At 33.4% G+C, this 144,179-nt stretch overlaps 4 protein-coding genes across 4 annotated transcripts; 3 read left to right on the top strand and 1 right to left on the bottom strand.

Annotated features, from left to right (window-relative positions):
- Positions 1-60,227: 60,227 nt before the first annotated feature.
- Positions 60,228-85,207, top strand: LOC132750694 (hemocyte protein-glutamine gamma-glutamyltransferase-like). The gene is made up of 15 exons (XM_060740705.1): positions 60,228-60,377; positions 61,122-61,394; positions 62,900-63,163; positions 63,558-63,676; positions 64,282-64,395; positions 66,118-66,295; positions 66,991-67,141; positions 68,279-68,400; positions 68,927-69,086; positions 69,728-69,813; positions 70,305-70,393; positions 70,987-71,197; positions 71,676-71,848; positions 83,408-83,547; positions 84,201-85,207. Exons 1-15 carry the CDS (start codon positions 60,245-60,247, stop codon positions 84,334-84,336), a joined length of 2,349 nt encoding a protein of 782 aa, XP_060596688.1. The 5' UTR covers positions 60,228-60,244; the 3' UTR covers positions 84,337-85,207.
- A 510-nt stretch (positions 85,208-85,717) lies between these two features.
- LOC132750690 (uncharacterized) lies at positions 85,718-120,676 on the bottom strand. Its single transcript, XM_060740702.1, has 22 exons — positions 120,483-120,676; positions 116,887-117,041; positions 114,543-114,688; positions 113,880-113,912; positions 112,735-112,847; positions 111,929-111,996; positions 111,035-111,198; positions 110,397-110,510; positions 109,907-110,020; positions 109,438-109,551; positions 108,936-109,022; positions 107,912-108,099; positions 106,862-107,014; positions 106,375-106,433; positions 105,164-105,321; positions 104,289-104,333; positions 102,434-102,463; positions 101,171-101,280; positions 98,817-98,881; positions 91,130-91,287; positions 88,853-88,945; positions 85,718-87,658 (listed from the first exon to the last, which is right to left on the bottom strand). The coding sequence occupies exons 1-22, from the start codon at positions 120,522-120,524 to the stop codon at positions 87,426-87,428; spliced, it is 2,442 nt and encodes an 813-aa protein (XP_060596685.1). The 5' UTR covers positions 120,525-120,676; the 3' UTR covers positions 85,718-87,425.
- A 4,983-nt stretch (positions 120,677-125,659) lies between these two features.
- LOC132750693 (uncharacterized) lies at positions 125,660-130,896 on the top strand. The gene is made up of 4 exons (XM_060740704.1): positions 125,660-125,795; positions 126,526-126,723; positions 129,922-130,090; positions 130,431-130,896. The coding sequence occupies exons 2-4, from the start codon at positions 126,682-126,684 to the stop codon at positions 130,721-130,723; spliced, it is 504 nt and encodes a 167-aa protein (XP_060596687.1). The 5' UTR covers positions 125,660-125,795; positions 126,526-126,681; the 3' UTR covers positions 130,724-130,896.
- A 9,278-nt stretch (positions 130,897-140,174) lies between these two features.
- On the top strand, positions 140,175-143,997 carry LOC132750695 (uncharacterized). Its single transcript, XM_060740707.1, has 4 exons — positions 140,175-140,250; positions 141,017-141,225; positions 142,554-142,725; positions 143,354-143,997. Exons 1-4 carry the CDS (start codon positions 140,175-140,177, stop codon positions 143,392-143,394), a joined length of 498 nt encoding a protein of 165 aa, XP_060596690.1. The 3' UTR covers positions 143,395-143,997.
- The last annotated feature ends 182 nt before the right edge of the window (positions 143,998-144,179 follow it).

Here is a 144,179-nt window from a genome sequence, read left to right as displayed (position 1 = left end):
ATTAGTATAATTATTATTATTAGTAGTAGTATAATTATAGTTATTATTATTATTATAGAAACGGCAAAAGCCGTCCATATGGCAAATACGCCGAAAAATAATAGGGACGGCATATGCATTTTCTAACGTTGTGGTGTTTCTTCACGACTTTAAAAATATCGGTTTTTATGCGTGGTCTTAAGCAAAACAATAGTTTTGGCAAAACTACTATAAAAGCAAAAACAGCATAATACTTGAGTTTCAAGGTTTCTGATAGCAAATGTCAAGCGTGCTCTATCAACTAGCTTTAACAATAAATTTTTGAAAAGGAATATCTCAGACATGAAGGGTCGATTATAAAGTTATAAGGATTTGTATATTCTGGGATAAAGCAAACATTACTTTTTGAAATTCGCCAATGAATGTGTATCTTTTCTTTAAAGGGACTCCACTGAGGTTTGTTGACATGATGGGACTAAAAATATTATTTTCCATATAAATGTACCATTTCATGTAGGTTTAGACACCTAATTTTGTGCAAAATTTCAGATCAACCGCGCATTTCGTTTTTTTTTTTCAGAATAATTATTCATATTGTAAAAGAATGACCCAAAATGAAAAGCGTTTAAACGATTTTCACTCAAATCGGGTTAAGAAAAGCATAAAAAGTACGATATTCAATTTTTCAAGTATATTTCTTTATTTTCTTTGCATACATTTCTGTTTAAAGTGCCAGAGCTCATTCATGTAAGAAATGCAAATGTAATGTTTTTTAGGTTTTTAAACCTCAGTGGAGTCCATTTAAAGTATGCGTCATACATGTATGTATGAATATGATTATAATGTGACATCATAATTAATAACAAGAACAACGCGCGTATTACTTTTTTCACTTTAAACTTCATTCATTTTTTCTTGTTTGCTTGTATGAAATATACAAGGTCATTTGATAATATATAACTCATGAAACATAATCAGTTATTTTGAGTTTTATCTTATACAATACTGGTTGTTTTTGATTGTCATTTTGACAAGTTGTGATACTAAAGAAATACATGTATTTTAATCGATGTAATGCTGTTAAAAGTATCTATACTATAAAACATTTTAGGATGAGTGCAATGAAATTTCTTTCTATATTCGCTCTGTCTTTTTTGAATATAATTTATATATATATAATTGTAAAATCATCGTATTTGTATTTAATGAGTGATATTTGCAGATTCGTTGTGTTTATTAATGTATACATAAATAGCATAGTGAACTCGTCATTTTTGTATTTAGTGAGTCATTATTGTAGAATCGTTGCGTCTGTTTATAACTACATTGTCTGCATAATAAAATCGTCCTATTTGTACGAATTTTTAAGTGACTGATATTTGTTTTTGGGTTACTGCTGTTAATGAGTTGTTTAGGAACATACTGAACTGTCCTATTTTTATTAAATGAGTTATATTTTAAATTTGATGCATCTGATTATAAATAGATTAAATTCTCAGTGAACTTCTCCTATTCGAATTTAAAAAGTGATACTTTGAATTCATTGCCTCTGATTATGAATCATTAATGTTCATATCGAATTCGTCCTATTCAACGTTTGATTAGTGATAGTTTTAAATAAGTTTCATCTGAATAAATTCTCTTCATAAGAACTCACACCATTTAAATGTAGCGAGTCATTTTTTAAAGTCCTTGCATCTGATTATGAACACATTCTGTGCATAGTGAACCTGTTTTATTTGTGCATTATGGTTAATATTTGAAATTCGTTGCTTCTGACTATGAAAAGCATCTGTGCATAGTGAATTCGTCTTTTTATTTGATAATGAGTGATGTTTATAAATTCATTATATTTTTTATTAATGAATTCGGTCCATGGTGATATCGCCCTATTTGTACATAATTTGTAATTTGTACATAATGAGTCATTTTTGTATGCCCATTGTGTCTCTTCAAAACGGACCCTACCGCCTTTTTATTTGTGTTGTGCTATTCGGTACAATGAAAACACGTTTTAACTTTCAAATTCTTACTTACTCAGTTTACAATTGGTTAGCAATAAAAATGTTTTGTAAATTCAGAGTGCATTTTTCATCGAACTTTGTTTTAGTTAAAAACGAAAAAACAACTATTCTTTATTATGTTCTAAATCTCCAAAATAGGTTGCATACATTTGAAAACAGAATGTCTTTGTTTATAGAACGGTCCCTTTAATGTGAATTTTAGCTTATAAACAACCTAACGAATCCCTTTAAAGACTGTTTTAACAAAGAACATTAACCTTAGATCAAATAAAGGAAAACCATAATGACTCCCTAATTAGTACACCCACCAGTGTTTTGTTTTTGAGAAAATACAATAAATAAATAAGTACTCATTTCCTGCTTTTTGTCTAGAACAAAAGAACTAAAGAAATTAGATCAGCCACCCCATGTTTTATAATTTCGTTTCATGTTTCTTGTTATTTTCGGGTTAATATGGCATGCGTGGGTTTTAAGGCATTCATGGGGCAGCTAATCAATATTTAAAAGAAATTTACTTAAACGTACACGTGTATAATAAGACATGCTCACAAGCATGATAACTTACAAAGATATATGGAGCTAGAAGGTTTTTTGGTCACATAAAAAATATTTGTCCCACAGCAATGTACGGTACTGCTCTCTCCTGTAAATTTTGGTCAAAATCCCACATTTTGACCTTTGAAAACCGGACAAGATTTTTCTATCTATAGCTCTGACGGGCATTCTTTTCGGTAAAGTGGAACATGCCGGCGGCACGGCACTGATCATTATTCTGAGTTCCATTTAAATCCCGCCAGCTGTTTGACCTTTGAAAGACGGGCAAGATTTTTTTTAACTTTTTACTTTTAGCTCTGGTGGCCATTTTTCGTTGCAAAGAGGAACGTGCCGGCCATATGCACAACTAGGGATGACACAGACCACTCCTGTGAAGTTTCATTGAAATCCCACCAGCTTTAGATGTGCATATGGCCGGCACGTTCTACTTCACTGCAAATTTTGGCCGCAAGAGCTATTAAAAGAAAAATGTTGTCCGGCTATCATGTCAAACTGCTGACAGGATTTCAATGAAACTTCACAGAAGTGATTAGAACCATCCCTAGTTGCGCATATCGCCGGCAAGTTCTACTTCACTGCAAAATATGACCGCCCGGGCTACAAAAACGATGTGTCTGGCTTTCACTGGTCAAACTGCTAAGATAGTAATGATCACTCCTGTGTAGTTTCATTTAAATACCACCAGCAGCTAAGCGGTCGTGATGGCGATTTGTGCAACTAGAGAAGATACTGAATACATGTACTTACGTGAAGTTTCATTGAAATTCCACCACGAGTGTGACATGTGAAAGCAAGACTAGATTTTTTCTATTCATAGCTCTGATGGCCATTATATACAGCAAAGTCAAACATGCCGACGAAATGCACAACCAAGGATGGTACTGACCACTTGTGTGTAGTTTCATTGAAATCCCGCCAGTGAAAACCGGACAAGATTTATTTATTTATAGCTCTTGCGGAAAATGCTGGTGCTATGAGGATCTAGGGATGTTACTGACTACTTTAGAGAGGTTTCATTCAAATCCCACCAGAGTTTGTCCTGTTATGGCCTATTTTCTATTTAAAATTCTAGTGGCTAGTTGTGCAGCGGAGCGTACGGTGCCAGCAATATGCACAACAGGGGATGGTACTTATCACTTCTGTAAAGTTTCATTGACATCCCACAAGTCATTTGACCCGTGAAAGTCAGACAATTTGAATGCGTACGGTCGGACAGACAGACAGACGGCGATGACAAAAACAAACTTTTGTGAGACACTATAACATGCATATTTTGTTAAAGGTACGAGGAGTAAACAAATAATGTTCTTTCACCTTCTTCGCGTGAAAATCGTGTTAATATCTCACTGAAACAACCTTAACACACTGTCATAATCAATGAACCGTAACGGGAAAAAAATGCTCACAATTTCACTGATTTGGATCTTTAATTCAAGTAGGATTGAATTGTCTCTGCCTTTCTTCGTCGTTCGACTTATTACACAGTTTGTACCCATAACAACTGTTAGAACTTTCTTGATGTGGGTTCATTTATTGCACTGTCTCTACATAAAGCTAAGACTAAGGTTTGGTGCACCATTTATCGGTTAAGGGATTCTGTATTTATCTATTTTATACTCTCTAAGAGCGCACATACCCCTATACCCTAAAATTATTTTAATTAGTTATTATCTTAAGTTACTTGGGGCATGCATTCATTGGATGCCGCCCTTCCTTGTTGACCGTGTGTTTCATAATTTTTTCATTGACAAACTCATTCCGAATTAAGTGCTATCATATGGATATAAAGGAAACTGCGGCTGATAAAAGTTTATGAATTTAGAAGATGCAAAGCGTATTTCTAAAACATCACCACCAAGATTTAATTGAAAAATCTTTTTGTACAACAGATGGTTCCCTGATATGAAATAAGTTGCTTGTTTTGACTGATTGTGCGGCTCCACACATTAATAGTCAGGTCGGTGAAGGAATGGAAATAGTGGGAAATAAAAGTCCTGTGCTGTAAAATTCATGTTTCTATCGTGTTTTATTTCTTCAACTCAATTACAAAATGTTCGATGTTTTGTCCCGTCTATGGTCGAAATCCATTGTAAGAATGATTATAACAACAAATATGGTCGTTCAATTATCAAAATACTTACATATATAAACAATAATAAAAAATAATTTAAAGCAAATGTTAGAAAAATGCAAATATAAGCAGGCTTCGTGGTGAATTTAAATCCCTTAAACATTTTAAACAACATTCCACGTTTAAAGCTGTGCATATCCATTAGGTAAGTTCAGTTCAGCAGGTTAAGGGTATAAACCGCTTAACGGACAAAAAAGATCTGTGTGGAATACAATGATAGGTGTCAAAATACAGTAAGTAAATACTTTCATGAACCAAGCTTAATTATTTACAAGTAACCACCTGATTTATTTCCAAAATACATTGTCATTTATCAGAAATCAAAATTAAAAATCCGATTATTTTGAAGTAAATACTGGCCTGGTCATATACAAGAAGTGCAGACTTGTCTAACCCTATACTAGAAGTACGAACTGGCCTGGCCAAATATTAATGGTACAGACTTCCCTAGCCCTAAACGAATGGTGCAGACTGGCCTGGCCATATACTTGAAGTTAAGCTGACTTGGCACTATACTGGCCTGGCCCAGTACAAGTAGTGCACAGTGGTCTGGTCCTATACTACTAGTGCAGACTTGCCTTGCCTATACTTGTAGTAAAGACCAGTCTGACCTTAAACTAGTAGTGCACACTGGCAAAGATCTATATTAGAAGTGCAAACTGGCCTTACTCTGTAGCGGTAGTGAAGACAGGCCTGGTACTATACCAGTAATGCAAAGTGGCCTTACCCTATACTAGTATGCATACAAGCCTGGCCTTATAGTAGTAATGCACAATGATGTGGCCCTAACCTAGTAGTGCGCTTTACAAGTAGTGCAGACAGGCCTTGGCATATACTTTTAGTGCATACTGGCCTGGCACTTTACTAGAAGTTCGAACTAGCCTGTCCAATGCTAGAAATGCAGACTGACATTGCCCTAAACTAGTAATACAGACTGATGTATCCCTTTACTAGAAGGGCAGAACTTCCTGAACCTAAACTAGTAGTGCAGACTTGCTTGGCACTTAACTAGTAGTGCAAATTGTCCTGGTCATATATAAGTTGAACAGACTTGCCTGACCAAAAACCAATTGTACAGACTAACGTGGAGTAGTGCAGACCGACCGGGCCCTAAACTAGTAGTGCAGACTGTCCTAGCCCTATCCAAGGATCGAGACTGGCCTGAGCCTATACTAGTAGTGCAGACAGTCCGGGCCCAATACTATAAATGCAGACTGGATTGCAATATACTTGTAGTGCATGCTGATTTGTCCTTTACTAGTATTGAAGATTAGCCTGGTACTAGACTAGTAATGCAGATTTTCCTGGCCCTATACTAGTTTTGCACAATGGCCTGGCTTATTCAAGTATTTTAGACTGGTCTGGCGCTATACTAGTACATTGTGAAGTGCAGATGACCTGGTCCTATAGAAGTAGTGCAGACTGCCCTGGCTCTATTTAAGTACTGTAGACTGAACCTTTGTAAGTACTGCAGACTGGGAGTACCATATACTAGTAGTGCACACTGGCCTGGCCCTATACTAGTAGTTCACTCTGGATTGGACCTTTACTAGAAATACAGACTGGCCGGGTCCTATACTTGAAGTACAGACTGGCCAGGCACTTTACAATGAGTACAGACTTGCCTGGCACTATACTAAAAGTATACGCTAATCAGGCGCTGTTTTAATAGCACAGATTCGCCTGACCCTATATTAGTAGTGCAGATTGGCCTGACCTGATAATAGAAGTGCAGACTTGTCTGGCCCTATATTAAAAATTGCAAACTTGCCTGGTCGTATTCTAGTAGTGTACGCCGGCCTGATCGTATACTTGTAGTGCAAAATGCTCTGGCCGTATATAAAAAGTGCAGATTGATCTGCCGTAAACTTTAAGTGCAAACCGGCCTATCCTTATATTAGAAGTGCAAATTGGCCTTGTCCTTTACTGGTAGGGCACACTAACCTAGTCCTGTACTTGAAGTGCAGACTGGCCTGGCCCTATAATACTAGGTCAGACTGACCTGGTCCTTTGCTAGTAGTGAAGACTGACCTTGCTATATACGAAGAGTCCAGACTGGCCTGGATCTTTACTAGTAGGCCAGACTGGCCTGGTCCTTTACTAGTAGTGCAGACTGACCAGATTCTTTACTATTAGAGCAGACTGTTCTTGCTCAATCTAAGGATCAAGACTGGCCTGGTCCTACACTAGAACTGCCGACAGTCCGGGCCCTATATTATAAATGCTGATTTGCCTGGCACTATACTTGTAGTGCACACTAACCTGTATTTCACTTGTAGTAAAGATTAGCCTGATACTCCTGGCCCTATACTAGTTTTGCAGACTGGCCTGGCCCTAAATTAGTAGTGCAGACTGGACTTGTATAAGTACTGCAGACTGGGATGGCCATATATACTCGAACCTCATGATACCGGTGGCTCCACGGTATCGGTGTGTTCACATATCTAACGCCACCTCCCGAGTGTTTATATTGACATGCTCTAGTAATATTTGCTATTTCTAAGTTTTTAAACATTTTAATGAGTTTCTGAAGAAAATATCTTACATATCCTACCTTATTTTTCATTTACTATCCTTTTCCTCCATTGCATAAATCGGTATCTCTACAAAACACATTTTTTCCAAAAAAATAAAAAATGACAGGTGTTTACGTCATTCTTACCTCAATTAAATGTCTCTTGACCTTTTGACACCATTTTTGGCGGGAAAAAAATCTTTGGAAAGCCATAAGTGCACATTAAACAGTTTGTGACAATTGAAAAGTCAGTTTCATTCAGCTTGTTAAGGGAGCCTGTGTAAAGTGCCATATTGATATTTTATATTCATCATATAGAAATAAAATAGATTCAATGATATAAAAGGAACAGAAAATCACCACAACACTAAACTTAAACTTGGTTTGCCTGCCCGTGCTCTGCCTTACGCCTTCCCTGTTTTTGTTTGGGATCCTCCTGGGCTCCTTGCCACTGGCTCTTGTTACTGGGTCGGGTGGGGGCTGCGTTCATTGAACGCCGCCTTTCCTTGATCTTGTTTATCATATTTTAAGTGAAAGGGGAATTTTTGAATCCAGCCACATGGTATAATATACACCTGTAATTGGAAGTACAAGATTCTAATACGGAGATCCCTTTGGGGTAATAAAAGATGAACAGTAAACTATTTAAACACACGTTTTTATGTTGTTTTTAAGTTATTTTTTTAGATAGGAATACAAGAATGCTAAAATGATATTTTTGCTATTAAAACTGCAATGGCTTTCCATATAAATAACATTTTACCGGTGCACTGGTAGCATGAACTCTGTTTAACTACGTCATACAAAATGGTCGACCATTGTTTACATTTGTAGTGAGCGAGAATTTCATAGTAACAGAATGCATTTTTTAAGAGGATTAAATGTTGATGAAGTTGTTAATTCCTTCTTTTTTTCAAGTCAGTAAATTTTTATCTGAAAAACACCTTGTATAAAATATGTACACCGGTATCGTGGAGAGCCGGGCTACTAGTAACACACGCTTGCCCGACCCTATACTAGTGGTGCACGCTGGACTTGTCTTATACTTGAAGTTTAGACTGGCCTGGCACTTTCTAAGTAGTGCATATTTACCTGGCTCTATACTAGCATTGCACGCTGGCCTTGCCCTGCACGTGTAGTGCAGACTCATCTGATCCTATATTAGTAGTACAGATTGGCTGGACACTATACTAGTAGTGAGGACGTGTCTGGCCCTATATTAAAAGTGCAAACTGGCATGGTCCTATACTAGTAGTACAGGCTGGCCTGAAATTACACTTATAGTGCAAACTGGTATGGCCCTATATTAGTAGAGCAGATTGGCCTGCCGTTAACTAGTAGTGCAGACCGGCCTGTCTCAATATTAAAAGTGCAAATTGGCCTGGCCCTATACTAGTAGTGCAGACTGACAATGTCCTGTGTTTGAAGTGCAGACTGGTCTTGCCCTTTAACATAAGTACAGCCTGACCTGGCCGTATTCTAGTTATGCAGACTGGCCAGGCCCGATACTACAAGTGCAGACTGACTTGGCCCTATATTACTAGTGTAAACTGGCCTCGCCCTATACTAGTAGTGCACACTGGCCTGGCCCTTTACTAGTAGTGCAGATTGGCCTGGCATTATACTAGAATTGCACAGTGGCCTGGCCATATGCTAGCAGTGCAGATTGACCTAGCCCTTTACTAGTAACGTACACTGGCCTTGTCCCCTATTAGTAGTGGAGACTGTCATGTTCTATACTTATAGTGCAGATTAGCATGACCATATCAAAGTAGTGTGCTCTGGCTTGGCCATATACTAGTAGAACAGATTTGCCTGGTTCACTATAAGTAGTGCAGACTGGCATAGTCCTATACATTTGCTGTTTAATATGGTCAATAAGCAAGTTAGTGTTTTATTCAAGCTTTTGGTTTAGAAATTTGCGTATGTATATCTTGATTAATAAAGGAATCTTAATATTGATATACGACAATAAAAACTTATTATATATCAGACGTCAGAACTCGGAAACATCTAGGCGTATGAAACTTTGAATCATCGTTTATATAGATACTGGCCTTTCATACGAAGAAAACACAGAAAAAATCACAAGACGGATAGGTTCTTTTTTATGCTTTACATTCAACTATTAATTCTGTCATATATTTTGCTTGCATCTTTACTGATGCATCTGTAGTTGTAAACATTGATTTGATTGAATAGATCATGTTGCTTCAAGATATCATGTTTTAATTTAATGTCATTCTATCAAAATGCCAACTTTTAGTGAATATACAAGGTAAGGTAAAAATAATAATTGCGTTCTTCGTCTCTTTTCTCTAACCGTGTGCACCAAAGTAAAATAAACTCACTTTTACTTTACAGTAAATATGTATAACAATGTTTATCATCTTGTTGAAACGTTATCTGGCAAAGTGTCAATAAAGGAAAGACTATCAGATAATGTTATCAAAGAGTTTATTCCAAAATTGTAGTGTGATTTATTAGAAAAATATATAAGTAATAGATAACTGTAAAAAGAAAACTGAAGAAAAACCTCTCTTATTGTAAATATATCATACTGGAATATTGAGAGTGAGTTAATACTTGACTTTTAAATGATATATTTCTGTATCATTTACTGCATCTGATTACATCCAACGAGATTTTATAATTGAATTCTCATTTTTTTTTTCAAAATGTCTTTGTAATTGCTTGCTTATTATCGAACTTCTTATTAGTCTGCCAGCTGAAAATAATTATTTAAAAAAGAGCTTTTCAGACTTATAGCTAAGAAGGAAGTGATGTGTTTTTAAGCGAATGCAAGAATAATAAAACATTTAAACATTTGTAAACATGTACATTTAGTATGGTTATTACCCACACGCCAACGGGGACTTTTCTTATTTCACAGGAGGCATAGATAGTAGCTTCTCTTTTTTATGCCTGACTTTTATGTTTGTACTATAACATAGCTAAAACAACATTTGAACAGTTAAACTCAAGTCTTGTGTTTGCAAAAACAAAATCACTTTTCTCTATATATAACGTCTAATTTGTCGAAGTCCACTACTAAAGTCAATTTCCATTATAACTATGAGAACCTGAAAATGTATGTCTAAGAGGCAATGGGCAAAGGTCAATTTTGAAGTTCAGAGAGGAATGGCTGAATACACAAGTCCGAATGTTTTGAATCTTTTACACAAGCACTAAATCAGTTGTACTGCATTATTCAAGGATATATGACATTCATTGACAAAAACAGAAATTTACAATTATTCCCCTAAAAAAGAAACAGGTAGTGAGTTTAATTTGCCGCCCACGTACCAAATATCACACCTGAAATGAATCAATTAAGGTCATATTTATCAAGAATATGACTCAAATTTTGACCGATTCCTTTAAAATCATAAGTAACCAAGTGCAATTAAAAAGTCAGTTATACATTGAGATTTTTTTTTTGCATTATTTATTCAGATTTCCTAAATTGTTTGGCTCAAATTCCTGATTTTCAACTTTTAACAGTGTATGTTGAGAGTAACAAATGTTCAACGATATATGACATCCATTGGTGAAATAAACAATAAACAATAGTTGCTATGGCAGAAACCTCACCAAAACAGCCCTTGAAATGTATCAATTTGGGCCATATCCAAGAAGATTGAGTAATTACAAGAATATGTCCAATTCCTCTAACCTAAATAACTGATCGATGACAATTTCGAAAATGCCTTATTCACTATCAGTAAAACAATATGATTTCTTGACAATTTTAACAATGCCTGCTTTTCAATTTTATTACATATAATTGGGGAATCATAAATACATACAAAGCTACTTAAATGTTTATCTTTCCTAACATACTGTCCAAGGCCTTATTCGAGTATGCCCCCTGTCTCGTTCCTAAGAACCTTTGGTTGAACAATAAATAAAAACATCTAGGCTAGGCATTTTAGCCAAAAATAAGACCCAACCTAAAACAAATTCCTTAAGAAAAGATATTTGCATATTTGTTATCTACTATATATGTGTTGCTTCAGAAAAAAAGTCCTAAAAAAAATTCGAAGTATAAAATGCTAAAAATGTCATGTTTTGAAATCATGTGTTCTCAATTAGAAAAATCTGTGAAATTAAATAACCCAGATATTCTACGCAAATATGGTCATTAACAAAGTAACACATTAATACACAAACATGCTTAATTTAATCCAAAACACTTCAACCAATGTTGATTACATTCAAAAAGTCGCAACACTGCATAATCTATACATCATCATTTAGACTGGTATAAAACATTACCCCACCAACTTTGTTTAAATATTTTTTTTACTTTAAGTCAGATTCCATTAAATATTTTTACAAGTTAGCTCTACCAAGAATAAAGTTGTATAAATCTATCTTAATTCATACTATAATTCAAAATTGCAATACATTTTACACGAATGATTATTATTTATATACACTGTATTTGCATTTCTGTTCTAAAAATCAATCCTTCAAGTATGCTAAATTGCACTTACTTTAGCATGAAAGTTTTGTAAAAAAAATTATTGTAAAAAGACATTTTAACATAGAATGAATCTTCTGAATGTTAAGACACTGAAAAAACACAATGTTATTTCATCATTTTTGTCACCGAGGCACGACCATCCATATAGACTGAAAACGCTACACATGTATATATACATATTGCCCTGCCCTAGTTCAATGCTGAAATTGTAATCTGGGTGAAACATCTGTTGCAAACATGAACATAATTATTGGAAGCAAATCAGCTAAATAAATTGGAAAAATGAGAAAAGATTCCTTATCTTTTATCAATGAAAATGATTTCAGAAGTACTCAATGTGTTGTAGACAAATGTAAAATATTGTATGATAAATAAAGTGTAAAAAGTAACTTTTTCAACAGTGCATCGTTTAGAAAATTGTAAAGTAATTTTGTGTGTTCAGTTTTTTACATTAAATTCTAAATCTTCAATTTATAGGCGTTTTAGAATTTAAAAAAAAACACTTGTGTTTTAGGGTAAAAGTTAAAATATCATCCTGAGAAAAATGCTTTTCGCCGAGGCATTATTCACTTACGTATGTATTTATCAAATAAATATATGTTAACCGAAAGAAATTGAATGCACTTCATCTGACACTGACAACTGCCTAATGTTGCCAAGATTGCCCTGCTGTATGTCAAGCCTGCAAAAGATCGAATTGTCGATGATTACCTAAAATAGAAAGAAAGTAAACTGATTAGCAGACATTTTTGAACTCGTTTTAAATAAAGTGAGACTGAAAATGGAACTGCATGATATAGATAACGTGTTGTTTTCTTGTGTTTAGTTATATTCTGCTGTCATAGTACGTTTACAATAGATATTGAGTAAATTTAGATTACAGCGTGGTAAAAATTATCACATTAAAGTTATAGCAATGCGTGAGTGTATATAAGTAAAAGTCTGATTTTTATCAAACCTCTATAGTAAATGGTCATGGTGGTTTGCAAAAGCTCTATTATATGACATCTTAATGATGTGTCTCAAAGGGACGCCAATGGAGTCTTTAGTCATTTCGGGTCTATAGATCTGTTTTGAGATTAATGTTCTAGAGGAAGGTTAAGACTAATAATATGTGTGCCTACACTCTCATCATTCGCTCAATCTGTTTCGCCGGAATGTTTATTCTTTTTTGCGAAGAATGATCAAAAATTCAAAAGCGATGCAACACTTGTCACTCAAATTGGCTAAGTATAGCACGAAAAAACGAGTTTTGATTTATTTCTGGGTATATTTCTTAATTTTTTTTGAATATATTTCTGTTGTAAGCACCCCAATTGGTTTATGTAATAAATCATATTTAATGTTGTAGTCTTTTGGACCTCAGTGTTTAAAAGAGCAATAATAAATATGAGATGAAACTGATATTTTCCTGTAATTATCAGTACTTTTTCACTTTCATTTAGAGTGTGTCCATTACCTAGCAAGTAATTAAAGGATTCAGTTGTCAAATAATGGTAAAATTTGATAATGATAACATTATTTTGAATAAGTTAATATCATTTTTATGTATTCTCGGATTGATGAATTCAGTCTTAAATATGTAAACAATACCTCCATACTGACATTTGATTCGAATTTGAAAGAGAAACGTGTTTCTGGGAAATCTTTGTACACGGCGCACTCATTAGTGTCCTGCATTCCTTGAAGTTTGCTTCCATCGCGTTCAGTGAATCGGTAAAGGATTTTCCTTAAAATGTAAGTATTGATGAATATTAATGAAGTATTCTAAACACAATAATTCAACAAGTCATAAAAAAAGATAAGAAAAACATGTTTTTTATAAAAAGTATTTCAAGAATAATAATTTTTATGATTGTTACTTGTATATGTATTGAATTAACCATCTGCCAAGTTTTTTGTCAGGCTTCTTGTATATAGAATTGAAATACTATTTTCGTGCACGGAGGGCTCCTGCGGGGTAAATGTTATTCAGAATATTTCTCTCAAAAGAAAAAAATTATAGCAGGAGGGAGTCTATTTAAAAACAAACACAAGGGGTAACCGAGAAAACGGCGATTTTATAAACACTTATACTTGTTGTTTGTTATGATTGTTTATAAACAATGAAATTAATATACAAGTATTTACATTTCCGCTACAAAACTGCTAGAGGAGAAGTCAGGACTAGTTCCATTCATAACAATATTGCCAGCAAATACTATCTGCATCCTAAAATTTGATAAAAGCAAATGATAATAGTTTTTTTTTTCTTAATACGCTGAGAAAGCTATAAATATGCCGTAATGAAATAACTGAACAATCGTTCTTATGCTGTGTAACGGATATAAGCTTGTTTTTTCTGCCAGTTAAATAAAATCTTTTTTTTTTTTGATACTTCACTATATTAATGATATAAAAAACATTTTCTTAGGCTTGAGATAAGAAATTGTATTGTGCATAATGTAAAGACGACAAGAGGAAAATTCGGAGATTTGAAATAGACACATATACCATCAATAAATACATGTTTCAATATGTAAGATTTATAATTTTGGATCTTTTTTTTAACCTTCATCTTTAGATCTCTGTCATATATTGTCACAAATCTTTGGATTTTAACACTTTTAGGAAAAATAACGCATGAAATCGTACGTAACAATAAAATTATATTATTTCGTCTATTACTAGACTATGAATAATAAGATTGTTAACTTTGTAAAGTAAGTGAACACATTCTTTAACGAATATTGCATACAAATATGCAACTAAGGAGAAGGCAACTGTTTGATACATAAGAAAATCTGTACATAAAATCTTACATGAATTCCAAGGTAGTCACGAATGACAGGACTTTACCTCTCATCATACCATACATCAAATCTGGAATTTCGAAGAGAAACCTCCTCGGTACCTATAATATCGATATATATCTTTATATATAGTGCATATATATCACACACACACACGCACGCACGCACACACACACACTCACCTTAAGCAATTCCTTATTATGAAATGCTTATACTCGTTGAAATGTTCTTAAGCAGCCTTCCTTCAGCTTTTATTTTCTAGTACAAAAAAAAATTGTGTTGTTTCAAACTACGTATTCCAGTTACTTAACCTTTGAAAGGTACATCATATCACTGTTAAGTTAAGCCTTAAATTTCAAACTGTATTTATAAATGTATAACTTCAAATTTGCGACATGTAGAAATGTAAACGATAGAACGTACGCAGTACGTTTAATGCTGTGCATCATAACGTTGAGAATGTAACTGCATCAACTTGACACACTCAGGTTCACAACACCACAATTTCCTTTTAAATTCTGACGCGATTAACATTTGTAAACGATTTTGCTACTTCCAGATATGGAATTATCACGGAAATAGACGAAAAGTAATAGGCGGAGCCAATTCTCACGAAAACAGAATATAAAGAGAGGCACTGTAACCAAACGAATATTCGCGTCCAATTCATATTCGCTTTATTCGCGGATGGTCACGAAGCGCGAATATTTGTTTGCGCAAATAAGACGGCACAATTTCGCGAATAAATTGGAGAGAAATTTTTATTTTAGACGTTGTTCATGCAAAGCTACTTGACCGGATATATTCGAATTTTACAGGCACCTGTTAGGAGGTAATGAATTGTTATGAATATTGCCATAAAGCAATAAAAACACAAACTAAGTAAACTACTACTATTTTATAAATATCAAAAGAACTCTATGTCAATATAGTATATTTGTATATATATAGAGAAAATGTTTTGCTGAATTGTGATAACAATTCACTTACCAATACAATATAAGGCTAGCGTATTGTTAATCCCATTTAAGACACCAATAATGACCTCAATAATTGAAGATTAATAGTCGGCTAATGAATTTTACGGCCCCATCGGACTTTCCAATCCGCGAATATTTTTTTCGGAAATCAAGAAAACGCGGAAATTAATATTCGCGAATATGTCCGACCTCGGCAAAACGCGAAAATTTGTATTCGCGAATATAAATTGGGTTACAGTAACTCTTGCTGGTACAAAACTATTTCAAACTATATAGAAACTGTTATAAATTTCCCACACATCAACTGCATTACAGTTGACTTTAAACATCCTCTGATTATGTTAAAACGTATTGTAGAACAGGATATTCAAGTAATGCAAAATTGGTTAAGATATAATGTAACAACGTTTATGCTGATCATGAGTAAAAATATGCAAAAACTAAAGTTGGTGAATTAACATAAGGGAATGTTTCCCATATATAATGACACACACCACTATTTGTTGATATGAACGATAGGGTTTGTGTGCCTTCAAACGTTACACGGTAATACTCGTACGCATATCTTTTACATTCAGCAAATAGTACTAGAATGCGATACATGGAAGTCACTTTTGGCAACACGAATAAAGAGAACTGAACAGTAAGCCTGTGCCTTCTTTCTTTAAAGGACTATGTTGGGTTGTAGAAAAACCCATATTTTTGACCAAGTGTATAACCACGAAACAATTCAAAGTTTACTATCGATAATTCCGTTGTATAACCAAAAACTTGTGAATTTGTCCAATTTTAATGTTGAAATAAATATTCAGTGTATCCTAGCATCTCTGTTTACCTCCATTGGGAGGTATTTTGAGTCATAGGATGTGATTTAGCCTTTTATTATTAAATATATGTAAGCTGACGTTGGTTTAAGGTCTTTTTGAGCATTGTACTGAATAAATAGCAACTCTAAAATCTGTGTATACATGCTGTAAATAGCTATAACATAGACTTGCTGTCTATCTGATCAAAAGCAGAGAACTATTTTTATGTACATAAAATACTACACATAATATTTATTAAGTTTTGTAAGTGATTGATTTCTAAGAGATAAAATAAACAAGGTATACATAAATTGATAATCAACCTTTGGACTCATTTAAATATTATTATTGAAAAACAAAATGGTAAAAATGGGAAAATATATCTATACGGTAAAAATTTAAAGTTTTGTACGAAAGGGTTCATACAAATTTGGTTATAATTTTACTATTGTTAAAAGTTTTTGGTAACTTATGTAATAGTAAATGCTACTACTAGGAAAGACAACAGCCAAAATTTGGTCTGTATTAGTATTTAGTCGTATGAAAATCTCTATCAGATGTTAATTTGAAAATTTGAAAGTGATAAGGTAGCAGCTTAATTGTAAATGATACTCATTCCTATGCAAATTGGAATACCCTCAGTAAAACTTATTTGTCGTTGAACATAGTCTTATCAATTTTATTTTACTTTCTTGAAAAATATTTTACCTCAGGCAGTAATTAGCCTGGTAAGATTTATTATTCTTTAATTTTAGTTTCTTTTTCTAGGAAATGTGGTATCTACAACGTTTTAAAACTTATATGCCTATAATCCTTTAAAGTCCGCTGATGTTGATTGTATAAAGGCATAGATTGGCAATCATGCAAGTGAATTAAGTTTGGTAAATAACTAAACACCTAAATGGTATGGTAAACGGAAACAACGCCGCTTCTTGTCGCCGACGGTAAATACCGAAAATGAGCGGATAAAAACGTTTATTTACGATGATGTGTAGTTGGCGAAAAAATGGGCGGAGCATATTTTATATCCTATTGAAAAACGTGTAAAGCTGGATTATGCTGATCCGAATCATGATGGTTCGACAATGTAAAGCTAAGAATGTAACTTCTGTTTTGTCGGCGTATACACGAACATTGAGTATTCGGACACTTGGTATTGCTACTATCAGCAAAACAGTTAATGTTTTGTCGTAAGACTTTAACAAAATGTATTTTGATGAAATGCATGTTTACTCCGTTGAATCGGCAAACTAAATCCAAGAATGCAACATTGGAGTTTACATACAAAGAAATACAATTGTATTATGTCCGTTAACAAAATGGTCAACTCGGATCAACAAGGCTGGATTTTTTGCAACGAATAGCCTCCATAGAGAGCATTTAAACGCGAAACTGGCGTTCGTTTCTAAAATTAGAAGATCGGGAAATGAATCGTCCACTTTATTTTGACATATAAAAATCAGGCCTGTGGATTTGAGGTATCGATGGGTTTCCTTATTTCTTATGTATTTTAACGATGGCAAATTTCATTTTTTTTGCCTTGATTCTTTTGATTTGACTATTATATACAATGATCTAACTAAACATAACACATTTAACGTTGAGAATAGCTAAAGACCGCTTTAATCAAAAGATAAATTTCATGTTTAAATAAAACATCTCATATACACTGATTAGTGATAACAACTTATAAAAAGATATAAATGAAAAGATGAAATATTGCAAAATTCATTGAATCAATATAACATTAACAAGAAAATTTCCTTTTTTATCTTTAAAATGTTTAAATAAAGAGCATATGTTAATTATTCATAGTTTGTAGTTGATGTTATGATATTTAATTGCTACAATATGAAAACTTGTGCTTCATTTACCCTTGAGTGTAATATTGATTGTTTTTCGTTTAACCAATGCACTGTAGTGATTGATGATATATGACAGTTTAAAATCACAATGATCTTGACACGCACGCACGCACGCACGTACACACACACACACACACACACACACACATACATACATACATACATACATACATAACAAATAATTGAACACCTACCGGAGGGGAAAATCTTTTTTCAAATGAGAGCTGTTCAATATAGGCATAACCCTTATCATATGTCTTCTTGTTGCTCACCGAACTATTCAGACCCTCGCAGTATCCTGTTAGCTCGTGCACTCTTCCACTGGAATAATCTTCCTGTTGCGAAAGAAATATATTTGACAAGCTTTCAAAAAGGGTGTCTACATTATAATCATATAAACAATCGTGAACCTGTTCAAGAAGATAATCCATACATCAACTTTAATGGAAGAAAATCATTTTCGTTACAATTCAGAGTCATCAGTATTATTTGGAAATTAATATTGATTGCTTCGAAAACTAAAAGTGTTTATCCAGTCATAATCATTCGATATCCCCATTTCTGTCTTCACGGTTATCGCTATTTCAATTGAAACACTTAAATATTTATTTTTCTGTTGGTAAAAGTTCTTGTTCATAATATAAAAAGAACATTGAACTGTCTCATCATTTAAACTTGTAAACTATATGGGATTTGTACTGTATATAAATAACACTTTGGTTTGTGGGTAACAGTAAAAATATCATCCCGAGGAAAATACTGTTTACACAAACTAAACTGTCCTTACCTTACAAGTTTTAAGTGTAGGCCTACTTGAGAAGTTATTTTGCTTTTTTTCTTAAGCAAGTGATCATATCTACTAGTCATAAACATAAACTAAGCTGTGTTTTATCTAGAATACAAAACACAAACTCATTTATACGGTTTTGATCTGTGAAATCTGATCCTTCTGAATCAAGAGTATTCGCATGGTTTTTGAAAAAATAACGATGATATCCTATGTCTGTCAACCATATCTGTAAATTTTCACTAATTGAAATTATTTAGTAATCCTTTGTTGCATGCTTTAATCGTCTGCATGTTCCAGTTTGACACATTATTATTTACATTGCAATTACTTACGATGAAAACGGATGTCTACTTTTTGACGTTTCTACAAAAAGATAATTTATACGCGAAAAGCACTCCAGGGTCCAAACAACTAAATCTTATGGGTGTCATAGCTACTCTGGTAATGCCCTGTCGTAGTGACAACGAAAATAAAAATGAATCTAGCAAAAAAAATGCGGCCATTTATTTTATCTTAATATTTAGAAAATAAACCACGTGACCAGATTTTATACTGTTTAAAAGAACTGTTGCCAATGTAACAGTACAGATTTCTTAGTCACTTGGAACAATACACTTGCATTAACAGTAAGAATAACTCCCAGAGGCCTATGGGAAACTAACATTAAGAAAAAGTGGTGGATAATAATAATAAATATTCTTCTTTTCAATTGGTATATACCCCTTTTCATAAAAGTAGTGGAGGACACCACTCTAGTTTTTTTCCTTCTTTGTCTATATAAAGCAGCCATCTTGGATTTTGATTGTTGGGCGAGTCAATTTTCGAAAGATATGTTTGTCTGGAGAGGTCATTTTTTATGAAAAGTCATACTTTGCTATAGCTTTTTTAAATCTGACATTTTCCAATATTTAATTGAAACGCACGGACCTAATAGAGAACAACAAAAAGGTGTTTCGTTACTTTTGTGTTTGTAAGCATACGATAAATTGTACTTTATAAACGTATAAGCGTAAATATTATTGCCATTGTTATTGTTTTATATGAAGTAGATGATTTGTTTTACGTTTTCGTTTTTCGTAACAAAATGAATAAATATCATTAATTTAATCATATTATTGAGACACATACCATTAGTCTTCGCGTGTTTCGATATGAGTTTATTTTGCATAATTTTAGCTTTTACGAAGCGGTTACAACAGCTTTTGGTCCGGATTGAGAAACTGGACGCGATCTGGTTATCCTTAACCTAGTTATTTAAAATATTATTATTAGAACTAAATTAACGTTGGTGTATTATGGAGATAAATGAATCCATTTCGCCTATAAATTTTATAAGCTGCAAACTTACGGTCATATAGCCGATACTTCACAGTTTCAAGGCTGACAGCACTTAATTGGGACTCCGTCTGCAGTGGATGCAACACAAATTCATTTTCATGACGGGAACAGGAAAGATTTAAACGTTACGGGTTGCATTTCTTAACATATTTCCCTCGTCCTAGAAAATTACTCACAATGCAGACAGCAAGACAATCTCTCATATATAACATTATGTATTGATTCGGTATTGACTGTGTTACTAGTTTTTGTCTCATCACATAACTATATTATAACCGAACATTACCTGTTTCTTTTTAAGGTGTTTGCAGTAAGAAAGCTTCAATGCAAATGATTTTTTAAAGCAGCACGCCTCCAGATTCATGCTGATTTTCGTGAAAATTTTGTAAATGTGTTTAAAAGTATTATTTAGTGAACTAACCGAAAGGAACCAATTTACAAATTATCAATGGCACTTACAGCCCACGTAAATTACGTAAAAAAGGACAAAATATGCAAAATTGACCTTACTGCGTTCGTAACGCAGTAGAAATATAGTTATAAATACTGAAATATCAGTCATTGATCGCACATGACATGTAAATTATTACTTGCATCTTGAATATTTTTACTTTTGCTACAATATTAGTACAATTTTCCGAATTTGATTTTATTGAAATAGTTTCGCTTATCTGGAGGCGTGCACCTTTTAAATCAACAAGGTATTTTTTTCAATAATTGTACAGGCTTGTATAGACTTGTATCGCTATCGCAACTTTTGAAATAGAGATGAAATATTTAAATAAGATAAAAAAAACTCTTTAATGTATGTACTTAGATGACTTTATATAGATTTGAACTGAAGGTATTATATGACAAACTCAGAAAACTCAGTTTGTAGAGAGAAGAGAATAAAATATTTTGAATGATGATAATTTCATATCAGTTACAACCCTCGAATAGATGCAAATCCCGCAAGAGATTCTTTTTTGTACTGAAGGTATCAAACTGGCTGTGTCCACCAAAGTGTGCGCCCAAATGTTACGACTGTGAAAAGTAAGAACAAACTGTCACTTGCATAGACCGAAATGCAAACATTCACTTTTAAGTATGAACTACAAATTAGAATTAATACAGAATAAAAATAAATTAAATTTACCTTTTGAAGAATCTTCTCGGCGCATTTTCTAACGTTGGGATGTTTCTTCACGACTTTAAAAATCCCTGTATTTATTCTTAAACAAAACAATAGTTTTGGCAAAACTACTATTAAAACAAAAACAGCATAGTACTTGAGTTCCATGGTTTCTGATAGCAAATGCCAAGCGTGCTCTATAAACTAGCTTCTAGAATAAATTTTTGAAAAGCAATATCTCAGACGTGAAGGGTCGACAATAAAGTAATAAGGATTTCTATAAATTATTGGATTAACCATACATTTCTTATTGAAATCCGCCGATGAATGTGTATTTATTCTTTAAAGTATACATCATATGTATGAATATAATTATTATGTGACATCACAATTGATAACAAGAACAGCGCGCGTATTACTTTTTTCACTTAAAACTTTCTTCATTTTTCCTTGATTGTTTGTGTGAAATATACAAGGTTATTTGATAATATATATCTCATGAAACATAATCAGTTATTTAAGTTCTCATTTTATGCAATACTGGTTGATTTTGATTGTCATTATGACAAGTTGTAATGATAAAGAAATGTTTTAATCGACGTCATGCTGATAAAGGCATCTACGCTTTAAAACATTTTTCTTATGAATGCAATTTACTTTCGTTCTATATTCGCTCTCTCTTTTTTAATACAATTTAAATATAAATGTTATCTCATCGTTTTTGTATTTAATGAGTGATATTTGTAGATTCGTTGTGTCTATTAATGAATACATAATTAGCATAGTGGACTTATCATATTTGTATTTAGTGAGTCATTATTGTAGATTCGTTGCGTCTGTTTATAACAACATTCTCTGCATAATAAAATAGTCCTTTATTTGTACGAGTTTGAACGAGCTTTTATAAACATACTGAACTCGTCCTATTTCCATTAAATGAGTTATATTTTAAACTTGATGCATCTGATTATAAATAGATTAAATTCTCAGTGAACTCCTCCTATTTAAAATTAAAAAGTGATAGTTTGAATTTGTTGAATCTGATTATGAATCATTTATGTTCATAATGAATTCGTCTTATTCAATATTGGATTAGTGATATTTTAAATAAATTTCATCTGAATGAATTCTATTCATTAGAACTCACACCATGTTAATTTAATATCATATTTTAAATTCCTTGCATCTGATTATAAACACATAGTGAACTTGTTCTATTTGTGCATTATGGGTGATAATATAAATTCGTTGCTTCTGATTTTGAAAAGCATCTGTTCATAGTGATCTCGTCTTATTAATTTATAATGAGTGATGTTTATAAATTAATTATATATTTTTATTTATGAATTCGGCTAATAGGGCTCTCGTCTTTTTGTACATAATGAGTCATATTTGTATGTCCGTTTTGTCTCTTAAACTTTAAAACGGAACAAACCGCCTTTTAATTTGTGTTGTGCTATTCTGTACAATGAAAGCTCATATTAACTCATATTTACTTTCAACCCTTTACTTATTGTTCAGTTTACAATTTTTAAGTTCATTGTATTTTGTTTAAGTTAAAAACAAACAAAAAATGTTCTCTATTTTGCCCTTACTCTCACAAATAGGTTACATACATTTGAAAAACAGAATGTATTGTTTATAGAAAGGCTCCTTTAATGTGAGTTTTAGCTGATAAACAATTTAACGAATCCCTTTTAAAGACTTTTTTAACATCGAATAAAGGAAACCATAATGACTCCCTAATTAGTTCAACGCGTCAATGTTTTGTTTTTAGAAAATACAATAAATAAATAAGTACTTATTTCCTGTGCTTTGTCTAGAGCAAAGGAACTAAAGAAAATAGATCAACCACCCCGTATTTTATAATTTCGTTTGTTATTCCTGGTGATTTCCGTATAACGTGCGCTTGCTTGGGTGTAAAGGCTTTATGAGGCATATAATTAATGTGCCGAAGAAATTTACTTTAACGTGAAAATCACGTCGTATTTGATAAGATTAGATAGACAAAATAATTTTCATATTTGATATCGATTTTTAATTCAGCTCAAATAACAGATTGTTTGCGTTATCATTATACTGCGAATTCACTTATATACGTGGGCATGAAAATGAGTGGTTTTATCAAAACGGGCATTTTCGTGGGTTCTTAAATTAGTGGATTTTCAATTTCTTGTAAAGAAATAAAATAAAGAACCTATTGCAAAGTAATCTTACATTTAATCGCCGCCCATTTTACTTACCGCATGTACATATCTTCACGTAGCACACATCGCTTGTCAATCAATTTAATCCTTGCCTCTGGGCATTCATTACACAAAAATCGGCGGAAAAGCGCCGATGCATGTTTGTAATGTATAGAATAGAGACATGGCAAGAAGTATTTGTTGGGATAATATTTCGTCGGATCTTAAATGCGTGGATTAACCTACCCACGAAAACCACGAAAATTCGTGCCCCACGAATAAAATGCATTTCAATTTAAAACTCCTTATAAGGTCATAATTGTATATTTGAATCTGTCAAATTGTTATAAAAGTGTAAACAGTGTATGATCACAAACATGATAACTTACAAAGATATATGAAACTAGACGGGCTTTTTATCACAGAAAATAATGTATGACTCCCCAAACAATGTATGGTACTGCTCACTCCTGTTAATTTTGGTCAAAATCCCACCAGCATTTTGACCTTTGAAAACCGGACAAGATTTTTCTATCTATAGCTCTGACGGCTATTTTGCAGCAAAGTGGAACATGACGGCGATATGCACAACTAGGCATGGTACTGATCACTTTTCTGATTTTATTGAAATCCCCAGCTGTTTGACCTGTGAAAGACGGACAAGATTGTTTTTACTTCTAGCTCTGGTGGCCATTTTGTGCAGCAAAGAGGGACGTGCCGGCCATATGCACTACTAGGGATGATACAGACCACTCCTGTGAAGTTTCATTGAAACCCAACCAGCAGTTTGACCTGTGAAAGCCAGACACATCTTTTTTATAGCAGCTCTTGCGGCCATATTTGCAGTGAAGTAGAACTTGCCGGCCATATGCACAACAAAAGATGGTACTGATCACTCCTGTGTAGTTTCATTAAAAACCCACCATCAGCGAAGCGGAAGTGATGGAGATTTCCAGAACTAGAAAAGATACTGACTTCCTATGTGAAGTTTCATTGAAATCCCACCAGGAGCTGTTTCAGCTGTAAACACCGGACAAGATTTTTTTATTTATACAGTAGCTCTGGCGGCTGTTTTGTCCAGCGGAGCTGAACATGCCGGTGCTTTGAACATCTAGGGATGTTACTGACCACGTCAGAGAGGTTTCACTCAAATCCCACCAATAGTTTGTCCTGTGAAGGCCGGACAACATTTTATATTAATAGCTTGCTAGTGGTCAATTTGTGCAGCGGAGCGTAAGGTGCCGGAAATATGCACAACAGGGGATGGTACTTATCACTTCTGTGAAGTTTCATCGAAATTCCACCAGCCGTTTTTCCCGTGAAAGCCAGACAATTTGAATGCTTACAGACAGACGGACGGACAGACGTTCTTACCAGAGCAACATTATGGGGTTTTCATCTGACATTTCTTTTGTTCTTTTTAACCCCACAATGCAGAAAATAACCCCACAAGAGAAACGGAATGAATGACATGAAAGACATCTATTGTTATGAGAACAATAGACCAAACCCCATAATGTAGCTCTGGTTTGAGCACAGAAGGCGATGGCAAAAACAAAATTTTTAGAGACATAATTGCATGCATATTTTGTTAAAGGTACAAGAAGTAAAAAGTAATATTTCACCTTCTTCACGTGGAAATCGTGTTAATATCTCACTGAAACAACATTAACAAATTGTATTAATCACTGAACCGTACCGGAAGGAAATTTTATGCTCACAATTTCACTGATTTAGATCTTAAATTCAAGAATAATCTCTGCCTTTCTTCGTCTTTATACTTATTTCACCATTTCTACCCATAACAACTGTCAGAATGTCCTTGATGTGGGCTCATTTTTACAGTCTGTCTCTTTAAAAAGCTAAGAGTAAGGTTTGGTGCACCATTTATCGGTTTATACTCTCTAGAAGTGCACATTCCCCTATACCCTAATCCTTTTTAAGGCCCGGTCACACAGCCCTCCACGGGCGTATCGCAGCCGAATAACGGCCAAAAATTTCTGCCCGTGAAGCAGGCGCTGTTGGACGCTTTGGGGTCGCGATAAAGACGCGATACAGCCGTACTTTACCCGTCGTTACACGCGGTAAGAAATTCACACGCGGTTGGCCGCGCGAAAAAGTTTTGGACTGCCCAAAAATTTAGATCGCGGGTAATCGCGGGCGGTACACGTGGTACACACGCGGTAAAGACGCGGTGCAGACGCGGAACGAACGTGCTAGGACGTGCTACGGCCGCGGTTAAGACGTGGTTACACGCGGTAGGACGCAAAATTTGAGCGGGTAATCGCGGGTGGAGCACGGTCATAGCACGTTTGTTCCGCGTCTGTACCGCGTTGTTATCACGTGCATTAGCGTGTGTACCGCGTGTAAGCACGGACAAACGCCTTTCTCCGCGTAAACTGCGCGCCCAAATACCGGCCTAATCACGTTCAATTGCGTTTTGTACACGTCCCAAATACGATTATCCACGGCCTAACCGCGTCCGTACAACGTCTGATTTTAGGTATATAAAAAGCGCGATTTGCCGAGCATTCGTCAGTTGTGCTCCAGACGTCAAGGGGTGAACATGGATCCCCGTCACCGTAATGACCTCGTATTGCTGCTCCAGCAGCATCAGAACCAAGTGGTTCAGGTCCATCAGCTCCTCATTGACAGAAGAAGACGAAGGAGGAGGAGGAGGGTGGCCCAGAACATCTGGGTTCGCGGCTGGATTGGCAGGAGACCTGAGCTGGGGCTGTACGATCGTCTCATGGTGGAGCTCCGAAATGAAGATCCAAGGGCCTTCCAGAACTTCATGAGAATGCCACCTGCCATGTTCGATGAAATTGTGCAGAAACTGACACCAGCCCTTACCAAGGAGACCACCAACTGGCGAGCACCCCTTGATCCAGGCCTGAAGGTTGCCCTCACCCTGAAGCACCTTGCTTCTGGCGCCAAGTCCCGTGAGATGCAATATGGCTGGAGGGTCCCTCACAACACCATCAGTCTGGTGTTGCGCGAAGTGTGTGCGGCCATCGTCGAGGAGTTCCGTGATGAGCTGCTCGCGCCACCACAGACTGCTGCAGAGTGGCGTCAGATTAGTGACAATTGGATGAACAGTTGGAACTTTCCGCATGTCATTGGTGCAATAGACGGCAAGCACATTGCCTGTAAATCTCCTGCCAACACTGGGTCCGTCTACTTCAACTACAAGGGTTTCTTCAGTGTCATCCTCCTGGCAGTCGTCGCATCTGACTACAAGTTCCTCTGGATAGACATCAGCGGCAAGGGGTCTTCGTCTGATGCCCACATCTACAATGCAAGTGATTTCAGAGAGGGTCTCCAGAACAGCCCGGTTCGGCTGCTTTATTATATACCGTGGTAGGCCGCGGTACCGCGCGCGCTTCACCCGCGATAAGGACGCGGAACAGTCGCCGGCGTCTGTTCCGCGGGCATACCACGGGTAAACCGCGGGTAAGCCAATTTTGCACATTTTCCACCACGGGCAACCGCGGGCAAAAAGAAATCGCGCAATTTTACCCGCGATACACACGCGAAAGGCTGTGTGACCGGGCCTTTAGGTAGGTAAATTATTTGTATTAATTTTCATCTTTAGTTACCTTGGGAATGCCTGTTGATTTTGTGCTTCATATTTGTTCATTGACAGAACTCATTCCGAGTTAAATGCTATCATATGGATATAAAGGAAACTGCGGCTAATAAAGTTCATGAATTTAGATGATGCAAAGTGTATTTCTAATGCATCACCATCACGATTTAATAGACAAAGATTTTTGAACCCTTATATGAAATAAATTGCTTGTTTTGACTCATTGTTCGGCTCCATACATGAATATTTAGGTTGGTCAAGAGAAGATAAAGTCCTGGGCTGTAAAACTTATTTTTCTATCGTGTTTTTTGTTCAAAATATTCGATGTTTTGTCCGGTCTATGGTCGGAATCAAGAGAAAGAATGATTTTAACAACAAATATGGTCGTTCAATTATCAAAGGACTTAAATAAATTAAAGAAAAGGTTTTAAAAAATGCAAATATAAGCAGGCTTCGTGGTGATTTTTAATCCCTTAAACATTTTAAACAACATTCCATGTTTAAAGTTGTGCATATCCATTAGATAAGTTCAGTTCAGCAGGTTAAGGGTGTAATCCATTTAAGATATGTGCGGAATAGAATGATAGGTGTCAAAATACAGTAAGTAAATACTTTCACGAACTAACCTTAATTATTTAGAAGTAACCACCTGATTTTATTCAAAAATGCCTTATCATTAACCAGAAACCAAAATGGAAAGATCAGATTACTTTGAAGTAAATACTGACCCTGCAATATACAAGAAGTGCAGACTTGCCTGACCCTATACTAGAAGTACGAACTGACCTGGCCCAATACTAGTGGTGCAGACTTGCCTAGCCCTAAACTAGTAGTGCAGACTGGCATGGCCATATACTAGTAGTGCAGAATGACTTTGCACTATACTAGTAGTGCAGACTGGCCTGGACATATACTAGAAGTGCAGACTGGCCTTGCCCTATACTAGTAGTGAAGACCAGTCTGACCCTAAAATAGTAGTGCAGACTGGCATGGATCTATATTAGAAGTGCAAATTGGCTTTGTCCTGTACCAGTAGTGAAGTCTTGCCTGGTACTGTACTAGTAGTGCAGACTGGTCTGGTCCTATACTAGAAGCACACACTAGCCTGGCCATATAGAAGTAGTTCACACTGATCTGGTCCTAAACTAGTAGTGCAGACTGACCTAGCGCTATTCTATTAGTGCATACTGGCCTGGCACTTTACTAGAAGTACGAACTGGCTTGGCCAATGCTAGTAATGCAGACTGACCTAGCCTTAAACTAGTAGGACATACTGATCTGGCCATATACTTGAAGGGCAGACCTGCCTGACCCTAAACTAGTAGTGCAGACTGGCTTAGCACTTAAAGATCCTTTCACACTTTTTTATATCATAAATAGAATGCTCAAATTAAGATTTATCAATTTTGTAAGTTCCAAAAAGCATTATTAATAAAGATATTGCCGAATTTCATGTAAATATAGGGAGGTAAGAAAAAAAATTATTTTATATAAAGACTAAGTACAATTTTCAATAAGAAATGAATGCATATATTTAAAAAACAAATAATACGTAGAGATATTTGCAGTAGATATTTTACAAATTCTTCGATCTTAGAAAATTGTTTTATTAGCACAATTATATACATACAGTTGTATATATAATTTCATTTACGTGTGGTATACAACCTCAGTTACAAGATACAGCATCTTTAACTAGAAGTGCAGATTGTCCTGGCAATATATTAGTAGAACAAACTGCCCTGACCAAATAACAGTTGTGCAGTCTAGCATGGCCCTATAGTAGTAGTGCAGACGCGTCTGGCAATATACTAGTAGTGCAGGCTGGTTTGGCCTTATAATAGTAGGTCAGATTGGCATGGTCCTTTACCAATAGTGCAGACTGACCTGGCACTATACTATAAGTGCAAGCTGACTTGTTCTTTACTAGTAGTGAATTAGCCTGGTACTAGACTAGAAAGGCAGATTTGCCTGGCCTTATACTAGTCTTACACACTGGCCTAGTCCTATACTAGTAGTGCACGTAAGGCCTAGTCCTATACTAGTAGTGCAGACTGCCCTGGCGCTAAACTAGTAGTACAGACTGGCCTGGCACTATACTATAAGTGTACGCTGACTTGTTCTTTACTAGTAGTGAAATTAGCCTGGTACTAGACTAGAAATGCAAATTTGCCTGGCCTTATACTAGTCTTACATGGCCTGGTCCTATACTAGTAGTGCAGACTGGCCTGGCGCTATACTAGTAGTACAGACTGGCCTGGCCCTATACTATAAGTGCAGTCTGGCCTGGCCCTATACTATAAGTGTAGACTGGCCTGGTCCTATACTAGAAGTACAAGCTGGCCCTGTACTAGTAGTGTAGACTGGTATGACCCTATATTAGAGCAGATTTGACAGACCCTATACAAGTAGTGGCGACTTGCCTGGTCCTATATCATAAATGCAAACTGGCCTGGTCCTATACTTGTAGTGCAGACTGGTCTGGCCCTATATTAGTGTGCAGATTGGCCTGCCCTAAACTAATAGTGCAAACCGGACTGGCCCTTTATTAGGAGTGCAAACTGCCCTCGCCCTTAACTAGTAGGACAGACTGGCAATGTCCTGTACTTGAAGTGCAGACTGGCCTGACCCTTTACTTTTAGTGCAGTCTGACCTGGCCCTGCTTTAGTTGAACAGACTGACCTGGCCCTATACTGCAAGTGCAGACTGACTTGGACCTATATTACTAGTGTAAACTGGCCTTGTCTTAAACTTGTAATGCACACTGGCCTGACCCTATACTAGTAGTGTAGACTGTCCTGGCTGTATACGAGTAGAACAGACTGACCCATATACTAGTAGAACAGACTGACCCATATACTAGTAAAACAGACTTACCATTCCCTATACTAGTAGTGTAGACTTGCTTGGTCCTATACCAGAAGTGTTAACTGGTTAGATCATATACAAGTAAGGCAGACTGGCTTTATCTTATATAAGTAGTGCAGACTGGCCTGACACTATAGTAGTACTGCAGATTGTCCTGGCCCTATCTTAGAAGTGCACACAAGCCTGACCATATACTAGTAAAACAGACTGACTATGCTCTTACTAGTAGTGCAGACTTGCCTGACCATATACTAGTAGAACAGACTGACCCATATACGAGTAGAACAGACTGACCATGCCCTATACTAGTGGTGCAGACTTGCCCTACACTTATAATGCAGATTGGCCTTGTCATTTGCTGTTTAAAATGGTAAATAAAAAAGTTAATTTTTTTCAGGCTTTTGGTTTAGAAATTTGCGTATGTATATCTTGATGCATGAAGAAGCTTAATGTTGATATAACACGACTAAAGCTTAATATTAATATAAAACGATTAAAGCTTAAACACAATTTATGCGTTTTTGTAGATATTGAATGTTTTTAAAAATCAGTACTGAATTTTCTAGTAAATGACTGGTTACTTTCAACCTTAAAGCTTAGCCATTATTTTATTCACCACAGCCTTTTCTTGCAGTGAACGGTTCTCAAATATCAGACTTCAGAAATCAGAAACATCAAGGCGTGTCGAATCATTGTTTATATAAATACTCGTCTTTTATACGAAGAAAACACAGAAGTACATTCACAAGATGAAAAGGCTCTTTTAAACTATTAATACTGTCATATATTGTGCATGCATCTTTATTCATGCATAAGTAGTTGTAAACTTTGAGTGAATAGATCATGTTACTTCAACATGTTATGTGTTATTATATTCATTCTATCAAAATGACAACTTTTAGTGATTCTATAAGGTAAGGTAAAAATAATAATTGCGCTCTTTGTCCCTTTTCTGTAAACGTTTGCAATGGAGTACAATAAACTTACTCTTTAACATTAAATTGAATATGTCTAACACTGTTTATCATCTGCAAAGCTGGCAAATTAAAAGGGAATTAACCCCCCTAGTAAAAAAAAAAAAAAAAGAAAATGGTTAAAAATCCAAAAAAGAAAGTTGGTTTATTCGGCAAAATGGTAGTGGGTGAGAACATAAGGAAACGATAAACGCCCGTTCTATTAAAACTTTGATGTTCTCAGTCACTTTCTTTGTTTTCCCTGATGATTATATTGTATCGTTTTAATTTTATCTGTCTTTTTTAAGATTTAGAACTAAGGTGAAGCATGATGTGGATGATTCAGCGGCAGTTGCTTGCTTATCAAATGGTTAAAACATTTTAAGCTATACTTTTATATGCATGTATAACAGGGACTCCTAGCTAGACGGTTAATAAGCTACCGGAATTGAAGATAATTAGTCTTTTCCACCATAAATGCGTTTGGTATTTTGATTTTGTAAACCCTTAAACTTCAAATGGACCGTTCCAAGTTCAACGCTGGGCAAATCCATTAAGTTAAGAGTTAAAACCGCTGAAGGTAAACTATATTTGGGTTGTATCTTAAACATTGGGTCACTAGATGTACTTTTATCCGTTACTAAATGGGCTTGTCCATCTCCTGTTTCAGAACATCAACGTTAAGCTTATCATTATGAATTTTTTAAGATGGTCAGAAAATAGTGTAGAACTTGGTCAGATTTTACAGTAGTTCAGATTGGCCTGGTATGTACTGGTGGAAAAGGTCAAGTGTTGGAAAGTTTCTTTTTAGCAATTTTTGTATACATTTACTAACTAGCTAAAGAAGCTTTTTAAAATACAAACGTTTTAAAACGGATATATCACTTTGGCTCAATCAAACAGAGCCTGCAATATTTCAATTTTGTCGTTTAAGGCGTTCTTAATGGATTCTATATTTATCTCTTTTTTTAAGATCAAACACATATCTTAATTGCTTTTTAAGTATGATATCCTAGAATATGATTACAAAATCGATTCTCTTTGAACAGTTTAAGAATAAAACCGTATGTTTCATGTAGGTCACCCTGTAAATGTTAAAAAGACTTTTCCTAGTTGAAGAGGTTTTGTTTGTTTGTTTGATTGGGTTTTACGTCACATCGACACAGTATAAAATAGATAAATACAGAATCCCTAAAGAAAGCCCAACACGGCAAAATTGAAAATGTTGCAGGCTCGGTTTGATTGAGCCTGTTCATGGACGGTACTGGAAAGTGCAAGTTACCGTCCACGCCCCCCAGCACCGGCCCAAGCAGAATTCAACATTTAACATGAACTGGTAAAATTTAGAATTTTGAAACATCCGCAGATGTGTTCATATGGCGGTTGTCATGGAACCTTCAATTTGTGACACGGTAGTGCCATTCCATGAAAAGCGGCATATGGTCCCCAAGTAAAAAAATGCGTGTGCCCTAAACGAGAAAACAATGGGCGGAACTAATATAAGTAATACTAATACTTAACTGATATAAGTCATATCACGACGTTCAAGCTTTACTGGTAGAGGAAGACCTCAGGTGCCCCTCCGTGCATTATTTCAGGCACCAACGGGCACCTGATTAGAACCACCGACGTTCCGCTATCTAGCTGGATAGCTTCCTCACATGAAAGAATCCAAGTCCCTGTCGGGATTCGAACCTACAGTGGTGAGGGGCAAGTCGTTTGAAGTTAACAACCCTAACCACTCGGTCATGGACGCCCCAGTTGAAGAGGTAGTGAGAAGGGTAGTTAGTGTGGTAGTTAAGGGGAGTGGCTTGAAAAAAATGAAAGTGAATGTGTTAATGAAATTATTTTTGAAAGTGGTAGCCAAGTTGTAAGTTAGAGTTGTAAGTGAAGCTAATAGTTAAGAGTTGTATGAATCTGGCTGTTGGATTTTATTTTAAAAAATGATAGTGAAAGTGGTAGTGAAGATGATAGTGTAATTGGAAGTGATAGTGAGATTGTGAGTGAACGTGAAAGAAGTGACATTGGTAACTGCAGTGAGCATAGAAATGGTAGTGAAAAACAAATTTGAAGAAGCAGTGAAATAGGAAGAGGGAGTCATGGTAAGAAAAGAAGTTGGGATCGAAGTGAACGTGACAAGATTTAAGAAGTTGTATTGAGGTGAAAATTGGTAATAATAGAATAATTGACACTGAGACTTGAGTGGTTGTGCACATGGTAGTTGGAGTGGTTGTGGTAGTTAAAGTGACTATGGAAGTGAGATAAAAACGTTAGTGGAAGTGTTTGAATAAAAATGTAAGTGTACGTGTTGGAGGTAGTTAAATGATATTGTAATTTAGAGTTCAAAGGATATTGGGGTTGGAGCGAGATTGAGAGTCAGTAAGGTTTACAGTGGTATTGAACTTATTTTAAGAGTATTACTTTACTTGTTAGTAAGAATTGTACTGTACTTGTAAGTAAGATTTGTACTGGGCTTGTTAGTAAGAATGTACTTGACTTGTTAGTAAGAGTGGCCCTGGGATTTTTAGTGAGAATGGTACTGGGCTTGTAAGTGAGAGTGGTACTGGACTTGTAAGTAAGCGCGGTACTGGGCTTGTTAGTAAGAATGGTACTGGGCTTGTTAGTAAGAGTGATCCTGGACTTGTCAGTTAGAGTGGTACTGAACTTGTAAGCGGGACTGGAACTGGAATTGTTAGTAAGAGTGGTACTGGACTTGTTTTTTAGAATGGAATTGGACTTGTAAGTAAGAGTGATACTGGACTTGTATGCAATAGTGTTACTGGACTTGTTAGTTAGAGTTGAACTGCACTTGTAAGTAATAAAGGTGCAGGCCTTTTAGTAAGACTGGTACTGGAGTTATAAGTTAGAGTGGTACTGGTCTTGTAAATAAGAAAGGACCTGGACTTGTTTGTAAGTGGTACTGGACTTGTAAGTAAGACCGGTACTGGACTTTTTAGTAAGAGTGGTACTGGACTTTTAAGTAAGAGAGGTACTTGACTTGTAGGTAAGACTATTATTTGACTTGTAAGTAACAGTTGTACTGGACTTGTTAGTAAGAGTGGTACTGGATTTATTAGTAAGAGTAGTACTGGGCTTGTTTGTAAGAGTGGTAATGCCCTTGTTAGTAAGAGTAGTACTGGAATTTTAAGTAAGAGTGGTACTGAACTTGTCAGTAAAAGTGGCACTGAACTTGGTATTGAGAGTGGTACTGTACTTGTTAGTGAAAATGGTAACGGACTTGTTAGGAAAGTGGAACTGAACTTATTAGTAAGAGTGGTACTGGACTTTTAAGTAAGAGTGGTACTAGACGTGTACGTAAGAGTGGAACTAGAAATAAGATTGGTACTGGCTTTTTAAGTGAGAGTGGTACTACACTTGTAAGTAAAAATGTTACTTTGTTTGTTAGTTAGAGTATTACTGTACTTGTTAGTTAGATAGGTACTGCACTTGTAAGTAATAGTGGTACTTGACTTTTAAATGAGACTGTTACTGGACTTGTAAGTAAGAGTGGTACTGCACTTGTTAGTGAGAGTGTTACTGGACTTGTAGGTAAGAGTGGTACTGCATTTGTTATTGAGAGTGTTACTGGACTTGTAGGTAAGAGTGGTACTGCACTTGTTAGTGAGAGTGTTACTGGACTTGTAAGTAAGAGTGGTACTGCACTTGTTATTGAGAGTGTTACTGGACTTGTCGGTAAGAGTGGTACTGCACTTGTTAGTGAGAGTGGTGCTGGACTTGTAAGTTAGAGTGGTTCTGGACTTGTTAGTAAGAGTGGTACTGGACTTGTATTAGACGCTGGGCTAGCATAACCCCCCTTACCCCCCCCCCTGGGGTATTTTGTACACCTATATAGTATTGAAGCTTAGGGTATGTGCTATCGATTGGCACTTGTTGTTCAGCTGAAACGTTTACCATGAATCCAATAGAACAAGTTGATTACCTCCCCTCGAATCATATTTTTTCTATATAAATTTTATAAGAGTTCTTCATATATCTTTTCTATGGCGAAGTAAGTTTGTGATCTAAACATTGTTTTGAGTTGTAAATATATGTTTTATGATTTATACAAAAAAAAATAAGTTTTAACATAAAAAATAACATAATTAATGGTGTCCGCCATTTTAAAATGGCCGCCAATTATTGAACAAATAAACAATTCATAACAATATCTAATGTATTTATACCCATTTATAAATAGTTTAATGTAATTATTAAATATTTATGAAATGCTTAGTTGAACTAACTCTTTTCTAGGTAGAATTTTAAATAGTCTGCTCTTGTATATTATTTCAATTTTATAGAGATATGAACATAATTGGGGGGGGTCGATTTGAGCTGCCTTTATAGTTCGATAAGATACATGTACTTTTAATTGAATTTCATGCGAATATTGACTTTTTGTCCTCTCTAGAAACTTTATATACTCTCACTTATATGAAAAACAACTTAAAAAGTTGGTAGTTGACTTATCCGTTCCGTTCCTGCTTCTGTATTTTCATATGACTAAATTGAATTGTAAAGCTTACCCGCACCAAATTGACTATTTGACAGAAAGGCTGTATTTTCATATGACTATATTGAATTGTAAAGCTTACCCGCACCAAAATGACTATTTGACAGAAAGGCTGCTCTTTGAGTTCCATCAAGGGAAACTGTTCTTATTCAGTTGGTAGCTTTTCATTATTATTAGAATAATAATTGAGATTAATGCATTACATTTCATAATCATTGTTACTCCCCTTTAAAAAATATTACTTCCCCTATTTTCATTGCGCCATTAGAAAAAAGCAGAAGTATAATAGTATGCTTCTCCCTGAAAATCAATTGTTTTATAGTGATTTTGTTGATTAGATCTTTTTTGAAATGCAGCACAGCATATGACAGCATAATACACTGATGAATCATTTCGGACATTGTCAGTAATACTCTCAGATTTTGGAGTTGGAAACTGTGTAACAGTACTCTTGATCAGGACATTGTTCCCCTGATGCAATTTCTGCGAAAAGCAATTTGATAACACATTTGTGCTGGGACCATTTCCATCTAATCCATCTAATAACAACCCATACTGTACACGGAATTGTCATTCAAGAAAGAGAACAGTCGTAAGATGATGATGACACTACATTGTAAAAGAGAACAAACATCCACTAATATATCAAATATACAGGCGACTAAGACACGCACTGTTAAATACAATCCTGAAGAATTGGCTGAATGCTTAATTATTTGGAAATAAGAACCATTTATCAATACTTTTTGGCAAAGGAAAGGTTTCCGGTTTGGCTGTTCCATCTGAACTTCTCTGGTTCATGTGTACATGACAAGCAGATTGTTGGGCTGGCTGGATCTCTCGAACCTCTGAGTTGCAAGATCAAACGTCCTCTACATGTCTACCAATGTATTTGAATTGCCCAAAGTACAAAAAATGCCAGTGTTCAGAAAAATATAGAAATTTTAAGTGTTCCAAGAGCTCTAAACCAACAGTACATATTTGTGACCTTTGATTTGGCTGCTGCTAAAAGGCATATTCTTTAGTATGGAAAATCCAACAAAGTACAGTGATACTATCAAACATTAAGGGACTTTTCGTTTGCTTGGTTCATACCAGGAAGTCGTTTCTAAGAAATCTTGATAGAGAAGAGTGAATGTGTTAATGTGTTTACAGTTGAAGCTCTCGAAAGACTGCTTTTTGAAGATTTTGTAGCAGCAGTTATCCAAATCCACAACTCTAGTGCATTGGAAGATATTAACCAAGCGTTAAATGTGCTAGCTGAGAATCAAAGACATGAACACCTTGTAGATGTGTTAGCTAATAATTCTGTTTTTGAACTTTATAAGAGGTATCAAGAGTTCACGGAAGACGTCAGAAATGGTCACTTAGGGAAGACGGCACAGTTTTGAATGGATTTATTGTTAAGATTTGGCTTGTTCTTCGTTTTATGAGAGCAACGAAGGAAAATGATTTTCACCTATACATATCAACATTATAAAATATGCTACAATTATTCTTTGCATATGATCATCAAAACTATGCAAAATATCTATCTAACTATGCAAAATATCTATCTGTATATGTTCTTATGTTAAGCACACCCAGGATCAAGAGAGCTTCTTCAAAAATGCTGTTAATATAACTATTGAGCAAAAAATAAACAAACATGCAAAGACTCGTAGAGGCATAATAGGATTTAGCAGAAACTTTGCTGCCTACTACAGATGGAGTTAAACAAAACACTCGAGAGCCAGCTATGTTGAGGCTACATTCTGCATGGCCGGCATATCATCAGTGGATTCTTCACACATTGAAACACAACCAGAAAATATAGCAGCATTTGAAAAAAATGTCACGAAACTCAAAGAATCAATAACTAACTTTATGAATTCATTTGTAACAGATAATAGGGATGTGTTGTTCTGTTTTAGTTCAGGGGCTCCTGCACCAGAAAAGATCGAAAAGAGTCTGCTTGATGCCTATCGAAATGGACTTGAGGCACACAAAAAGCTCGTCCCTTGGTTCCCTAGCTTCAGCAGGTGGCTTACCAACAAAGACTGCCAAGGCAAAACTAATGCATGATCTCGAAGGCGATTTAAAAATATACAATGAACAGAGGTCAGGTAACAAAAACATGATATACATATATCTTCAAACACTTTCTTGTCTCCCTTAATCCTTTAAAGACGCGCGGAAAAAGATTTTGAGATTTTACTAAAATGTGAGCGTGCAGACTTAGTGACAGATACATACAAAACAGAATTTATCAAATCTGCAAAAAGGTCATGAAGTGGAGTGAGTGATACATACCTGATAAATTGCAACAAAACCAAAGTTTTGGTAAACTGAAAAGGTTTTGTTTGTTATAATGATAAAATTAAGAAACAATTGATAAGATTTACATTAGAGGAATTGTCTAAAGTTAAATATGCAGGGAAATTGGACGGAAGGAGAATCTTGTGCTTGTGAAGTTTGTTTGTTTGTTTGTTTGTTTGTTTGTTTGTTTGTTTGTTTGTTTCATTTTACGCCTTTTCCCAACAGTATTTCAGTCATATAGAAGGGTAGTTTCCTAACCATCGTTCCTGGAGAGTTACACCAGTACTAGACTACCTTCCTCCGTGCTACACTACCAAAGCATCTCCCGGGGATCAAACTCAGACATGTGTATTCCTCCAAAGTAAAGATGGAAAAGTAGAAGTAATACCAGATCTACATACGTCTCAGGAGGAAGCCGATACATGAATTATGTTACATTTTGCAACATGCGGCTAAAGATAATGACAAAGCAATAATTTTACTTTCTCCTGATACTAATGTTATGGTATTACTTCTAACGTAAGCACAGTCTATCAACAGTTTAATACTATTTGACACTGGTGTGGCTTATTATAGAAGACTGTTAAAAGTGAATAAAATCATTGGTAGACTAGGAGATCTTTGGAAACCATTGATTGGGCTACTTATTTTCACCGGATGTGATACCACGAGCCCTTTTTTATAAGGAGGGGGAATTATAACCAGTTTTCAAGAGAATGGGCAAGAGTGTTGATATTCAAGAAGAAGATTTCAAAATTCTAGAACAGTTTGTTTGCATTTAATACAGGAACGGCAAATAAAGTATCTTAAATAAGTTGCGCATTGACACTTTCAGACAAAAGTTAAGACCAAATGCAGACATACTTACAATTACCTATGTTATTGACTTGCGTTCAATACCACTATATCTTTCCACAATAAAGATGCATTTTTTTAGATCAAATTACCAAGTATTTGTGTGGTGAATTGCCTTTTGTCAATTCCCAACTATTCCAAGTCCTAATAGATATGGGTGGAATACTAGTTCAACCGCAGGTGTCACATATACATTGTACCTGGACAGAGGGAAATATACAACCACCAGAATTAATTATATAGCTAATAAAAATGCAAGTGAAGTGTTAGAAGATGATCAAAATGAAGAAGGTGATCTAGAGGAAATTGAGATGGAAATTTATATTGATGTCATTTTCGAAGAAGATTTCGAGTAATAATTAGTATGTGACAAAAAAGCTATATTGTAAAACATTGGAAAAGTGGGGGGGGGGTAATTTATATCCTTTAATAGCATTATTATCAAACCAAATTGAACAACAAAAAGTCTATTTAACTTCTATAATATTTATACAAAACAATTTTTTTATATAATTAAGTGATGATTTGCTTTTTTTCAAACAAAACCACAAAGTTTATATTAAAATGTTAATAAAATAACAGGAAAATGGCGGCCATTTTGAATTTGGCCGCCATTTTGAAAAGTAATAACATCAATTAATTATGAAGTAAATCATTTTATAGACCTTGTCTATGATCTAAAACAAAAACCGACCACATAACAATTCATTTGGTTAAAAAATTAATGGTTATTTCAATTAGGCTGTTTTTTTAAGAAATTGTGACAGGGGCAGATAATTCACATTGGCTTGTGTCTTAATGGTAACGTTTCAGTCAAACAACAACTTGCAAATGTCTTCCTATATGTTTATCTTTAAAACTACATGGGTCCCATAAAATAGACAGAGGGGGTAACCTTTTCCATTTCTAGCTCATACTCTATATGTCAGAATGTTGCTGGACTTGTTAGTTAGAGTGGTACTGGACTTGTAAGTGAGAGCTGTACTGGACTTGTAAGTGAGAGTTGTACTGGACCTGATTGTTAGAATGGTGCTGGACCTGTTAGTGAGAGTGTGATTTGCATTGGAAGTTCTAGTGAGATTTTAAGTTGAATCAAGGGTAGAACTAGAAGTCAAGGTGATGGTGAACATTCGTTTATTTACTGATAACATATCTGTGTTCCAATTAAAGCTAAAAACTGACCATTATTGCCCTGCCAGAGTATGATAGAAATCGGACATATGTCAGATTTTGTGATATTGAAAACAAACTTACTTGATGCTGATTGATTAATTCGGAACTGTCTAGTTCTCTTTTTGACATCTTCTACAGATTTTTCCATAAACGTATAATTAAGTCAACTTGTTACATAAGCTGGCATTTGACCTTGACAAATATCACAAATATAATGTAAACACAGCTGTTCTAAAATGAGTTCATCTGGTATAAAATATCTGGATGGTGTGCTACATATATTAATGTATACGATCAATGACTATTTGATTTAAAAATATTTATTTTAAATCATTGGAACATTTTTGAATGTTCTTCTTAGATTTTTATAAATTACATTTCAAGAAAACAATTTAATTTTAATGCTTGTTCATTTGTGCGCGCGTACTGATACAGTAATTATAATGTCGGACTACTTTTCAGTTGATTTATTCGATCTTTCACCACATCAACAGAGTCAGTCCTCATAGCTGAATTGGTAAGGGCTCGAGAATTGTAATCTCGACATTGTGGGTTCGATTCCCGGGCTGACCAACTAAAATTACAAATCAGTTTTTAGGATGAGACTTTAAATCGAGGTCCCGTGTATCAAGGGGAGGAATCACGCCGTTCGTTACCCAAACAAACAAGATGGCGGACGCAGCCAAAAAGTAGGTTTTTCCCTTTTTTCTCTGAAATTCGTGATGTTCTTGTGTAAAGGTACATATAACAACCTTCTACACAATTTTCCTGGCACACAGAAATTTATTTCATGGTGTTTCGTCCCGTACTTCTTCTGAAATGCGCGTCACCAGATTCGAAGCGAGAGAATTTTCCACCGGTTTGATCGTGGTAACGTACGGCTTCTTCACTCAAATTCGCTGTTTCTTTACATATATGTATATTAACTGAAACCACTGACTTTAAAAATTTGTAATATGTTGTTAAGTAATCATTCATGCCCATTTTGGCTAGATTTACTGGTGTAAATATAATATCGGGGCATTTTCCGGAAATGATAACGTATGGCGTATAAAATATCAATGATAACGTACGGCGCATTTTTCTACTTGGTGGATTTCTATTTGTCCAGTCAGCTGATGATAAATAATTTGTATGTAGGATATGATAGATTTTTGAAACAAAAAGTTTGTCATTTCAGAAATAAATTATTGAACAATATCATCATCATAACAACATCGGGTGTCAATATCTTTCTAGCTGGTGGCATAATAGATATTCGTTGTAAATATACCAAGTAAAACACAGGTTTATAGTTTGAGAATATTTTTGTATAAAATGCAGAAGGGAAAGAAAAGCCTCCACTTTTAGGAAACATTTGTGTATTGTTGTCTTCACATTAACTTTCGCCAGTGTTGTGCAATAATTATGGTCTTATCCCCTTATCAGAAAGAAGAAATGCATTCACCAGAGCAAAAATGTTAAAATGGTACGGAAGACTTGATATATTTTCTTTTCCAAAATTACTTTAACAAATTACTGATAAGAAATATATAATATTTGAACCACGTCAAACATAAACAAAACGAAAAGTGATTGCGACTAGCTTACACTCAGAGGAGATGAGCAGGTGTTTATACAATCTGGTCGCTCATTAAAAGAAATTCATAAAAGAGAATAATGAATCAGTATAGGTTTTATATTGAATTTATTGAATTAGTTAGAAAATAATGTTTTGCGAAAAAATTCAATATATTTTTAAATAAGAAATTTCCAGTTTATTTGACGAAACGTTTTCTATTTAGCGTGACGTTGTGCCACTATGACGTCAGATATATTTGCACGACATATCCGTACTGTTTTTTATTATAAATGATTTGATCAAAACAATTACATCCAATTCATAAATTTGCCTATCATATTTTGGCTTTTTTTCTCGCAAACGCCCCAAGAAAAACAATCAATCTCTTACAAAATAGTATTGCAGGTATCAGCAATAAAAGAGTGTCATTGAAATTTGCGGTAAACATTTTACCGACCATGATAAAGTTTCAAATCGGATTTGGATTTCGATGTTTTGTCCATTACCGAGAACCCGTCTGAAATCATTAAAGCGAGACCGCTCATAATGGCGCTCAGATGACGTCATTATCTTTATGAAAGAACAGCTGTAAAATTACTACGCTACTATGATAATAGTGTTTACGAAGTATATGTTAGTAACATATACTTCGTAAACAATAATATTATAGTAGCGTAGTAATCAGTTAGTGTTCATCTGTGTTGTTCTACAGAATTTAGAAACTTTGACAGGAGCGATAGCGGCCGGAGAATGTTTCTTATTTCCGTAGAACAGCATGGATGAATACTAACATATTTAGTGTCAAACTTTATTTGGCTTCATTAATATTTAATTTCTTTCGTCACTATACTTGTCTATTTTACGAACACATTTCTATGAAGCACTACGAAAAATAGAAGTGTATGTAGTGTCCAAATTTATTTCTCACCCAATGAAAGCGCTGTTTTTCTAAAAGAAAATCTGTGCGCTAATTTTCATTGAAGAATAAAAGACGATACTTTATCGAATTCCGTTCATAGTCGATTTCTCATTTTCATAATAAAATTCATAGAACAGCATAGTGACGTAATAAAGTGCCAAAAAAGCTTGACGCTTAGTATGTTAGTATTCATCCGTTATAGCTGTTCTACAGAAATTAAAACATCATTCTGTCGCTATCGCTCGCGTCAAAATCTATAAATTCTATAGAACAGTACGGATGGGCACTAACATATACATAGATATTTGAAATTTGGGATCAAGTTTCACTTTTGACGAAACTTGAAGATCACCAAAGGTGGAAAAGTTGCTCTTTATTCGAGTATGATATGCAAGAAAACATATCACTCGTGATTACCTATCGGATTTTAATATCCATCCCACTGGCACCTGCACAAGGGCTTAAGTTAGCAAGACTCGTTACAGCCCAATGCGAAAGAGCCCTTGGATCGGATATTTCTATCCGATACAAAAACACATTACAGATATAATGCAAACACTAAATAATATTCAGTTTCTTTATTTGGTTCTACACATCCTCTTATGTCTGGTAACTGGTAACATAACTTTTCTCTTATATAGAAAATCAATTAAGCAGACAAAAATGCGCCGTACGTTATCATTGATATTTTGTGCGCCATACGTTATCATTTCCGGAAAATGCCCCGATTCTAATATTTTCAGCGGTTATTCGAGCCAGAATGGGCATGAATGCTTAGATGCCGACATATTACAACTTTTTAATGTCAGTGATTTCAGTTAATATACATATATGTAAACAAAACAGTGAATTTTAGAGAAGAAGCCGTACGTTACCACGATCAAACCGGTGCAAAATTATCTCGCTTCGAATCTGTTGACGCGCATTTCAGAAGAAGTACGGGACGAAACTTCATGAAATAAATTTCTGTGTGCCAGGAAAATTGTGAAGAAGGTTGTTATATGTACCTTTACACAAGAACATCACGAATTTCAGAGAAAAAAGGGAAAAACCTACTTTTTGGCTGCGTCCGCCATCTTGTTTGTTTGGGTAACGAACGGCGTGATTCCTCCCCTTGGTGTATGAGTGGTTAAACACTCGGCACGTTAAGGAGCAAGGAGAAGCACTATCCTCCAAAATATAAAAAGACTAATACTCTTCTGGAGGACACGCCCATATGGGCAACCGGTGGCGATTATATATAAACTCACATACACACACGCACATCAACCGACATGACTGAGGTTTTTTGTATCTGAAGTCATTACACTTAGTAAATTTACAACTCTGGAAAGAGAAATTTAAGCATCATTTGCATTCCCATTCATTGTTAATTAATTAATTAATTAATTAATTAATTAATTAATTAATTAAAGAATCATGCATAAATAAATTAAAAAAGATGGAGAGAGAAATTTGAACATTATTTGCATAACCATTAATTGTAAATTAATTAATTAATTAAAAATTGATACATAAATAAAATTCTATCACTCCACGTGATTTTGTCACTATAGACAAAGAAGGAAAAAAACGGTGTTAAACTGCCAATAAACACTGGTTACGGACCACTTGTATATGCGGCTTTTATGTTTTCACCCTCGATAATATAGTTTACAAAGGCTTTTAAAGCAACAATAGAAAGCATTTATATTTATATTTTCAGTTCTTATAAGGTTTTCTTTTCATACAATACCGAAATAATATCTCACATACACTAACGCCATATATTTTATCCATATTTTGACAAAGCGGCGCCAATCCGTAAGCAACGTAATGACGTCATCGTAAGTAAACAACCCATTCATAAACAAGCTGACGTTATTTCATACATACAACTTTAGTGATCTTCCTTATTTTATCGTGATAGAATCGAAATAACATCGGCCTGAGAGGTGTATATCGGCTATTCGTGGTCAATTCCTACGCATCAAAACTCCAAACCGGTGTTAATTAAATAGCCGATATACACCTCTCAGGCCGATGTTATTTCTTAAATAGATAGTACTGGAGGGATGGATGAATGAATGAATAATTAATTAATTAATCGATTGATGGATGGATGAAAATTCGTCGGCCATTCCAGTTTCCAGTTACCATTATGAGTACTATGGATATAACAATTCACACAGATAACAAAAAAAGACCAATATTAAGTTTCAAATCGGCTATAAATGTTTACGTCAATTTCCGGTTATCTGCCCCGGGGCTGAAAAATTATTATCGATTTTTTATGACAGCCTTGTGCTAAACATTTCTAATCTGGATCATTTAGGCGCTTGAAATGTATCTCATACGCATGCGCATTAAAAATCAAAATATTTACTTACCTTGCGTTATGTCATGTACACGTTACAACTGTCAAAGGTAAGATATCTTCTTCACAGAATACAAACAAACCAAAAGTCCGTATATATTTACAGTATAGCTGACTGCTTAAGGTAGACCATGGGTAATGGGCACCATAAGGAACTGTAAAATTGACAACATAGGACAGTTATATGTCTTCAAGGTCACCTGTATGCAAAATTTAAATAAAATTTACAGTGTGGTTTATGAGTTATGGATACATTTCTGAACTAAGACTTTGCCATTAGAGGGCTTATTTTCAGAAATGAGGAAACCGTAAATAATCTGTTATATCATCATTATAAAAAAATGTTTTTCTATTGCTCATTGTTAAGAAACAAATAATAACATTCAGGTAACACATTACACAAGCAAAATGTTTGTTTCTAAACAAAATGTTCTTAATATGTATAAAGATGTTACCCTATCCACCCTTTTTTAACACTAATTTTACCATTTCCCTATCTAAAATGCCTTATTCAAAATATCCCTAAAATTTATTGAAATGAGGGTCTGTTTTCAAAGTTTGCCTAAATTTTCTCAAAGGTATAATAGTTGATCATGGGAAATATAAAATACTTTTACCGTGTAGTTTTTATTTTATCGAACTTTGAAAATATCTGGTATCATATTTGCTATAAATTTTGGCATTATTTACCAAAAAAAATACCTAATATAATTTAAATCAAACTTTTTTTCTTCCATAAGGGATCAGAGAGATACATAAATAATGTTAAAAAGAAAAAAAGAAAGAAAAAAAAAGTTGCCCCTTCTGGGGTTTGAACCCACGCCCCCCAATTTCAATGTAGTTTACAAGCGATTCTAGCCTATTTGAATACTCTACAAAGTGAAGGTAATGCATTACCCATGGTCTACCTTAAATCGTTGCACTACTTGGTACATGTATGAAGCGGTCCTTATATAGGGCTTTATTACTTCAAAGTAACATTATGCGGACTTTACTGAAAGTCGTCATCCGAAGATGACCACACCAAATAATTTGACTTCGTGTATGGGTTTGGTTCTCTTCTTTTATAGGACCTTTTTTCTCCGATTTCGTCGGTGCGTATCCTGCAGGATGGCAAACATTATCCTTTTGGTTTTCTTCCTGGTACCTGTACTGATATTTTAACTGGTTCCTGCGACGACAATGGGGCATTCAGGCGCTTCAACAACGGTTTCATCCGATGAACTGTCTGAAAACAGGTCTGACAATAATGCAACTGTTTCTGGCCGAAGATTTGCAGATTTCCTTTCTTGTTGCGCAGCTGTATGAATGAACTGGTGACGATATCATGGTTAGTATGTGAAGATGGTGAAGGCGTAGTTCGTGGAATTGGTGGTGTTCCTGTTAGATAGGATTCAGGGTTTTCATCTACACTGGAACTTGATTCGCTCCCCGCAGCTGTTACTTCTGGTTCCACTGTCCAGTTTGTCATGTTTCCTACTGTGCCTGACCAGGAATCAAACAGTGGGGTAGTGTACATATACTGAGGTGGGTCATGTAGCGTATAAATTGATCTCAGGAGATCAAAGAGTGCCACAAATGTGTTACCTTTGACATCAGCACGCCACATAATCTCCGCCATGTGACCTTCCCATTGATTTGCTTTAGTTCCAGACAACTTCCGAAAATGGTCTTTAGCATGCTTCCAGGCCCCTTCTATTCTATTTGTATGTACCGTAACTATGTCCGCGGTTTCAAGATTTTTGTACTCCTTTTTAAAGGAATATTTGTGTAACACAGAGAAATGACGATTCCCCAATTCATTTAATTTACAGTACGCAGTCCATCCATCGCTGAAAATGGTGCTTCCCTTTTCTACGTCAACAGCTAGGATTTTATAAACATGAAAATGTCCTGAATGCAGAGTTTTGAATTTTCGAAAAAATAATTCGTCCTGATGGCAACCTCATGGTTTCTGTTTTTATTGCATCGTAGAGTGGCTCCTGAGGGTCTACCGGCCCTTTGGCTTGGTCTCGTGATACCAGAACATGCATCATCGCCTTTTGAGCAAGGTATGCTTCTTAGAAGCAAATTATTGTCCATAAGCCATTTATTTAACGCACTGTCATCCTGGTTCATCAATATGAAGAAATTCCAGGGATTCTGCAAATCACATATTTGAATTTCGTCAGCGTTTAATATTCTTTTTCTGTAATTTCCCGCATATGCTTGAAGACGCCATATCTAGTGAAGTACTGAATGAAGACTAGAACACGAGGCACGGACTGCACAGCGTTGTGAGCCAGAGTAGTGAGCCGTGAAATCATATAGCAAGGGGTTCATACGGGATTTTACATGATAAAGAAGAAAAGCTGGTTTAAAATTTGAAGAAATTTTATTTGCTCTACGGAATGAAGTTATACATTTTACAGCTAAACACTTCAGTATATTGTTCATTCAGTATAAAATTACTGACGGAATGAACTTAAACATTATTCCATTAATATTTCATTTCAGTATATAATTATCCCCCGCCGATGGAATCGGGAGGGGGATATAGTTTTGGCGTTGTCCGTCCTTCCGTCCATCCGTCCGTCCGAATTTCGTTTCCGGAGTAGTTCTCTGCAACTACTGGCTGGAATTCAACGAAACTTTATGGGAATGATCAATATCAAGAGGAGATGCGCATATCGTCCGCTTGTTCCGTTTCGACCCTTTAACTCAGAGTTATGGCCCTTGATTAGTTCTGTAGTATGCATATAGAGTAAAAATCGTTTCCGGAGTAGTTCTCTGCAACAACTGGCTGGAATTCAACGAAACTCTATGGGAATCATCAATACCAAGAGGAGATGCGCATATCCTCGGCTTGTTCCGGTCAGACACTTTAACTCAGAGTTATGGCCCTTGATTAGTTATGCAGTATGCATATGGAGTAAAAATCGTTTCCGGGCTACTTATCTGCAACTACTGGCTGGAATTCAACGAAACTTTATGGAAACCTTCAATACCAAGAGGAGATGCGCATATCGTCGGCTTGTTCCGGTCAGACACTTAAACTCAGAGTTTTGGCCCTTGATTAGTTATGCAATATGCATATGGAGTAAAAATCGTTTCCAGAGTAGTTCTCTGCAACTTCTGGCTGGAATTCAACGAACCTTTATGGGAATCATCAATATCAAGAGGAGATGCGCATATCGTCGGCTTGTTCCGGTCAGACCCTTTAACTCAGAGTTATGGCCCTTGATTAGTTATGTAGTATGCATATAGAGTAAAAATCATTTCCGCACTACTTCTCTGCAACTACTGGCTGGAATTCAACGAAACTTTATGGGAACCTTCAATACCAAGAGGAGATGCGCATATCGTCGGCTTCTTCCGGTCAGACACTTTAACTCAGAGTTATGGCCCTTGATTAGTTATGCAGTATCCATATAGAAAAATATTTGTTTCCTCGCTACTTCTCTGCTACTACTGGCTGGAATTCAATGAAACTTTATGGGATACTAAGAGGAGATGTGCATATAGTCGCCTTGTTCCAGTCAGATACTTATAACTCAGGTTTATGGCCCTTGATTAGTTATGTAGATTGGCATTTCCAGATTTTACTATTGAACACAAAGTTATGGCTCTGTTATTGCCCTGAATATTTATCAAGTTCAAAGAATATTACTGTTTATGCCATGATTAATATATAAATAAAGCCTTATGTCTTCAGTTGTTGTGTTAATAATAACCAGTACTCGGCGGGGGATATAAATTCAACGAATTTGCTTGTTGATTTCGTATTTATATAGCTCACGGAATGAACCGTGGCATTGATACTGCTTATATCATTTCATTATATCGTTCATTCCGTACTAAAATAGCCGACGGAATGAAGTTATACATTGATACTGCTTATATAATTTCATTATATCGTTCATTCCGTATTAAAAAAAGCCGACGGAATGAAGTTACATGTAGAAATTGGAAGGAATGAAGTTATACATTGATACTGCTTATATCATTTCATTATATCGTTCATTCCGTGTTAAAATAGCCGACAATATGAATTTATACACTGATACTGCTTATATCATTTCATTATATCGTTCATTCTGTATTAAAATAGCCAACAGAATTAACTTATACACTGATACTGCTCATATAATTTCATAGTACCGTTTTAAAATAGCACACGGAATGAGCTTGTACATATATACTTTTAACATCGTTTCAGTTTATCGTTCATTCCGTATTATATAGCCTAATGCATATAATTATATCGCCGATATATATACTCCGGTTATCAGTCCCGGGGCAGATACGTACTAGGCTTTCATAATGTTACTTTACTGTCAGTAAAAATATTCATTCCTTTTATAAATGCTTATTAAGACACTTCCCCCAAAACATTGCCAAGCCCCATTTTTAAAGCATGATGGTCCCCGAAGAAAACCCTCTTCCCGGGGAAAACTTCCCCTTTAGTAGCATTTATTATTGTTAGTAAATCATTTTCGTCGCTATATATATACTCCGGTTATCAGTCCCGGGGCAGATACGTACTAGGCTTTCATACAAGTAATACCTTCAGTAAAACATTACTGAATTGATTTTATTTTACAGTGAGTGAATCTTTCAAAATATGTAATGTACACATGCACTGACATGCTTAAATTTATGGGAAATAAATCTTGCAGGAAAGCGCGAAATTTTAGTAAGAATTAATGCCCTTCCTTTGGAGTAACCTCAACAGGAAAAAAAAAAGCGTCCACGAGATCATGATTTTTGGATGAACTAATCTGCCCCGGGGGAGTGCAGATAACCGGATATTGCCATGTTTACTAATAAAATAAATATGTTTTATTTACCTAAATAATCGCCCAGCGGTGGATTGAACTGCCCGGGCCTGCTGATGTAGAGACTCGGTGATCGCCCATTGTTGTGCAGGATGATTCAAACTGTTTCACGTAAGTATTATATTACTTAGCTTTTGATCACACTATTCTATAAATAAATTTCATCTTCGCATAGTTATTTTGAAAATTAAAAAAAAACTGGACAATATGTTTCCTATGAAGTATCTTATTGTTACATTATTATTATTATTATTAATGATAATAATATACTAGGATCTTACACTATTCATATTGATAATAACATTGTTAATAAATTACTACAAATATATTATTGAAACCAAAACTAAATTAATATTATGTTGTGTTGTAGACTTCAACGCCTGTAGCTCCAGATGACCTGGAGAAAGAGGCACTATAGACATGTCTTCCATTCAATATGAATCAGAACTCAAATTGGTAAGTTTTTTTTTTCTTTTGTTTTTTTTCGACCTGTGTTTAATTATCCTAATTCATTATTGAGTAAAAATATGATAACTTTCATAATAAAACATCTATAACTATAAGCTTTTTAAAATATTTAGCTTCACATCTGGAACAAAAATCGAACCCACAATCTCCCAATCCAAAAGTGAACGCTCTAATCATTCGACATTTTAAGGGCTAGTAACTGACTTTCGTTTACTGTAATACTCATAAAACATTGTTTGTATGGATTTCATTTTTCAGGAAGAAGCTAGAGTCTAAAAATCTAAAAGTTAGTTGGAACAACTCTATGAAGATCTAAATAAGATAGAACTTGTTCTAGCCTAACGTCACTATTTAGCAATTCATGGGACCTTCAAAATTATATCGTCACATCAGATTATCGTGTTATTGATTGTCCACAACAGAGCCTACATTGTCAGCATCAAAATATGCACCTGTCCGAATATCGTGTCCCATTATACGACCTCTACACTCGTGTAGTACATGCTGTTTTGGAAACTTCTGTACATATAATTATACTTGTGTATTATGTCTGTGTAATTATATAGAATGTGCATTATAAACAAAACAACGGTTTGTGTAACATTGATAATATATATTATTTATTATAATATTCATGTATAGATACTAAATAATGGCTGATAGAGATAATATTAAACTGTCTTGAAAATTAAATTTGTAATTATGATATATACAATGAAGTCGTCAGTATTGTTCTTTTCGGTTCTGGCAGTATAACTCTTATCTCGTATTCTGTTTGAAGGAAGGTGAAGTTTCAATGAAATTGGGTCAAAACTGTGGCCTCTAGAGTGTTCACAAGGTTTTTCTAAAATTTAACCTGGTGACCTAGTTTTTGACCCCACATGACCCAGATTCAAACTTGCCCTAGATTTTGTCAAGACAAACATTCTGACCAAGTTTTTTTGAAATGGAGTCAAAACTGTGGCTTCTAGAGTGTTCACAAGGTAATTGTTGACGCACGCACGGACGCACGGACGATGGACGACGGACAGCAAGTGATCACAATAGCTCACCTTGAGCATGTTGTGCTCAGGTGAGCTAAAAAGTATAAAGAATGAAATATCAACAAGAGGGATCCAGAGGGCCTTAAATCGCTCACCTAAGTTACGATTGCGGTAATTTCACCTAAGGAACATACCTTTTAAAGTTTTACTATAACGTACGTTGGCTCAGGTAAGCTAAAAATGGTAAGCATACATGCATTAATCTTGTACCAATAAATGATATAAAACATCGACCACAAACGGGTCCTACCAAATTTAAAACCTAATGGAAAATTCATCAAACTCTTCCGCAAACACACCCATTTCAACAAAAGTTTTAAATTATACTATTATAATTGACCACCGGATTCAATGGCCGGATATATTGATCTTGACTTGAATTCAGGAAATGGATAAACTGACCAAATATTCACTGTTCATTATTACAAATATCACGTCGGACACGATAGCTTCTGGAGAAATATATTTTTGTTGTTCTTTTGTTGTTTTTCTTGTTTTTTGTTTTTTTAACAATGTTCGTCAATAGTCGTACTTTTACATGTTTCAGTGAATTTTTATATATCACTTATAATGTTTTTTTTCGGAGCAATTAAGTAAATATATAAAGTGGCAATATTTAGAAATGAATCGATGTGTTCTACACTAAATGTGTACGAAAGCCTAATAGTGTCAAATAAAATAAAAAAATAAAAATGCAAAGGCGTTATAACGTGAATAAAGGCGTTATTACGCGAATCAAAAGGCGTAATAACGCGAATAAAGGCGTTATAACGCGAATCAAAAGGCGTAATAACGCGAATAAAGGCGTAATAACGCGAATCAAAAGGCGTAATAACGCGAATAAAGGCGTAGTAACGCGAATCAAAAGGCGTAATAGTTTAAACTTTATTTATTCAATAAATTGTACATAAATGACATTTACAAACATTGCAAAACAATGTAATTCAGACTGGATTGGAAAACAAGTAAAACAATACTTATATCAATTCCTCTCCAGTAAAAGTAATTTTCAAGATAAAGATACAAAAATGTTGCGGTTAGATGTAAGCTCTTTGAATGTACAACAAAGAATAAGAGAATAATAGATTGTTGAGTTATCACTATAGAAAATCTAAATTAAATAATGGTGAAATGCTAAAAGAAAGGAAGAATATAAGGAAAGGTATGATTGAATATATATATCGGAGTTTAACAATTAAGACTAACATGTAAGGAAATATGAGCGTACGAAAAGACCAAGTTTATTCACACTGATAGTTATTATTACAAAAAGCGCTTCGATTGTGTAATAAATTTTTGGACATTCTGAAAGAAAAAGGCGTAATAACGCGAATAAAGGCGTAATAACGCAAATCAAAAGGCGTAGTTACGCGAATAAAGGCGTAGTAACGCGAATCAAAAGGTGTAATAACGCGAATAAAGGCGTAATAACGCGAATCAAAAGGCGTAATAACGCGAATAAAGGCGTAATAACGCAAATTAAAAGGCGTAGTAACGCAAATAAAGGCGTTATAACGCAAATCAAAAGGCGTAGTAACGCGAATAAAGGCGTAGTAACGCGAATCAAAAGGCGTAATTACGCGAATCAAAAGGCGTAATAACGCGAAAATTGTTGTGTCTACTGTTGAAGGATCGACGAGTCCATTTAAGATATTTAGCGTTTCACTGATACTGCAGAACCAATGACATCACCGATGGCTTCTATATCGCATATAAATTGCGCTGTCATGTCATGTTTGATTTATGACAGAACAATTTAACTTTCTTGCCGCCAATGACTTCACTTTTCTACCACTTGTCTGACAAGCTGTGACAGCGTTGTTGAATGGTAAAGGTTGTTCGTATTTTTGACGAAATGTCAGGAGAAATAAGGATATAAATATTCAAAATGTTCTGTTCTCTAGACTATATGTTGGACCTGTATTGATTTTACAAATCTATAAATGAAAAGTGAATGTCATATACTTGACATTTAACGCAACTTTCTCCCTCTGATAATTAATTACGTTATTATTCTTTTTTTAACCCTTATCATGCTAAGTATCTTAATGGACTCGCCAATATTATAATCTGGGTAAAACCATTTAGCAATTCAGGGAAAATTTGTGTACTGACAGAATATAAAAAATTGCAGACAATATTCGTACGTTACAACACGATTATTATGGCTGATATTGGTCGATTTTTACATCTTCATATGAGCCGCGTCACGACAAAACCAACATAATGGGTTTGCGACCAGCATGGATCCAGACCAGCCTGCGCATCCGCGCAGGTTGGTTTGGATCCATGCTGGTCGCAAACTCATTATGTTGATTTTGTCGTGACACGGCTTAATATTATAGATTTACATAAAGTTTGCATATATCATACATAGAAGCATATGTAGATGCCAGTGTTGCATATGCCCAGTTACTTCACCTGATCAGTACAGTATAATTACTGTAAGGACAGATTGTACATGTACAATCAAGAATAAGATTAATTAAACAGTCACCTTCCATAGGTACTTAAATGAATTTAGGTTATACAACACCAATTTGCGACTTTCGAAGCTTTACTTCTAGTGATAAATTTATGCTGACATAATGTGCATAATAAAAAGGCCATGGGGAAAATGTGGGGGAGGGGCATATGAAATATGAATCGAATCACACTGGGAAGAGTAGAGTGATTTGAAAACTACTCGGTACGAAAGACCGGTGAGGCCATTTCAACTTCATGAATTCTCGATTACATGATCATGAAATCCCAATTTTAACTTCCTGAATTCCCGTTTTCAATATACGGAATTCACGAATTCACGATTTCAGCTTCATAAATTCCCGATTTCAACTTCACGAATTCACGATTTCAACTTCTTGAATTCATGAAGCTGAAATCATGAATTCATGAAGTTAAAATCGTGAATTCGTGAAATTGAAATCGTGAATTCATGAATTTGAAATCGGGAATTCATGAAGATGAAATCGTGAATTCGTGAATTCCGTATATTGAAAACGGGAATTCAGGAAGTTAAAATTGGGATTTCATGATCATGTAATCGAGAATTCATGAAATTGAAATGGCCTCACCGGTCTTTCGTACCGAGTAGTTTTCAAATCACTCAAATCACGGTATTTCGTGACTCGGTCAAAAGTTCTTATCCAAAACTATATTCTCCGACAGCTTCTTTCAATTTCGCATAAATAAGCTCAATTCTGGTTCCTCGTGATTTTATTGTGAAAGAAGCGCTCTGTACGAATGCTAACACATCCTATCAGATATAAACCTTATTGCAAATTGTCTGGCAGTGAAAATATTGTAGATGCTAAAAATAAGTGCAACTTATGACAAGGGGGGAATTGAAAACGATAATTATGTCATCAACACAGATGAACAATTTCTTTCCATGTAAACTTATTATTGAGTTCTAGGCTGTACATGTATATGATGCTAATGTCTTAGGGCTGAGTCTTATTCTCTGGTTCAAGCCTGGAAACAGGATGAATTTTGTTTGGTAGTCCGGACGAGGGCATTCAGGGAAAAAACTTCATCCCGTTTTCAGGACTTGACTAAAAGTCAATTAACATTAAAAACAGAAGCAATATCTAAATATTTACCGGTTATTTCTCGCGTGAAATGATGAAGTACTACTAGCTAAAATGGAGATAACTCAATCTTATTAATAAGATCATTCACAATTGCGGTTATCTATCATCAGCAGATACTCAAATACAGCTAGTGCAAGGTCATAAAAACCCCACACACAAATAAAACATTTACACCTCTAAGCCTAGATAATGATCAATACTATATAAATCAATATTGGGCAATAAGATTACATTCGCGGTTTAAAATATTCTAAAAATTCCTACGCTTCTATAAAAGTACTCACCACAGTTTTTCAAACGGCATGTGAATAATAAAACCTAATTACCAAAGCCGTTTTGGTTTAACATATTAAGTTTAAATTTATACAAAAATAGACATATAGGTAACCCCAACCCCCCACCCCTTTTTAGGTTAACTAAAGCCAGGTGCTTCGCAAATGCATAGCAGTAAATAACCGATTATAGCAACACCTTTGTAGACCTGTCATGTGTAACAAGGCTATTCAAATTAATACCTAGAATGAGAAATTGTCAGCCACTTGAGCATAAAAGATATATATTATCAGGCTGAAAAAGTGTTATCACTTAAGCTTTAGAAGAAGTCAGCTCGCTGCATAATCCAGCTGATTTTACGTAATCACTGACGGGAAGTTGTCAGTCAGATTACAAAAATTGATATTATAACCCGTTTGAATAAACTTTATTACTGAGGGGAAGTTGTCAACCAGTTGAAGATAATAGATAAATAACCGTGTTGAACTACCTGAGGGGAAGTTGTCAGCAAGTTTACGTTTACAAATTTATTACCCGGCTGGTTAAATTTAATCAGAGAGGAGAAGAATACCGTTACTTGTGGAGAATATGTTTAATATTTGTATCTGTTTAACAATCAAAACCTGGAGGTAAATTTACTTTTTAAAACCGGTTGTATTCGCAAAATGTGTCGGCAACATATACCACTCAATAACTATTACACCCCCCCCCCCCCCACACACACCTTAATCCAAATATGAAAGTTCCTCGTAATCATATATTTCTTTTACTCTAAACGTATGGCAGATTTTACAAAATATTTAGTAACTTAAACTTACAACACTTAAAAACATTCTTTCTATAAAAATAAAAATCAAATATGATTAAGATATTCTTTTTATATCTTTTTGTCATGCAGGTTGCATGTTTACAACCCTGCTATCAAATATAATAATTGAAATCGCGTTCAAGATCAAACTTAAAAAGAGGAAAAAATCTTTTCAAATATTTCACATGATTAATATAATTTAACCTATTACTTTCAAATTATATGGAGAAATTTCAACCTGACTTACAATGGTTATATGCATTCAGTTACTATATCGATCTATCGGCATTGATAAAATATATGTCCAATGGCAGTCAACAGAGCGGAACATCTTTGATCTGGGTTTTCCTGTACAGGGTCGAATTTTATATAGGGCATCCTTGCAATGCCATAACAACCCTGTGTAAACATTAATGGTGGATATACAAAATCGGGTTATAATTTCACAACAGGTGAGTTTTGCAGTGTAAATTTTAGTTTATTAGTAAATCTTACAATTTTTACTAGCAGCTATAAAGATATTTGATATTGTAGTAACTATTGCATTAATTTTTTTTTCGGTTGCAAGCTGAAACAACCTTTATAATGAATTTATGATACTCAACTATTGCTTCTTTTGAATGCTTGATTAGTTAGTTTTATAAAATATACAGTAGCCGCTTATTGAGGTTATTAGTTAAAGAGATTTTGACAGGTTATATGGCCCTATATAAACGGTTTGTTTGTAAAATATATTGAAACAACCGTTTGTGTACGGCCATATAATCTGTCAAAAAATCTTTTTATAATAATACTGTTTACTTCCATTTGTGTGTGTGTGGGGGGGGGGGTTTTCAGCAGCCTCGTATACAAAAATATATATAAACGCCGCGGTTATCCAATGAAAAGCGACGTTTACAAAACTTGCAGTATTATAATAATAAATTTTCGACAGTATTTATTGCCCATGGAGCTAAATATTGTTATCTTGCCTAATGTAAACGTTGAAATTGTTAATAACCTTTTATATTTCGGTCAGATAACATGCCAACAATAACCTATGCCGAATTCATTATGAAACAAACTTCCTAAATTTGAGAAAAAAAAAGAATAACATAAATCAATTTTATAAAAATAAATAATAATAATATTAGATATATAATTAGAATATATGATTTACGACAAGCCGTAATATATAGTTTATATAAACTAAAATTATCCGATGGTAAAGTTATTTTACGAAAAGCCTAAATAGTGTTCAAATGAAATAAAAAATAAAAATGCAAAGGCGTTATAACGCGAATAAAGGCGTATTAATTACGCGAATCAAAAGGCGTAATTACGCGAATCAAAAGGCGTAATTACGCGAAAAAAGGACGTAGCAACGCGAATAAAGGCGTTATAAACGCGAAACAACAGCGTTATAACGCGAATAAAAGGCGTAGTAACGGCGAACGCAAAAAGGCGTAGCATCGCGAATCGAAAGGTCGTAGGCAACGCGAAAAAAAAAATGGCGTAAGCAAAGAACGCGAATTAAGGCGGCTAGTAACGCGAATCAAAAGGCGTAAAAGAAATATTAGCGAATCAAAAAGGCGTAATTACGCGAAATCAAAAGGCGTTTATAACGCGAAAAAAAAAGGCGTAGCAACGCGAATAAAGGCGTTATAGACGCGAAACAAAGGCGTTATAAGTGATATAAGGCGTTAGTAACGCGAACTAAAAGGCGTAGCCATCGCGAATTGAAAGGCGTAGCAAGCGAAAAAAAGGCGTAGCAATGGGGGGGGGGCGCGAATAAAAGCGTTATATAACCGCAAATCAAAGGCGAAATAACGCGAAATCAAAAGGCGTTAATATGAACGCGAATCTTCAAAAGGCGTAATAAACGCGAATCAAAAGGCGTAATTACGCGAATCAAAAAGGGCGTAATTAGGCGAAAAAGGCGTAGCAACGCGAATAAAGGCGTTAAAACCGCGAAACAAAAGGCGTTATAACGCGAATAAAGGCGTTGTAACGCGAACCAAAGGCGTAGGAATGCGAATTATTTCGAAAAGAGGTAGCAACGCGAAAAAAAGCGTAACAAAACGCGAATAAAGGCGTTATAACGCGAATCAAAGGCGTAATAACGCGAATCAAAAGGCGTAATAACGCGAATCAAACGGCGTAATTACGCGAAAAAAGGCGTAGCAATGGCGAAATTAAGGTTAATAACGCGAAAACAAAGGCGTTATTACGCGAACAAAAGGCGTAGTAACGCGAAAAAAAAAAAGGCGTAATAACGCGAATTGAAAAAGCGTAACAACGCTTTATTCGCGTAATAACGCGAAACAAAAGGCGTAATTACGCGAATCAAAAGGACGTACTAACGCGAATAAATGCGTTATAACGCGAATCAAAAGGCGTATAACGCGAACCAAAAGGGTAATAACGCAAAAAAAAAGGCGTTATAACGCTAATTTAATACCATATTAATTCCAAACAGTGGCCTATTAATGTATGGAAGGAAGAACAATGTTGATTTAAATGAATGATCTAGATTACGTTTTATTATATGCCCGAAAGAATTTCGGGCATATTATGTTTACCCCCTGGCGTCCGTACGTCCGAGCAAACCATTTTGGGTTTAGGGGCAAATATAACAGTAAAGAGAACAAAAGAGAACAAAGGTTCAATCCGTGATCAAAGGGTTTATGGCTAGTAGCCCTTAAGAGAACAAAGAAATAACAAAGAAAATAGCCCCTAAACCCAAAATGTTGGAACGTGCGTCCGTCCGTCTGTCTGTCGTCGCGTCCGTCCGTCCGTAAGCGATATGGTTTTCGGGAGCATAACTTAAGTTCCATTTGGCCCACAATATTCAAACTTCGTAGGAGGATTGTTATTTGAAGGAGGTAATACTTTATAACCTATAAGTCACCAAGCCATCTTATATTGGCAAATATTAAAGAGTCTTTATTAGTTTATGACAAATAGTTTGCATAATTACTATGCAAATAGAATGAAAGTTATTGTAAATGTATATTGTATTATTGTATACGAGTTTATATCTTGAGCAATAAATTCAGATCAATATCGGTCTTCCTTTCTCGCGAATTTGATTAGTATAAATATGGTATTAAATTGGCATTATAATGTGTTTTAATTTGCGTTATTACGCCTTTTGGTTCGCGTTACTACGCCTTTATTCGCGTTACTACGCCTTTTGATTCGCGTTATTACGCCTTTATTCGCGTTATTACGCCTTTTTATTCGCGTTATAACGCCTTTATTCGCATTACTACGCCTTTTGATTCGCGTTATAACGCGAATAAAGGCGTTACTATACCTTTTGATTCGCGTTATAACGCCTTTATTCGCGTTATTACGCCTTTTGATTCGCGTTATAACGCCTTTATTCGCGTTGCTACGCCTTTATTCGCGTTATTACGCCTTTTGATTCGCGTTGCTACGCCTTTATTCGCGTTCTTACGCCTTTTGATTTGCGTTGCTACGCCTTTATTCGCGTTCTTACGCCTTTTGATTCGCGTAATAATGCCTTTATTCGCGTTATAACGCCTTTGCATTTTTATTTTTTATTTCATTTGAAACTATTAGGCTTTCGTATATTTTACAAACGTGCAGTATAATGAAATATAATTGCCACGATTTTCTAATGAAAATAGTTTTATTAAAAAACAACCTTATAAACGTGTAGACGGTACAATAGACACAAATATTGCTTTATGATTTCATCAATGAAAGTATAATAATAGATGTAAGTACGTTGATATATTAATATACACTGAATAAAAATACCTACATGTGGAATGCAATATTTATGTCCTGTAACTAAATCGTTTGTTTTTTACATGCTTTTTGTCTCGTCAGTTTTTATTCATCTACTTTTTGCTTCTTCCTGCTTTTAGAATAGTGTCACTGTAAAAACTCTAACAAACTGTCATTTTACATGATGTTAACAATGTTGTTACTTACTCACAAAAATCGGCAGTTTTAATAAATATCTGTAAAAAGGGATCCCTTGAAAGCATTGAATTTAGCAAACTTACATGAAAATTGCAGAATAGGTTTGATTGAGTCGGTACAAATATGTTTCTTCCCTTTTAGAACTCGTATTAAAAGATTTTCAACCTTAAATAAAGTTTCGTCAAAATCTTCGTTGCGGGTTTAAGAGATGTCATTTAAATATACAATAATTTTCATTCTAACAGTGTTTGTAGTCCTATCAGTAGGCGATAACGTAATAATTATAATTTCATCATTAAGTACAGAGATCGGTTTAAAATCACAGTTCAATACATACATGGTACTTGTTATAGAATTTAAATTATAAATGCTGGATCCCATTTAAAACAAATTCACTGAAACGATCCGGTCAAAGATAATCAGTCATCCAAAATCAATGATTGATCGGTTATCGATCTCCTTCTGATACGGTATAGGATTTCATTTAAAGCGGATCGGTCTACGATAGGTATATTTTTCATTTGCATCTGCATATATAATGTTGAAACAATGCTGATAAAATAGTTATAAATGATATAGTATATACATTTATATGATGAATAATAATATTTTTGCCTTTTTTTACCACACATTTCAGTAAACAATTATACTACAACGATGCCGAAAGATTTTGCAGAATCGTTAGAAGATTTGTTCGATGATTTTTGCGCCTTATTCTACAGTCCACCTAAGAATAAAAAGGTCAAGAAACGAAAAGAAAAGTTGACTACTTTAAAGCCAAAGGAAGAAGGTAAAGTGAATTTTGACATAGAGGCTCATACGGTTTAATGAATAGTCGCAATACTTAAACAAAATGTTTTATTTATTTTGGTCTATCAACCAATCTTAGCTTTTCTCCGATAATGCCAGTGACGCATTGATCACAACATTTAATTTCTCACAACCATGGCACGATATATACCGAGTACTTACAATTATCATTATAATTATTATCATCATCATAATTATTATTATTTTATTATTATTATTATTATTATTATTATTATTATCATTATTATTATTATTTTTATTATTTCTATTATCATAATTATTATTATTATTATTATTATTATTATCATCATAATTATTATTAATATTATAATTATTATTATAATTATTATCATCATTATTATTATTATTATTATTATTATTATTTAGTGTAAACATATTTTAATGCATTAAATACATGTTAACAAACATATCATACAAATAATGAGTATATATCAAAATGCAAATGGGTTGGGTAACAAGTTCTTACAACATTAGATTAAGCCCTTCCCAGAATATTATTCTTATTCTTTTTCTTATTCTTATTCTTATTCTTATTATTATTATTATTATTATTATTATTATTATTATTATTATTATTTTCTCGTCAGTTTATAAGCATCGTTAGTTGTTGTGATTAATCCATCAGAATAAGTTAACATCTATTTACGACAAAACCTGACGCGAAAATATATTACATATTGACAGAATCGCTTTTATCTTTCAGACAACAACGATCCAAATAGAGCTTCCGATGACGATCTGCAGGAAGCGCTAAACGTGACGGAAATAGATCTTAAAATACAAGAGAACACTGAAAAACACCATACTGATGCGTATGCTTGTACCCAGGACTCCAATGAAGATGAGAAACCTGTAGACGATGACGATGATGGACCGGAACTCGTTGTTAGACGAGGTCAGGCTTTCAACATTGGTGTGACGTTTAATAAGCCTTATGACGTCAAAAGAGATGACCTTCTCTTGGTTTTTAAAACAGGTATCCGTTATATAGTTGTAAAATCAATATTTTAAAAAATATTATGATAAATAATATTGCCTTTAACTTATGTGACGAGTTTTTTATGCCCCGCTCTGTAGGGGCAGTTATGCTTGGCCTTGTTCGTGCGTCCGTACATACGTTCAAAAACGTTGGGTCACAAGAAGCTCTAAAATTGCTTAAGAAGTTGTGCAACTGGTGTCCGCGGGTGGGTTTTTTTTTGGCTAGAGTTTTGTTAGAGGTATTGCCCATGAGTTAGTAAAATTTTGCAATTTTTAATTTGTGTCGCTCAGAAAGTAATCAACCTAAACACTTTACAGGGATGTTGGTCAGCATGTGTAGTTATGCACATGGAGGTTCGCTTGGGCTTTTATTCAGTGTGTGTAGAGTTATTGCCCTTGACTAAGTAAAAATATGCAATTTTCAACAAGTGTAGCCCAAAATGTATTTAAGGTAGATTCATGAAATTGTACAGAAATATTAGTCAGCTTGTGTAGCTGTGCACCTGGGATTGTTCGTGTATATAAATTTTATTCAGTTTATATAGAGTAAGTGCCCGTGACTTAATAAATACCGTTCTAAAATGTTCTGTTCTTCTCAAAGTGCTTGACCTATAGTCACTAAACACTATAGGAATGTTGATCAATATGTGAAGTTGTACACATGGGGTCATTGCTCTTGATTAAAAGAAATATAATTTTTATTTTGTGTCTGGCGTAACTCAAAAGGTATTTGACAAAGAGTCAAGAAACTTTACAGGAATGTTGGTCATAACATGTTGTTTTTCGTCAAAAAACGTTATACGAATGAGAAATGAAAAAAGCTCAATTTACCATCTGCAAAGCCCCAAGAATATCCACCTACTAATGCAGAAATGAAGAGAATAATGTTCACCTATTGGTCATTGTGTAAGAGCTGACCCCCACAAACAGTTATTTGAGACTCAGAGCCAAACTAATTTTTTAATCATCAGCTGGTCTCAGTACACGTTTGTCATAGTTGTCATTCTGTAATATCAGTCTTAATTAATGATTTAAAATGGTTTTACTTTCAAAGTATATGACTTTGTTAAGTGGCCATAAAGCCAGGGATGAATGGGGGCATCTGTGTCCCATGAACACGTTTCTAGTTTTTAATTGATTTATTGTTTTAAAGAAACGGCACCATATGGTCATCATTTCCATCTGGTGTATTATTATTTTGCTTCATAGAACGGTGCCTTTAAAGTTACATGTGGCTAACCTGCGGTATATATTCTGTACACACAGATAATGTCCAATGGTATAATCCTAAATACTAGTAATGTAGTATGTACGGACTATATATCGCATGTAATGTTGTATGTACATATTGTAAGTGACGGTGCGCACGAGACTGATAAATTAAAAAAGTTATTAATAGATACCCATTTTTAAAACTTATTTATATGGAGATTAATTTATATTCTCTTGATAAAATGATTAAGTTAAGTCGCTGTATTAAAAAATAGAACTGTTCTTTCCTAGGAAAATATGCTGACACGCACCCGGAGACTCACGGACGCATGCAGCTTGACGAAACTGGAAAAGCAAAGCGTTGTTCTGACGGTTGGAGTTGCCACTTGATTAAAAACGAGGACTGTACATTGGACATCGAAGTTCATCCGCCTGCAACTATCGCTATTGGTGAATGGTCGTTTTCTATAATCACAAAAACAAAAGGAAAGAGGAAGAGTTTGTGTTATGAACACAAAGATAACTTTTTCATTCTGTTTAACCCATGGTGTAAAGGTTAGTTAGATTTTGAGTTGTTAGCTATTGTTAATATTGTTGATATGGTGTGGAAATAAAATTTATCTCAGAGTAATATTTTTCACTCGGAAGCCGATTTAAGAGTTACCGGTTACACTGGATGCCGTTGTATTACGTTTTTAATAAATATCACTTATATTTTGACGACATCTACCGTATATAATAAAGATATCCTCATCTGCCAAGGTGACAATATATTTGAAAATTAATAATGATAAAAACATAACTTATTTAAGTGACATTATGCCCATCCAAGGGTATATAGTGAGTGAAGTCCATATCAAACTAAAGTCATATTCATAGCGGAGAATATTTGTTGCTGCCGTATAAAATTTGCTTTTAGATTAAACAAATCTTTATTTGTTTTTGAAAGATGACGCCGTCTATATGCCAGATGAAAAAGAACGTAACGAGTATGTGTTAAATGACCACGGGGTTGTATTCAGGGGTAACTCACTCCGCCCTCGAGGCAAGGACTGGAACTTTGGCCAGGTAGGTTTCTGACTATATATATGATATTGTAATTTTACAGTGTGTAAAGTTCTCATTTAATCTTCTTATATTTTGACCCTTAACCAATTAAAGTTTTGTATTACTTATGCGTGACTGTTTAGTTTCGTATTATATGCGTAAATGTTTAGTTCAGAATTACATCTGTAAAGTTATAATAAAAGTTTCTTTTATTTACGTGCAACTGTTTACTTATATAACATAGTACAAACACTAAGTAAGTATTTAATTTTTACTTCCTTTGCGCATCTGTTTATAGAATTTCTTTTCATTTCGTTTTTAATATGCGTATTTATTTAATTTCTTAATTACTTATGTGTAACTGTTAAGAGTGTTAAGAGCGTATTACCTATGCGCTACTGTTAAGTTTTGTAGTATATGTACTTATGTGTAACTGTTAAGAGTGTTAAGAGCGTATAACCTATATGCTCCTGTTAAGTTTTGTACTACCTTTGCGTAGCTATTAAGTTTAATTGTTTGTTTTCGTAAAACATATGTTTGTCTGTTTAGTTTTGTACCTGTATAAGTCAGTCATACGTAATGGAACACTATGGTAAAAATAAAGTTCTCTTTTATGTTACAAACAGTTTGAGGACGGTATCTTAGAAGCAGCACTGTTTGTCATCATGAAATGTTTCAAGGAGAAGACTTTGTACAAATTGAGTGATCCAGTTAAAGTTGCCAGAGTTATTGCTCAAGTTGTAAGTACACTGCAGATACATGTATATTAAAGGACAGTAAAAAATAAAGAAAGAAAAATCAGCAAAGCCCAAATAAGCAAATATACAATGTCAACAAACACCGAGTGTTTGAAACATATTGTAAAAAAAGCTTGGAAATTTTAAATACTTTGTTAAAATTGAAAACTCGTATCTTTGAGAAAAAAAACTTTGCCAAGAAACCCTGTAATTTTTTGCATTATAATATTGCACGTTTGTAACGTCGCTTTTCATTGGATAATCGTGACATATAAGATTTCTTCATGAATCGACAACAGCCGTGTATATAAAACTATATTATAGCATAAAATCGGCTATTTTTCCCTCTTTTGCCCATGTTATAACGGGACCAAAACCATGTGTTAACATAGTCATAGCCCGGTTTCACCTATGCGCAATACATACAGGGCCCAGTAAACAAACAAACAAAAAATGAAGATTTGGCCTGTTTGCCGAAGAGTCGTGCGCTCTTGTTATATTGAAATTTATTGATTCGAGAGCCTCAGTCGCATATTCCAGTAACTATGCCGGAAAAACGGCGTATAGACATCGGTGCTAATCTTGGTTGTCGCCCTTTCTAAGAAACGGACAGTTGTCAATGTAAACAAATACAGTAGAATCTACCTGTCATTCAGTTTAATACTCCGATTAACTTACAAAACTAGATAACACAAAATTAATATGAGAAAATGTTTTTTATTTATGTTAATGTTGATAAATGCTCTTTATATTTCTTTGAGAGAATAATGCTTAGTGCCTGATTTTTTTATAAACTTGTTTGCTTGAAAAAAAAACCGATTCTGATGTCACTGATCTTTTTTCCACCGTCAATCTGAAATCACTCTAGGTCATGTTTTGTCTTGGGTAGAGGGTAGAGTAATGTTCGTGACGTTTTTTTTCTTGAGATAATAAACCTCCAAAGGCCAAGCTTTGTTAAATCAATTAAAATTCAAAATTTCGTTCGGTTCCGAGAATTTTCCAAGTTGTTGGCCCCGGAAAAATGAAACGCATACGTAAAACATGGAATTGGATAAATACCGTCCAAGCACAAGAATTTAATGTAATTGTGTTTTGTATAAACTATACATCACGAATCTGTTTGAAAATTTTATGCTATAATAGCGTCAACGCACGTTTATTTCGTGTTATAAAGTCTGCAGAGTCCCTCGGAACTGTTGGAGCCCTCGCCCTACCGGGCTCGGGCACCAACCGTTCCTCGGGACACTGCAGACGTTATAACACGGAAAAACGTGCGTTAACCCTATATAAACGTCACGATTAACCAATGAAAAGCGACGTTACAAACGTGCAGTATTATAAAGTTTTATATATACACGGCTGCTGTCGATTTATGAAGAAACCTTACTTTTTTCACTAAAAAATGATGCGAGCTTTATTATAAATTCATTGTAAAGAATGTTGACAGGAAATATGTCTGTATATAAACGGCTATTTGCATTATTACCCACGCCTAGCGGCTCGTGTTATATTTACAAACAGCCGTTTATATAGGGCCATATAACCTGTCAACAATCTTTATAACTAATAATATATTGCCATGAAAACCCGTAAATAAGAAAAACATTGTCAAGAAAACTTATATTTGAAATGCATTGTCAAGAACCCTTGTAAATTTGCAAAACATTGTCAAGAAATATTGTTCATTGCTACAATATTTCATTTCTTTCATTTTATAACATACAGGTGAACTGCTGCGATTCAGACAAAGGTATACTTTGGGGACGCTGGGATGGGAAATATGATGATGGGTGTAGCCCATTAGACTGGTACGGTAGTGTACGGATTATACAAAAGTACATGGAAACAGGGAAACCCGTGAAGTATGGCCAGTGCTGGGTATTCTCTGGAGTAACAACAACTGGTTAATTTTCTTTTTTATTTCATATTATTTTATTTGATATTAGAGTAACAAACAGATAACGAGTAAATTTTCAGGTTTAAAATATAACGTCGGCACTTAAATCAGGCTCTAGCCCACAGAAATTAGTTTAGGTATATGTGTAACCATTGTGCTATTATTTAATCCATTTTGTAAACCAAAGAAACGCTATGAGCCTATGAAATGTATATGTGTGTTCCTGTACATTCGCCTTCGTCCCGCTTGTGTTAGGAATGTATAAAACTCTGCTAATGTTAATACGTAGTTCGGTCCCGAGCTCGTAAAATGTACTGCCGATGCCATGTGTCTCACAATGACCTGCACGTTCCTTTTCTGAATGTTATATTGGCTTGCGTACGGAAAGTATATGAGATTATAGACTTGCGTTCTGAGAGTATTATGAGATTATAGACTTGCGTTCGGAGAGTATATGAGACTAAAGACTTACGTTTGGAAAGTATATTAGATTATAGGCTTGCGTTTGGAAAGTATATAAGATTTTAGACTTGCGTTTGGAAAGTATATGAGATTATAGACTTGCGTTTGGAAAGTATATAAGATTGTAGACTTGCGTTTGGAGAGTATATGAGATTATAGGCGTTGGGAAAGACAGTTTGAATTTTCAAATTTATTTTCACATTTGACGCGTTTCCAAAGCTTAGTTATTTCATTTTTAGTTTGCCGAGCTATTGGGATCCCAGCAAGGAGTGTCACTAATTATAAATCTGCCCACGATACCGACAACAGTTGTACTATTGACAAGTACTTCAAACAAAATGACAAAGGAGTTTTAGAACCTGATTCGGACAGCGACAAGGATTCAGTATGGTATGTCTAGAACTGCATATATGATAATTCAAAAGTAAAGTTAAATTCTATTCATTATCACCATTTTCAAAAGAAAGTTCATATGATATGAAAGTAGTTAAAGTTATATATTCATACTACATTAAAATTTTCAATGCCAGTAATTTCCATTTAGCATGAAACTTATTCATTGTTTTACTTATTTTTCGTTATATTTTTTTTTTATTTCAGGAATGTTCATATAATTATCATTTAATTGATTATTGTTTTTATTTAAGGAATGTTCATATAATTATCATTTAACTGATTATTGTTTTTTATTTACAGGAATCTTCATATAATTATCATTTAACTGAATATTGTTTTTATTTAAGGAATGTTCATATAATTATCATTTAACTAATTATTGTTTTTATTTAAGGAAAGTTCATATAATTATCATTTAATTGATTATTGTTTTTATTTAAGGAATGTTCATATAATTATCATTTAACTGATTATTGTTTTTTATTTACAGGAATGTTCATATAATTATCATTTAACTCATTATTGTTTTTATTTAAGGAATGTTCATATAATTATCATTTAACTGATTATTGTTTTTATTTAAGGAATGTTCATATAATTATCATTTAACTGATTATTGTTTTTATTTAAGGAATGTTCATATAATTATCATTTAACTGATTATTGTTTTTTATTTACAGGAATGTTCATATAATTATCATTTAACTGATTATTGTTTTTATTTAAGGAATGTTCATATAATTATCATTTAACTGATAATTGTTTTTTTTTAAGGAATGTTCATATAATTATCATTTCCCTGATTATTGTTTTTATTATAATTATCATTTAACTGATTATTGTTTTCATTAACAGGATTGTTCATATAATTATCATTTAACTGATTATTGTTTTTATTATAATTATCATTTAACTGATTATTGTTTTCATTAACAGGATTGTTCATATAATTATCATTTAACTGATTATTGTTTTTATTATAATTATCATTTAACTGATTATTGTTTTCATTAACAGGATTGTTCATATAATTATCATTTAACTGATTATTGTTTTTATTATAATTATCATTTAACTGATTATTGTTTTTATTATAATAATCATTTAACTGATTATTGTTTTTATTTACAGGAACTATCATGTTTGGAATGAGGTCTGGATGAAGCGGGAAGACATCAAACTAACACATGATAACACAAGTGATTATGATGGTTGGCAGGCAATAGATGCCACACCACAGGAAGCGAGCGACGGTCAGTTTCATTGAGCAAACTTCTTTCCTAATACATTATTGTGCGAAAAACAAAAGTTGTTTTTAATTTTCGTCACATAATTCTTAACCTTTAACCCCAGGAATGTGTGTAATTGATTTGTTGATCTTTGAATTTGAAAATGATTCATTCAAATATTAAGGATTTCAAAATCACAATACACAAACTTTAGTTACTAACAGTATACAGCCTGACCGCACGGTACGGATATGGAAATTGGCCTGGTTCTAAACTGGTGGCAAAAGCGGCAGCAAAAGCTAAGCATTTTCAGATATAGCAGGTAAAAATAAGCAGATGACAGTGGCCAAATTTAAGCCGAATTATTATCTACTAGTATATAATCTCAGACATACAAAGCATAACGCCCCAGTGTTCTGTTTCTCCTTTAAGAGCCAGAAACCTGCAAAGAAAATAAGCGATCAAATATAAAACTTCTCGATTCCCAATTTTCCTATACATAGTTTTATCAAACTATTTAAATATGTTTTCATTTCTTTTTATGATGCAGGGAAGTACACTTGCGGGCCGTGCCCGGTATACGCTATCAAAACCGGACAAGTTAAGATACCGTATGACTGTGGTTTTATCTTCTCCGAAGTGAATGCTGATATTGTCCACTGGGAACCTGTACCCGAGGGCCATAGAAAATTTAAACTCAGGACTGACAAGTATTTAAATAATTTACTTAATAACCGTTCTTTTGAAATATTCATTTGTCCGTTCGTTCGTCTGTTCTTTCATTCGTTCTTTCGTTGAGGTGATTTTTATTTCTCCGATAGATAAAATCCCTTATTATAATGTACGACTAATTTTCCAAAAAATTCCAACATTTAGTGTATAATTATTGCTTTACAACACATCTTTCTCCTGGAATGAGGAAATAAGATTGGGAGAGGGGATCAAAGAAAAATCATTACACAGGTGTTGGTGCTACTTCTTACTTTCTTCAATCCTGCTGTTGCCTCTCATACAAATGTAAAGCAGTAAGAGGTTTTTATAAATTTTGAGTAGGGGATCATTTCCGGGTCCGTTTGCTTTTCCTTTGCTCGGATAATAAAATCTAGAAGAGACTGAGCTGTTGATACTTGTTAAGGTTAGTAGCAACAATTTCATTTGTAATTATACCGCGAATGTAATAGGATTGAGCGTTGGTGGTAAAAGAAACAAAACGTGTGTGCCTTTTCAGTACTTGATTTAACAAATAGTGTTGCAGTTGTGGTTGTCTTTGTTGTTGCTGTTGTTGCCCTGTTGTCATAGTTGTTGTTGTTGTTGTTGTTGTAAAGTTAAAAGAAGCGTACACTATTTTCAGGGTAGGAAAGAGTATAAGTACAAAAGCAATCGGTGGTATTTTTAGCAACAGGAATGATGTCACAGATAATTACAAATACAAAGAAGGTAAGTAAGGTCAAGTAATTTTCATTCAATTGATCTTTTATTTTGTGTACTCGTGCCACTGCAATTGTTACAAAGCACGTTATAAAAGGTACTTTAACCTTGTATAACCGATCTAACATTCAATAATCTACCTAATTGAAATCTCGGAAATAATGTTGGCTCTCAGTATTGAGACGAACGTTTAGGAAGAAGCAAATGCTCAAACGTTTGCTTACGTGCCAAAAAAAAAAAAACTTTAAAAGAGATTGCACCATTTTTTGGGGGGGATTTCTAGTATAACTGTTTTGAGAAGAAAACGAACTTTTGGAGAATATGAGATGACCATCGGATAACATAATGAAAGGTGTTCAGTTTATTATATCACATATCAAATTATCTTATATATGCATTATAAAAAAACAGTGTGAGACGATTTTATTATTTTAGTACCTGTTTTATCTGTAATCTTATGCATACAGTGTTATTTAAACGAAAACTTTGTTTCATTATAGGCAGCGAGGAAAACAGAAAAGCGGTGATGCGTGCAGTAGTTGGTAGTGGAAACCGGAAGGACGTTTACGGTGATGACGATGAGATTGATGTAATTTATGTCGACATTTTTTTGTTGTTGTTGTTTTTCATTATTAACAATTCTTTCAATCAATTCCTCACGAAGATATTGCCTACTTTGTCACCTTCAGTATTGCAAATTTATCAAGAAATCGTCGAGCTGTCTCTAGGCATTTAGTAGAAAATTTACGGAAAGTAACGATATTTCGCGATCTTATGAAAAACACATTAGCTGTGTGGCGTTTTGTTAAATAATGATACTTAAAGGTAATGTTCATTTTTCCCTCCTTCGAAGAAGAAAGCTGATGTGAACATTTATTTTGTCATCAATTCTAAAGACTTCTTGCTGTTTGAAATCGTCAAAAAACAACATCAGTTACCATCTTATAAGGCCACAATTTACTTACTCGTACATAAACGGCTTTGTTGCAATTGAAAAGAAACAAAAAGTTACTGGAAACGAGCTCACATATGTGACGCTATTTTGGACCATTTGGTTAGTAAAATATACCACTTGCGGATGACAAATTGCATTTTAGGCATTTCATTACCAAGATAATGTTATAACTTATAACTTTACAATCACTGACGTCTCATACAGAATTATCTATTTCTTACTCACAGGATATAGAATTCAAACTACTTCACGATCCGGAACCTTCTCTAGGCTCAGATGTTGATATAGAGCTGAAAGCGTACAATAAGAGCAAGAACACTAGAAAGATAACCAGGGTGGTGATAACCGTGTTCCCTCAAAGTTACACCGGTGCTTGTTCTAAAAAGGCGATCAAAACAGAAGAGTTCACACAGGATGTAAAACTTCGTCAAGGCCAGGGTAAATAAAGAAAAATAAACGTTGAAAAATATAAATTTTTTGATGAATTATCAGATCTTACCGCTGAAAGTTTCACCGCTGCTTGTTCTAAAAATTTTACTTAAGATGTTAAATTTTACCGAAGTTTAAGTATATTAATTAAAGTTTAAAATATACTAATGTTCCAATAAGCCGTGAAACAATGGAGTTAACTAACCGCTAGTTTACAATGAATTTACTTAATGTAAACCCTTGCTTCAAATAGTATCACCAAAAGCAAACGTTGCCTCACAATACAATATTTTTAAAAATATATTTGTTATAAAGATCGTAAAATATCGGCTATGTTCGATAATTTCCGTATATATTTTGATCCTGGTGACACGGACGCTTCACAGTTCTTTATAAGACTCGGAAACAGACAAAAATTAAACGATAGACTTAGTTTGTTAAGAGAGCGTGGATGAATACCTAATTGTTACTCGGTTTTTTGTTACAGATCACGTGTTCAAGACTACACTGAAACTGTCGGACTACTTTGAAGAGATCGACAGCGGACGTAGTATTAACATTCAGGCTTACGCCTTTGTCAAGGCCTCGAGATCACGCCCTATCCAAAACTGTGTAAAATCTCACGACGTAGAATTTAGTGCACCCGTACTCGAAGTTAAGGTTAGTATTTGAAATGGCACAAGGACTTTATACTTATTACTTTTTGCTTTTCGTTAAAGGCCAAATGTGCCTCAGAAATGTATCATTTTTATTTTCCCAAAAGTTTTTTTTTAATTTTTGGTATCTTGTTACAGCTTCAAAAATACTCATTTGTCATTTATAGAAACTATCTTCTACGACTTTGTAATGTTGGCAATAGATATTGTCGATTCAAATATTATCGAGAATGGGCAATCCTAAATACAAAAGTACATAGGGGTGGCAGGAAAAAGTCAAATACGAAAATGAACTACATTATCGTGAAATATTATCTCCCCCGTTAGTGTAGTGGTTTGTGTACTTGTTTTGCATGCGGAAGGTCTTAAGTTCAAATCCCATACTGGCGTGCGAGCAGTTCCCGTACAGAAGCAGTACCCGTATTTTTCATTTAAACGCTTGATTTTTACTTGCATTCTTTAAAAATTCATTTCAAATCAAGCAGATACATAAACGAGACAAAATCTAAGTGTCAGTTCGGCAATACGCATTTAAAGTCTCATTTTAAATCACTTTCACCTGTGCGTCATCAAAACGTGACATTGTTTTCTCTGGGGGATTCCGTCCTTGCGCGCATGCGCAAAGATATTTACACGTGAGGCTTGTTAAAGGGTTTTCCACTAATAGCACCTGTTTACAGATAAGTAGGCAATGTGATTAAAACTTGTTTAATTATCAGAATTTTGACCAATATTACTATTTAAAATAATTTTATGGCTTTGATGCGTAAAATATCATGTATACAAGCATGCTATTGCATGTGAATGCGTTGGGGTAACGGTACCGGGTAATAGATACCCGCGTTTAGTCTACGGTCTATTTCCTGAATTGCATCTATTTATTTCTTAGATAATGGTCTGTTCAACAATTGTAAATGAAAAATAGGTCCGATATAATAAAATTGTATAATTACAATGGGTTAGATTTTATGTACGGGAACTACTCCTCTTCATGCAAAATAATCAATAATTTCGGTACCCCATATGAGGCCTCATAAGTAAGGGTTATTCTATGTTTAGAACATGATGGAATTTCCATGATTTGTGTGACGAGCCGAATATTGATGTGTAAAATTCAAATTTTGGTGAGTGAGCGTAATAAAAAATAATGTTTAAGTAACTACGATTTTTGTACGGGAACTGCTCGCATGCCAGTATGGGTAATACTTTTTTCAAGTGTTAATACTTTTATAAAGTCTTTTTAGTGTTTTGTTTTTAAATTTTATTCATTCATTTATAATTTATTTATTTATTTACTTGTTTATTTTTTTACATATATTTTCCACGATTTTATTTACGAGAGTGTTATAACAAATATATACTAAGATACAATTCAATTCAAATATTTAAGCCCTCTGTGGTACTCTCAGTCGCGCAAGCGCTGTCAGTCGTACCGGAGTACTCCCCCTCGCTGGCAGTATCCGTACCTTCATCTGATGAGTCAACTACAAAGCATATTCTGTCCATCTCCTTATCGACAGCAATGTCTGATGCATAGTACCTGCTCTCTACGGTCTCCACATGTTTGACACATGATTTCCAGTCATCAGAGGTGATATCCCCGATGGCATCATCCACGAGAGCCTGCACATCTTTAAACTTAAAGGTTAGATTCCTTGCGGCAACCTTTCCTTTCATATTGGCCCATATCAATTCGATTGGGTTGAGGTCAGCATGGTAAGGTGGAAGCCTAACACACTCATGTCCGTGTTGCCTAAGGATCAAATCTGTACGATAAATCGGTTCTGCTGGCTTGTGCTTCTGACATAGATCAAACAATTCAGCCTTGAGCATGTATTGGCTGAATACGCTGTAATCATGACGTCATCACACTTTTTGTACTGGATGTCGTCTGACATTTGTCATCGCAAATGGTATGATTAGGTGCGTTGTCTATCACCACGACACTGTGTAATGGAAGATTCGTCAGCCACTTGGTATAAATCACCCCATTCATTTCCCCGTGGTAGTCAACTGTTGATGTATTTGCTTTGAAAATGAGTTTGGTACCAGAGACGAACCCAGAGACAGACCCAGCATGAACGACAATCAACCGCCGGCACATTCACCATAATTTCGTCCGACTGCCAGCATTTCTTCGTAGAGTGTGACGTATTCACGAAAGTCTCGTCCACATACACGATTGGTCTACCATCATCTCGGAGTTTCTTTATCTGGCGAACGAAACGAATCCTGGAGAGAACCACGTCTTGTCTTTCCATGAGCAGCCTCCTGTTGTTTTCACATCGGTTCCATCTGACTCCCAACTTCTTCAATACCCCTCGCCAATGAGTTTCTCCAGCATCATATCCCATCTTTTATTGAATCTCAGCTAGTATTATCTTTGTCGTTGGAAGCCGATGCTGGACGGTAATAATTTCGTTTACTGTACGTCATATAACAAATACGTCAAAATCATCCAAAAGTAGCCTTTTGCTGCCAGGTGTTGCTTTCTTCATTCCTTTGTTGGCACGATGTCTGTACAGGGTAGAAACTGCTGCTCCGGTGTAGTTGGGGGCCATCTTTATCACCGTCTCTTCCAATGCCATCGATAGATCTTGCACTTTTTCCTCATACTCGCATACCTGAAAAATAAATAACACAAAATTACTTTAATGAACATCATAGAATAGTAAAATGTAAAAAAGAGACAATCTGACAGAAAGACTATGTTCATGTAACGAACAGTAAGATGGAACCTTCAAAACTCTTTCAATAATCGCTTTTGCGTGTTCGCAATAAAACAGATGATTTTCTTTGCACGCCATTATGACATGTGTAGCACAGATTCTCAACTGAATTGTAACACACCTGAGGTATGTAATTTATATGCATGACAAAAAACACTAAATACTCGAGCATTGAAAACAATATATCATAAAAAAATGGAAAGACTGGGATTTGAACCCGCACAAGTATGATTGAGAGACCAACGGTCTAACACTATACACTACAGCGTCTCAATACAAAGGTTTTGCTTAATAAGTATTACTATGCTATTTAGTGCTGCAAATCAGACCATTTTACTAGCCTATTTAGAGGGGTAACTGGTCTATGTCAGCCAACAGCAAGTTTCATATACCAAAATGTTCGTCTGGATCTGTAGTTTCTGGAATGGATATTCATTTGGCCCAACCCCGATGCGAAGCTAAGATATCCAAGATGGCGTCAAAGATGGCCGCCAAATCCCTAGATTTTCTAGCATATTTACGTTGGCTTATTTCCTTTTTCAGTTTTGTAAATCAATTGAAATTTTTCAGAAAATTTCTTATTTTCAACTTACTCATGCTATAAATTTTGACTTTATTGATTTTTTTCTAGTTTTCATCGCCTAATTTAAACGACAGGAGAAAAAATATGTTGCAAACTGGGTGTCCTTGTCTGAATATGTGTAACTTATTAGTTTTATTCTTGTTTAAACTGAAAAACATTCATGATTTCGTTTAATACAGCTTTAAATCTATATATACACATATTTAGAATAAGTTAGAATAAGCGGACTATGCCATAAATGTGTTTTATTGATCTAAATTTATATACAAAGTGGGTGGGGTATTACGACCGGGGAGTGAACTTTAAATTAAATACTTTTTTGTTTTATATTATAACAGTAATATAAAAAGTTTAACAATTTTATTTAAATGGTTAGTGATGAGACATTTTATCTTTCATAGAAAATGCCCTGAATGTGTGTCTAAATGTTGAAATATCTCTTTTATTTGTTTTATGCACACAATAAGGAACTATTTACTGGCCTGCAATTCGGTATTTGCTTGCCTTTTGTTAAGGATTTGTTTGCAAGTTTTTTCTCCTTAGCCATAAACATTCATTGTTAGTCTTCAAATGTGATTTTGATTATACTTGTAGGTCACTGTTCAAGACCCATAAGCTAAGCATTTATTTGGCAATAATAATATCTATTTATTAACTTACAGAATTTCTCGGACAACATTTATCTCCACAACCATCATTATTGTAGGTTACTTCCCTCTTTCATGTTTTTATTTCAAAGAGTTATACTACTTTATGTATAAGAGAATTTCTTTATTATGCAGGATGTTGATTTTAAATATTCGAGCGTTCTGTCTGATATGCAGCTCTTGTTTTCTTGTTTTAAGGCATTGGCATAACATATGATAACCTACAATTGAACCAATTTGGAGTTTTGTCATTATTGATGACGGATATAATATATACATTAAAATATATAATGTAATTTGCTAGAACATTTAAAATGGGTAGGTTATTCAGTTAACAGTAAGAGACTTTTCTGCTAGACTGTATCTGAATATAAATAAAATATTATATAATTATAAATATATATATTGAGTGAATTGAGAATATAGATTATGAGGTCAGTTTCTTTATAGCTCAACTATTCGACGATTAAGGACAACTATCCTAGTCGCCCGAGCGTCGGCGTTAAAGTTTGCGTACCATCTCAAAGTCCATCGACATATGGCTTGAAACTTGCACACTTGTTTACCATCATGCCCTCCACTTTCAACACTGGAGGAGGTATATCAAGCATTTTGACAGAATTATGCCCCTTTTCCCAACTTTGAATTTACATTACCACCTCAGATAATTTCAAAATTCCATCGACATATTGCTTTGAGACCTTGCACACTTGTTCACCATCATAATCTCAACCTGTGTACAGAAGAGGTCACTGTATCAAGCTTTTTTACAATATTATGTCCCATTTTTTTACTATCAAGCACTGAGAATAGTCGAGCACGCTGTCCTACTGACAGCTCCTGTGTATGATTTTGAGCATTTGGGAGGAACTTCATGGGAGGAATTAAGAAGAGCTTTCAATTGGACGAAAATAGCTAATCTTTTCCAAAGCGGGTACTTGATAGTAATACTATGTGCAAGGGGGGCTGTACCGTCCATGAACAGACTCAATCAAACCGAGTCTGCAACAGCAGGTTAACAGTGTTATATTAATAGGTCCTTCGGGATGGTGGTGTTGGTGTCGGTAGTTTCAATCCGGATCACGGCAGTAACCATATTGAATTTACCAGAGCACAGTTCAGCCACCGAATCGTTCCTGGACAGGCTGTCAAACAGTTTACCAGTTCTAGTTACCCTCACTTTCGCAAAAAACTGAAACTTCTGTACATAGCAGAGCAGTGGTACAGTACGAATAACCGTAGAAACTACATGTATTTCATGATCAATCACAGCGAAAGTGACCTGCCCCGTCCGGGAATCAAACACGGGTTGCCCGATTCACAGTCCAACGCTCTATCCTATTGAGCTAACCGGACGACTTGGTCCTTCGGGATCACTGATCGCAAAACTTTTATAGTTGAGGATTGGGTACTACTTAGTTGGTACTAAGAGACGTGAGATATGGTCTCTCATGAGCAGACCCCATCAAACTGAGTTTGAATGATCAACTTTGCCATGTTTTGCTCTCAAAGGATCTTCTCTTTTCCTTTTTTTTTAAAATCATAATGCCAATGACATGTTAGTTTACTTAATTTACTTTTATATTGTTACTAGAGGTGTTTTATGTTAAAATATGATAAACAAGATCAACAAGGAAAGGCTCTCTACTATTTTACAACCGGAAGCTATACGTTGCATTAAATAGCAATAATCTTACCGCTACCTAGATAATATCCTTAACATGAATAATCAAGTGAAATCTAAAATATATCTAAGTGAACGTAAAATGAATAAAACAAACTCTTAATATTTTCAAATTTAAACATTTCTATCATAAACAATAACATAGTAACTAAAATCTATGATAATTGTTTTTTTAAATAACGTTGTTAACTGTTCACATGTACTTCTTGCAACATCATATTGGGTATATATATATATTTCTAAGTTAATTAGATTTGCCTGGGCCTGCTGTCATGTGGACGCAATTTATTTATTACTGGAAAACTTCTTTAACAAGGCTATCATAAATTACGTAAATATTTTACAAAGTAGATAAATACAGAATCCCTAAAGAAAGCCCAACACGGCAAAATTGAAAATGTTGCAGGCTCGGTTTGATTGAGCCTGTTCATGGACGGTACTGGAAAGTGCAAGTTACCGTCCACGCCCCCTAGCACCGGCTTAAGCAGAATTCAACATTTAAACATGAAATAGTAAAATTTTGAATTTAGAAACATCCGCAGATTTGTTCATACGGCGGTTATCATGGAACCTTCAATGTGACACAGTAGTGCCATTCCATGAAAAGCGGCGTATGGTCCCCAAGTAATAAAAAGCGTGTGCCCTAAACGAGAAAACAATGGGCGGAAATAAATAAAATGGAATTTTGAAAGGGGATCAGAGGTTATGAAGCCTGCGTATCACAGATAAGACGTCAAAAGACAAATTTAAAAAGCAGGCAACATATCCTAAGGGTGATTCAACATTATTCAAGTAGGAATATTGGAACCACCCAACTAGAAAATGCCGAAAAGTTGAAACTAAAAATACCACAAGCACAACAATAATGGCGTGCTGAACGATCTTGAAGGATCGAAAATATAACATCATTGATTAAATGTACGGGGAGACTTTTTACAGCCGCCACACGGCACAAATAACACGGATGTGATCTTAAAGTAGATAAATACAGAATCCCTAAAGAAAGCCCAACACGGCAAAATTGAAAATGTTGCAGGCTCGGTTTGATTGAGCCTGTTCATGGACGGTACTGGAAAGTGCAAGTTACCGTCCACGCCCCCTAGCACCGGCTTAAGCAGAATTCAACATTTAAACATGAAATAGTAAAATTTTGAATTTAGAAACATCCGCAGATTTGTTCATAAAGTCTTGTTGTCGTAACTCAGATAATAGATAAAATTTAATTGTACTTTAAATCCTTGAAGATCGTTCAGCACGGCATTATTGCTGTGTATACATGTTATGTGGTACTTTCAGTTTTTTCTATTTGGCCTTCTTGAACTTAGGTGGTTCCAGTACTGTATAATCACCCTTAGGATATGTTGCCTGCTTTTTAAATTTGTCTTTTGACGTATCATCTGTGATATGCAGGCTTTATAACCTCAGGTCCACAGGTGGCAGTATCAGTGTTTGGACACCCACCCCTATCTGCCCCTGGACCCCTACTACAACCCTGAAAAAAATTCAACACTCTAAGGCTTAACATTTTCAATTTTGCCGTGTTGGGCTTTCTTTAGGGATTCTATATTTATCTATTTTACTATAAGGTACCAAATACAAAATTATATAAAAAAAAATTCCACTATTAAAATTATAGTATAACTATAATTTTGATAGTGGAATTTTTTTTTTTTTATATAATTTCATCGGTGGTTTTGTATTTGGTACCTTATAGTAAGCCTTAAAGTGTTGAATTATTTTTTTTCAGGGTTGTAGGAGGGGTCCAGGGGCAGATAGGTGTGAGTGTCCAAACACTGATACTGCAACCTGTGCTCAGATCCCCTGTCAAAATTCCTTTTTAATTTAGTTACGCCCATTGTTTTCTCGTTTAGGGCAATAGCATTCTTTTACTTGGGGACCATACGCCGCTTTTTATGGAATGGCACTACTGTGTCACATTGAATGTTCCATGATAACCGCCGTATGAACACGTCTGCGGATGTTTCTAAATTCAAAATTTCACCTTTTACACATTTTAAATGAAGCCGGTGCTAGGGGGCGTGGACGGTAACTTGCACTTTCCAGTACCGTCCCTGAACAGGCTCAATCAAACCGAGCCTGCAACATTTTCAATTTTGTTGTGTTGGACTTTGTTTAAGGATTCTGTTTTTCTCTATTTTATTCTTTTACGTCTAGGTATAAGCAGGCCTGATTTATGTGGAGATTACAGCTGTGGCATGCAGGCTTCATAACCCCTTTCAAAATTCCATTTTAGTTAGTTCCGCACATTGTTTTCTTGTTTAGGGCACACACATTCTTGTACTTGGGGACCATACGCCGCTTGTTATGGAATGACACTAACGTGTCACATTGAAAGTTCCATGATAACCACATTATAAGCGCGTCTGCGGTTGTTTCTAAATCCAAAAGTTCACCATAACCATGATTAAATGTTGAATTCTGCTTAATTCGGTGCTAGGGGCGTGTACTGTAGTTTGCACTTGACAGTGCCGTTCATGAACAGGCTCAATCAAACAGAGCCTGCAACATTTTCGTTTTTGACATTTTGTGCGTTCTTAATTGTTTAAATTTCGTCTTCTGTCTTGGTAAGTGATGTTTTTGTTGCTCTGTCATACTTTAAGGCATCGAGTACTTTGGTTATGGTAATTAGGCTGTACCTTAATTGTACATATTTACACGATCATGTATGTATGTATTTTATTTATTTCGTCTAATGTAACCATAACAATTGTTAGAATTTAATTCACTTAGCGGGGATTTATTTTAGTTACACTGTGTCGTCATATAGGAACATAACAGTAGTGGTAATTGCAAGTTACCTACCATCCACACCCTTTAGCACCGGCTTAAGCAGAATTCTCAATTTTACATATGTTACACTTTTAAAAGAAGTGAAGACACGTCCATAGATGTATTCATACGAAAGTGATCATGGTATCTTCAATGTAAAATGTTCGTACAATCATATTGTCCACAAGAAATAGAGAACAATGGGCGAAACTAAATAAAATGGATTTATAAAACGGGATCAAAGGTCAAAATTTAATCGTTAAAAGCAGGTTACATATCCAAAGGGTTAGTATACACTATTTATCCAAAGGGTTATTATACACTATTTAAAAAAGAAATACTAGAACCACACAACTCGAAAAATGTCAAATAGAAGGAATTAAAATAACACAAACACAATTATAATGCCAAGCTGAACGATTTTCATATAATCATTATGTTTTATCCGACTACTATGTATGTTTCATGAAACCGAAGGTCAACAGAGTAATGATCTGTATGTAGATAAAATATTAAACTTTTTAAATGACTATTTTGTCAATTTAAGAAACTTTAAAAAATAAATTCCATTTCATTTGACATAAAAAGGTTTGTAATTACATATAAATAAATGAGCAGAGGTTGTTTTGCATACATTGTACTTTTCAAATCCTTAGGTGAACTTACAACAAAATCATGTTATTAAATCGGAAACACATTTTTGAACAGATTTTTTTAGATCTGACAGGATCTGTAATAGTAATACACTTTGAAAATCACCTTATGTTTATTAACTTGCGTAAATACTGTCATTCTATATAATCAGTATAATCGAGGGGTCAGAGTTTCTTTAGATTTTTATCCATAGTGGGTGGGGTACGATTTGAACAATAATTCATTAAATAACTAGAAGCAAATTATCATATTCCTGGTTTATTATGTTAATTAGTTACATGGACTGCACTAAAGAAGCTATAATTTGACAGAAACACAAAATTTGGGGAAATAATTGATAGAACAAATAAGTACCAGTTACAAACCTTACATTGAAAAACTATTTTAATGTAACGGCTCTCATTTTATATGTCTAAATGCATAATTACAAAGAAAGATTTCTTAAGATATGATATGAATGCATTAAAGCATTACTCTCATGAGTTCATTACAATAGTGGAATAACAAAATAAGTAATAAATATTTCTCCGTTTAAGCTAAGACAAGAGTATCATAGCAAAACCCCATATGTTTAGCATTATTTTGCTTAATTACGTATAAAAAAGCAAAAAGCAATCTGTTTTCTCCAACAAAATTAAATCTCTTCGTATAAAACGCTTTAAATGATATATTCCGTGCAAAAATTTCACTTGAAATACAAAAGTGGAAACAAATATGAGCAAATATTAATATTCTAGAATTTTTAGGGATTTGGCGGCCATCTTTGACGCCATCTTGGATTTTTAAGCTACGCATCGGACTTGAACCTAATGAATATTAATTCCGGAAACTACAGACCAAGACGAACAATTTGGTATATAAAACTTGCTGTTGGCTGACATAGACCACTTCGGTGTCATTTTACCCTATGAATTTGCAGCACTAATTCTTGCACACTTGACTTACCTTTTTTGAAGTGCATTGATCCATACAATATTTACAACGGTTCCGAAATAAATAAACTTCAACAGTATAATTATAGTTATTTAATATTTTATATGGATGTCAAAATACTATTTTGTTTACAATTTGCTACCTTTACAACACATAACTGCATTCTCAGTGCTACCTTTTCAGTATTTAAAAATCTTACATGCTCTTTATCCATTATTAAATTATTATTAAACAAATGGTTGACATTTCTACAGAATTGGAAAAAATACGGATTTCTGAGGCATTCTGCTAGAAAACAATATGTGTAGTTTCATATTGCGGATAAAACATGGTGTTTATTTGTTTGGGTCGTCAGACCAAACAAATAATGGTAGCGAAATTTCAGACTCTAATGCTGTTAATTGCAAATGCTGAAAGTAGTCCGCTTTTTTTTGAAGCGGTTACTTCCCTTAATATGTACACTTACGCCGAAAAATTCAGGGGAGATCACTGCGTAAAGATGGTCAAATGACATTTTGCATTAATTTTCAAGCAAAATAATTCCCGAATGGTCAAAGATTTCTAATATTGTTTTATTCTTTATAGATATACATGCTTATAGTAAGCTCCATGATTATTTACATCTGTGTAGCGTCATTACAAACCCTAATTTAGAATAATATGGTTTTCTTCAGACCGTTTACATATAAATTAACCTTGCCCGACGGGTTTGCGCGCTCGCTTAGGAAGCGAGAGGTCTGGAGTTCAAATCCCAGTTAAGGCAACTCATTTTTTTCAAATTGTATAAGTCAAATAAACATTGGATTGAATATCAGTGTTGCAATTAGTCTTATAGCCAATTTACTACAATTAAAACGCTGAAAAGCATTGGTGGCACTATACAAAAACAAATTGGTTTATAATCTCACAACCTGCACCTTTCTTACATTCTGAGACCCAAACAAATTCAGCTGTGCTTTGATTATCTATTCAACGTAAACGTTTTTGGTTTTTGGGAAGCCTAACATCGTTTGTCTGTCCGGCCGTGCGTCAGTGCATGATATTTTCCGGCATTCACCAAAAGTGATTATAAATGGAACTTCTTAAAAAAAAGACGGGGGGGGGGGATATGTAAAACACTGCATTGATAAATTTTCTTTGCCTGTTTCAAGTAAATGTTCTCCATGCATAGTCAGTCAAAATAAAACATGTCTTTCTTTTTTGAAAGCATTTGTGTTTAACTAACCGTTAATATATTTGAACAATAAACCAGAGAAAACATGAAAATAATATTTCACTTTCTTCAAATCTTATTTATACCACACAATTTAATGTTTTATTAATTCAATTTCGGGTTTACCCTTACAGTATGCAAACTACAAACCCTAATAAATCGGTTAATATCAACTGACTTCAGATTATTTCGTAATTAACCCGAAGTCCACCTCGGAATTTCATATTTGTCACGTGCAAGGGTGTTTCCCACTATGACGTAATTCTTTGACAAAGTATCAATGTGGCGACCCATATGCACATCAATGTCTTTTATTTTAAATACTTTCAGATGCCAAGCTGCGTTAAAAGAGGCGATGAGTTCGAAGCCTGTGTAACCTTCAAAAACCCTTTGCAGGAGGAGCTGACCGACTGTAAGGCCGGCTATGAAGGTCGTGGGTTCAAGCACGTGACCGGAGAACCGCAGGATAAGTAAGAAAATTAAGCGGATATGAAATTAACTTTTTATCTCTTAAGGCATCATATTAAAACGTGGTTACTAGATTATATAGAATGGTCTGCGAACACGAATTAACGTGGTATGATATGCACTGATTCAATTCTAAAAATATATGTCTTGGATTGAAAATAATTCGATAATCATATATTAATACATAGAACATATCAGCCGCGTCATGACAAAACCAACAAAATGGATTTGCGACCAGCATGGATCCAGACCAGCCTGCGCATTCGCGCAGTCTGATCAGGATCCATGCTGTTCGCTTACCAACTCTATTACAAGTAGAGAAACTGATAGCGAACAGCATGGATCCTGATCAGACTGCGCGGACGCGCAGGCTGGTCTGGATCCATGCTGGTCGCAAACCCATTATGTTTGTTTTGTCGTGACGCGGCTTATATACATGTAGATGCATCCGTCAGAGTCGGGAAAAAGACCAGGCTTTATGGATTCTATTTACATTTATTTTTGACCACATGCAAACTATTTATATAGTATATGTCTTGCTGTATATAACATGTTATTACGAAATGGAACACTTAAGTATCATTGCTGGAAAAAAATATCCTATTTTAAGTAATAACTTATCATAGATTAAATGTACTTTGTTATCATTTTACAGCGTTCCGGTCATGGGGAAATTTGAGAAGATTTACAAATTGAAGACAAAAACAAAAGGCAATATTGCCCTTACATTCAAGTTCACGTCCAAACAGCTTCATTACATATCTGGAGCCGCCGAAGTGAAAGTTGAATAAGCTTTCAAAAACAGATTAATGTAAAATGTTAACTCATTGATTTAGTTGTCTGAAACCTTTGTAACGGTTTGTAAGCAAAATTTTTGAGGTAGGAGTTAATTCAATTAACAAAATAAATGTTGTAAATAAAACTTGTTTTTTTAAAAAGAAGATTGTTTGATAAAATAAAGATTTACAGTCTTAGTGTTGTTTGATACCATGTTGTTCTCAAGGAAAATACACGTGTAAGTCTATATTATAGTAATTTTTTGCAAACTGTGACAACTTCTTGTGATTTTTTATAAACATGAAAAACTAACTATTTTTAATAATAATTTTTCACTTTAAATAAAACAAGGACTGTTGACCTAAAGAAGCTAATGCGCATGCGCTAGAACTTTGTATTGTATTCACGTGGGCATGTGATAATCACAAACGCTGTCTACTCCGGAAGTGATAAGGCTAGCCGTTGTCACCAGTTGATACAGTGTGGCTTTCACATGTTTACGTGACTGTTATTTTTTATTATTATAAATGTATTTGTCTCATGTTTTTGTACATGTGTTATAAAAATGCAAACTGAAATATAAATTCAATAAAACTTGAAACAGCTTGACCACACTCGGCACTGACACATGACTTACTTCAATTTTACATCTTGATATCCGTTATTTGATTACTGACAGTTTAAAAAAAATGAAGCTAAACTTGAGGTTTAAAATTTGAGTAAGCAAAAAAAAAAACAGCAGCAACGTTGACAACGATTACACTGCTTGTTTGAATTGGATTTAACTTTTTTAATAATCTATTTATAATCCATTTATTTATATTTTTCTTACGTTATTTTCTCACTTTCGTGTATATGTGGATAAAATAAATACCACTCACAGTCTTGTTTTGTTTTTGAGTTATTTTTGCATATTGTCTTTACATTAATTGAACACATAAACCACGGCGTATGAGTGTAATAAATTACTTTGCTGTTTCTATCATCATATATGTGTTTGTTCAATACTAAATTTATAGAACTCCCAGTCCCTCTACTGTCTTAGAAGGCGTTGTGGATCTGGGCTGGTATGGCCCACCGCTTTTTTCTTCTTTTTATTACGTAGAGCACCCAATATCCACTGACTGACCAAAACAGTACAATTCCTATGAGTAGAATATGACTACTGAAAGATTCTGAAGATAAACTAATACTAGTACTGCATAAATAGATCTACATCCGAATGAATTTAAATATTTCAATACAAAAAAAATCATATTTATTTAATGTTTAGAGATGATCTGACATTCACTATCAAATGGCCTGATTCCTGATGAACGAGACTTTCAGACTCCCGATGACGGACTCAAAACCAAGCTGAAAAACAAAATCCATGAGTTACACGCAAAAGACATGTACGATGACTGGATTTAATTTATTTGGCATAATCAATAGTAATACTTTGGCGTAAAAGCAAATCATAAATAAGAAATGGAAATAGACATAGAATTATAACATGTATAATGCATTGGTTTAAAGCATGTATTATAATAATGACATTTGCTATGAAATTTACAACTTGCGCTAAAATATGCATTTTTATTTAAATATATAAAAGGCTTGTGTAATTATCATTATTAAGTATGATTTTTTAAATAAAGTACTGTTGTTTTTTTTAATTCGGCACTATTTTTGAAAAGATATATCTTTATTCTTCAATCCTTTGACAGCATGTGGCAATATTTTTTCGTCTTTGCTTCTAGTTAAAAGCCAAGCCAGTCTGTAAAGCCGCGCAGAGAAACCTTGCTCAGCCTTTGTCAATTTTCAGTAATTATTTTTTTTTGTTGATGATGTTGTTTTAAAGACCAAGTTCAGTAAAGGGAGAAAGAATAAATAATACTATGATGATATGAAGTGATAAATAAGTAGATGATAAAAAATCTGTACAATATATATAGACATTCATTTATGGTATCATAGCATGTCATGTACATGTTAATAAGAATATAGGGCTTTGAAAAAAATACTACAAATAAATACCATTAAAGATAACTGTTCTATAAACCCCGCTTAATGGGCGTGGTTATATGACCTTTTAACTGAACTATACTACCGTCAAATTACTTTTCAAAGTGACAACATGAAAACAATACATGTATAATAATATCTTACATGCTTAAAAGATTACAGTTTGTATATTAAATATATCACATCAAACAGTAGTACATGTATAAATATATATATACATACATTAAACTTTATAAGCTAATCAAACAATAATATAATGTAGATATTTACAAAACTGACACACACATACGCGCGCGCGCACGCACGCGCGCGCGAATACATACACACACGTCTATGGACTAGTTGAAAACTTTTCAATCACTTCTTGTTTCTTTAGGTTGACAACTAAACTATACGAGTTCATTTGACAGATATGTGCGTTGAAACTAAACAATTTTCGGATATTGCAAACATTTGGGCACATATCGTGATATAACATAACTTTCTTCGGACATTATGTGTATACAGACATTTTGTTATAGATTAGATGATGACGACATTAATTTATCAAAAATCGGTTAATTTGGATGATTAAGGGGCAAACAGAATAAATTTCAGTAACTAAATGATCAGCAATAACTCACCTTACTTCTTTCGGAATAGATATGATCACATACTATTAGAACAATTTTTAAAACCTTACACATCTGGTTCCAGCAAAAGTCTTAAGGGAAAAGTACAGATCCCGTGTAATAAATGGTGTTCATTTGCTTAACACACCGTGCGTCATTATCAGTTTGTACAGGCATTATCCAAGTTCAGGATTTTTAGATGGAACAATAATGGAATTCTTATATACAAGTATTAGAAAATCTATATATATTAATTGCGATTTATAATAAGCGTCGAGATTTATGGCCACAACACAGCTCATAGTTAACGGTTCCCGCGTTATTTTCAACTCATGTGTATACCAATGTAAATTTCAAAATATAGCAATTTTAAACAACCGAAATATCCGACATTCCTATTTTTTAATTTGTGCTATTCATTGTTAAAATCACAAATCATCGTTGATACTTTGTAGTGTATTCGCTATTTTGAGTTTTAAATCGCTTTACACACTTGGTATTGTTGTCGGTAAAGTTGTTGTTTTTGTTGATCCATCAGTGGTTGTACCTGATGTTGAGCCAGCAAGTGTTGTGTCCACAGTTGTTGTTTCTACAGTTGTTGTTGCTGTTGTCGTGATTGAACATGAGAGTTCATCCGAAAAATCGAAACAGTCCATATATCCATCACATAATTGTTTAAGCGAAATACAGTTGGTCCCAACGTCACACCAAAACGGACCTATAAAATATGACCACCTTTTAATGAATATAACTAGCGAAAATACTACTGCAGTACACAAATGCTCATCACTAGGGGAAAACTACTGCAATACATGAATGTTCCTCACTTGCGGAAAAGAAACTATTGCAGTACATTAATGCTCATCACTAGCGGGAAAAATACTGCAATACATGAATGATCATCACTAGCGAAATGAAAACTTCTGCAATATGAATGCTCCTTATTTGGGGAAAATACTTTTTCAATACAGGAATGCTCTTCACTATCGGAATATACTACTTCAGTTTATTAATGCTCATTACTAGCGAAAAAAAACTACTTGCATATTTGCTAGCGTACTAGAAAAAAATACCACTGCAGTATTTAAATGCACATTACAGCGAAAATTCTGAAATACTTCTGCAAAATTTGAATGCACATCACAAACGAAAATACAGTACTTGTTTGCATATTATCACCGGAACATCACTAGAGTAAATGAATTTTTATTACATGCGGAAATACTACAGCAGTATTTGAATATGCATAACTGCAGATTATTAGTTGTTATACTTCAGTTATTGAATGTGCATTGATAGCGAAAATGCGACTGAAGTAATTGAATGTGCATTACTAGCTACAAACTATTGCAGTAATTGAACGTGCATTGCTAGCGACAATACATGTTATACTCATCCCATGCAAATATGATAATGATTTTTATACCGTTCTGTGTGGGAGCATAACTTGAAATAATTGAATTTGCATCACAAGCGGTATTGCAAATGTAGTATTTGAATGAATATATCTGCAAATTACTGGCTGCAATACTACTGTAAGCATTGAACGTGCATTTCACTGCTGTAAACAAAAACACATTACAAGCGAATACTTCAGCATACTGAATACTACAGCAGTAATTGAGCATGAATGATAGTGGACATTACACTTCTGTTCTTAAATGTGCATTACTAGCTACAAACTATCGCAGTAATTGAACGTGCATTACTAGCTACAAACTATTGCAGTAATTGAACGTGCATTGCTAGCGGCGATACTACTGCAATAATTAGATGTGCATTACTAGCTGCCATATTACTGCATTACTAACGGTGATATTTTAACAATAATTATTTCATCACGCAAGGCTTGATATTAAAGCAGTAAACAAACATTAGAATGGATTTTATCAGTGTTCACACTTTTACTTACAGTCTGTCGTTTTTGGACCGCTTGTTGTTGTTGATGTTGTTGTTGTCCTCATGTTTGACTTTGTTGTCGTTTTCGTTGAAGGATCGAAAAGTACTGTAACAGCGCAAATTAAAGTTTTCATAAATCTTATACTTTCATACATCTAAAACTGAGACAGTAGCACGACACATTTATTGGTATTCATTAAATAAATAAATAAAAAAATAGTTTTGTTCAACTTAACCCGGAGTATATGCCAGTTGGTCAGAATATGACTTTTACCCTTATGTAAATTTCTTTTTTGTCTTTTTCACGGGGGTGGAACGCCATATGGATCTAAAAACTGAGCAACTGTAAAAATGTATGTGAATTTCCAAGATGTGAGCTATAACTCGATATGTGAAGGAGAAAATAGGTCAATCACAGGGTGGTAAGTTTTCAACTTTTTCAACATTTATATAAAATTCAAGATTTTTTAAAGAAAACCTAAATGAGATTCTACCCTCCTGTCTTTTCACTATATTAAACTGAAGTTTTTTGACGAGAAAGGATCGAAAATATTTTTCAAGAATTTTGTATAACCAGATGTATGTCTAGAAAATTAACTCATGTACAAAACTTCAAATCATTCGCTCACTCCGTTTCCCAGATATAATCAATTTTATTGTGAAATTGGCCCAATGAATGAAAACCGTTTAAACGCTTTTCACTCAAATCGGCCTAAAATCGCATAAAAATCGATTATCATTTTCATACCGTGAATATCTATATATAATTTATTGCTTGGTTTCAATTTCAAATGCACCAGTTGATTAAAAAAAAAACAATTTAAAAAATTATCATTATAGGCTAGTGGACCTCAGTGGAGTTACTTTAACCCATTTTTGTTTCGTTTTTATGCAGTTTTCGTGAAGATATTCTTTCCGTCGTGGGTTCTGGTGTGCCAAAAACATGCAGGTGTATAAAGAAAATGGTTCTAAAAGGACTCAAAATACAAAGTTTTCACAAAATCTTACCACCGAACGATGCTTAACATTCAAAATAAATCTTAATTGAAACATACATTTGGATTTTGCCCAAAATAAAGGAACTGCTGGTCAAAATTACAGTCGAGCTTTATAACATTATGTGCTGTTCAAAGAGATTTAAAGGTGATAAAGAAAACCATCTACAAAACTACGGATCACTTCAATAAAAGTAATTCAATAGCCAATCTTAAGGAACAAATAAAATCGCGTAGCTTTAGCTGTAAAATATATTAGTTTGTGTGTTTGGTAATTAAATATCACTAAATCAATAGGGTAATTATTTGGCAATAGAAATAATTGAACCGCGTCACGACAAAACCAACATAATGGGTTTGCGACCAGCATGGATCCAGATCAGCCTGTGCCTCCGTGCAGTCTGATCAGGATCCATGCTGTTCGCTATCAGTTTCTCTATTATTGTTTTAAAAAACGAGTATATAATTTTTGACACAAAGCGAATAAGTTTGGTATGATAAATAATTTCTCTCTGAGAAACGTAGCTTGGACAAGATTGAACAGCTGACAAATGATATGGGCCATATCTTTGTAAAGCTATTGTATCATACATGTATAAATTTTCTATAAATCATTTTTAAATTCATAAAGATAAGAATCACTTCAAGATTCCGCAAGTGTATTTCAAAGATTTTCACTCACAGGCACGCGTATTTTCTTATTAATTGTCATGCAGTGAATTGCAAGTGAACTTCTTAATTAAAACGGTTCTCAAAAGATATATTTTACTTTCGTGTCGAGTAAACAACGCAAAATCAAATCATATATGTATGATAATGGTAAATGAAGAAACATGAACTTATATCTATTTATAATTTTGGCAGCAAACTGTTATTGTAACATATTCATAAATGTTTATTAAATTAACATTTCAACGTTCCGATATACTTTTATCTGTGGTAATTTATTGTGACATGGGGGAACTGAAAAGAAGGAGGATAGAATCACATTTCGATTTTGTTTATTATTTTTTTAAAGAGCTTTAGATTTTATATAAAATTTTAAAAAGTTGAAAACTTACCCTGTGATTGACCTATTTTCTCCGCCACATCCACATCTGGGTCAGCTCAATTTTGAGATCCATATGCCCCCCCCCCCCGGTGTTTTTTGTCAATTTTAGCAAAAAAAAACATCTTTTTTTTCTTAAGAGAAACATTGTTGATCTTTTGTTATGGCTGTTAAAAGGCTTTGAAAATGCACGTTTGTCACGTGTTTAAATATTTAATAATGATGACATTGTTACAATTAAACTTACTGTTATATCGAATCAAGAACATTTTTCCTGACTGTAGAACAGCTTGAGAAAAGTAGTACGCTGATGTGACAATATTGAGTGTGTTGACAGGCACGTGGATTTGGACTTCCGCACTGATATGTATTTCTCCGCTGTCGAAAACGCTATAAGTTTTCACACTGAAAAAGAAATTTCTGTTACATGAGAGAGAAAACATAAAACACCTATAGTTATAATATATTTTCGCTTTGTCTTTCCATTAATTGTGCACGTTCCAGCCTTTACGATTTAAGCAAGAAATGGCATTAAATTAACGAGACTTCAATAAGCTATTTTTGGCTATATCGGGAAAGGCTATATGAAGCATTTCCGGCCTCCATTATGTGCAAAAAAAGCTTTAGACCCCTGAATGACAACAATTATACATTACAGTAAATAGATAAATCTTAACCTGTCTTATCATCTTTTACATGCATAAATGTTCCTCGTTTGATAAGATTTCTTAAAGAACAAAAGAAAGTGCAAAAAGTTTAGCGATAATCACACAGAACAATTTTTAAACGATCGCCACTGACAACCGCCATTCAGAACTACTTTTTGTATTTTCTGATCGCAAGATCAGATAAATACATAGCTAACATCCACGGTCTAACACAAAATTTCCTAACAGTCCTAACAACGCAAAGTAGTTCTTACTCAAAACTGCTTAAAAACCAGCAATTTAAAAGACAGAATAATTTTTAATGTAGGCATTTAACGAATTACAGTGCATTGAAAGTTCAGATTAGTCAATAGAAATATGAGGTTACAATCACAAATTTCGCGGATGAATATCATTTTAATCAATGAAAATGCTATTTTTAGCTATGTCGATTACTGAATACTCCAGGGCGTAGTATACAAATAAATCTGACTGCCGAGTATTGGAATATATACATGTCGGACTGTTTTGGTGAGAAGACTTTCGCTAAATTATTTTTATCAGTGTTAAACAGGTTTATCGTGAACAAAATACCTCGAAATTGATATTGTTTGGTTTTATTAACCTGTCAATTACATACTGATTACGCGGTCGATGCACACAGTATGTTAATCTTCGGTAGATGTTCGGTAAGGTCCGTGAGAAGAACGCTGTACGATAGAATTTAATTTAGTTTGTATCTACTCAGCGTTATAGCGCAATAGGGTAAATCACGTGTTTATAATCTAAGTGCCACACGTGTTTTAAGTTCGAGGCCTCGTTGGTCCATGTTTTTTTTCTTATTAATACTTTCAACATTATTGAATCTATATATGATTATTTTATGTTGTTCGTTTTGTTTGATTATGTTTTACTTAATTTTGTTATGCATATACTCTTTTTAAATAACATGTTTTTTTTAAGAATTCATGTTTAAAATTAAAACGGATTAAAATCAATAAATGTCATTTCAATGCCGTAAAACACACTACAAATCTGTTCTATTAAAATATACTGCAAAAATAAAGAAAGAGTACTAAAACAATGGCAACAGTAAGAATCGAACCACAGACCTCTCAATTATCAGACATTCTCTTTACCGACTGTCCTATTGTGAATTAAAGGTACTCCACTGAGGTACGGCCGAATGTCACAAAAAAAAAGTAAAATTTCACGAACCGATATTTTTTTGTTACCTGCGAGTTAGGGACATTCAAACAGAATCAGTGATACATTGATATTTGTTCTTTGGATTGGCAAGTCGTTTGAAATACATATTTTCTCCAATTTTGTGGGAAAAGCGTTTAAACACCTTTCAGTTTGCAAATCTGAATAAAAACAACGGTCACGTGATGATTCTCGGGATGACTAAAAAGCGAAACGGAGAATTTTTTGTGTATCGGCAGCAACGAAAGTGCGAAACCGGAATATACCAACAATCCATAAATTTAAAAGCAAATAATGGGTTTGTTTGTTAAATTTCTTGTTGTTCACATATGTTCTTGTGAGAAAAATCTTTCAAAAGCAATTTCAATATATTTAAAGCATTACATTGTTGTAATCATGTTTTTTTCTCCATAACAATGCTGAATTTAGCTAAACGTACGGAGTTCGAAACTGACATACACAAATTTTACAAATATTCTATGTTAATTTGAGAGCTTTCGTGTAATTATTAAATATTACAAATGTATGTATTAACTTTGTAATGGTTAAAATATCATGATATCTAGGCTAAGAAAATTTACTTTGTCAATCAGTGTAATGGGTCCTATTTCAAAGGTCACTTTGGTTTGTCTGACACCCGTTCAGGAAAAAAAACTTCGTAATACCTTTTATACAACGAACATGAATTTGAGTATTGTAAGCATAAAAAATCACACGCACACACAGAATGTTATTCCAGAATTTTCTCTTTAACTCTGATCAAAGCACTGAAAGCACTGGCTAAATAGAGAATGAATCCGGCCTCATTATAGGACATTTAGGCTTCAACTTTATTAGATAATATTTCTAATGTATGTCTAGTGCACATAATTAAAATTCTTTAAGAAAAAATCGATCTCCTTTGCTAGATAGATCTGAAATTTAATATTTATCATTTAACATACATACTTGCATATTTATCCGCATTGGTGATGTAAACTTTGTTGATGAAAAGATTACTATGATTTGATCTAGACATTCAAACTATAGGTAATTGATACCTGTTTTATGCACATGGTAAACATTATCAAGAAGGTCGGAAAAGAGTTACAATCTGGCTCTATTAATATTATTATTATCATTATTGATTTAGCAGATATCCTGATAATTTTTTTCTTATTGGAAGGCCTCCGTACTAGTGATGGGTCAATTGAGCTGTGCTTTAATGTTACCAATATATTGAAAGCTTCCCGGTGGAAAAGAAATTGAGAGCGTTATAAGAGTAAAAAAGGAAAACTGGAATAAAGACAATCAAGGCGACGGCAACGTTCACATGACGCAGCCCCCGACATAGTCAAGCTTCCACAGCAGGGTTATTGCCGTGACTAGTGAAATAAACTTAAAACTGATTATATAGTTGTTGTTTTTTAAACCCTAACTTTCTTTCAAATTAAACGAAACAAACAAAATCATGATACAGCAAGACAAATGTGAAGGGCAGGTAAGTAAAAGTAACTTTAAGAATTAAAAATCTAAATTTAGTATTACTTGATTTTATTCAGGCATTGTTCGTATATCTTCTCCGTGGTGCAAGGGTAACGCGCTCGTTTAGTGTGTCTGGGGTTCAAATCCAATTCAAGGCAATTATTTTTTATAAAGTTTCTTTGTTAAGGAAATAGCCACGATATGCAAGGATAAAGTGTGGCTGTCATAAAAATGAACATAAATGATTTTTGATGCAACTCTAGTCATGCAAAATGTTTCAAACTCTGGTACCAAGCAAGAAGAATTATAGTACATAAAAATAAACTTATACAGGAAAATAATACAGTTGTACAGTGCGATTTATATTGCAAAGATCAGAAAATACCACAGAGCTTGCAGCCTTTTGATTTATCTTGTTTTTCGTATGTATTTCTGGAGATTTAATGGGTGGTTCTCGTAATAATTTAAGATTCATAAGATTGTGTATTAAAAGCCTTTGTAAATTGTTTCGGAACTACTGGATATCGTTTTGAAAATTTTAGAGCTACTTAAGTATTTTAAACACGTGAACGAAAAATTTCACAGTAACAGGAATTAAAATTAATTTTCCTAAGTATTTCGATTATAGTGATTATACCGTAATCAAACGTTAAAGGTCTCCTAAGAAATGTTCTTTGGAATTAAAAAATAAGTGTAAGCACTAGAACATAAACCACCAGATTGCTTGCAAAATCTTTATCGGCAGGATAAATTGGTTCACAAAACATGATTTTTCACAGTCAAGATCAAATGAACAGACTGTCATTTTCTTCCTGTTACCGAATGATACGAACAGACTGTCATTTTCTTCCTGTTACCGAAAAAAAACACACCAGGAAGATTTCAAGTAGAGGACACGTCACTGACAGAATGTTCTTAATATTTGAATAGGAAAGAATTTGCTAAAGCCAATTTATGAAAGAGAAATCGGGGATGCTACTTATTAAATTATTTGCCTATAAAAGAGGATTTATTTTACTCGTTTAGATTATTTTCAAAAACAAAAGTCTCAAAAAGCAAAGGTTAGCTGATATTTAGATGTAAACTGTGATAGTTTATCCGTTTTTTCTTCAGTGCCTTCAACACTTTGATCTTATCTGTAGTACAAGTAAACTATATCGTTTTCACCAAAAAATCATTAAATTCTAAACAAGTTTCTAATAGAATCATAAACATTTATTGTATCATAGTTTGAAGACTTTTCTGTTGAAAACGTGTCTGAGTTAAATCGAATTCATATATATGCACAGTGCGTAACTGGAGTGCAGGTAATAAATACCAACACTCCAGAGCATGCCCATTGATGTATTCATTCTTTTTTTTTGGGGGGGGGTGCTTTTATGGAATAACGATAGAAATGCCACATTCAGAAGCTAGTTCATAGGTTTTTTTTCTGGGGTTTCATATTGTTACAATAGGAAACGTGCATTTAATTTTGCCTATGGTATGAATATGATGTAATTGTGTGTTGAACGTGTATTTACGATCCTATTAAGATAGCCTACGAAACGTCTCTCAAAACAGAAACAATTTTGCAAAGGTGGTACCTGAGTTCTTTCTCCACCAGAGAGTTGCCATAATGACCTATACAGTTTTTGTGTGACGTAACCCCCACTCCACCCCAAAAACAGACAATCAAATCAAATGAGACATGTCATTAACTGTATTTGATTTGCATACGTTATGGATAGCGTTAAATACATTTTAGTGTGATTTACACTGTGCTCGTTTTAGTATAAATATCACTGATGCATTATGTTTGCCTTAGAATATTGAAATTGAAACTGAAATGTCAATGAAAATAATTGTACATGTATATAATATCTTTCCGTTTTGTCTAGAAAATGACCGCTTCGCTGGCGTTTGATTTTTCAAGACAACGAAATTGCTACCTTGATTATCTTTTATACAGTTTTTCTTCGTTATACTCAAGTTATATAAACATGATAGGTTAGAGAGTTGAGAAAAAATCAATAGATTTTTTTACCCCCGTTTTCTCTGTTGTTCCAAAAATGTCCGTTGCGTATTTTAGTTATACCCGATGAATTGTGGGTAACTTCTGTACATGTCTGGGAAAACCAACTTTCATTTTTGCATCAAAAGCTAATGTGAATATGCATTTTCTAGCATAATTGTTGTTAGAGGGTTGGTTAAAGTGTAAGTTATTGTTATTTTAGTCATAATATTGTGATTTGTGGGGAAATTTGTATACATTTTTTTTGGACACCAAATTACCCGTCAGACCTCAGTGTAGCCCCTTTAACGAAAACTTTCACATAAAGCTGGCGTGACTTTCAATCGATGACTTATATACTCCACATTAATTCTCGTAAACTACACGTACCAAACCGAAGTGGGATCGAATATCTAAATGAGTCCTATAATGTATTCAAAATTGACAGGTCAATAAAATCAGACTATAAGGATTACAAACACGAAATGGAAATTCTCAATTTAGAATTACAATGTATTTGTTTTTATTCAGGCTACATATTACGTATTACTTCACCGTGGTGCAGGGGTATGGCGCTCGTATCGCGCTCGTTTAGGGTGTGAGAGGCCTAAGGTTCAAATCCTAGTCGAGCAACTTTTTTTTTAAGTGTCTTTTTTTAGAAAGTAGCCACGATATGCAAGGAAAAAGTGTGGCTGTCATAAAAAATGATTTTGATGCAACTCTAGTCATGCAAAATTCCATATGTATCAATCTCAAACTGTTATAGAGAAAAATCTTAACGCAGGCGCTGCGTAAGATGAATTATAGTATATAAAAATAAACCTATATAGGAGAATACATACAGATAGTCAGTATGATTTAGATTGCAAAGATCAGAAAATACCACAGAGCTTGCAGCCCTTTGATTAATAACCGCCGCTAAGAACACATTTTTGATAATCGCCACTAAATACTGACACTCAAAACCACGTTGTACAAAACTACGTTGTATACAACAACCACTCATTGCTACATTTAATAAATATATATTTCCAAATAAGAACACAAATATGACTCACTGAATAACTGACCCTAGATACTGTTGGCAGAACTTTTGGCCAAACCCATTTGTAGGTACTTTGTTATTATCCTTAAGATAATGATTCTTAATTTGTGTTTATATAGCACGTACAAATATAAAATTTATTATTAAATTAAGTTAAATTATATAATTAAATGACAATAAAATGAGAAATACATTTTATGACAGCCGCTCAACACAGCTACATAATATTATACTTTAAATGAGTACCGATACATCTGTATGATAAAAAACAAATTTAAGAAAAACCGTGAGAAAAATAAGAAGGTTAACAAATATTATATGACTGAGGCAAGACAGATAACACGAAAAGGCGGTTCAATAATTTTGTTTTAATATCAAATCAATAACTTTAGTCTTGTCTAAGACTCAACCCTTCCTTAATTTGTTTTAATTAAACATATTCGGCTTCCTGTTTTGGAACAGTTATCTATGAATTTTGGGAAATCATGAGGAAAATCGGCACGGATTCGAAGACTAGCTTTGTACTTAGTTTATCACGTCCGGTCCCATCATCCTAAGCGTTATATCCATTCAGTTTGGCATTAATTTTTCATTTCCAGTCCGATCATGTTTAGCGTTATACCAAATAAGTTTGATTATCTGTATCTCACTTCCGGTTTTATCATTCTTAGCGTTATACTAAATAAGTTTGATTATCAGTATCTCACTTCCGGTCCTATCATTCTTAGCGTTATACAAAATAAGTTTGATTATTAGTATCCCACTTCCGGTCCTATCGTTCTTAGCGTTATACCAAATAAGTTTGATTATTAGTATCCCACTTCCGGTCCTATCATTCTTAGCGTTATACCAAATAAGTTTGATTATTAGTATCTCACTTCCGGTCCTATCATTCTTAGCGTTATATCAAATAAGTTTGATTATCAGTATCTCACTTCCGGTTCTATCATTCTTAGCGTTATATCAAATAAGTTTGATCATCAGTATCTCACTTCCGGTCCTATCATTCTTAGCGTTATATCAAATAAGTTTGATTATCAGTATCTCACTTCTGGTCCTATCATTCTTAGCGTTATACCAAATAAGTTTGATTATCAGTATCTCACTTCCGTTCCTTTCATTCTTAGCGTTATACCAAATAAGTTTGATTATCAGTATCTCACTTCTGGTCCTATCATTCTTAGCGTTATATCAAATAAGTTTGATCATCAGTATCTCACTTCCGGTCCTATCATTCTTAGCGTTATATCAAATAAGTTTGATCATCAGTATCTCACTTCCGGTTCTATCATTCTTAGCGTTATATCAAATAAGTTTGATCATCAGTATCTCACTTCCGGTCCTATCATTCTTAGCGTTATATCAAATAAGTTTGATTATCAGTATCTCACTTCCGGTCCTATCATTCTTAGCGTTATATCAAATAAGTTTGATCATCAGTATCTCACTTCCGGTTCTATCATTCTTAGCGTTATATCAAATAAGTTTGATCATCAGTATCTCACTTCTGGTCCTATCATTCTTAGCGTATCAAATAAGTTTAATTAATGCTACAGGAAAAATACATAATGTAACATACCATCGGATCAAACTAATGTTGCAGACCCAATGATCTTTGCTGTCGTACTTTGCTTGTTCCATAAACTTTGAGAAGAAGAAAAGAAAAAAACATACAGATAACATTAAAGTAATTATTATACAAAAATTCTAAAGTGAATTGGTTTATAATGGAAGGTCAGTTATACTATAAATAGTTAAAAGTATTTAGTATCAGACATAGTAACACTCCACGAAATAATCATAAATATATAAATGATATTGGCAAGTGATATAACATACATAGAGGATATTTGTTTGTTTGTGTGTAAGATGAAATTTTATTTCATCGAGTGGGCTTTAAAAACAGTATTCTCACGAGTGGCGAAGCCACGAGTGAGAATACTGTTTTTAAAGTTCACGAGATGAAATAAAATTACATCTTACACAACAAACAGACAAATTTTCTTTTTATTTTATGCTTAAAAACAAGTTAAAACGAAATTTCCATAATTTTAACGTATATATTAAAACTGTTTCCCCCATTGAGAGCCCCATTTATTCGGAATTTCTCATTAAAAAAAAGAAGTCTTGAGCTGAAAAATAAGTCCGCCAATCAACATTGAATGACGGTGATATTTATTAATTTTATTAAAAAAATATGAATGATCGCTTGTTTTGATAATAAAAACAACCAATTCTTGTAGGAGAAAAAGTCCAACCATCCATCCATATTTCTGTTACTTAGTGCGAATTTATATTAGACCTGGCTTTGTAAATTGTAAGCGGCAGCCATTTTTTAAAGTTGTGTATTTCATGGGAGGAAAATAATTGTGTAAGATTCAGAGGATATAATTTGGATTTGTTAGTCATACACATTTTTAAAAGAAAGAAAACTTATTTGAGGATTGTAACAGACAAAAAATAAGTGTTGACAGATGTGAAAACATTCAGAAAAGGAGCTAGGAAAATGGAAAACTTGGAAACCTGCTCAAGAACGCTGGGTTGATTTAACTTATTCTTCGAGTTATGGCTGTCAATGCTTTCAATTTTTCATAAAGCATACGGCAGTTATTGCTCGTAGGATACTTTAATATGCCCAAATGTCATCAAGAGCAGTTTTGCATGGGGAAGGAATGTATTTTTGAGACTGTCAAAATGAAACAAAAAAACGAAATTTGGTGATTGGAATTTCATGAATTTGAATGAATAGAAGTAAGTTTTCTTTTTTTTATTACTTTTGACATTTAAGTTATTAATCAATTTCAGTTTTGCTTTTTCTTTAAACAGCCTGACATTGTCAGAATTGTCAGCAAAAATAAAATTGAGGTACCACATGGGGAAAATCTTAAAAAAGTAGTTTCGTCATTGAAAAGAGTGAAATTATATTTTGATAATTTTCATTGTGAAATTACCAAATATAATTTTCACGGATAAATCAGTAATCCACTGAAAAGCATATAATAAATTTGTTTATTTATATAGCATATAATAAATAGTTCTAGAACAGATTCTTGTTATTATTATGATTATATTAAATCACTAAGAACTTTATAAACATTTTTTTAAGTAATATTTTATAAGAATATCTAAATGATATACATGTTTTTCTATTATTTTAATCAATATTTGAAATACTTATGGAAAATATGCCCATGTATAGACCAATCCATTTTAACAACATGAAAAATGGTCACTTCGTATTGAAAAGTTTTAGCTACAGCAATATGTATTTTTACTTATAGTTTCTGAGCGTATCAAAACCAATATTTTCAATAAAAATCAGCGATACATGACCAAAGTACAAAACAAATTACAATCATAAAATAATATATGACAAATACAATCTTTCACAACAAATCATGCATAAAATTACAGACATGAATGTAAATACAAGTTTTGCTTGCAAAAGTTGTGAGTTATCTGCTCTTGAAATGACAATAATGAACTAAACACTGGATTTCAGGGGCAGATAACTTTAAAAAGTAGTAAGGCGACCCTCAATCTTTTTTGTTTTATAAATTCGTTTCAATTTTTTAAAATATTTTATCATGCCAAGTTTAAGCAAATTCTTTGCTCTTGTTTAGATTTTATTTCTTTGCTTATCTAAATAAGTACAATGTATATGACGTCAGGAAAATTACTTCTACGCTCAATGTAGTTCGATAAATTTTTATCAGTTCTCCATTTTATAAGATGTTAGAATGGAAATAGATACTTATTTTTCTTGCATTGTAGTATGATAATGCAAGGGTTTTCGTTCAAATGCTTTAATATTAATCACTCAGGGCTATCGGCCTTCGTGATAATATTCTTACGCATCTGCACTTACAACAATGCACTCAAAATTGGATTCTACTTCCTAAATGACAAATTGTTCACACAAGGTACACTTACAGATCCAGACAATGTTTTGTTGAGACTTTTAAATGTATCTGACGTAGAATCATACAGATCATTCGTAAATAACTCTGAGTATGTTATATTGAATGAGTATATCATTTTTGCTGGAAAAAAACAAGAATTATAATGGTCATAAACAATGAAGTACAATTAATTTCAAATAATTTAAGCGACGCAATTTTTAAGACAAAACAATGATCTAAGCGACGCAAAATTTGAAGACAAAGCAATGTTCTAAGCGACGCAATTTTTTAAGACAAACAATGTTCTAGGCGATGCAATTATTAATGGCATATTTTACGCGATGCAATTTAAAGTTCTTGTCCTTAACAGACTGAAGCCTTTATTCCCAATTTTGTGACAGCAGGTACACAGTTCTTATGAAAACTATAGTATAACTAATATATTTGTCTACTGATAGATAATTTACTGGCCTCTTTTGAACTTTGAGGGCTTACGCTCATTACATAAGTACTGCTCAAACCAACAACCCCTGGGATAAAAGACATGTTCCATTTAGTTACCTCTTAGTTCTTAAACTTATCTAATCACACTGGCCATAGCCTTCGCAGGAGAGGTGCATACACCGCAGCGGCGGTGGAATATTCGTCGCAAAAGCGGTGGATGTAAAAAGGCCGTTTGATGTTGTCTGCAAGTTTATGACTGAAACTTACTTTATGTTTTAATATTATACGGGAAACACCTAGTGAGACTGGAGCCCGCATATGTACTCTTCAAACATATTACAAGCATACAATGTAATTCATTGCCATTTAGGCAACCACTTCTGTACAGTTTGACGAGGGGACACCACTTTTGCCTAATTTTGTTTAAAACGCATACAAACGTGTGCAAAACGACATCTAAATACACCGAAATCACATCGTGTGTATAATACTTGCACAAAACAACCATATCTTGGTACTTTTGGAAATTGCTATTGCCTATTTATACAATAAATGACAAAACTGTTTACAACGCAGACAGTGGTGGATTCGATTGCAACGCAGTGCTCCTGCGAATACTCCACCGCTGCTGCGATGGCCCCCATCGCTTCTGCGAACGCTATGACCAGCGTGCTACTGGACGAGTTGTCTTAAACAAATAGAGAAATTTTATGACTGATATATAAATTACATAAAGAAAATTGTGGCAATATATTAGATAAACCTGGGACATAATATACCATTTCACCGGTATAATGTATATTATATTATGTCCCAGTATACACCCGTTTGATGACGTCAGATATCTTACGTGATGAACTGCTGCATGTCTCTGGAGGATCTGAAAAAGAAAATATGCTTTGTTATTTGGTAGATTTTGCACTATAGAAACATAAAGACTGAGGTTTTTGTTTTGTTTTTATATCATGATTTACATACAAATCTTGCACTGTCATCTTTTATTTTTCTTATGATGAGATATTAAAATAAAACAGTGAGATATAAGATATTTATTACCCTCCCAGCTTTTTTCCGCCTTTTTGATTGGATATTGATCACACGAAAGAAATTGATATAACCGAGCCAGACGGGTAATATACACACTAAATTTCCCTGTTGGGTACCCAATGTTGTAAACAACATGCGCTAAGGTGTTGCGCGTACGGTTCGATTTTACGCGGTGTAAATTCCGATTTAAAAGCACTTTTTAACTGTCAAATGATAAATATTTACCAAAGTAGAGTAATGATACATATTACCATCCGTATCGAAAACAAATATGATCTTGTGAAAGCTTGATATTATTTACAAAAAAGTGCGTTCAATAGACTACTCCTTTTCTCTTGTTTACATTCGTTAGGTATGGGAAAATACGTCATGTATTTATGTGACGTCATGTTGTGACGAAGAGGTACCATAAAGGGAATCTTATTTCGACGTTTCATTTGAAACAGCAATGATTTTTTAAAAAATCCTCTAAACTCGACAGGGGAAGGGTAATAAAATTATTATTTTGGTTTTGGAGTGATATATGTGGATATATTACCTGCCAAGATAAAATATCACCCTCGCCTACCGGCTCGGGTGATATAAAATCTTAACAGGTAAAATATCCACATATATCACTCCAAAACCAAAATAACATATAATATCACATGCTTTGACACTGAGTAGGCCTAAAATTAAAAAATTTCGGATTTCGCTTAATACTTTAAAAGAAAACTGATTGAATGATTTTTATGACGTCACGGATAACTTCAAATAAATAAGCAAATTCTAACGGCCGGTTTTCGACGGTCCTAGTTGTTTTAATCTCAAAGCTATAGGAAATAAAAAAAAAGATAGGATAAAGAAAAAAGATATGAGTAAAAAAAATAATTTGTTTATTTGAAAAACGAATTATAGAATAAACACATGAACCTATCATCTAAGTAAGATTTTGTTATGATTTTATTCGCACATTTTGCTCTTAGATTTTTTCATCTCTCTTCTTAGTGAGATATTCTATTTTCACTGAAAACAGACGAATATTCTATATATCTCATTCGATTAAATAAAGCCTTTAATATTTTGTTCTTATTTTTAAAACGTTTACAATTAAATATGGTACCTTTGTAACAGTGGGTCAGTTCAAATTAAGATGACATGTTTAATAATGTAGATAACGGCAATATTGTATATAAATTTAACAGAATAAAAACAGGATCTAAAAATCACGGTTCCGTTCATTTGCGTTAACACTAAGGCAACTTTTTTCTGGCCTAATTTGTGTTCCTTCTTAAAGTCTCTATCAACTGATAAAAGATCAAACAGAAAGAGACTGATGAATGAAATAGAAAAATAAAGACACTAATGGGTCTTTAAAAATCAACTCAATTTAAATGCAGGGTGAATCAATATACGGCAGAGTCCTACGAATTTACCCTAGATTTCCAATTTTTAAAAATGGCCTATCTATGGCCATTTATGAGCATTTAAATATAGTAACCGTTTACCATCATTTCCTTATAACTCATTCAAATGCATCCATTTAACCCCAAATAGAGACAAATTTTGGTGGGTTTTTTTTACGTTTATTCATATAATAGTATAAATGAATTTCTTACAAGGTGAATAATAAAAAAACGGCATGCCTTTAGTTGTCATAATAATCTCACAATACTTACAGGTTGTCAACGGCGTAGTTTGGTACTTTGTTGTGCTCTGCAAGGCTGAAATATCAACGTATATGAAACATTATACAATACTGAAAGTTTAAAACGTCCTTATTCATTAGATTTATAATACTTTACATATACGATGTATGTTGATGTTTACAGCGATCCCGTAGTATTACAGTTATTTGAATTTCAATTGAATTACGGCTCGGGTTATATTTCCAAACAAGCGTTTATGTACTGCCACATAACCTGTTTAAAATCTTGATAACTCATAGTATAATGATTTTTGAAGGGTTTCGTGACACAACTTTAACCATAATGATTTTAAGCTAATACAGACGGGGACTTTATAACAAAACGGCCATATAACATTTCAGAAATCTGTATCGCAAATTTATGATACTGCACAGTTGTTTTCTGTGATTGAAAAGTATAAATTTGTTTCAGTATGCAAGTTTATGAATAAATACTTAAGTAAAAACTGTCTTAACGAAGATGCAGTAGGTCATGTATTTCTATTATAAAAGATATCTATTTTCCAATTAATCAGAGATCGAAATATTTATGTTATAATTCTATTCTTACTATATTCAAAGAACAATTAGAATGAGACCATGAGCAAACAAGGGGGAATCTTGTCAGCTAATTTATCTAATTCATTTAATACGAAAAGTTGTTGTCGAACCAATGTCAATGTATTCACAGATAAAGCACCTAAAATTGCTGATTTTAGCGCCTTTTTCTAATATTTCATGGAGATAAAATAAAAAGGCTCCGGCAAATAAAGATTTACAAAAGATGGCGAAATTTGTCGAATCGACAAAATCCTATATTTTCAAGAAGTTCATAAAAACTGCTTTTATTACAGAAGTTCAACTCACCTCTCATGAAAATAAAATAAAAGTGTTCTGGTAAAAAAGCATTAAACGTTAACTGAATTTGCATATCATAAAGAATAGACATCATGGATACAACAACTGTGAACCCGATGTTCATTTCCGTGTTCTCTGGACTATTCGGCAGAGGGTTGACCGGATAACTAGAGTAAACAGAAATGGGAAACTAAATTAGTTTTAAAAAAGGTCTGGCTATCGGTAAAGTTTTTGTGCATCAATTTGCAAATAAAAGTCAATGTCGGTCAAACTAAATATAACCAGCGTCTTTCAAAAAGAAATCTATTTGAAAGACCCTGATATAACAGATATCAAGGTATAGTGACATTGAGTCTGTATGTGAAGACTACACATGAAATTCAAGAATTTATTTACAGTAAATCAAAACTGAGTAAAAACATGAGTCAGTCGGTCAATAAATCATGTATGGTACTGTCAATTTTGAAATTACTGCATTGATTAGTCAAAATCTCATACAAAACATTGTGTGTGTGTGTGTGTGTTTTCTTATAAAATATTAAAATCAGTATTTTGCCACAATCTGCTGTTCGGTCTTTTTCGCTGAACGTCTTGTAAAGTAAAATGAATAATTTGTTACCAGCTTGTAACAATCACTTCTCAAAGAATGATATCCTTAGAATAGTATACAATCATTTGGAACACTTTGCCAAATACTGATGATATTTACCCGAAGTTAAGTGAAATAGACCAATACGTTATAAATGGATAAATGATGAAATATTTTGTTAACGATTACTAAAATATAATATAACTTAATGATTGATTCTTGCAATTTTAATGCAGATTTATCAACAATAACTGCAACTGGTGTCTTTCTTTACGTATTTTCTTCTGTTCCTTATTCGGAGTTAAATAAGGAATAAGGAACTGGTTCCCTATTCCTTATTCGATTTTTTTTCAAAATAATTATGCAGATTCTTTATGCAATGATTTGAATGAGGTATAAATTTTATTTTAAATAAATACTAATTCTGCTGTTCCTTATTTAGATTTGAATAAGGAATCAGGAACTAGTTCCCTATTCCTTATTCGAAAAAGGAATAAGGAACTTATTCCTTATTCGAAAAAGGAATAAGGAATAGGGAACTAACTTTATGGACATACTTAATACAAACAGTTAAATAAAACAGATTCAGAAAATTGAAGCATGCCTAAGCGTATTTGTATAATTAACTTACAATTTTTGAAGATAAATGTTGCAAACTGATAAACCATAGTCTTTTGTCGCATCTGTCAGCTTAAACAAAACATAAAATAACTTTAAATTAAAACAAAAATATCTTAAATTAACTAATTTTTTGATCCCAATTTATTTCCCTTGAAAAAAACCATGTTTGGGAAAAATTTTTGTTTTATACCTTTAAATTGGAAAAAATTTTCATATACATGTAAAATTTTATTTCATTGCATTTCCCTTTTTTTTAAAAAAACATATCTTTTAAAAAATTGAACAAAAGTTTGAAACAAAATTTCCCTTTTTCTAAATTTTGTAAGATACACAATTTTCAGATAAAACAACTGATAGATGGTTAGAGCTGTAAGTTAAACATGTTTTACTTTCAAATGTTCGTGTATGCGTGGTTGCTGACATGACCAGACCATAATTATCTACCTTGAAGTTCCATTATGAAAATATAAAGTACTGTGAGTATGACTGTTACTTACTGATTCAAGGACAGTGTTCTCCATTGCTTTATATCCTGAGGTATTTGACATCTGTAAATCGTCCTCAAAAGGCCATAGAATAGCACCTTCAATCTCATACTCATATCGGACACCTGTGAAGTATGAAGTCTTAAAACATGTTTGTGACAAAATCTATGTTTTAAACTGGCAGAAAATAAGTATTCAACAAGCTGAGTTCCTGGGCATGTACTTCTCTCACATAAATAAATTTAAGTTTCTCCACTGCACATATGAAATAAATTGATTTGCTTCCTTGCAATAGATTCAGAATGATTTTCATCCGTAAAGAATGGACGTTCCGCTATATCGTGGCAAAATCACACTTCTCTTTACTGTAATTTTGTAAAAATTAAAAGTCTTTTTTACATTTATCTTGCATCTGTTACTTGAAAACAAACACTAAAGAATCAATATCAGAGCGAAAAAAGGGGTTTGAAATTTAAGAATACGGTGTTCAGTCTCAAATACTTTTTGTACTTCTTGTAAACAAGATGTTTGTGTGAATACAGTGATACCAAGAGTCACCAAAAATTTAACGAAATGATAGCAGGCACTTCCGGTAGTAACTCGAGAGAAAATAGTTTTTTTTGAAACGTTTCGCATAAGTAACTGATTGAAAAAGCTTTCAACGTCAAAATAAAGTTTACCAGACAAATCTTTTAATTATCTTTCTTGATGATTGTTCAAGAAGTCTATTGTATTGATGATTGTAGAAGTCTATATAACACTTAATAAACATATTTTGATTGTGCAAAACTATATGGTGATACTTTATAACTTTATCGACATAAGAAATAAATGTTGAATAAAGCACACGGCTAATGCAGGACATGTTTTCCCTTTTTGCAAAACCAGGGATACAATAACTGTTTTTGGCATTATAATCAAGGAACGTTGTTATCTCAACCAATGAATACTTAAGTGCTTGCAGCGCTTTGATTCAAATTGTATCATATTTAAATGGTTAGAAATAAGGTTATAACATTGGCATGAGTTAAGCTCTTGTCTCACACATTTAGTCGTATATACTAAAAGATCAATACCTTGGACACATGGAAATTTTGTTGTTGTAGTTGTTGTTGTAGTTGTTGTTGTAGTTGTAGTTTTGTGTATATCTGTAGTTGTGGTCGGTCCGGTGTATGGTTTATCTTGAGTTGTTTGTTTGGTTGATGATCCATCCTTTGTTGTTGAAATAGATGGCCCTTCTGTGACCTTCCCTAAGTGAACGAAATTAAATTCATATCTGGTAGCAGATAAACATAAACATTATAAAGCATGTTTGTATATCATTCACTTGGATTAAATTTGTAATTCACTGTTTTGTTTTCTGTTGTTTTTCATTCATTGGAAGAAAATCTGAACATGGTATAAGCAAGACCTCTTGATAGGTCGGCTAAGAAGTAAAACGGCAAACTTGTCAGTCTGAAATGGGGTAAGTCGGAACAAGGGGTAGTCAGACCATTGGGTTAGTTTTTCAGCAGGGACTATATTGGAGTTATATTGGAACATTTCTAAAGGTAAGCAGGGATCTAATCTGAGCATGGTTTGAGCAAGATGTTAATTGAAAATGGCATAAGTTTGAACAGGATATGATATCTAGTCGGGATAAAGGCAAAGTTAGTGAAACACATGCCCCCATTAAAGCATGGTAGAGAATCGCATGCATTTGTAACTGAAAAGACAAAAAAGACACATTCTTCTAAAAGACAATTCAGCAAATATTTCAATAAGGTGAAAAGGTGGCCTGCTAATGAACCTAAGTTTCATGAGATGAACAACATATTATTTTCCATATTTATAACTTATGTTTGAACGAATTAGTTCATTGTCTAGAAATATTGAGTTTTTAAGTTAATGAATTGTCCTTCGTTAACTGTTTTGTAAAAATTGTTTCAAGCCTCAAAGTTATTCAGTGTTATTTTAACAAGAGTAGATTTAATCAGAGGCACATTCAAAACTCAACGAAACTTTTACAAAAGAAAGTCGCGATACCGAAAATGATGAACTCAGCGGGACTTTGACGATGATTAATAAGAATTAAGTATTGGTTAACCTTCGGTCGTAGTTGTAGTTGTTGTGCTGGTGTGGGGTATTTTTGCTGTTTTAGTTGTTAGCTGTGTTGAACCTGTAGTGGTTACTCCTAAACATATGTAAAATAATTGATATAATCACAATATGTTTTGTTTTAAATATCATTCAAAAATCAAGGCACTGAAATTGCTGGATATTAACAATACTTGGGCTTAATACACTAGTTAGTCGCATGTAATGTCAATAAAAACATTTCGACGGTAAAGCATTTGTACTTAAACTGAGGAAAAGTAGTTCAAAAACTAAAATTTGCTTTGAAATGTTCTTACACTTAAAATAGATCAGTATCCACAGTTATAAGGGTCAAGTTATTTGAAGCCGATGACCTTAACCACTTAGCTACGAAGCCACCTGTCTACATTCACTCTTCCCCTCCCTTCCCTTCAAATGCAGTATATCAGACTCTGCAGTGAATCATTATCAGTCCTATAAGTCCCCTGTGACTAAGGGTAAGCAGTACTCACGTAATTCGCACAGAGTTCCCGTCCACCCTGGGAAGCACCAACAGGCAAACCCATCTAAGAAATCGAAGCATTGGCCACCGTTGTAGCATGGCTGTGAACTACATTTATTTTCCTCTGAAAGAAATAAAGAATCATTTATCTGTATTCATCTATCTGTACTATATATGACATATTTTTTCGCCCTCTGATTTCAAATATATGATAAAAACAAAAACAAAAACATGGTTGTAGCCCTCTTAAGTTCGAATCCATGATTCATGCATATTCAGGTAGACGGTTTATTCACTAGTTTAACTCACCAATCCAAAAATTCTCCTATTCTTTAATTTTAAACTCTGAAAATCAACGAATCACAATACAATGTATTTTGTTATTTTTCGTTGCATAATTACTGTTTGTAAGTGCTGTTATTACAATCAACCTGAAAAAAGCAGACAAATTGATAAAAAAGATCAAAGGTCAAGCCTACCCTTTTCGCAATTTTTCCCGGTGTATCCATCTTTACAACTGCACGTGTAGCCAGTATTATTGCCGACGCACGTTGCTCTATTCAGACAAGGATTCGAGTCACACTCGTTTAATTCTGAAAAATAAAGATAAAATTATATAACTATGAGAAATATTTATCTGAAGTATTAGACATATTTATCTGAAATATTATACATATTAATCTGCAATATTAGAAATATATCTTATACGATGTATTTTTCCCCGCAATGAAAGCTAAATCATTCTACTCTACTTAAACTATATTTTAGTCCAAAATTATTTTAGTAAACAGTTTCCATATAATAATTATTTCAAGCCTAAATAAGTGTTGCAAAATATTTATTTTCATTTATTTACGTATTTTGCTGTTATTATCTTCTCTTAATTTCTTTTCTATAATCATTTTCCAACATTTTCTTTCATTATTTACCACATTTCCCTAATAGATATGAACGTAGAGATTAACTCACCTGTTCCGCACGTTGCACCCGAATAGCCTGGCTGACACGTGCATACAAAATTACTGCCTTCACTTTTACACGTGCCTTTATTTTTACAAGGATCTGGGACGCACTCTGTCATATCTACGTCATAAAATAATAAAACAATGACGTCAAAATGATACATATAATGAATTGATATCTTATCATATAAATATAACCAGACTAAGTCATCCTCGGTGCCATGGATGATTGGATGACCCTCTCGTAACTTACCCGGGAGTTTGAGGCTACATTAAACCGTTCTATAGTAATAATTCGATTTTTATGTATGGTACCAACAAACAAGGAAAATGCTTGAAAAAGACGCACCCGATGTGACTACGGAAGCAGACCTACTATGAGGGCATAGGTCTTGTTCATATTGTCAATTATGAACATCATATCCAAAAGCAATCCGAAATAAATCCGGTCTAGTTCTTAGACATATCTAAGATACAAACACGTATGTTTTTTTTTCAAATTAATTCAACGGTTAATTGTTATTTCTGTAACACAATTAACATTTTACAAATCTCTCCCAAAATTATCCCTTTACAAACAAGACGCTCTAAATTCCAAAACCTGAAGACGTTATGAAATACTCGGAAATTAAGTTTTCAATTTACCTGAAACATTTATGTCGGCAACATCAGGGATTTGCTTTATTGTATTTTTGAAAAGGTCAAGGTCAACATTAAAGTCAAAGCTTGGTGGGTCAGGGCTCTCGTTTTTTGCCAACGTCTTTGTAAGTGTCATAAACCAAGTGCACTCGGCAATCACACTGCCTTGTCTGTTAAATAATACATTTAGTTTTATTATATGTTATATGGACAAGTTTTATAATAATTATAATGTTTGTCATTATATATTTTAGAAATTCATGTTTTCAAAATATTTGTTTAAAGTTCAGGTAACTCAGCTTTATTGAATACATATGTTATTTGGTTGTTACCATAGTTATATAATATTTCTACTTAATACCCTTTCATTAATTTCAAATAAACCGACTCCTATTCGTAGTGGGGCTTAGAACTTTACTGAAAATGAAGGCGGAGCTAAAATTCTCAACTTTAAACTAGGATCAAAGTAATCCAATACCAAACCAAAATAAAGAATGGTTTGAGCAAATATGATCCAATATTGTGTGGTCAAATAACCAATCTAGATATTAATATTGTAAACATTTGCATACATTTAACTTTTCATTATTGTTTTCGTTGTCGAGAGATAAATAGTTCAAGACTGTAGAATACATAGAAAAGTTACTCAACGGTTAAACGTTTTACAGTCTCTAAGGTAAGAAGGAGCTAGGTTTAAATGAGTGTTTTTAACGTTAGAAGGTGGTTTAAGTTAAATGGTATTATATGTTAACCGATAATAAAGGTTAGAAGGGACTAACTTAATGATTAAATGATTTTTAAAGTTACATATCATCATGGTAAAGGAGAACGAAGTTTGGGCGATCTTTAAGATCAAATGGTCTATTAGTTTTAAAAAAAGTCTGTAACTGTGTTACATACCGAATATTATCGACTGTTGTTTGGACATACACACTGGATAACACACTATTTCGCAGCTGTTTGTCCATCTAAAATATCAGTAAACATCATTTGCTAAAAGTCTTACTATGCAACAAACTGTCATAGTTGGCATATAGTTAACTAACCTGGGCTTGTCAATGAACGACTATATTTGCATTATTTTGTGTCGAGCAAAAGCCTTTTTTGGCCTACGCAGATTGTGCCTGCTCGAGAAAGTTATACTTCCGGTCGATTTGCATATCAACCAGACGCTATGTAAAAAAGCTTTATATTTTACATTTTCGTGTCATTTCGCAGATGACCATATCAATTTAACATACATAATGCGTTATTTTAAAGACAGGCTGATACTTTCTACGTCATTATGTGTGTGCTTGAGCTTTGAGCCATCACAAATACATGTAACTGTCTAAAAAGCTCCAAGATGCGCCATAAGATAATACAGAAATAAGTAAGCTCCTCGTAAAAATTAATGATCTATTGTAATTGTAATTGAAAGAAGAGCAAATTGTGGGATTAAATAGCACGGTGATAATAAGGAACACTGTATACATTCTTTATTGGCAGATGAATTTTAGAAGCGATTACCTATTATACATTCATTTATCAACAAGGGCACAAAAGTGCGAGTCTTACTCGAGTCTCCAACATGTGTCCTCACAGATAAATTCCAGTTAATGGACTCAAAAGTGTCAAAAATGCGACATGGACTTGTTTCACAACCAAAAATTAGAAAATATGTGTAAAGCAAATAAATCTGTTGAAAGGGGACATAACCCACATACCATTTCAATTATTTCATTTGCGGTTGTTATATATTCGGTAGAATTTTTATCATTATATGCATCAGTCCAGTTCTTTGACGATAAGGTTACTTCCCCTTTAAGAATACTGTCCTCTGAAATGTTGAAAAGGTAATAAAAGCAGGATAATACGAGCACTTTATTTGAAAATTCCTTGACAACAAGTGCTGTTGTTAAGCTTTAGCCTACTTCTGGCAACAGGTTTTACACATATAATAAGTGCAGAACAAGATCTGTTTTGTCTGACCATGCAGCCCGGCTCGAACGTGCTTCTTTTCGGTAATTCGACACTTGATAGTATCAGTAACTAAATGACCAGTAATAGTGACGTACTCAGAGTGTTTGCTATTCAATCAGTTATCCCATAAATTGATGAATGGTTATGCTAGGCAAGTCAATTTAATATGTATTAAATGTGGTATGGGCTAAAAAATGGGAAAATTAAAGCCACATAATACATGTATATTATACTTTTTTTAAGTATGCAACATGGCTTGTTTAAAGAACAATATACAATGTAGTAAAAAATAGCATTTTTACTACAATTTCTTTTAATTTTATTATTGAATTCGCATGAAAAATACCTTACTGATATGGCCTGGGCAAATTTTACTTTATCCTTAACATTTTCTATTATTACCCCTCACTTTTTGTAATGTTAATTTCCAATAGGCTACAAAGATAAAGCAAGTGTACAATCTGACTAAGAAATCTGTACTGTTACAGGGTAACAGTACATTTAACAGAATTAAATCTGGTCACATGTTGTTTTTTGTTGTTGCTTTTGCAAGATAAGAATAGTTGAGTTATTGTCACTCTTGGTTCAATTTTGTTAGATGTAGTTGAAATTTTCAAATGATTTGTTCGGGGTAATAAAATTAATAACGCTTTGGGTAACAGTTATTTTCTTTGGGATGCTATTTTTACTGTTACCCACAAACCCATGTTATATTTATATACTATCCATTATTGGTCGGGCACCATTATAACAGTCAATATTTTGAAATATAGAGTCAATTCAGCTCAACTGAACATAATGTCATTTTAAGCTCACTAGATTTCAGACAATTTTAGATGGAGTTTTTGGATGTTATGTTAGTTTCAGAGAAGAACAATAAAAGACAAACCTGACACTTCTACCATTTCAACCTCCTTTTTATCTGAAATAGAAAATACGTTGATGCATAAAACTGTGTTGCAAAGAAAATTGTTTTTATATTTGTTTTGTTGGATTTAAAGTCATACCGAATTTGTAAAGGTCATGTAACGACTTTCTAGCTTTAGCACTTTCAGTGCATTAAGCGGGTACCTGATAAGACCCACCAATATTCCGTAAGCTAGGTTGCTGACATGAAATAATATTGGAACCCATAGTGGTAAGAGGCAATTTTGAGTGTTATGTTGCATAAGTTCGGTGTGGTGGTGATTTTAAAAGTTCAACTCCTGATCATAATAGTAAACCAATTTAAATTCACTAAGACCATAATTCAGCTTCCATATCGTCTCTAGGCAACCTATAAAGCAGTTTACCAGTACAATATGCCTTCACTTTTGCAAGGAACTGATATGACTTTTATACTTGCCAGAGCACAGGTACAATACGAATGGTCGTAAAAAAAGATTTCATGATCAATCAAAATAAAAGTGACCTACGCCGTCCGGTAATCGAACCCTGTTAAACGCTCTATAAATTAAACTAACCGAACAGTTGCAATGTTCGATTTCAAATGTGCAGAATTATGAACGGAGAAGTAATTTTGATGACATCATTTTGGTTTATTAGCACTGACCTGAATCTGAAGACAATGTCAAGGCAAGAACAGCCGCTACAATGGCGACTATAAGAATCGCAGTCACAATGATTCCAATCATCACACAACGTCGTTTTTGTGATCTGGTCTTTAAACTTCTGTCCATACTGTAGTCACCTTTACTTCTGAAACAAAGAATAGAAGTCCCTATGAAAAAGATAGTCAACTGTAAAGTAATTTCTCTGTCAAAAGAAAACTTTTTAAAACTCAGACAACGGTTTTCATAGAAACGTGAAGCGATAGAAAATGATTGGGGTTAAGATGGCGTATGTTATGAAAACAATTAAATTCTTTAAATTAAAAGAATTTTCCTCAGATAAAAACTCTGGAAAATAACTTTTCTGAAAAAAAAATGTATCAAAATCAGTTATAGATTTTACCGGAATATTGCAGATGAAATGAATATGTTTAAATGGTCTTCAAACACAGAAAGGTAATGCATTTTGGAGACCTCGTATTTCTAAGCTTAAGCATCTTTGTCTTTTCAGGTATTGTGACAAGCCATTAAGATACATCTAATATCCTTATCATCGCTAAGTGTGAAAAAATTTGAAATAAAGGTAGCAAAACGCATAAAAAGTGCACTTTGGACTTTAATATTAAATACCACATCACTATAACTGCGCTTAATACTTAAAAGCAAAATAAGAAAGTGAAGGTTTTGCTCTCTTGCATATAAAGTACTGTTATGTGAATTAAAAAAAAATATTTTAGTATTTTGTGTAAGAATATTTAGTAGATTTTATAAGTATATTTTAATTGTATTTTATATTAGTATGTTTTGATATTTTGTATTAGTTTATTTTGATATTTTGTATTAGTGTATTTTAGTATTTTGTATTTAAGACAAAAGCTGATTCTTTTCGTTTAATATCTACTTTTATATTATTTCACAGTCAATGTCTCTTACATCCTCTGAAATCTCATGATTCAAACACATCCTTTTTAAAAAGAAAAAACATCGTATTGAAGTTCAAGGTGTACAGTGTATTTTAATGATAAAAAGCGGGTGTAACGGCATCTTAAAGTACTCAAAACAATTAAATTGTCATATCCAGATTACAGAACAAACACGCCTTAAATAGCCGGGTACTATAACCGGGATTTATAATCAAATACTTCAAAATAACGAATGTTACTCTATCCATTTCCGGTCAATATCCGGTTTTAGTACATACATGTATACCCGAAGAATATCTTGTTATTTTTCGCGCATTCATGAAAACTATATGTAATCAGTTTAAAAGCTTTTTAAACGTGTTTTGGGTATGAAATATTTTCCATTAAAATTGTAATATTCTACCGCAAACAATATTTTATGAAGTTGTTTATATGCATTTAATTGATCATACTTAAGTGAGAAAATACTTATCAATGGGATGTTAGGTAAGGATTTCAATAGTGACTCATATCCAGTATAAAGAAAAACATAATGAGAAATTGAAGCACAAATGTACCCGTCTTTACTCGGCCGACAAAATATCAAAAGTTTTGTGAGTTGTCCAATATTTAGAAAATTCTATTATGAATGTCAATTTCGTTTAGTTGTCAATTAACAAGAATGGTGTGCTTCAATAATTACAATTATAAAATAATTTTCTCTAGGTCAAAGCCAAATGTTTCCCCATACAGAATGATATATAGAAAAGCAAGCGGGGCAAATATAATATGGCCCTGACCTCTCGGTCGGTGTGGGGGTGGGGGTCTTCCGAAACATGATTTAGTTCATACACTCTTATAAAAATGTGTCGCTTGATACATGTTTAACACTGGGACAAGAATCGGTTGGGTTTTATTTCCATTTGTTTAAGTTTCTTTTTTCCAGTTTTTTTCCAGTTTTTATACATTCTGATTTAATTCTAGAAATATTATCAGGTCATAATTAGGAGGCAGTCGCCAAATCAAGTATAGTGCTCTAGGATTTTAGTTTGAATCATTGTATTATGATAGTCGTAAAAATGTTTGTCAGGTGATAAGATGTTTCAAAGCGATACTTATTAAAGACAAAAAACAACGTATTTTATGTTTTGATTTGGACTGGGGAAATAACTATCAGTTTTGGATAAATCTAAATATCAAATCAAAGTACTTGTTGCAAAGAAGAGACATCCGTATTAACCTCTTAATATGTTTAAACATTTTTCTTTCTACAATCTGTTTAAATTTAGAAAAGTCCCAAATAAATCACATGATCCAACCATTTCAAAGCCCCATGCACCCGATTAGAATTCATAGAAGTTTCCGTGTAATTATCATGCATTTAAATGAAATTCATGTTGATGAATACATTTTCGGTTGAAAAAAAATTAAATGAATAGATTACCGTGGTTGAAAATGTCCAAACTGATGATCACTGTCGAATGGTCCATTTTTCGATGAAGAAAACGGCATCCCCTGGTCATCCTTTGCATCAGAAAAATACGTTCCATTGTTATATATAGTATATTGATTGCCTGTATACGCCTCTGTTTTACTGTTCTGAAATGGAAGACAGGTTTATATAAACTAGTTTGTTTGTATCTGGTTAGAAAAGAATAAGTTTAAATATGATATATCACTTGCTCTGAAATGTAAGACAGGTTTAAATTGTATAAAGGTCTCAACGTTCGGTAAATTTTAGTTGTGCAACATCAGAGCTGTATCAGTACTAATGGTGTAGTACTTAATTACCAGTACCAGTACTTGCCAAGTTATGCTGTACCATTACCAGTGCCAGTACTAGATTTTAGCTCGGAACTGCAATACCAGTATTTTTGGGGAGGACGTAATTAAGTACCATTACTTTTGTATATTCATCAAAGTTTAATAAATACACAGTGTCAAACAAAATAATTGCAAACATTATTCAGCAAAGAAATAAAATCATTATTTACTTTAAAGTTAACATTATATTTTTTACAATTTTAATGATTTAACATACTTTTTACAAACAATATTTGCAACATATATATTATTGCTTTTGTAACCAGTCAACTGTAATACATACAATGCAATCATCTTTCATTTAAAACGTACAACATTAATTAAAGATAAAATAGTACAATTTACAAAGTAACACAAAACTTGCATTCAGACCGTGTGAATCATCATTTTACCCTTGCAATATTTCGACAGTGTTACTTTAAATGTTATATTTTTTGGTAATAACCAAGCAACAATTGTTCTTGAATTTCATTCATTAAAGAAAAAAAAATTGAAATATGTCCCTTTGTCATCGTGGAAGGTCTGTACAGCGATAGATAGAACATATCGTGTAAAAATAGTATTGAAGTTTACGAATTCAAGAAATAGTAGCATTCACACAATACGATTTGCATGTACATCTAAGTTTTAATTGGTGTTGTTCTTCGAAATCCTTCCTTCTGCTAATGCCTTAATCTTAGGTCGAAAACTGAATAGGTTTATATATAATGACGAATGATGAAATATAACATTTTGTTCCAGAAAAAAAAATATTATCTACAAAATACATGTATAGATAATTCAGCCATAATTCGTTACAATAAAACATAGTTGGGTGTACAAAATTTTATAAGATGAGGGGAATATAAACCTGTCTAATCCGAACTCGTCCGGACCAGAAGAAAAGTTCGGATTAGAAAGGTTTCTGGATTTGAAGGGTTGTTTTTACTTGTTTGTTCATGTTATAGGCAGAATAGTTTAAGGAAAGAAAACGGAAATACATTTGAAATTGCAATATAAATATTTTATTTTTGCAATATCTTATCTCTCATTTTACATGTAAATACAAAAATGTACTGACTAAATAGCCTATATATCTGTGCTTTATGAATCTGCTGATTCATTTTGCATTTGTGATATGATTTGGTTAAATAGTTTTGATAACAATAAGCCCTATCCTCTATCTGCAAACACGAAATGCATATCAACTTTCATTGTACTAAAATAACATACATTTAATACATGGCGCGATAAAATTTATTTCAAGAAAAACTGCTTTTGTGGTTAGGTTTAGATCACACAATACAAGAATCGGCTAAGATATACTGTATATGTCATACTTTTAGTTCATAACCACGATAGTATTTTCTTTCAAATTAATGACTCCATTCAGAAAAAAATGTCATATCTTTTATACAATATGGAAGAGTTAGATATAAGAATTCATTTTAATCATGTAAACATAGCATTTTTAATTATTTGGTAGTAACCAACTAGGTAGTTGATAATTTCGAACTATTTAGATAATTTATATTGCAGCGTGGTATTCACCAAGATTACAAAAACGTTTTATTTAACTGCTAATTACTGGAGAGGTCATCAGACCTCTCCATAGCTGCGTATCAAATTGAAGCTAATGTATCGCATCATAAGAACCAGTCTACAAGAAATGTTATGCGCATGCTCCGTTTAAAAAAACGACTTAACTTAAACGAAACATTAACATCGAAATGAACAAATTGGTACAAGAAAAAATCGGAAAATATCATTTACTTTACTTAATACTACGAGCATGGTACATTCCCTTTTAAATCATTTGAAGCGTATAAATCGATATTTGTTATCTGAATAGCATTTTACTATTTCATGTTCCGAAAAATAGTAACAGTGAACATTATAGCAACAATATCAACATGCACTTTTATCATGGACTTTTATATGAGTGAATCGTGTACCATAATTTTGATGCTCCTTTAACTTTTGAACCGGTATGACTAAATTACGCAACGGAGATCTTTTGGCGCACATGACACAATTTTTTCTCAATTTTGATTTTCTTGAAATATTGTGGTTAGAGGCATGCAGCTGTATATACTGTTTATTACAATCAAATGATATATACATTTTTATGTAAGTCTGGGACTTAAAATTATTTGATAAACATACTTTATGCCCGTTTGGCAGAAGAAATGTTTCCACATAAATCGAAAATTTGATTAATGAATTTTAGAAGAAACTTTTATTTTGTTACTTCTTTTAATAGATATCATTTATTTTAAATTTAGTTTGATAACATAACAAATTGCTCCCTTTTTGTGGAAAATTATTCCTGATGCGCCAAGATAACTTTAATTTCTCCGGCAAATAATCTTTCAAAACATTAAAACAGTGAAGTGTAAAACAAACATTTAGTATGATAATATAATGAATTTATATAATAAATTCTATTTGTTTAATAATTGTAATTTATAAACATTCATTGTGCCTTTTATGCAAAAATATCTCCAAATATTTTCGAATTAAACAAATCTGGCACAGCTGCAAGAAGACCCCGCATGCTTCTTTTTAAAGAAGAATAATTGTTTTAATCGTATTAAGACAAAACTCATCTTACATCCTGTTATAAGACAGCGCTCTAATACTTAATGAAATTAAGGCGTGGCTAATTACAAATGAAAGGTGTAATATGACACATTGTAACTACATAAATTGTTTTCAGTTTTTTGTTGTTGTTTGTTTGTTTGTTTGTTTGTTTGTTTTTTGTTTTTTCTACTTGTTACTGATAGTAGTTTGTTGTTATTTTTTTTTTTTTTATTTTGTGTGTGTGTGGGGGGGGGGGTGGTATTTTTGTGCACAAACTCAGCTAGCCTCGTCGCTTTTCGTATCTAAAATATTCGGAATGCCCCACATAATAATAATCATGATTTTTCTTCAATATTAATTATATGTGCGAGATGTTTAGTTAGTAAGAAATTTAGTTAATATTTATACTGTTCTGATCGAAAACGAAAAACTACCTGTAACCTTAAAACGCTGCTTTTACCAAAACTTTATTGGCAACTTTTAGGTTTTTCATTAAAGGTAACTACAAAGTAAAAAAGTAACCGTTCATCTAGAATTACGCGTTTTGCTTAACTCCGTGTGAAAGAAATATACCCATCTTAGGTATAATACTAGAGATTGTAAAGATAATATCAACATTGTATAAAATACACAATCAATAAAAATTATATTTACCAATTCAGGATGTTCTAGACTATATCCCTTTTTCTTATCCATGTTTTCGTTTTTAATTAATCTAATTTTGATTTTATCCTAGTTTTGAACTTTATCCTTCTTTTAGGAAGTTGGCAGTCCTATACGGTGTGATATTTGTATTTATAAAGATGCATAAACATATGAAATTAAACATAAAGACGTGCCTTGAATATACAACCAATTATGTAATGCACACCTTTAACATTTGAGTCATTTGATATTTATCAAATATCAATCCTTTAAATTTTATAGTTCAAGTCAAGTCAAAATGCTTCTTGAGTTCATGAACTTTGATACTCGAATTTGATTTAAGCTATGCTAAGCTATTAAGGAATCTTAATTTTTCTTCTTATACAAAATGTCTCAATTTTAAATGATAATTATATTAAACATATCCCGTTTCATTGATTTTAAAAATAATGTTGAATGATAAAGACAAATCCATTAGATTTTAAAATATCATTACTGATATTAAATGCATTATCCTCATTTCAAGTAATTCTGAAAATAGCAAACATCTTATTTTTCAATGATTCTTATTGCATTAAATACTGATTTCATTTGAAGAAAATCTCAAAATTTACTGACTATGATATTACAGAACAATCTCATTTTCACTGATTTTAATTTTATATTAAAGTCATATTGAAGTATAAAAGAGTTCATTTTGCAACGATCAAAGAAGGAAAAGAAAACCACTTTTAATAAAATAATTATGATTTACCAAATGAGCCGCGTCACGACAAAACCAACATAGTGGGTTTGCGACCAACATGGATCCAGACCAGCCTGCGCATCCGCGCAGTCTGATCAGGATCCATGTTGTTCGCTGTCAGTTTCTCCACCAAGAACAGAGTTGGTAAGCGAAAAGCATGGATCCTGATCAGACTGCGCGGATGCACAGACTGGTCTGGATCCATGCTGGTCGCAAACCCACTATGTTGGTTTTGTCATGACGCGGCTCAGAAGTTCTTGAGCAATGATGGAACTCGAAATAATTTTCGAGATAAAAGTTACATTTGATTTAAGTCTAGACTAAAATAACATGTGTGCAAAACTTCTGATCATTCGCTTATTCGCTTTTTCCAGATTATTCTGAATTTGAAAAATGACCCAAAATCTAACAAAGCTTTTCACTGTAGTCTGGCTAAGAATAGCACAAAAATACGATTTTCAATATATGTCTGGGTTTATTTACAGTTTCTTTAGCATATCTTTCTGTGCCCCCAGCTTTTCTATGTAAGAATTTCAAATTTAGGTTTTAATGCTTTTATACCTCAGCTGAGTTCCTTTACCTCCATTATTTCTGTTATATACTATTATTGATATTTACATGGATTCTTTTGATTTAAAGATGAAAATATCTCTACCAAATAAATTTAAACTTCGGAAGTCATGGGGAACATTTATTTAGTTGAAATGAATTTACTCATGATCCAATCTGTTGAACTGAATTTATTTTTGATCAAATTCGTTGAAATGAATTTATACTTTATTAAACACTCTCGAATAGACATTTATTTTTTATTTCTAAATATTTTAGGGTCTTGTACATAGAAGTCATGAAAGAACGAAATAAATAATAATAATAATAATAATGACAATAATAGTAATAATAATAATAATAATAATAATAATAATAATAATAATAATAATAATAATAATATTAATAATGATAATAATAAGAATAATTATAATAATTAGTAATCATAATTATAATAATAATAATAATAATAATTATGATAATAATAATAATATTAATAATAATAATAATTAATAATGATAATGATAATAATAATAATAATTAATAATAATAATAATAATAATAATTATTATTATTATTATTATTATAATTATAATAATCATAATTGATAATAAAATTAATAATAAGAATAACAATTACAATAACAATAAATAATAATAATAATAAAATGATAATAATAATAATTATAATTACTATAATATAAAATCTTTATTTCAAGAAAGTAACATTAAACGTAGGTGTTAAGAGTTAATGAAACTAAAATACATCTTATTTACCTATGGCTTTCAAAAAAAGTTAAAAATTCATCACAATAATATAACAATAGATTAACAAAAATTTAAGTACTTAGGCCTCCATTCATCATTTATTGGTTTCATAAAAAAATGATTGTTTTTATGACAGACACTCATGATTATTATAGATGATGTAAACGATTTTAAGAATCGTCCTTAAGAAAATGTTTATACTTTATATCTGTAATGAGGTACTTGATTTTATTCTTTACGGAATATAAGTCTATATTTTCATACTGCAGAACGAAAATGTATCTTTAAGATAGTAAGTATATGGTCTGATTGAAAAGATCAACATAGATACTTTAGCACCGTATCAAACAGCAAACTGGGCGGGAATGCCTGGTGCAGTGAGATAAACCTATGAAAAGACAGTTTCCTGGATGATGCGATAAGAAAAAAGATTGTCTTTTTTATAAGATGAGCATGTTTCTATCAGTTTAATCATTGTTCATGGTGTTTGCATAGTGAACATGGTATTACAAGCATTGTATATAACAAAAGCAATGTTCTGGTGTTTAAATAGTGTACATGGTATAGTGAACATTGTCTTTGATGTGAACATGGATTCATGGATAATGTACATAGTAAAGTGAGCTTTTTCTATAATGTTAAGCAGTGTTCATGGTGTTGCAAAACTGTACATGGTAAAGTGAGCATTGTCAATGATGTAAATCAGTGTTCATGGTGTTGCAAAAGTGTACATGGTAAAGTGAGCATTGTCAAAGATGTAAAGCAGTGTTCATGGTGTTACAAAAGTGTACATGATAAAGAGAGCATTGTCTAAAATGTTAAGCAGTGTTCATAGTGTTACAAAAGTGTACATGATAAAGAGAGCATTGTCTAAAATGTTAAGCAGTGTTCATGTTGTTACAAAAGTGTACATGATAAAGAGAGCATTGTCTAAAATGTTAAGCAGTGTTCATGGTGTTACAAAAGTGTACATGATAAAGAGAACATTGTCTAAAATGTTAAGCAGTGTTCATGGTGTTACAAAAGTGTACATGATAAAGAGAGCATTGTCCATAATGTTAAGCAGTGTGCATGGTGTTGCAAAATTGTACATGGTAAAGTGAGCATTGTCAATTATGTAAATCAGTGTTCATGGTGTTTCAATTGTGTACATGATAAAGAGAGCATTGTCTATAAAGTTAAGCAGTGTGCATGGTGTTACAAAAGTGTACATGTTAAAGTGAGCATTGTCTATATACAAATTGTACATAGTATTTGGTACATAATGCTTGCATTGTCTATAATGTTAACAGTGTTCATGGTATTTAAATAGTGTCCATGGTATACTGAGTATAGCGCATAACATAGGCAGTGTTCATGTTGTTTAAATAGTGTACATGGAATAGTTAGCATTGTCTTTATATAATTGAAAAATCAGGTATAAATTTGTAAGCCTGGGCTTTATGTTTACAAATTTGCATTATTATTAGGTAATTATGTATGGCAAGGATGAAGACCAGAAATAAACAGGTCAATGCGTGCGAATTGTCAAATAACTTGGAAATTTCACTGAAAACTGCAAAATTTTAAACAAGAGGCAATGTAAAATAGACTATGAATTAGTTTTTGACACACATAATACAAGATGTGAGGCAACCTTAATCATAAAGTTTAATTAAGCACCTAAAACACATTTTTAAAAGATGAAAATTACCATTTTTGACGAGTGATTTTGTAGTTAATACAAAAATTTTCCGACAAAAACCGTGACAGTTATCACAAGAACTCCTTACTAATTATCATAAGAGCTCCATCCCTCGAGTAACACCCCCCGTGTTATTAAGATGGTAATTGTCACTAGATTAAAATAAAAAGTTATGACATCCTAGTGCACTTTTTAATGAGCAATCTAAATAATATCTACATGATACTTATTAAATAGTTGATGTGAGTAGAGTAGATTGCACGGTTGTAACAAGAAGGTAATGACAAGAATTTTTGTAAGAAGCAAGTTGTAAATAAAGGAGTAATTATCCAAACTGTGTACGTGTAACAAAAATCTCAAATTTTAGAGTGCCATTGTGTACTTTTTCAGATTAGAATTATTCAATTGTTTGACTGTGAGGCCAAATACACGTATCAATGGCTCTAGTGCGGAGGATGATCGTGCGACCACATACATGAATTTAGCTTTTTAGTGTGAGACAGCATACACGCATTAATGGTCCTAATGCGAAAGCTGATCGGGCGACCACATACTCGCATTAAGGGTTCTAGTGCGAAAGATGACCACACAACCAAATACACGCATCAAGGATTCTGATGCGAAACCCCAGTCACGCATCAAGGATTCTAGTTCAACCACATACACATATAATACACAAATCATGCCAATAATTGCCTGTTAGAAAAGAAGATACCCGTCATATCCTAATGCATAGCGTTATTATGGATGTGATTTTAATAAGATTGATTTACTTTTAACCCGCTCAAAATTTTAATAACTGGCGAAACGAATCAAAAATAAAATGTTAGTATATTAACTCAATGGACAAAAAGTTCACAGCAATAACATAACCAAAATTATAACCCACTTGTAATCTTCATATCATTGGCGCCTGTACAACGCGGTGATAATTTTTTTTTCATATGCACTCTCAATGTTCGTAACGAATGGATCTTGTTTATGACTGGTTTTATAATGAAAAACAAACATCTTGGGTTAAATAACATACCTATTATTCTTTATTTTAGTCTCATTCATATATAATCATATATTTACGAATCAACAATACAAGATCAATCTATTGCAGATCTATAAAAGACTTGTCATTTATTAAAACAATTCGCCTTTTAATTTTTTTAAAATCCACTCTGTACATAAATTATGTATTGCAAAATTTTAGTCATTTTGGCTTAAAAAACATGTTCGTACATTTAGCATTCATATTTATACCGCAGACTACGTATAAATATTAAAATAAAGATAACCGTTACTAAACAAATGTGTTACAATAGTGTTTCTCAGACGCTGAATATAAAAGAACAATTACCGAGAGGTTCATGTAAAATACCTATCTTAAGCAACATGAAATGTAATTAGTCATGTGACCAAAACGTAATATCAATGTATATTATAAAGTATTATTGACTGCGCGTCCTTCATTCTACATTAAAAAGTGAACAGGACACGCGGTAGTGAAATTTTTCAATTTTACAAAATGTGGGCTTCTATTTTCTTTGCCGTCTGCTGCGCTAATTTGGCGGGAAGTGTTATTTCAGGTACTATTTGATATATTTTATTAAACTGGAATGTTTTGTATAAAAGAAAATTCTTATTAAGACATTTCAAATTTATCCTGTATGTTATTAAAATAAATTTCTTCACTTAAACATATTTTAGATAATGGAACATTTATTTATCCGTATCTAAGTTTTTCTGTAATATTAAGGAATAAATAAGTTTATAGTTTGTTACAGAAGATAAATACTTGAAAGAAACATTTTACAAAAAGGAGTTTAATGCGCCTCTCACACATTTGAACAGAACTTTTATTTTTGGATTTGTACAAAGTGCATATTCATATACAAAATAATGTTCATGTAACATGTATTTCAGTGCAATCAATATAAACCAATAATATAAATAATATAAAAAATAAGTGTAATGAAACTTAAGTTGATTGTTATTAAACCTCAGTTAAGTGATCAGGACATTTTATCTAAAGAATCGCTAATAACACTTTTGATACAGTCGTGTCATTTTGTCTACTTATTTTTCGTCAAAATGTTACAGATGTGTACTCAATATTTGTAATAAGCTTTTTCTAACAAAATTGATACGCGTAAATAATGGAACTAATTGAAACTTGAACACTATATATATATTTCCCCACGTATGTCTAAGCTAGCATTCTTTACCTTTTTTAGCCTGAATGCACTTCTGGCACTTTTAATATAAATATACATGTATTTTGATTGTTTCAATGTCGTGACTAACTTGCAATTTTAGAAGAATGTTCAAACTATCAGGCACAAACTCTGGAAAGATTTATTAGGGTAGAGATTGATCTAAAAGCTGTGAAAAATCATTGTAACGATTATTGAGAAAAAGACAGGAAAAGAAAAGAACGAAAGCAACGTCAAACTCGCCGAACTCGCTGAAAAAATGGACCTATTGCAGCACAATATGAACAGTTTAATTAAGAACGTAAGTTCAATTCAGTTTGTTGTCAGTGAATACAAAATATATCCCGCTAAGTAAAATTGTTCTATCCAATAAAAACAATGAAAATGAAAGACGTTGCATAACTCTAAATTATAATTTGTTCGTGAAAATTTGAAACATTTTAACCTTTGTTTACTAAACTTTGATTTAAATCAAAGTGCTGCAGCACTGAATGCGACGGACATGCAACCGGAGAGACATTAAGACTTCTTTTAGAAAAAACAACACAAAACACAAAACACAAAATATATAACAGAGAAAATTCGTTCCAAACAAGTTCGAGATTTGTAGAGCAATATATTTTGTGTCCCAATTTACTGATATAATTCAGATTTTCTACTTTCAAGCACTTAAATACAGAATGAAATTTATGCCTAAAAACTCATTAAAAAAATTTTGGTTAAAATCATCAGCAATTAATAGTGTATTTTTTAGATTTTTTTTATTTACAAGGTAAAGATGTAGAGGCCAGAGCACATCGTTTTTATTTTAATTTAAATGTCACTTAAGCACTACAGTGTTTAGTTGTCCTTTTCAATTTCACACTAAATTCCATTTTCAACTTGTTTGCTTCTTACAATTGTATAGAATTTCTAAAAGTATTGGTTTATTACATGTATAATGTGTACTCCCTAATCGCCTGTCAAAAAATCAGAACAGGTGAAGCAGAATCTATTTTTAGAAAAGCGAAGGTTAACTCATATCATGACCTAGAAAAATATGTAAACAAACCACAAGAATCGGAAGTAGAACTGATATTATAACTTTCTTACCATGAAAGACTACATGGCGGTCAAGTGTTGAAAATTAAACTCTCTTCTTACATGCATTTTCAAAAATAGATATTTATACTAACCATTGTACTGTATCTAAGATATTAATAACTGCTGAATATTCAGCCAAACCCGCGGTATGAGTCATGAAAATAGTTCTTTTTTATTAATGCGCGAGTTATCCTAGAGTCACGAAAAACTTTTGATTAACTTTCGATTTGTTAATAATAATGTTTTGTAGAATGAAGAAATATTTATTTCCTACTAATAATGTCTTGGAACTCAGAGGTTACACCTTTATTGTAGTATAATTTGCTGTCCTACTTTTTCGACAGCGGTAAATCGTTTCGGCAGTAATTTGCATATTGCGCAATAATACTACGGGACTACAACGTTTTTATCAATAATATACGTTCATATTTCAACTTGGATAACTTAATTTGAAATTGAAAAGGCTAAATATGGAAGATTTTAAGATATCCAGACAAAGTATGGGAGTTTTGAAGGATCAAATTCATGTACTATTTCTTGGGCTGTTAATCGGTTTAGGACACACTGCGCGATTGTAGCCAACGAATTCCCATGTAGATGACTTAGCTCTGAACGCGCCTGAGGGCGCGTCCGTCGCAAAAAGCCTTCTAAAAGCTACTGTTGCCGTGTAATGTCCCCTCATTCTTTTAGTGGATTAGCTTTTTTATTATCATCATATTTATCATTTCATGATCAATGTTATCATTTTTATAATAATAATCATTATCAAAGTTAACATTTTTTATAATAATCTTAATTATCATTAATTTTATCATTTTATTATCATCATCATCATCGTTATCATCATCATCAATGTTTTTTATTATAATTAATATCATTATCATCGTCAGCAATGTTATCATTTCTTATTTAAATCATCATCATGATCATCAATATTATATACTATTATCATAATCATCATCATCATCATTGTTGTTTTATCATAATAATAATTATCATCATCATCAATGTTAACTTTTTTATTATAATCATTATCATCACTATCAATATCATTTTATAATTATAGCAATTAGCACCATATCAATAAAAATCATCATCATCATCAATGTTATATTTTTTATAAATATATCATTTAAGAAATAATATATCCCAAACAGTGATTTTATCGCTGTTTGGAGTTCGGATGCGAGGAAATATATCACGAGGGCGTAGCCCGAGTGATATAATGATGCGCATCCGAACGACAAATAGTGCTTTTATCAAGCGATAAAATCACTGTTTTGGATATAATATTTCAATTCTAACACGACATCAACACATAAATGTTGCCGTATTTGATAGTTAAGCAAATTTGCGCCTGATTTGTTTCCGTAGTTATTTTCAGCGCGTCGGATTTTTAGTGGTTACGTCACGTGTATAATGATTACGTCACATGTCTAAATATAGAACGTCAAACTGTGCATCTGTTGCATAATAACACTCACTTTCTGTTCGTCTATGTTCAATAGGGAGAATATCATTTTTACCATAGATATATAGAGGATATTTGTTTAGTTCAGTGTAAGATCGGAATATATTTCACCGAGTGAGGACCAAAAGGTATATTTCACGAGTGGCGCAGCCACGAGTGAAATATGAACTTTTGGTGTTCACAAGGTGAAATATATTTCAATCTTACACTAAACTAAACAAATTTTCTTTTTATTATATGCAAAGAAACGTTTTAAAAGACATTTAACCTAATACTGAATGAAAAGCGCGCCAAATAATAATACAACGTGACGTCATTTACGACGTCACGTCATTAAGTTGGTACCCAGTACTGTGCACGCTGGTATTTCACTGAAACAACGTAAGGGGCTTAAATTCAAAACAGTGAAATTATCAAAGTGGTAATTTCACTGTTTGAAACAGTGATATTACCAGTTTTATATCACTGATATATTTCTATAAACCACCGAAAAGCATGTAATAATATGTTCTAATATTGAAATATTCGTGTTCGAGCGGATACAGGTAACCGAAGGAATAGGCAAGAACGAAGAGTTATTCCATGAGACAGTATTGCTCATAACACAATACGATGTGTAGCGACGTTGAGAATTCAGGATGTACACGGATGACATGTAAATGTAAACCTGGTCTGAGTTACCGTCATGGTGATAAATATGCTGATAATAATAACAGCTAATCCACTGAAAGACTGAGGGGACATTACAAGGCAACAATACTTTGGTGACAAAACGACAGTACGATAGAGAAATACGACAGTACTGTTACCCTCATACTTTAGTACTGTCACCATCGTACTGTCATGTTTCGCGCTTTCTGTTCTTACAGAAATCGCGCTGGCCCTAACGGAACACCGTATTAATGTTCGTTTGGAGATTTTTAAGGTATATAACTTATTACACAGGTTTCCTGTATACAAGAGGAGAAACTTCTCAAGAAAACAAGTTTGATGAGACAATTTTGTCAAACAAACAAAACGTGCAGTGACGTCGAGAATTCAGAATGTAAATGGATGACTTGTAAATGTAAACCTGGTCTGAGCTACCACCATGACATGAGAACGTGTCTCACATGTAACTCTTAAACAAAATCTATTTCAAGCATTCAAATCATAATCTTCTTAAGACATGCTCTTAACGAATGTGTATTTTGTCGTCCGTACATTTACAAGCTATACATATATGAATGTACATACGAGGTTTAAGACAGGAAAAGACACTTTATTATATCCTTATACGAACAATTATCCTCCATATCTTTTCCTTAAACTTTATTTTTGTTCTTTATAATTACTTGAACACGTGTTACGATATTTTGTATTCATTGTATGGAATAAAAAAAACACCACTTCACTTGAAATTTTAGAATTTTTTCATCTTTAATGTTTGGTTTTTAAATGAATTTTAATTTCAGACTGCGGAGATCATGGGTATGGTAACACTTACCAAGTTGAAATAGACGCAGCAATAACAGATTTTAATGATAAAAGAATTACCTCTATTTCGTTAGAAGATTGTGTCCAAAGATGCACTATGGAGCAACGCTTCGTATGCAAAACCGTAGAGTATGAAAAGGCGAATAAAGTTTGTCAATTGTCGAGAGAAACTTTGTATACAAAGGCAAAGTTTTACGAAAAGGCTAACAAGGATTATATTATCTATATACCAGAGATTGCAACTAGTCTTGAGACTCCAAAATATATCTAGTATAATTTTGTACCATATGATGAAAGTCTATACCAAAAGCTTGTTTGCACCATTTCCCATCATTCGCGCACTTGTATTTCCAAGCATAATGATTTTTGTTGGGCAAATTTACTCAAAAGTTTCAAGCGCTTCAACACTATTTTCATTCGAATCAGATAAAGAATCGCACATTAGTGGTATTCATTTAATTCATTCTGCGTTTTTCTTTCTTAATCATCTTTCGCATGTTATACTGTCTTAAGCGCCCAAACTGACCTATGATATAAGATACTTTTTAGACCACAATGAACTCCTTTAAATCGACAAATACATCAAATAAGACAGATTTTCATTTAAACTCGAACATTGAAAAACTATGCCAAGGGCAGGTTACTTTGGATAACTGTTAGCGCAAGTAATGTAAATTGCAATTGTTAATACATGACAAAATTAAAAACACTCAACAACTTAAGATGTCATATTCTCAGAGCCACCTACTGGCATTTTCAATAAACGAATGTAACAGCAAATAAAGAATAAGACAAAAATACTTCGGTTTAAACTTTTTTCCCTAATCTTATATAAACCAAGACAGAATTTCAACAACTTCAAGCATCTTACACCCATACCGCAGAACACTTGACTCTTAATTATATCCTCTTGAGTGTTCTTTATGTTAAACAATGATATCTACGTGGTGTGATATCTTCCTTATACTATTTGCATTACAGTGTTTATTCTGATTTATATACACCAGTCGCGACATGTCACTATGGATAAAGAGAATTACTTGGAAAACATCTTGGAACTGGAAACAAAATATCAATCAAAAGAATAAATGTGATTATTGTTTAATTACTTCAAGTATGTAAGCCCTGAATGTTTTATGTGTTGCAACGACAAAAGTAAAGTTTCATTTGAATAGATGACTCATGATTATCCTTTCTTTAATAATCTAATCTAATCTCTTTCTTTTGATATATAGAATACGACTGAGCGAGTGTTTGTGTCATGGGGGTCAAGGTTATCCAAACAAGTTTATCAGCGCAGTTTAACTGCGGAATTATCTCAACATTGGATGTCTTTTGTATATTTTTTTTGCGGCAGCGAAAACAACTTGAAATCAAAGGGCTGCAGCTCTATGGTATGTTCTGACGTTTGCACTCTAAATCATACTGACTATCTTTAAGTAAATATTTTATTAATGTGTCATATGTAAACATACAAGCAATGAACAAACAAGACATGTATAAACAATAGTATACACCCGGCCCAATGGGCCTATAAGACACAAACAACATGAAGACAATAAATCTGAAAACACGTGAACAACATAAAAGGTATGTTTAGATTAAAAAAAAGAAAAAGAAGAAAGATCTTATTTATCTTCTAGCTCAAAAGAAATACTAATTTATTCTAAATAGTTTAACCACAAGAAAGTACTGTATAAGAAATTCAATGTTGTCCGTAAATATATTTGACAAATAAGAATCGAATGCACAAAATTTACAAGTTACATTCAAGATTTGTTATCATTTGAAAATGTTGAATTATTATGACAGATTTTTCATAAAATATATGTATCACCAGTTTATAGAACCTTTCACTATGGTTTATCTCAATATCTTAGTATGATTGTAACATCATGTACAAATTAAATACGTTTATTGAAAAGTTCTGAATATGTTAACGTGGTATGATTTTAAGTTCCGAGTACTTAACTTTAAACAATACTAAAACGAAAACGAAAATTTAACATTATTCAAAGTTCATTGATGGCTTATCTTAAATTGTAATCTAAAGATAACTGACCACGTCCCTTTAATGCATTATATCTTATAGTTCATAAAAATCATGCTATACTATTTCTAAGTCGATAATAACTCTAACATACAGTTACTGTGATAAATAAGGGATTATCAAAGATTATAGAAAAACCGTTACGACTGTTCAAACCTTAATGTATATCAATAAAATATGATAATAAAGTTCAGATTACAATGTCATAAAATGTCCTAATACAGTGCAAAAAATAGTAAATAATTAAATGAATAAGTAATCACAGTTTCAGTGTCTATGAAACAAATAGTCTCTACGCCTCATATATGCCGATACTAAGAATCTAGCTAGTTTTCTAGGGTGATTCTGAACAATATGTACAAATTTGTCAATACTATCTGTATGTACTTTCCTGTATAAGTTTATTTTTATATACTATAATTCATCTGACGCAGCGACAGCGTTTTGATTTTCTTCTATAACAGTTTGAGATTGATACATATGGAATTTTGCATGAAAAAAAATAGAATTGCCTCGACTAGGATTTGAACCATAGGCCTCTCACGCCCTCAACAAGACCGCTTACCTCTGCACCACGGCGAAGTAATACATATGTTCCTTGAATAAAAACGAATACATTATGTAATTCTAAATTGAGAATTTCCATTTCGTGTTTGAAATCCTTATTAATTTCGAGGTATTTTGTTCACGATAAACCTGTTGTTTAACACTGATGAAAATAATTTAGCGAAAATCTTCTCGCCAAAACAGTCCGACATGTATATATTCCACTACTCGACAGTCAGATTTATTTGTGTACTACGCTCTGGAGTATTCATTAATCGACATAGCTAAAAATAGCATTTTCATTGATTAAAATGATATTCATGATAATCCGAAGCATTACGGAAATAGCCGAACATTTTTCATTGGGTAAAAAAGATATTCATCCTCGAAAATGGGATTGTAACCTCATATTTCTATTGACTAATCTAAACTTTTAATGCACTGTAATTTGTTAAATGCCTACATTAAAAATTATTCTTTCTTTTAAAATGCTGGTTTTTAGGCAGTTTTGAGTGAGAACTACTTTGCGTTGTTAGGACTGTTACGATCAGAAAATACAAAAACTACCTTATCATAAATAACTGTAATGTAGCTAACGATTTATTTATTTATTTGTTTGTTTCTATGACAAAAAAGAAAACATTACATGTCATTGCGATAAAACAATTATAGTATATGAAACTCGTTAGTTACGGGGGTATAACACTGGCTGGGGTAACATCTCGGGATGTTTCTACAAAAACAAATTGTCTCAGCATAACGGCCTCGCTATTTTTTTAGCAGAAACATCCCTTGATGTCGCCCCAGTCAGTGTTATATCCTCGTCACTAACTCGTTTCATGTACTATAACTATTACATACATAACTCTGGAAATACACAGTTATTCCTTGGGTGTTTTGCTCTGGATAGCTTTCAAGATGGTTTAAGAATATAGAAAACAAAATCGGAGAAAGTTTCTGTCCTTGTTTTACTCGAATTAAAGAGAAATAACATTAGTGGAGGGCACACATGACTTTATATCTTCGTACACATTTCACAGTACTGAAATATTTTCCTATTTATGCCTGTTTTAATAAGATAAAAGAATAGGCCCGAGTGCAAAACTTTATCAAATGTAAAATAAAATACAACATATGATACAAAAAAGGGTTGTTGTTTTTTGAGTTTTTTTTCTTGTTTTGTTTTTTTTTTTTTTTTTTTTTTTTTTTGGTAACCTAAGATCTGTCAAAAATTAATGTGTTAATACATGGTTTACTGTAGAGAACTTTGCTCGGAATCAGGCTTATATCATGAATCACCAGAGTGCATATGTAAGAGTTGTAGATATACATCAGATTACGTCACTTATACTAGATGCTTTAATAGATGTTTTAATTATGATCCGAATTGGCTTTATTAGTAATTCCTTACTGATTTGATACCAAAGTATGACTACCAACTGGCATTAATACAGTTGTTACATAAATAATTATATTTCAGTTATGAACGAAAATTTTGTGTACGTGTTTCACCCCTTTGTTTGAGTTTAGTGAAAACAAAATCTTTAAATGTTTAATAAGGTAGACATGAGTAAAATAAAACAGTATTAAGTTGCAAATTTCACTTCATGTGTATATTTTAATGTACATTTCAGAAAATATACAGTGCAATAAATTGGTTTAAACATATTTATTTAAGCTCGATTGCGAAACAAGTTCTTGCAACTTATATTAATCACTTTCGAGTCCGCTTCCTGGAACCAACCAGTACTAATGTCATATGGAGAAACATGGTCGTGACCCGAGTAGGGCTCTAACCCATGATCTCTGGGTTGAGAGGCAGACACCTTAACAACTATGCCACCGCTCCCCTTGCAATAAATTGGTGTGATGTGACAAATATTGTACACTTTAAATAATTGTAACTCATTTATTCATTAAAATCTTTTTGTAGAATTTAATAGCTGTAATAAAAGCCATGCATATATTTATTGTAATGTTTTCTTTAAGTATGGTGAGCTTAACTAAAAATATATTTTACCCAGTAACTTGTAATTAATTATTACACCGCCGTTTTTCGAAAGTACGAATTACTACATTTTTAAACTCGAAATATCTACCGTGTAAGTAAAATAGCGGGTAAGTACGTGGTTAATTACGGTGTGACATTATTCATTATCTAGAATCAAACGAAAATGGTTACCTTAATCAGTTACCAAGTCATGAACTAGTATTGACACATATTGTTAAACTTATTATATTAAACGTTTTTATTCATTTGACCGCATTTTTATGTTATGTCAATTCAAGAACGTCGCAGTTTTGCTGAAATGCAGCAATTGAGAGACTGCGCTCTCGCAGCGGTCTGTCCACGGCACACCTCAGTTTCTCTTGACTCAAATTTCGTACCACAAAAACTATTTTAAAAAGTTGGAAACAGTCAGAAGTCACATATTGCTAGGTTCGGGGTGGGTGTGGAAACAGTTCGCCGTCGAGTTTTTCAAGTGTATCCATGAAAACGTGGCTTGAATGGCTCGGCGCGTTGTCGTGATGTTATATGAATCCGGACCTAAGTTTTGGCGCTTTCTCCTTATTGCTGCCATTAGTTCCGTTCTAAGTAATGTTGCATGATAGTTCCCAGGGACTGTTGTTTTCGGAGGAACAAGATTGTTCAGCACTACACCGTATGTATCACAGAATTTTATGCCCATTACCTTCCCGGCTGACTTGAAAATTATCGCTTTTGTAGGGAACGGCGAGGAAGGATGCTTCCAGACAGAACTCTGACGTTTGCTTTCCGGTTTAAAAAAATGAATCCACGTTTCATTACATGTAATCACTCGATTTAGAAAGTAATCGCCTTCTTCACGATACCTCCTGTCATACTACTGACAGATTTTAACCTTAACTCCATCTGCTCCGACGTCAAAAAACGAGGCACCAATCTTGCTGAAACGCGGGGCATTCCTTATCTATCAGTCATAATGCCCTGAGTTGTACCATATGAAATAGCGAACTTATCTGCTACGTGTTCCACACTTACTTGTTTATCTCGGAGTTTGAATTTCAAAAATGGCAGTCACTGTTTCTTCATCTGTTACAGTCACTGTTCAACCTGCATGTCTTTCGTCTTCAGATGCCTCTATGCAGAATTTTGGGTCAGAGTAGTATGAGCGCCCCCTTCTAAGATCCCTACCTTACTGGTTATATCTTCTACTGTGTATCGACAATCTTCATTTACAAGTGCCTTAAAATCAGACACTTTCATTCTCGTAACATATTTGTTTGGTCGACCTTTCCTATCTACATCTTTAATGCTGCGTACTACAACATAATTAGTAATTTCCTGTAGAAGATACATGCGTACTACAACATAATTAGTAATTTCCTGTAGAAGATACATGCGTACTACAACATAATTAGTAATTTCCTGTAGAAGATACATGCGTACTACAACATAATTAGTAATTTCATGTAGAAGATACAAATGTTAGAAATACATTACCGAATCTAAGTTTAGTTTGTATCCTTAAATGAAAGGGTCTATATGAAAAGAAGAAATAAATTCTTATAAATGTTATAATGTGCATTATTTCAGGCACGAACGGTTACTTGAGAAGAACCATCGACGTTCTGTAAGCTAGCTGGATAAAGTATCTAAAATGAAAGAATAAAACCTTCTAGTGAACTCATATATTAAGTTATTTTGACGGTGAAAATTAATCATTTCTTAACAATGTTAAGTTAAAGTGTTGAAGGGGTGCTTTAGAATTGCATGATGGCTTGTATCTAGAATACATAAATAAATAAATACATAAATAGCTTCAAGGGAATCTTTCTAAACGGAATAGATTTTTGGCATACGATATATCAACGGTTCACATACAGTGACATACTTTTAAAATTTGAATTTGCAAAAACCTTTATCTTGACAAAAGTGACATTCCCTTACCATCCCAATAAGGATTGTCTTAATAAAGGACAGTAACTGTATTTATAATAGTTTGAAGTAGATGTATTTATTATATACTTGTTTTAAAACAATATGACTTTGTTGTGATTAATGCTCCCGAGGAATCACTTTGTTCAGAATTTTGACGAAGAGAACTATAAATCAGTAAAGGGAAAACTAAACACAAAAACATTCAGTCCAGAAAGTACCAAGTCAATATTAATCATATTTTAGCGTTTAAAACAAAACTAATCATGTCAAACATTGTAAGAAAATAAAAATGTGACAAGTTTTAAACAATTTAAACAACATTTGTTTTGTATCAACAAAATTTTGTTTAAACAGAAGAAAACAGGAAAATAAAATCAGTCACGTATTAGTATTTCTATATGCCGTGTCGTTCACGTGCACCTATTAGTTACGCAAAATAGGGCCTACATCATAATTCTGTATCAGACTTTCTTATGGATTGCTGTCTTTGATATTTTCTTAAAATTTCCAGTGATTATTCTAATTCAATGGTTAAATTATTTGTTATAAACAATAATAATTTGTATGTTTCGTCCTTGCTCCGCCCTTCACCTATTTTTGTTCGGTGCCATACCAGGTACTTAACCGAAGGTGCTTTGTGGCTGTGTTTTGTTGCGGACTACATTCAATGAATGTCGCCTCTCCTTGTTGATATTTTTCTGATATTCTTTGCCTATTAAGTCGGTACAATGCTATAATATTTTAATAAAGCAATCATTATTTTGTTTACAGTCAATTTTGATAGAAAAATATATATTGCATTGATTCCATGCAAAACTCCGACCATATTACCACCCGGTGGAAAATATTGACACCGTGAACAGGCATACCCATAAGTTTCGTACTTGGGTAATGGTCAACATTCAATGCGACTAGCACCTTTATGGCGATAAATACAATATTCCTTTTCAAATAAGAAATATTTTGGCAATTCAAAATGATACAATTTTTCCTTCAACGCGCCTATAGTATATCTTGCGCCCACATTAGCACGTTTTTTTCATTGCATATAATCGAAAATAACGTCACGGTCATAGTGATATTACACTAAAGTAACAACGTTTTCTATTAACACTGCCTGAGCCGTTTATGTGATAAAATAATATGACCATGAAGTGTAAGATACTAATACTGAATCGTTTAAATGAGGTTGAATAAATTATATTATGCTGTCATCTGACGAGTTTAAAACATTTAGTTATGAAGAGGAATAAATACTTTCTAAATATTTTATTTATCACATTCCTCAAAGAAGAGAACTGTTCCCTGCTAAAAATAACATTAATTGGCTCGCTTATGATGAATGTAAAGCAAACATGTTTAAAATGACGTCGCAATAGAATTATATGCACAACCGTGCAATTCCGTTTTATGGAGTTACAAATATAGCGCAGTTATGTGATAAACATGTATACTATAATCTGTTAAAAATGAATAAATAAAAGCAATAAGATATTATTATAAAATAGTCATTTTAGGAAATAGAACACAATGGGGTTTCCTAGGGCGTAACAAAACACATGTCCCAAGTAAAGATAATTGTACTTGGTCAATTCCATTTTGTTTCAGTGATGTATCTGCAATTTGTTAATTTCCCCATGTGGTACCTTCATTTTATTTTTGCGTACAATTATGACATTGTCGAGGCTTTAAAGAGAAAAGTAATGCTGAATTTATAAATGATTTAAATTTCAAATGTAATACAAATAAGAATCTTTTTTCAATTCATTTACCAAATACCGTCTCCAAAGTTTGTTTCATATTTACAATCTGACGACATTTGGTCATATTTTAGTATCCAACGAGCAATAAATGCATAATGCAAAATGAAAAGCAATGACAGTTACCAGCCCTGAGAGAGAGTAAGTAAACAACCCAGCGTTCTTAGGCAGTCTTTCAAGAATTCCACGTTTTCCAAATTCTTAGTCGCTTTTTAATTTTAATTAAGGCATCTGGCAAAAATTATTTATTGTCAGTAACAGTCCTCAAATATATTTTCTTCCTTATAAATAGATTTATGTCTAACAAATGCAAATAGAATCCCTCTGATTCAAACACAATTATTTTTGATTCCTAATTTTTACACAACTTCTACAAATGACGATCGCTTAAATTACAAAGCTGGTTTGATATATACACTTCCGCCTCGAAAAATGGGAAAATGGTTGGCTTCGTGTGACTTTTTCTTCTACTAGAATTGTCTACTAGAACTTTTTTAGCTCAAGATTTCATCATGTATTTATGAGAAATTCGTCTGAACTTGAGGGCTACTGGTGGCGAAAACAGATTATGACGTTCCAGTAAATATTTAGGAAATTTCGTTTAAAATGGTATTTAAGCATGATTTAAATAGAAAATTTAAGTGTTTGTTACTCAATTTCATCTCACGAGTTCTAAAAACAGTATTCTCACGAGTAGCGTGTTTTTATAGTTTACTTGATGAAATATAATTTCACATTACACAAAAACAAATAAATATCCGCTATATGGTACAAGGACAAAAATATTTTCAACACTTTATTCGTATAAGGACAAAACTTTATCTTCAAAGATAAAGTTTGGGATAAAAAAAAAGAAATATAAAGCCTGTTGTATTTCAGTTGTTGAAACTTATTTTGAAAGACCCAGGGTATAAAAAGATAAGTGAAAGACCTAGATCCCTTGAACAAATCTAGCAAAAGATTATATTTTGTTGACTTTTTGTGGGTTTTTGGTGTTGTTTTTCTTTTGTGTTCTTTGCTTTGTTTTGTTGTAATTTTCCTCATTTGAGGTATACGGGTTATCTTTACATTTCGTTAACAATGCATTATTATTTATTTGAATAAAAGTATTATTACGTCTAAACAATAAAAATATACGTACATACCTGTATTTTTATTCTTGTTTGTATAACTAAACCTACATTTTTCACAAAATTGTTATGTTTAAATGAGAAATAGTGTCGTTTTATAAATGGCATAAAGAAAAAGGAAGTACTGATGTTGAAACAATCGTGGATATTGGGAGTACAAACTATACATTTGATCTACAAATTTGATATCTCTTCCATAAATAAAAATATACCAATTTTCTTTCAAAAATGTCCATGTGGTTCTGTTACTTCCATTTCGAAGTTCTATTGATTTCTTTCAAAACGAAAAGTTGGGATATCTATCCTCATAATGAATGCCAGTCATTTTCCCATATGAGTTTCAGTTGGCGACCATGAGTAACTGTTTATCTGATGTATTTCAAGAGGGAAGTAAATATTTGCAGTGATTGCGCTCTTTTTATTGGTTGTTTTAATGGAAAAAAATATTGTGCGTTAAATAATTGCGGGTCCTTCACTACTTTATTTAAAAGTAAACAGGATACACGATAGATATACTTTAACTTTACAAAATGTGGACTTCTATTTTCTTTGCCGTCTGCTGTACTTATTTGGCTGGACACGTTCATTCAGGTATGATTTGTGCTGGTATTTAAATTTTACAAGTGAAATGTGTATATAGGAGAAAGTTTTTACATCATTATATTAGGGCTTAAGCCCACTTGGTCACATTCAATTGCTAAAAAGTTCTTTGGTGGAAGGAATTTAGATGTTTTTTTATATGTTTTCCTTTTCCAAAACTTCCAGTGTTATTTATTGAACGAAAATACTTCGGGATTAAAAACTATTTCGTAGTAAATAAACTTTACTCAAATGAAACTTTAATATGCTCAGGCGCAGAGGTGGCAGTATAACTTGTTTTGCATTTGTTTTATTATTATTTTTATTATTATTATTATTATTATTATTATTATTATTATTATTATTATTATTATTATTATTATTATTATTTGCTGAGGTCAGAGATACGTCGGACCAACACTGTAAATGTAATAGGACAACTGCTCAGCTTTACTGATGGAGGAGTACCTCAGGTGCCCCTCCCTTCAATATTTTAGGCAGACACAAACGGGGAACCTGAGTAGAAAAATCGACGTCCATTAAAATTTGCATTATGCATTATCAAATTTAATTTTAGAAGAACGGCAATGTTCAAGATACCACTACGAGGCTCAAACTTTGGAAAGAATTATCAGGGCTGAGATTGATCTAGTAGCTGTGAAAAATATTGTTACAAATATTGAAGAAAAGACAGAAAAAGTAAAGAACGAAAAGAACGACGAACTGTCAAGACTCGCTGAAAAAATGGACATATTGCAAAAGAAAATGAACAATTTAGTAAGGAACGTGAGTACAAATTTGATTCTTGTCATTGATTATAAAATATATCAAAAAACTTTCTTTTCTAGCTTTATTATAATCTTTATTATTTCATTGATTTTTTTATTATTATTGAAGTGGAAGTAGTAGTAGAAGTAGTGGTAGTGGTGGTGGTGGTGGTGGTGGTGGAGGTGGTGGTGGTAGTGGTGGTGGTAGTGGTAGTGGAAGTTGAAGTGGAAGTGGTAGTGGTAGTGGTAGAGGTAGTGGTAGTGGTAGTGGTAGTGGTAGTGGTAGTGGTAGTGGTAGTGGTAGTAGTAGTAGTAGTAGTAGTAGTAGTAGTAGTAGTAGTAGTAGTAGTAGTAGTAGTTGTAGTAGTAGTAGTAGTAGTAGTAGTAGTAGTGGTAGTTGTAGTGGAAATGGTAGTAGTAGTAGTAGAAGTAGTAGTAGCAGAAGTAGTGGTACTAGCAGTACTAGCAGTACTAGAAGTACTAGCAGTAGTAGTAGCAGTAGTAGTGGTAGCAGTAGTAGCAGTAGTAGTTAGTAGTAGTAGCAGTAGTGGTAGTAGCAGTAGTAGTAGTAGTAGAAGTAGTAGTAGAAGTACTAAGAGTACTAGAAGTACTAGTAGTAGTACTAGTAGTAGTAGTAGTAGTAGTAGTAGTAGTAGTAGTAGTAGTAGTAGTAGTAGTAGTAGTAGTAGTAGTAGTAGTAGTAGTAGTAGTAGTAAAAGTAGTAGAAGTAGTAGTAGTAGTAGCAGTAGCAGTAGCAGTAGCAGTAGCAGTAGTACTAGTAGTACTAGTAGTAGTAGGTAGTAGTAGGTAGTAGAAGTAGTAACAGCAGCAGCAACAGCTGTAGCAGAAGTATCAGCAGCAGTATCAATAGTAGTAGTTGTTGTTGTAGTAGAAGAAGTAAAAGTAGAAAAAGTAGTAGCAGCTGAATCAGTAGCAGTATCAGTAGTAGTCGTAGTAGTAGAAGTAGTCGTCGTCGTCGTCGTCGTCGTAGTTGTAAGTAGTTGTCAGTAGCAGTAACAAGTGGTAGTAGTTGCAGTAGCAGTAGTAGTAGTAGCAACAGCAGCAGCAGTAGCAAAAGAGGTAGAAGTATGGGTGGAAATGTTGATGGTTGTGGAACTAGAAGTGGTGGAAGTCGTCGTCGTGTTGGATGCAGTATGGTTAGTGGTATTGGTAGGGGTTGTTGTGATGGCGTGGGCTGTGGTATGGAAGTCGTTGTGATTGTGGTATTGGGAAGCAGTGTTTGTGGTTGTGATATGGATAGTGGTAGTTTTGGTTGCGGTGACAGACAAAGTAGACGTAGTAGAAAAAGTTACCCTATGTGAAAATATTTGTTTTTCGTATATATAGATATCCGAAACGAAGGTTGCGAAAGAAGGGTCGACGACCAGTTCTATGTGGAAGTTTTGTACATCATGCAAGACGACGTGCAGCGACGTGGAAAATTCAGAATGTAAATGGATGGCATGTAAATGTAAACCTGGTCTGAGCTACCACCATGCCACGAGGAAATGTCTACCAGGTAATTTTAAAACAACTAGAAGCTTGTCCTTAGGAGACTTATCTAGCATACTTACATATATGATGTAAATGTATTTTATAACTTATTTCTCACCAGTTTTTTTATAAGACAAGGATTTTATACTAAGATCAAGTGTAACCTTATCATTTTTGACAAAGATATACTCCGACAGTGTTTCAAAAACAATGGCTTATTCCTCCTCAAGTAATTGACCAAACAAAGACAGGAACTATGACCTTAAACCTGATGTCCTCATTTTGTTAAAAGGTCATCATCTGGCTATTCGCAATGACCTATATTTTTATCGGACAAGGATCCGTACACAAGTTTTACTGTGATCTTGAGTTTTCTTAACCTAACAAGCAATAGGGATTGCATACAGGAATTTGATTTGTTTCAGTTAAAGATTCAGTATCATTCGGTTTTTTCAGTGGACAAGGAATTGTTCATGAAGTGCAACTTTGATCTTCACAAGGGCAATGTTTCATTTACATAATTTAACTCACGTACGTACGTACGTACTACTACATCATATATGCTCTTTACTTGAAGAGCAGTGCATAAAAATATTCCAGCATTTTATTCTTAAGATTTATATTTATAATTTCAAAATGAATTTTGTTTTCAGACTGCGGAGATTTTGGGTATGGTAACACTTACCAAGTTTAAATCGATACAATTTTAGAAGGTTTTAATACTAAAGTAATTCACACTATTTCGTTAGAGGATTGTGTCCAAAGGTGTAATATGGAAAAAAGCTTCGTTTGTAAAACGGTAGAGTATCACAAGCCAAAGCAAGAGTGTCATTTGTCAGTGGAAACTCTTTACACAAAGCCAGAGGTTCACAAGACGAATAAGAATGAATATATTACTTATACCAGAGACTGCAACTAGGACTGTGATCCAAGAATGTATCAAGTTATCTCGACTTGGCTTAATGTTCACTAAAAGAATATTAGGATCGAATTTTTCTGATTTTGTATTCATGGCGTTATAATAATTACGTCAATAAAATAAGACAACAATATTTTTGTAAATATGCAAAGTCAAGACGCTTTTGATTTGCAAGGAATGTCCATATTTTTTGGGATATAATTAGGGAATAGCAAAATGAAAACAAAATACAATAATAAATATATCAATAAAGTTTCAATTTAAAGATGAAGGTAGATTTATATTTTGATCAACTTTTAAATGTGAATATTCTAAGCTTGTTGTAATATTGTAGTTTTACACTGTATTTTTTTAAAATAAAATATCTTCACTTTCTTATCTCCCTATCTCTATGCGAACAGAATGTTAGGCGCAGTGTTAAAATAAGGGAACAAACAAATATGTTTTTTTCGTGGGAAAACGTTACTTGTAATGCCCCTGCTACTTAGGGATGGTGTTATGTATGCAACATATTACATGTATATAATTTATATCTGACAAGTTGGTATTTCCAATATTAT

Source organism: Ruditapes philippinarum, unplaced genomic scaffold (genome assembly GCF_026571515.1).
Source record: "Ruditapes philippinarum isolate M1 unplaced genomic scaffold, ASM2657151v2 ctg3559_1_1_1_1, whole genome shotgun sequence".
NCBI classification, from domain to species: Eukaryota; Metazoa; Mollusca; class Bivalvia; order Venerida; family Veneridae; genus Ruditapes; species Ruditapes philippinarum.
The sequence above is the reverse complement of the archived record's forward strand: the minus strand, read 5'-3'. Positions and strand labels throughout refer to the sequence as shown.

Excerpts from the sequence above, each read along its gene's own strand:
- LOC132750694 (XM_060740705.1), top strand. The coding sequence starts at position 60,245 with ATGCCGAAAGATTTTGCAGAATCGTTAGAAGATTTGTTCGATGATTTT. Across the intron at positions 64,396-66,117 it reads CCAGAGTTATTGCTCAAGTT|GTGAACTGCTGCGATTCAGA; the intron begins GTAAGTACACTG and ends TATAACATACAG. Across the intron at positions 71,849-83,407 it reads CACCCGTACTCGAAGTTAAG|ATGCCAAGCTGCGTTAAAAG; the intron begins GTTAGTATTTGA and ends AAATACTTTCAG.
- LOC132750690 (XM_060740702.1), bottom strand. The coding sequence starts at position 120,524 with ATGGATAAGAAAAAGGGATATAGTCTAGAACATCCTGAATTG. Across the intron at positions 110,511-111,034 it reads TGCCGACATAAATGTTTCAG|ATATGACAGAGTGCGTCCCA; the intron begins GTAAATTGAAAA and ends TTTATGACGTAG. Across the intron at positions 102,464-104,288 it reads AACTACGCCGTTGACAACCT|ATCCTCCAGAGACATGCAGC; the intron begins GTAAGTATTGTG and ends TTTCTTTTTCAG.
- LOC132750693 (XM_060740704.1), top strand. The coding sequence starts at position 126,682 with ATGGACCTATTGCAGCACAATATGAACAGTTTAATTAAGAAC. Across the intron at positions 126,724-129,921 it reads TGAACAGTTTAATTAAGAAC|GTTTCCTGTATACAAGAGGA; the intron begins GTAAGTTCAATT and ends CTTATTACACAG. Across the intron at positions 130,091-130,430 it reads CATGAGAACGTGTCTCACAT|ACTGCGGAGATCATGGGTAT; the intron begins GTAACTCTTAAA and ends TTTTAATTTCAG.
- LOC132750695 (XM_060740707.1), top strand. The coding sequence starts at position 140,175 with ATGCCAGTCATTTTCCCATATGAGTTTCAGTTGGCGACCATGAGTAAC. Across the intron at positions 140,251-141,016 it reads TGATGTATTTCAAGAGGGAA|AAGAACGGCAATGTTCAAGA; the intron begins GTAAATATTTGC and ends ATTTAATTTTAG. Across the intron at positions 141,226-142,553 it reads TGAACAATTTAGTAAGGAAC|ATATCCGAAACGAAGGTTGC; the intron begins GTGAGTACAAAT and ends TCGTATATATAG.